This window comes from Dendropsophus ebraccatus, chromosome 1 (genome assembly GCF_027789765.1).
Source record: "Dendropsophus ebraccatus isolate aDenEbr1 chromosome 1, aDenEbr1.pat, whole genome shotgun sequence".
Classification (NCBI taxonomy): Eukaryota; Metazoa; Chordata; class Amphibia; order Anura; family Hylidae; genus Dendropsophus; species Dendropsophus ebraccatus.
Window position 1 is genome coordinate 159,693,164 of NC_091454.1, and position 129,060 is coordinate 159,822,223.

A 129,060-nucleotide genomic window follows, 5' to 3' on the forward strand; every position below is an offset into this window, starting at 1 on the left:
TGATTGAACCTTGAGCATGCTCGAGTCGTTTTGAACCCAAACTTTTGGCATTTGATTAGCGGTGGCTGCTGAAGTTGGATAAAGCACTAAGGCTAGGTGGAAAACATGGATATAGTCATTGGCTGTATCCATGTTTTCCAGACAACCTTAGGGCTTTATCCAACTTCAGTAGCCCCCGCTAATCAAATACCGAATGTTCAGGTTCGGATGGACTCGAACCCGAACCCGGTTCGCTCATCTCTAGTCATAAACTTAAAGAAGTATACAGACATGGAAAGAAAGGAGCTGCTGCACCTCACACCCATGGCTGACACTAATGCCTCTCGGCTACATTTAAAAACCAACGCCAGGATGTTGGTATATAATTTGATCAAACCATATTGCCTCATGTACCACGTGCAGGTCTCCTGGCCCACATGAGTCCCTACAGTAATTCAATACTGTGTCGGTCAGCGACCGCCAACCCCGCAAAGTGAGTGCAAGCAGGGTTAGGGGGGCCCTGGGGTTTGCCCCTGTGACAGTGGGGTTGCAGGGCCATTCTGTGGCCTCCCTTCCCTGCTTGCGCTCGCTTTGCGCGGTTGGAGGTCGCTGACCGACACAGTGTTGAGTTACTGTAGGGACTCATGTGGGCCAGGGGACCTGCACGTGGTACATGAGACAATATGGTTTGATCAAATTATATACCAACATCCTGGCGTTGGTTTTTAAATGTAGCTGAGAGGCATTAGTATCAGCCATAGGTGTGAGATGCAGCTGCTCCTTTCTCCCCATGTCTGTATTTTACCTAAAGAAGAATTTTTCTTTTATGCCCCTGCTGCGCACTGGCTTGTATACTCACCAGCTGCGAATGGTGTCCCACGTCGGTCCTGTGGCGCTGTTGAAATTCTGCATGTGTTCACGTCATAGCTCTTCTGACCCCTCTTCTGTCTCCATGTCGATTAAAGGCGAGAAGTCCCGCTCTCCCATAGAGAATGCATTGGAGATCCTGACTTCCGGCCTTCAATCAACATGGAGACAGAAGAGCAGTGACTTGAACGTGCGTCAGATTTGAATCGCGCCGTGAGATACCGATCATCACTGGTGAGTATACATGACAGCACACAGCAGGGGGACAGATAAAAAATATTTCTGGAATGCTTCTTTATTATAACATTGCAGATGGGTGCATTCACACAGTGGGATTTTACAGAGATTTTCGTATGGAATCTGTGCGTATTCTGCACCATAATCCATAGTGAAATCTCATCCAAAGCAGCAGCCTATTATTCTTAATGGGACACCATGTTTATACAGTGCAGGGGGGGGGGGGGCTGTCAGGGTGATCGCTAGATTCCACAGAGCAATGGCAGTATATTGCTGCCATCCTGGCCATTAAACGACAGCAACGATCAGCTGACATCGTTCAGCCGACATGCCTGTAACAAATTATCAAAAATGTTTTGGGCAGGTGCTCTCTGTCACTGGGGCCGCACAGCCTTTCACAAGCCCTTTCAGAGGTACTTTCTGTAATCAGTACTAAGTGTGGCTCCAGGCCTACTTAGTCCAAATACACAGCGCAGACTTTTCAGAAAGACGTCTCTTTAGTGTGATAGCTCAGCTTGAAACACATTCAAGAAAACAGTTAATACCAGGCACATGGCACCTGTACCCAGGGAACCTAAAGGGGCTGCTCAGAGTGTGGGTTTTGCACAACATTTCCTTTAGGACATACAGCAGCTGATAAGTATGGGAAGTAAATTACAAATCTGTATTAAAAGATTTTGGCTGGATAACCCCTTTAAGTACATTAGTCTGGCCCTCGAAAACCATTCTAATTTCTCATGTGGCCCCATGGGAAAATTAATTGCACACCCCAACCCTAGGATATGCCGTCCACAGCTACACCACTGTCCTAATAGTGCTACTCTCTCTCGCTGGTGACATTCATTGTCCACCTTATTGCAGTCCACCAAATCTCTCTGCCAACTAACCAGTCCTTGGCCTGACTGGTTTCAGCACAACCCCATTTGAAATTATGTAATTGCCAAAGCAGAAAAAAATATGCAAAAAATAAGATAACACATACACACTTTTTTGGATTGTCAGATACAGAGGAGGACAAGCACTGCTAGCCAGGCTACACACCCCAAACACAGGACAAAGACTCTTCAAGACTAAACAAAGTACCTTTGTAAGGGGTCCTATTACACAGAGCCATAATCGGTCGAATCAGGACAAATTGGCCGATTATCGTTCGGTATAATAGAGACAACGATCAGCTGATGACAATGATCATCAGCTGATCATGTCTTTTGGTCCCTACCTAAAGTCGTCCATTGACCTAGCATCGCTATGCGTAAAAAAATAAATAACTGTATAAAACCTTACCACTCCCGGTGTCCTTCTGTCCTCTTCTTGCTTCTCAGAGCCACTGCTGTAACTTCAAAGCGGGTCTCTGAACTGACAGGTCACTCAGTTAATCCTAGCCAGTGTTTGGCTGAGCAGCCTGTCACTTCAAAGACCACTCTGATACTACATTGGCGACTCCGGGAAGCTAGCATAGGGCAGAAGAACAACAGGAGTGTGTGGAGGTAATGTATACAGTGTAGGGCAAGGACTGCACAGACATCACTAACAATATATAGCCCTTGCAAAACGATTATCGAGCCTGTAAAAGACTCAATAAACAAGAGCCGATCTAGCAGATCTGCGCTTGTTTACATTATTGATCGGGACATCTAATAGGACCTTAACACTTTAAATATTGACAGTAGTCTTTGGAATACACAACATGAACAATGGCATAAACTATGGCCAGACCCTGTTGAATGCCTAGGGCAAAGACCCCACTGACTGTAGTCTCATAGATAGAATCTACAAGATTAAGCAATCTTTCTTCTTGGCCTATGGATATCTGTAAACCTACATTATACAAATAGAGCACTTTCTGCTAGCAGGGCCCTCATTCCTCTTTTTTCCGTAATACGTGTGTCATTCTGTAATGTCTGGCTGTTTATGTATTGTAAAGTGCTGCAGAATTTGTTGGTGCTATAGAAATAAACATTATTATTACTTATTATTACCTACCTGCTTGTACATTTTTAAGCAAACCATTGGGCTGTATTAGTCTTTACAGTATATTGTACCCAATTATTTCCAAATATTATGTTCCCTGATACTATTCTCTGACTAATGTAAGTGACCCCGCCACTAGAAAGGACATATACAGTATACATCTATGTCCAGAAATATAGACAATTTTATTGCAGTGCTCAAAAGGTGCCAGAACAGTGTTATTGATGTGGGAGCAATGTGACGTCAGAAGCTATTTCTAGTTGGATGGATGTACTGTTTTAAAATGTTGAAATATTTCAAATATTTCCTATGACTTTTCCTATGAATTACGTATAGGAAACATGAGATTATATAACATTCTCCTGATGCCAGGAGGCACATTACTCCATTAAATAAGGTGCCACAGCACTGGGCTTCTCAATGGCAACCTTTCAAGGGGGGGAGGGAGGAATGCAAATATTAACTAGTAATACTTGACTGGAATTCCTTTTTCCACAATGGCCACAAAGCATTGTCCTTTACTGAGCATTGTACTTTTTGTTTGGGACCAGGCAAGATTTGTTTGTGAAGAGTGCTCAATGTGATGGACTTGGAATGATGGAATAGAATTAAGTTACATTTCCATTTCCCTTTTCCATAAAGCCTCCAGTGCAGCTACTGTTTTACTGGAAAATTGCATTTTTTGTAACCTTTTTATTCTTTTTTTTATGTTCAAATAGTTGCTAACAGCTCAGTAAAGTAGTTACCCTATCATTTTTTAAAGAGTTCATCTTTAAGAAAAATACCCATGGAGACAAGTGCATAGAGGGTAAAAGGGGGTTGCCAATTCTTTGGTGCCCACAAGGGAGACAACAAAATGCCTCCACCAAATATGATAATTTGCCAATCGTTCTATTTGTATTGCATCACATAATTTTGCCTCGGATGGTATTATGATTGGTGGGTGTGTATCTCTTCATATTATTTATAGTGTACAGTGTCATGGTCTAGTGTGGTAAAGGAATACACAGTAATATCCGTGGTGCTTTAGGATTCTTATGGGTTAATACCTAAGGCTGCGTCCACACATAAATGCATGGGTCTGAAGCCATACCTGTAAAAGTTCACCAGTGGCCATACAATGTTACTACAATTACTAGCAACATCAAGAAGCCATTGGTAGATGTCTGACCACCCGAGGACTGACCACTTTGCACAATCACTTTATACTTATAGGGTCTCTTGACAATAAACTGATAAAATGGTTTCACACTACTGTGACAACAACAATAGGCTGTAAACAGTGGGTAAACTCCACAGCAAGGCTTCAGTATCACTACAGGGAAAATTTTACCATTACACTGTTTCCATTGAAATCAACAGGCATTCTTTGCAATGCATTGATATGCTGGGCCATCCTTTTTTGTAGTCGCTCTCCACAGTGTCCTCCCTATGAATGCAGAGGGTTTTAAAATTGTATATGGTTTTCTAAACCAGACAGTCCCTTATACAGAAAAGCCTCAATTACACAGGGCAATCTCTGGGAGCAAGTGAGTGCCGACCGTTTTAGTTCAGTGTTCGCTTGCTCCTGTTACTCGCTCGCTGCCAGCGCTATTACATGCGCCAACAGCAAGCGAGTAAGTAGAAGGAGAAGGAGCGTGGGAAGTTGTTGGGGGGGGGGGAGAATCTTTATATCACGTAGGAGATGGCAGCGGTCTGCTGCCGCTGCTCCTATTGCGCGGAGCGACCCCAGCAGATTGTTGCTCTCCATGTTGTTTGTCTTTCAACATGTTGAAAGACAATGAAAGACGATGATCATCTGACATTGTTCATGTCAGCTGATTGTTGCCTTTTATTACACAAAGTCCCTATTGGCCGTAATGGCCGATAATCTGCCAAATACGGTCGATAATCGATTTGTGTAATAGGGCCTTAAGTACTCTATTTCCCTATAGTCTTTGCCACATATTCCTACTTCTTTTTACCTCATATGTCTATTATATTTACAGAAGGAGTGGTCACAAATACTTGACAGTCGTTGACAGTTGTGGTGGAGGAGACATCAGCACATGCAGAAGAGGGGTCTTCAGTGGAGAACACACAGCAGTACCTTCTATGTATTTTATTGTCATTAGATTACAGAAAGGTGTTATTTCCACTATAAATGATACAGTAAGCTGGGAAGGAGAGTTGGGAGAATGTAAGATTTTGGTAAGGAGAAATGTGGTGGGAAGACAAAACGGAAACTTGCTGAAAAACTGCTATTCATTCCAATGTAAACACACTTAAATATTAATGCTCTTTGCTGTAAACAGTTGTTGAATGTTATAGCGTCCATACACTGAGCAGACCTAACGTATGTGTATAGAGAAAGTTTTTGTCTGCAAATGCAGTGTTCCAGGTCTGAAAACATTTCCATCATAAACCCTTTTACTTTCAATAACTGAATTGGGTGTATCCATTATCCCCAGTGACCAGCCAGCTAGACTGTTTTGCCTTGCTGCACTTTTACCAGTGCAGTTTGCCTAAGGCTATGTTCACACAATGTCAAAAATAGAGAAAAGGCATCCGAACTTGATATTTAAAAAAACGTCAGTTTTCGCCGCAATTTAACTGACTGCTATGGCAATGCATTGAAGTCAATAGGAAGACAGACGTTCAATGCACACTATGATTGAATAACGGACATTTTTACCGCGGACGTCAAAATAATGAACATGATTATTATTTTCGGACGTCTTTTGCAAACAGTGGACTTTTTTTTATTAGTTGTTCACACACAGTTTTTCTTTTGTCACTGTTCTTTCTCCATTTTTACTATTAAATTCAATGGACTTTTCAATTAAGCCGCATCCAAAGGCCAATTAGTAATTCCAAACTAGAATAATGTACCAAGAGCTGTACCAAGGCCTGACAGCTAAATGACGTCCGTTATTTTAGACTAGACGTCATTTTAAACAGAGCTGATAAAACGTTGTGTGAACAGAGCCTAACAGAGTAATAAAAAGGTAACGCCACCCAAAGATTTTAAAAGGTTTGCCTTACCACAAGAGCTTAGTTTTCAACTAAAGCTGGACTGACAGTCAGCTGAACCCCAAGATTTGGGCTCCAAAAGCACTCTAAAAACAAATGAAATCATTTGGAGAGCCATTCAAATAAAGTATAGGATTGGACTGCAAGTCTACCAGAGTAAAGGCCCTTTTACACGGAACGATTATCGTCTGTATTCGTCCGTTACGGTCGATAATCGTCCCCTGTAATACAAGGCCACGATCAGCCGACATGAACGATGATGGTTGATCGTTGCTGTTGCTTGTCTTTCAACATGTTGAAAAACAAACGACTGTGATAGCAGTGATCTGCTGCCGTTGCTCCGTGGAATAGTGATCTAGTGATTGGCCGGGCAGACAGCCCCCCCCCCCACACACACACAGCTCCCCACGGCCTCCCCTGCACTTACCCACTATGACACGCGGCAGCAGCAAGCAGGGAACTGACAGCACTGACAGCGCTCGTTTGCTCCTCTATGTCACCCCGTGTAATAGGGGCTTTAGAGCAGCTCCTTGTTAGCTAATAAAGGAAGAGATCCCAGATAGGAGACACCAGGGGGGAGGATGACCAGGAAGGTTGAGGGGAGGACACCAACCGTGAGCCCTGGACTTGCTCCACCCAGCTGTCCCTACCAACTTGCCACAAGACAGCCCTAGGTGACTGCAGGCAACTTCCGACAGTGTTCAGACTGGTGCATTTGAAACATAGAATTCAAATACTAAATCAAGGCTATGAGCACAGTCTCCATTGTATAAACTTGTTTTCCAATAAAAGTACATTAAAAGTTATATAGATGTGTCTTTACAATGTATTAATATATCTGTGGGGCTCTGCCACACTGGTAGCTGATCAAAATCCAGGAAGTGAAGAAAATTGGCCTCTGTGCCAATCCACATTGTCTCCTGCTCGCACTGCTCTCCCCCTCAGGAGACAAATATTCCATGCCTCTGTCTCACATTGTGTGTGTCTGTCAGCCACAGGCTGATGATGCAGACAGGGGGCAGGGCGTGATGTCACAGGAGGCTTGGCTGGCTCCCCCAATCCTCTGAGTGATTAACCATCTCTGACCGTCCAGAAGCAGCTGCTGCAACTTCACTGGTTGTGCAGAAGTTTTCAGGAAAATTAGAGCTGTGTTCACACATGTTGGAGTTTCATTGCAGTAGTGCAGTGTCTTCACAAAAATGATGCAGTAACACAATTGATTGATGCTAAACGGCACAGAGGATCAGAGCCGGCACTGCCAATCCTACCTGGACAAAAAACAAGGCACAAACAATATATCCCATGCAAGATAATATCGGATAAAGTCTTTATTTTGGAGATCAACTTCAAAGATAAAAGATGCTCGATTATAATATGTGTGGAGATGAAAAGAAAACATTTTTTTAATTAAATTCAATAAGTTCTTTACTTTATTCCAATATTAGTGTTACAGGTAGAGAATACAGCCTGCTGTGTGGTGTTACAGGTAGAGAATACAGCTTGCTGTGTGGTGTTACAGGTAGAGAATACAGTGCTGTGTGGTGTTACAGGTAGAGAATACAGCGTGCTGTGTGGTGTTACAGGTAGAGAATACAGTGTGCTGTGTGGTGTTACAGGTAGAGAATACAGTGTGCTGTGTGGTGTTACAGGTAGAGAATACAGTGTGCTGTGTGGTGTTACAGGTAGAGAATACAGCGTGCTGTGTGGTGTTACAGGTAGAGAATACAGTGCTGTGTGGTGTTACAGGTAGAGAATACAGCGTGCTGTGTGGTGTTACCGGTAGAGAATACAGTGTGCTGTGTGGTGTTACAGGTAGAGAATACAGCGTGCTGTGTGGTGTTACAGGTATACGCTGGATTCACACTATGTATATTTCAGTCAGTATTGTGGTCCTCATATTGCAACCAAAACCAGGAGTGGATTAAAAACACAGAAAGGCTCTGTACACACAATGGTGAAATTGAGTGGATGGCCGCCATATAACGGAAAATAACTGCCATTATTTCAATACAACAGCCGTTGTTTTAAAATAACAGCAAATATTTGCCATTAAATGGCGGCCATCCACTCAATTTCAACATTGTGTGAACAGAGCCTTTCTGTGTTTTTAATCCACTCCTGGTTTTGGTTGCAATATAAGGACCACAATACTGACTGAAATATACGTAGTGTGAACCCAGCCTATATAGAATACAACGTGCTGTGTGATGTTACAGGTAGAGAATACAGCGTGCTGTGTGATGTTACAGGTAGAAAATACAGCGTGCTGTGTGATGTTACAGGTAGAAAATACAGCCTGCTGTTAGGTATTACAGGTAGAGAATACAGTGTGCTGTGTGGTGTTACAGGTAGAGAATACAGTGTGCTGTGTGATGTTACAGGTAGAGAATACAGTGTGCTGTGTGATGTTACAGGTAGAGAATACAGTGTGCTGTGTGATGTTACAGGTAGAGAATACAGTGTGCTGTGTGGTGTTACAGGTAGAGAATACAGTGTGCTGTGTGGTGTTACAGGTAGTGAATACAGCGTGCTGTGTGGTGTTACAGGTAGAGAATACAGCGTGCTGTGTGATGTTACAGGTAGAGAATACAGTGTGCTGTGTGATGTTACAGGTAGAGAATACAGTGTGCTGTGTGGTGTTACAGGTAGAGAATACAGTGTGCTGTGTGGTGTTACAGGTAGAGAATACAGCGTGCTGTGTGGGAAGGGAATACAATGAAATCATAAAGTACTGCAAATAATTTAGAAACACAATGAAACTGCAATGTGTGAACACAGCCTAGATGTTCTGCAAAAGCTTTGGGCGGGGAATGGGCAGGGTGGAGGACTGAGATGAACAGCTGAGGCAAAGCATTGCATTCTGGGACCTGTAGTACTGCGAACCACTGCTCAACCAGGAAGTACAGAAACACAATACAGAACAAAAAACAAACAAAAAAATGATCGTGCTTACTTGCATACATGTCTACTGGTACAGCAGCTGGTCTATGGCCCAGGATGAATTACAATGTTTTTTTTTTATATGAAGAAAGAAGACTGATTCGCTTTAGGCTCTAAAAGTATGTTCACACTGAGTAAATTAGGCAGAATTCTCTGAATCCCGCCTGTCTCAGTGTGCCATAGCCCGTCTATGGGAGCGCACACGCTTCTCTACTGCCGCCGCTCTCCCATAGGGAAGCAGTGTCACACTGAGATAGGCGGAATTCATCGGCGGAAAATCCTCCCGCGGAATTCCGCCTGATTTACTCAGTGTGAGCATACCCTAAAACAATTCCAGTGCTTTACTTATATTCACATTAAAACACTGACTTTTTTATACAATGTAATGCTTGAGGTTTTCTCTTTATGTAATTCTCTGTTCTTGTTTTCTATAAGAAATCAGTTGTGACTTACCTGTACAGCCTGCTTTCTAGACTGCATTAGGCTCTGATTTCCAACCAAGGTTCTGTGGAATCTGTTGTCAGGGCATGAGGCACTATTGAAAGGGACTGGCATTTTTATGTTCATGTATGCAGATTTACATCAAAGCCCTGGCCTTTGAGAAACTCTCATTTGCACTGCTGGTAGGGGTTCCCTAAGTCATAAAAATGTTTCTGTGTGGAGCACTGTAGGCTCAGGATTTAGGAGCTAGAAGGATTATAAACAGCAAAGAAAATAAACAGATGGCCACTGACACCCCCCCCCCCATTTAGTATGAGCATAAGGGTCCTTTTACACTAAAACATTTTCGGCCATCCACTGCTGCAGATGAGCTAGATCAGCGCCCATTTGCAGTGCCTTTACATGGCACAATTAAACGAATCGATCTTTGTGTCGTTCATCTTTGTGTCGTATACAGTATATCTGTAATGTCAGTTAGCTTCCGTCCGCTGCTGTAACTACAGGCCACCTCCCAGTCTTCTCCAGTATGATTAACAGCCACGGAGCGGAGGTCTGAAGACACAGCAACGGCCGCAGAGCAGGATGGGAGCTGACAGTGCTGGATAACACAGCACTGATGGTAAGTATGCACTGCATGTGCGATCTGGAAACTGACACCATGGATCTATGCATATCAGTGTTGTAAATTTCTAGTGGCTATACATCCTCTGTTTACAAAGGGAGATGTGCGGCAATAAAGCTAAATTTTAAAACATATAGAGGATCAGGCTTTTTCATGGTCCTCAGCTGATTGCTGTCACTTTTACACGGCCAATTATCGGCTGCATGAGCATTTCTAGCAATGCTCCTGGCCGATGATTGGCCATTTTGTATTGTTTTATTTAGTTTTTTAATAATCAGGGTATATGTCTTGTCTCACCATCATAATTTTTGTTAAGTCTTAGTAAACAGGTATACCCAGCTATGTTATTTTTTAGGCCAGGTTCAGACTATGTAACTGTGCGGCTGTATTTGCGGCTGTAATTGTGCGGTGGTATTTTTGGTGGTTCATGCGTACGCTGGAAAGTATAGGATATACGGCTGCACAGTGCACACTATGTATGAATCTACGGCCCGATCGTAAACGGACCCGTAAAAAATGAACAAGACCATTGTTTGCGGCTGGACATGCGGCCGAGGATTGACAGGCGGTCCGTACGGAGTACTTCAAAAATAGCCGGCAATGCGGGTTTTTTTTAAAATAAATAAATAATTAAAAAAAAACGCATAGGGTCCCCCCTATTTTTATAACCAGCCGGGTTAAAAACCAAACGACAGCAGCCTGGTAACACCAGGGTGGGAAGAGCCATTGGTTTAGGCCCTCCCCAGCCTAAATCTTACCAGCCTGCTGCCGCCCGGTCCAGGAGCGCCAATTTTGACGCTCCGGGACCACTGGCACCCGGCTCTTCCCAGTACCCCTGGTGGCATTGGGTACTGGGGTAATAATAGGGGGTTAGTGTTAGCCATTTTATACCGGCTAACACTAGGCCCCAACTTAGTAATGGATTCCGTCTATTAGACGGCTTCCACTACTAAGTCTATAAAGTAAACAAATAAAGACAAGACATAAGTTAAAAAAAATTTTTATTCAAATAAAAACACCCCCACACCCCTCATTGACCATTTTATTAAAAAAAAACATTAAAAAACGCTGGTCATCGACGTAGTCCACGGAATCCGACGTAATCCCCAGGATACCGATATCTGAAAAACAAAAAGGGAGAAACACACAAAAAACACACAAACAGGAGCACAACACCCATCATTGTGAGCGGTGTTGTGCTCCTTACAGTATGCAGCATCTTTACAGATCGCTGCTTACAGTCTGGCCCCCAAGGGGTTAAGGAAGGATGTATTGCATCCCCCTTAACCCCTTGGGGGCCAGACTGGTGTCAGACTGCACCCATCCCAGCAAGGAAGGGGTTAACTGACCCCCCCTTCCTTGCTGGGAGGGGTGCAGTGCTGGGGAGGGGGTGGGGAGAGCTCTATACTCACCCCAATGTGTCCTCTTCGCTGGTCCGCAGCACAATGAAGTCACTGTACTGCGGACCGGCTCATTATATGTGCGCTCAGCCGATCAGCCAATCAGCTGAACGCACATATAATTCTAAATGTTTCTTCTAATAATGCTATTGTCATAACATAATTAGAAGAAACATTTGATGTTTTCATTAAAGTAAAGTGATGATTAGTACAGAAAGCTCTATTGCCGGGAATATGAATTAACGGCTTATGGAGCTTCCTGTACTAATTAATATTTAATTAATAAAACACATTTTCGATGAAATAAATTCAGTTTCGTTGGTCAATAATCCATCATTGTGCAATTAAATATACTGTCAAAAAATAAATATATATATATATAAATATACATTTATTTATATATCTATTTATTTTAACAGTATATTTAATTGCAAAATGATGGATTCGTTAGAATTAAATTATTGACCAACGAAAGGCACTTTATTACAAAGAAAATGTGTTTTATTATTTTAATAGATTAACCATGAGAGACATCGGCATTAGTGCAGAGGATCGCAAACCCCGGTAATAGCGATTCATGTAAACTGTTTCCCTGCTTTCCCAGATGCATCCAGAGGTGTTTGCATCACTTTCTTATGATTTTATTTGTTATTTTTAGTTGAACCAGATTTCCAAGTAAATGACCCTATGTTTTCAGCCGCATGTCTATTTTTTCCCACGGCCGGAGTTTCATCCGCACATTTACAGCCGCATAAAAAATACAGCCGCACAGTTACATAGTGTGAACCTAGCCTTAAAGCGTAACTTTTTTGAAAAGTGAAATTTTTCCTTTATTCTTCCTGCTCACTCATCGCTTTCAGCCCCTCCCCCCTCATAGGATATAATGGACACAGCAGAACCTGTCTTCACTTTGCTTCTCTGTAATGAAGACAGCTTTGCCTGATAATGAACAGATAAGAAGTGAGGGTGGAGGCTGGGAAAGTGCTTTTTAAAAGAGGCTTTTTTTTTGCCTAATAAACCCTATTATAGAGTTTCTTAACCCTTAGGCGACCCTGGACGTACCCGTATGTCCAGGGCCGCCTCCATGTGTTCAGAGCGGGGCCGCGCAGCTGCAGCAGCCGGAAGCAATCAATGTGCCTATCTCATCAATCTATGCTGCATATCTATGCAGCATAGATATCAATGAGAGATCAGAGTGCTTATACTAGAAGTCCCCCAGGGGGAATAACCCTAACCACAGGGGGGCTTCTAGTATAAGTGTAAAAGAAAAAAAAAAGTGTTATTATCAATAAAAAGCCCCCTCCCCTAATAAAAGTCTGAATCACCCCCCTTTTCCCATGTTATAAATAAAAATAAATAAATAAATAAACATGTTTGCTATTGCGCGTGCGTAATTGCCGAATTAATTTATCACATTCCTGATCTCGCATGGTAAACGGCGTAAGCGCAAAAAAAAAAACAAAGTGCAAAATTGTGCATTTTTGGTCGCATCAAATCCAGAAAAAAATTGTAACAAAAAGCGATCAAAAAGTCGCATATGCGCAATCAAGGTACCGATAGAAAGAACACATCATGGTGCAAAAAATGACACTTCACACAGCCCCATAGATCAAAGGATAAAAGCGCTATAAGCCTGGGAATGGAGCGATTTTAAGAAACATATATTTGTTAACAATGGTTTGAATTTTTTACAGGCCATCAGATACAATGAAAGTTAGACATGTTACATATCGTTGTAATCGTAACGACTTGAGGAACATGCATAACAAGTCAGTTTTACCCCAGGGCGAACGGCGTAAAAACGATAAAAAAACAAATAAATTTTCAATTTCAATTTTAAATTTCACCACAAATTTAATTTTTACTTTATGAAAAAATTCAGCCTGTCATTGCAAAGTACAATTAGTGGCGCAAAAAATAAGGGCTCATGTGGGTTTCTAGGTGAAAAAAATGCAAGTGCTATGGCCTTTTAAGCACAAGGAGGGAAAAACGAAAACGCAAAAATTTAAATTGGCCCGGTCCTCTAAGGATTAAAATCACTTATACTACTGATTTCTGCAAAAAAAAAAAAAGGAAAAAAAATGACAGTTACACTTTAAGGCTTATAGCTTGGAAAAGATAAAACAGGGAACCACAATACTCAGAGAGGACATATAACATACTAGTGTGGACCTGCTGTGCTGCTGAACTGTTTTGGCTTTTGGCCACACCAGGGAGCAGAGTCTAGGTGTACTCTACGTTTTCACCCTTCTTCCTGCTCCTGGATGCGAATGCTGGACTTCTGCGGCAAGAGGGCACCAGCTTGTTCAAGAAGCATGGACTCAGTGTGGGAGGCAGCTGGCTTCAAGAAACAGATAGTGCTGCTGCAAGGCACTGGACAACAGGCCAAATGAGCGTAGTCAGCAAGCCGGGTCAACAAGAGAATCAGCAGAGTAGACAATCAGTTGCAGGATCAGAATAGGCAGCTTAGATGTAAGGAGAAACAGGGGGAACAGGATTAGTGGAGGCAGAAAAAGGGGGACACACAATAGTCCTTTAAATCCCAGGCAAGTGGCTACACGCGCACCCTATTGGACAAAGCGGGCTTTGCAGGGCAGCCAGAAACAAGCAGCAGAGGCTGGGAGGAGTGAAGGTGCCAGTGGACCTGGGATGAGCAAGGAGTGCTGCAGAGGAGCAGGCAGGACCAAGACTAAAGGCCCTATTCCACCAACAGATCTGACGACAGATTATCTGCCAAAGATTTGAAGCCGAACCCAGGAACAGACTATAAACAGAGAACAGGTCATAAAGGAAAGACTGGATTTCTCCTCTTTTCAAATCCACTCCTGGGTTTGTCTTCAAATCTTTGGCAGATAATCTGTCGTCAGATCTGTTGGTGGAATAGGGCCTTAAGATAATAAGCAGCGTGGCACTTGTGGTAAGTATCCAGACATGGAGGCTTTACAGGACATTAAGGGTGGTATTACACGGGCCGAGCAGTGCCCGATAATACCTGTAAACGAGCAGCGATCTGCTAGATCGTTGCTCGTTTACTGGACCTATTACACGGCCCGATAATCGTTTGACAAGAGCTGCAAGGACATCCTTACCGATGTCCTTGCAGCCCTTGCTAAACTGGCATACATTACCCATCCACGTTCCAGGGCTGCTCCTGCGTCCGCTTCTCCCGGGGGTCCCGCGCGCTCTCTAGCGTCACAGCAGCCTGTCAGCTGGTAGGCCGCTCAGCCAATCACAGGCCGGGACCGCCGCGGCCTGTGATTGGCTGAGCGGCCTATCAGCTGACAGGCCTCTGTGACGCTAGAGCGCGCGCGGGACGCAGGGAGAAGCGGACGGCAGGAGCAGCCCTGGAACATGGATGGGTAATGTATATCGTTAGTCGCCGGCCACGCACCGCTATTACACGCAGCGGTGCGCGGTCGGCGCCCGACGAAAATAGGTTCTAACCTATATCAACGATCAGCCGATGATCGTTGTCATCGGCTGATCGTTGCATTTATTACACGGAGCGATAATCGGCCGAATCGGGCCAATTCGGCCGATTATCGTTCCGTGTAATACCACCCTAACTGTGGGTCATGAGATCTAACTGTATAGTAAACACTAATATGGGCTGCAGAGTGCCTGTGTAATTATAATATGGTCACTTTGTGGTGGTACTATTTGTCCTTGTAGAGTGATGTTTATTAACAGCATGTCAATATTATAAGGTCTCTGTGTAGTGGCTATGGTATAATATAGGTCATGGTTTGGTGGTATAGTAAAATCATTAGTAAGATTAGTCTTTGCTATAACTTGAATCCTGCGTTAAAGGGGTTATCCAAAATTATAAAAAAAAATACACAACTACTTTCTTGCAAAAACAGAACCGAGATGCAGAACCACACTCAAACTGAGGACAGGAGTGGTGCTGTTACTGGAAGAAAGCCACCATGTTTTTGTATGCCTGGATAACCCCTTTAAATCTTTAGTATCTCATATTTCTAAACATAGATTTGTACAGATAGAGATTTATACCCACTTGGCAGTAAAACACAATTATTGTTTCATTTCTTGTCCTGTTACACAAGAAAATCGTATCTGGAATTCCTGTGGGGGTGTCCTAGCCAGAGTAACCACAGTGCAGCTGGGAATGATGAGTTCAAGAGATTTTACATGTACATTGGACATAGTTTGGAAATGTTTCTCCTAGAGGCAAAACATTTAATAACCCTTGTAATCTAAAGAGGAAAGAGGAATTTGGAACACAATATATTTTAGCCATTCCTGGCCACCATCTGAAAACAGGCAAAACAAAAATGGGACCATTTTAACTCCTTTCTAACACAGTGATTTGTGATGTTTTAATTATTTTCTCCCTTAGCCATAACTTTTATATTTTTCAGTTGACCTAAATAGATGTAGAGGAAATTGTACTTTTTTGCTTTAAAAAATACCTCTACTAGAAATACCTTTTGACATGTCTGATGACATAAAAACAGAAACGTGCAAGAGCACACTGCAAATGCAGACATATGGTTAATACAGATATTTAGGATTGTAAAACTGCTATGGGACACAGAAATAAATGATATCCCTGGCACGCCATTTGATAAATAGTGTGTACCATCCCGCCATGTTAAGGTAACCTCAGAGGGATGGAACCTACACTGTACTGTGGCATCTCTTGTGCCAATAAGCCTACACACTGGGCATGCAGGATCCAGGCAATCTCCAGCCATATTACACTTGGGTTGGGATGGGTGGAGTGCATGGGCCAAATGGAGGCAGCCACTCCCCTCAAATAAGAGGATACTGGATAAGTTGTCTGACCACCAAACTAGTAAACAGTATGTGAGCTTCAATTCTTCTGATACAAATGCTATCACCTCAACCAAGAATTCAGTTTCCAGTGAATCTGTTAGCTGCTATTCAGACTCCAAACTGGTGACACTATTAGAGCGCTGTTAGATCAGTGAGCTACATGGTATATTTCATATATTTGTCTCTGCTTCTATAATTAAAACAAAGGCTTTTATTCTCCAGTGTCCTCCCATGGATATCCCTGCTTGATTGACAGTCAGGGCTTACCTTCCAGCCGACTCTGGAAGCACAGACAGATATATGAAAGGTACTGGGTGTCTCCATGCCCTAACAGCTAAAAGTGTCAGCAGCTTACAACCTGAATTTCAGCAGAGCCACTTTGTACCGCACCAAGGAAAATGACAAATAATTATTGTAGCAAAATATAAGCAAAGTCAAGCCCCTGAAAGTATATACTGTATATTACATCAAAATAAATAAAGCTATAGATATATACACACATACAGCAATGCACATAGATATACATGCACACACAAACCATGTATATATATATATATATATATATATATATATATATATATATATATATATATATATTATTTATCTACACCTGTACATACTGTATGATAACCTATATACTTTGATATCAGGTATTTAGGTGCAGAACTAACAGTGCCAGCACAGCCAAGCCAGATTCGAGCTTCCTTAGATGTTATAACTCATATACAGACACATCCACGTATTGTGTATAAGGATGCAGAGACTGAGGGAGGGATGGGGAGAGGGGGCTTAGAGGCTGTGCATAGAGGGGGCTGGAGACACGAGGTAGGATACAGTGGGCGTGCCCTGATGCTGAGGATGGGAGGGAGACACCGAGCTCAGCCAAGGATCATAGTGTGACGTCATGCATCTCCCAGGCAGCCATATTTACTACTGGAAACAGTGCGGACATTCATCACACACAGGGGACAGAAGCTGTTCTGCACTAATGTTCTTTCTTTTCTTCCCCCTCATACAGAAATATGTGTGATAAACCTTAGTAATATAGCTGAATAAACTAGTCCCTCCCTTCCTTCAGTCATACCTAAGTAAAGATGGCAGCTGTGTAATCTGTTCGTCAATCCTTTGTACCCACTGTCAGAATGTCGCCACCTATCGGCCGGAGGACAGAAGCAGCAGCCTTGCTGGTCATCACTCACTGGAAGGGATAACAGGGAGGCTGCAGGGTAAGGTCGGTGATGTTTCTTTGCATACATCGTGCTGTTTGTGTGCATGTAATGTAGATTATATAGCAATATTGTAAATGAATGCAGAGGTGAGTGCTAATCCTCTTCTGTGCATGTCTGCAGCACCTGTGTAATAGGATGACAGCTGGAAGGGCATAGTGATAATGACTGGGAAGTAATGCATGTGTCTGGATATAGAAGGACTGCACTACTATGTGCAGCATATGGTGCCCAGTAACTGTGCATGGGCACAGTACATGATGGCACAGTCAGTGGTGCAGATAGCTGCTGTGTATTGTGGAGGATGGAAACTGGGTGTGTTGTGCTCTCCATCAGGCTGCGCTGAATGAGTAACACACTCTATTCCTACTATCTCATATACTACAAGCTCCACACAACATGCAGAGCAATCATATCATCACTCCCTAGGTGAATATGTGTCCCCATCCTTGATGACATCCTCTTCCACAAATGTGATGTAAGGATTGCCATGCTATAGATATAAACTTGATTCATAAGAAACACACACATACACACACACACACAATGCACTGGTCATGGTAGTGAAAATAAGGTATATGCAGCAAGATGGGTATATACTGCAGCATGACCTAGTGATTTCTCAAACCTGAACGCCACTTCATGCTTGTACATAGTGAACACAAGTTGTCACTGCAGTGCTTTCCCATCTGCCTCTTATTTATACTACTGTATCCCCTCCTGGATTATTATTATCTTAACCGTTTAATATGAATAAAGAGGGTTTTCCCTCTTTATTCCTATTAAATGGGGAAGATAATAATATTGGAATAACTATATTAGAATAATTGGCCATTAAAACAAACAGAAGGTACTCTCTGGACTTGTATCATGGCCACTCATGTAGCCTTCAATAATGCAGGTACCATATGTGATTCTTTCCAGCAAATCAATAACTGCAGGAAACACATATGTTTAATGGCAGTACTGGAAGGTCATATCATGCATCGCCAGCAACTTTTAACTGCTATTATTATGGCATTGGATATGGTAAATCAATACAACAAAAGGAAAAAATCTCCTTATAGCCAGAAATGTTATCAGCATCCTGTAGAGCACTGGTCTCCCACCTGTGGCTGTCTGCTGACCTTCAGGACATACTGGTTGGAGACCACTGCTGAAGAACATCATAAGGGGGGGGGAGTATTATTTGTGTCATTTTCCCTTTACTTTTCTACCTTGAACTTTTGTCAAATGTGCAATGTATGGTGAATTTAGCACAATTTTTACTTTTTGGCATTGTGGGGCTCTACACCACTCATGGACTGACACAAGACTGTGAAAAAACTTGCGATATTTAAAAAATACATATATCTAAAAACCTCACACTAGCTAAGCCATGCCACCAACATCAGTCAGAAAGCTGTTGAGCAAGGTGCAAATGTGTCCAAAAATGGTAGAAATGCATAATAATTATAGTAGGATGTGTAGATGGCTATGAAAAAATGGTAAAAATTCTACCAAAGTATAATGGGGAGGACAATGATAAATTCCACCCATAGGAATCTGGTGAGGTTATCAAATGTTTATGGCTTTTCAGCCTCAAAAAGTTATAGATTTTTGTGCAGACCAAGAATTAGCAACATTGCGGTTTTTACACTTTCTAAATGTGTGGAGGTGTGTAGGGGCAAGACCTACCGCACCCACCAGTTTTAGGCTGCAATCTTCAGTATCTCCTAGTTGGTATAGATTTCAACCGGAAGTGTACAGGGCAGTCACAGATATGAAGAATGTTAAGAGGCATACATCTAATAAATATATTGAACCTAATTTCAACGGATTTCACTGAAAAACGCTAAATCCTGTCACCTTTGTTCTCAGCTGCAAAAGCTGGTGGTATGTGGATTTGTCCTATAGTCTTTTAATACAATGCAATGCAATTCTATGGAACTCATGGCAATTTTGTATAGTCATCATTTTAGCAGCAAAGAATGGAGGTTCACCTTTTGGAGCAGGGCACCTGATGAAATGACAGGTACACTTTAATCCTAGTTTGTGTAATGCCAGTCTTAGTGTATTCCCTTCCATAGTCTTTCAGCTGGAGTACTTTGTGATGCTCTTAGAAATCTGTTTGTTGCCAAGATTAAAGAGGTTTGCCAGGAAAACTTAAACTATGCATACTGCCTCCTTGTATTGTAAAGCAACAAACGAGCCATACTTACCTCCCCAGCTTCTCTCATTGCTCCAACTGTGTGATCTTCTGGTCTTGGCTGTGTTCTCTTCCTGCTGACTTCCGATGATGCCTCGCTCAGTCAGTCACAGATGTCAGGGATGTCAGCAGAACTCAGCAGAATAGAAACGGTAGATTGCACAGCGGGAGTGGGTGGGTGGGTAAGTACGACTCGTTTTAAGCACAGGGAGGCAGTATGCATAGTTAAAGATTTTTCCGGTCAACTTCCTTAAGCTGGTGCCATGATATTCCTCATGCTTTTATCTCCATTTTATTTCTGGAACTTGTGAAACTTTTTGATGGAATCTGGTTGTGGGGAGGAGATATTACTGGAGACCATCATTGGTATGTTGGTGAAAAAAGTTTGTGGTGTTATACTTCTTCCATTTTATCGAAGAGGGGCTGTTTAAAAAAAATCCATAAAAAATGTGTCATTTCAGAAGGCACAGAGAAGCACCCACAGTAACTTTTGTGTCTCCCTGAAATACTTTTAGTAAGTTCAGAGAACTTTTTTAAACAAAGCATGACACTTGAAAAGCATAATTTTCATAAAAAGATCATGAAAGCTGTTATTTTATACAGTCTTACATAAATGTGACCATTGAAGCGTTATTTATAATAATGATACCTCAATTCTGAAATGCTAAGCACATTTGACAATGAGATCATTGTTGTAATACTAGTTTCTTCATAGACTTCAAAAGATGCCAGTTGATTTGGAAAAGAAGGGAGTACATGATTGGCATCTCTAACTAGGCAGTTGTTAAGGAACATGGCTCAGAGTGGGGTCAAGGAATCAGCCAGCCACTGCTGAGAACAGATATGTCACTGATGATAGATGGGAACAGTAGAAGCAGGTGTAGTGAAGCTAGAGTTGTAGTTTTAAAAAAATATATAGTACAGGAGACAAGATGATCAATGGTTTATCCTATTCACAAGCCTCTATTGCCAAATTTTATTTACTATTTTTCTAAAGCAGGATCTTAGGATCAATGAGTAGTACAAGAACTTTATGGTGTCTTAAGTCAGATACTAACACCTAACAATTTTCGTTATATTTTCAGGCGCATTAATATTGGCGCCTCTGTAATGATTACAATGACCGTGTTTAGTGTATGTATTATGACCTATGAGAGGATGCTTGTCAGTATAAAGTCTTCCATATGATGTTGGCTGTACTACGGAGGAAGGACTGCTCTTCCAAACCACCACAGTGTTGGTGCGTACAGTAAATTCACACAATGATGCCACCAGTTGGGGACTGGTGGTCCCTGGGTGTGCAGACTAGGTCATATAATGCTCAGTTTGTAGCCAGAATGAAATATAATTGTAAATGGAACAATCATAGTCGCTATTGGTTAAAATCAGTGGATCCTGCATGGGCACGCCATGGTACATGTCAACATACCGTTCTGCAGGTTTTCCTATGTATACTCCAACCAATCTCAAATGTGAACATAGTCTTAAAAGGAGAAGTTCGGGGAGGAGGCAAAAAAAGGTATTTTGGGCTGGGGTCGGGGGAACATAAAAAAGGTCATATTGACCTGTCCTGGCGCCCGCACAGCGCCGCATCCCGCTCCTGGACCCCAGCTGGCTGTCTTCTTAGCTCCCCTCTGACTACATATGAGGGATGCTCCGCTTAGCGAGTCAGTTACTGGGGCGGGACATCTCTGCAATCACTGAAAGGCTTAGCAGGCTTAATCCCGCTCCCTTTTGACGTTTCAGCTGGGTCATGACACCCGGCGAGGTATGGGAGCCTGGTCATGTGGCACAACACAGGCACAGGGACAGATAAGTCAAGTGTCTTTTTTTATTTTACCACTGACATTTTACCGTCAGACATTTCCTTTAAAAGGGTTATCCAGTGCTACAAAAACATGGCCACTTTTCCCCCTACTGTTGTCTCCAGTTCAGGTGCAGTTTGCAATTAAGCTCCATTTACTTCAATGGAACTGAGTTTCAAAACCCCACCCAAACTGGAGGCAAAAGTAGGGGGAAAGTGGCCATGTTTTTGTAGTGCTGGATAACCCCTTTAAGGCCCTATTACATCAGGCAGGTATGGCTCAGTGTAATAAAGACAACGATTATCATCAGTCACTGGTCTTGTATTGTTCAGCCGATGGTTAGGTCAGTGATAGGCTGAGCGGGCTATCACTGCCGAGACGGGTTTGGTGGCAACAACGGTCAGTGGGGGATGCAAAGACATGGCATGGGGACACCTGAGGAGTGTGGAGAGGTAAGCATGACTACATATTTTCTATATAAAGCAAGGGCTACAAGGACATCGCTAACAATGTCCATGCAGCAATGCATGTACGATTATCGAGCCATGTAATAAAAATAAGTTAGAAAGGGTTAGTTTTCAGACAGACCTTTATGGTGACAGAAGGTGCTGCCGTAAATCTGGCATGGTAAAGAATCCAACGTACATTTCTGTAGAACAGAGTCCAGCTCCAAGTCCTTGTTTCTGTTGTATCATATTTATTGCTTGTAGTGGTTTTAGATATAATGTACATTTATACATTCCTAATGTTTCAAATCAAGTCAGCTAGTCACATGTAAATCCATATTTGTCTCTATGCAGGTGGATTAGTTGGGGGAGTCAGAAAGATCATCATAAACCTGATAATCCATGGCAGCAGATAGAAATAGTGCAGCCTCCGGGGAGATTTATCTGAATTGCTTAGTGTGTGCTAGCCTCCTTTTCCTATATGAAATGTTTAGCATGACCCTAAGTGGATAACCCCTTTAAGGCCCTATTACATCAGGCAGGTATGGCTCAGTGTAATAAAGATAACGATTATCATTAGCAGGGGCGGTCTTGGCATTTCTGGGGCCCCAAGCGAAGTTATGTCTGGGGCCCCCCCTCGACACGAGTTCCAAAACAATTGACCGCTGTGTGTTGCCCCCAGTAGTATATACCCCTTGTGCGCTACCGCCAGTAATATATACTCCTTGTGTGCTGCCCCCAATAGTATATGCCCCTTGTGTCCTGCCCCCAGTAGTATATACCCCTTGTTTGCTTCCCCCAGTAGTATATAGACCCCTGTGTGTTCCCCCAGTTATATATAGCCCCTTATGTGCTCCCCCAGAAGTATATAGACCTCCTGTGTGCTGCCCCAGTTGTATATAGACCCCCTGTGTGCTGCCCCCAATTGTGTATATACCCCCTGTGTGCTCCCCCACTAGTATATAGGTCCCCTGTGTGCTCCCTCAGGGGTATTTAGCCCCCCTGTGTGCTCCCCCACTTGGATATAGACCTCCTGTGTGCTCCCCCACTTGGATATAGACCCCTGTGTGCTCCTCCAGTAGTATATAAACCCCCTGTGTGGTTCCCCCAGTAGTATAGACCCCCTGTGTGCCCCACCAGTATTATATAGACCCCTTGTGTGCTGCCCCAGTTGTATACAGACCCCTGTGTGCTCCCCCAGTTATATATAGACCACCTGTGTGCCTCACAAGTAGTATATAGACCCCCTGTATGTTCCCCCAGTAGTATATAGACCCCCTGTGTGCCCCACCAGTAGTATATAGACCCCTGTATGCTCCCCCAGTAGTATATAGCCCCCCTGTGTGCTCCCCCACTTGGATATAGACCTCCTGTGTGCTCTCCAAGCTGTATATACACCCCATTCTGCTGCCCCAAGTAGTATATAGACCCCCTGTGGGTTGCCCCCAGTAGTATATAGACCCCTCTGTGAAGCCCCAGTAGTCTATAGCCCCCCTGTGTGCTCCCCCTGTTATATAGCCCCCCTGTGTGCTCCCCCCATTTATATAGACCCCCGATGTGCGCTCCCCCAGTTAAACAGACCCCTGTGTGCTCCCCCTCCCATATAGTATATAACACAATAAAACAAACACTTATACTCACCTGGGTCCAGGCGTCTCCTCTTCTCTTCACTCTTGTGGCCGCAGGAAGGGTTTTCCTTGCGATCACAAGAGATCGCACTCCCCTTGTGCTGGCACCAATGCTCCAGTGATGTCACTGGAGCGCCGGAACCACAAGGACAAAGCTGCCACTTGTGACCGCAGGGAAAACCCTTCCTGCGGCCACAAGAGCGACTGACAGGAAGGGAGCCAATGTCTCCCGCCCTGTCAGTGCTGCTGCATGTAACTATGAGCGCTCATTACGAGTGCTCATAGTTACAGTTCAGATGGCAGCAGCGAAAGGTGCAGCGGCCCTGTTCAGCGGTCTTGAGCACAAGAGCAGGGCGTGGGGGCCCCCTGGATGTTGGGGGCCCCAAGCGATCGCTTGGGATGCTTGGTGCCAAAGACCGCCACTGATCATCAGTCACTGGTCTTGTATTGTTCAGCCGATGGTTAAGTTAGTGATAGGCTGAGCGGGCTATCACTGCCGAGACGGGTTTGGTGGCAACAACGGTCAGTGGGGGATGCAAAGACATGGCATGGGGACACCTGAGGAGTGTGGAGAGGTAAGCATGACTACATATTTTCTATATAAAGCAAGGGCTACAAGGACATCGCTAACAATGTCCATGCAGCAATGCATGTACGATTATCGAGCCATGTAATAAAAATAAGTTAGAAAGGGTTAGTTTTCAGACAGACCTTTATGGTGACAGAAGGTGCTGCCGTAAATCTGGCATGGTAAAGAATCCAACGTACATTTCTGTAGAACAGAGTCCAGCTCCAAGTCCTTGTTTCTGTTGTATCATATTTATTGCTTGTAGTGGTTTTAGATATAATGTACATTTATACATTCCTAATGTTTCAAATCAAGTCAGCTAGTCACATGTAAATCCATATTTGTCTCTATGCAGGTGGATTAGTTGGGGGAGTCAGAAAGATCATCATAAACCTGATAATCCATGGCAGCAGATAGAAATAGTGCAGCCTCCGGGGAGATTTATCTGAATTGCTTAGTGTGTGCTAGCCTCCTTTTCCTATATGAAATGTTTAGCATGACCCTAAGTGGATAACCCCTTTAAGGCCCTATTACATCAGGCAGGTATGGCTCAGTGTAATAAAGATAACGATTATCATTAGCAGGGGCGGTCTTGGCATTTCTGGGGCCCCAAGCGAAGTTATGTCTGGGGCCCCCCCTCGACACGAGTTCCAAAACAATTGACCGCTGTTTGTTGCCCCCAGTAGTATATACCCCTTGTGCGCTACCGCCAGTAATATATACTCCTTGTGTGCTGCCCCCAATAGTATATGCCCCTTGTGTCCTGCCCCCAGTAGTATATACCCCTTGTTTGCTTCCCCCAGTAGTATATAGACCCCTGTGTGTTCCCCCAGTTATATATAGCCCCCTATGTGCTCCCCCAGAAGTATATAGACCTCCTGTGTGCTGCCCCAGTTGTATATAGACCCCCTGTGTGCTGCCCCCAATTGTGTATATACCCCCTGTGTGCTCCCCCACGAGTATATAGGTCCCCTGTGTGCTCCCTCAGGGGTATTTAGCCCCCCTGTGTGCTCCCCCACTTGGATATAGACCTCCTGTGGGCTCCCCCACTTGGATATAGACCCCTGTGTGCTCCTCCAGTAGTATATAAACCCCCTGTGTGGTTCCCCCAGTAGTATAGACCCCCTGTGTGCCCCACCAGTATTATATAGACCCCTTGTGTGCTGCCCCAGTTGTATACAGACCCCTGTGTGCTCCCCCAGTTATATATAGACCACCTGTGTGCCTCACAAGTAGTATATAGACCCCCTGTATGTTCCCCCAGTAGTATATAGACCCCCTGTGTGCCCCACCAGTAGTATATAGACCCCTGTATGCTCCCCCAGTAGTATATAGCCCCCCTGTGTGCTCCCCCACTTGGATATAGACCTCCTGTGTGCTCTCCAAGCTGTATATACACCCCATTCTGCTGCCCCAAGTAGTATATAGACCCCCTGTGGGTTGCCCCCAGTAGTATATAGACCCCTCTGTGAAGCCCCAGTAGTCTATAGCCCCCCTGTGTGCTCCCCCTGTTATATAGCCCCCCTGTGTGCTCCCCCCATTTATATAGACCCCCGATGTGCGCTCCCCCAGTTAAACAGACCCCTGTGTGCTCCCCCTCCCATATAGTATATAACACAATAAAACAAACACTTATACTCACCTGGGTCCAGGCGTCTCCTCTTCTCTTCACTCTTGTGGCCGCAGGAAGGGTTTTCCTTGCGATCACAAGAGATCGCACTCCCCTTGTGCTGGCACCAATGCTCCAGTGATGTCACTGGAGCGCCGGAACCACAAGGACAAAGCTGCCACTTGTGACCGCAGGGAAAACCCTTCCTGCGGCCACAAGAGCGACTGACAGGAAGGGAGCCAATGTCTCCCGCCCTGTCAGTGCTGCTGCATGTAACTATGAGCGCTCATTACGAGTGCTCATAGTTACAGTTCAGATGGCAGCAGCGAAAGGTGCAGCGGCCCTGTTCAGCGGTCTTGAGCACAAGAGCAGGGCGTGGGGGCCCCCTGGATGTTGGGGGCCCCAAGCGATCGCTTGGGATGCTTGGTGCCAAAGACCGCCACTGATCATCAGTCACTGGTCTTGTATTGTTCAGCCGATGGTTAAGTTAGTGATAGGCTGAGCGGGCTATCACTGCCGAGACGGGTTTGGTGGCAACAACGGTCAGTGGGGGATGCAAAGACATGGCATGGGGACACCTGAGGAGTGTGGAGAGGTAAGCATGACTACATATTTTCTATATAAAGCAAGGGCTACAAGGACATCGCTAACAATGTCCATGCAGCAATGCATGTACGATTATCGAGCCATGTAATAAAAATAAGTTAGAAAGGGTTAGTTTTCAGACAGACCTTTATGGTGACAGAAGGTGCTGCCGTAAATCTGGCATGGTAAAGAATCCAACGTACATTTCTGTAGAACAGAGTCCAGCTCCAAGTCCTTGTTTCTGTTGTATCATATTTATTGCTTGTAGTGGTTTTAGATATAATGTACATTTATACATTCCTAATGTTTCAAATCAAGTCAGCTAGTCACATGTAAATCCATATTTGTCTCTATGCAGGTGGATTAGTTGGGGGAGTCAGAAAGATCATCATAAACCTGATAATCCATGGCAGCAGATAGAAATAGTGCAGCCTCCGGGGAGATTTATCTGAATTGCTTAGTGTGTGCTAGCCTCCTTTTCCTATATGAAATGTTTAGCATGACCCTAAGTGGATAACCCCTTTAAGGCCCTATTACATCAGGCAGGTATGGCTCAGTGTAATAAAGATAACGATTATCATTAGCAGGGGCGGTCTTGGCATTTCTGGGGCCCCAAGCGAAGTTATGTCTGGGGCCCCCCCTCGACACGAGTTCCAAAACAATTGACCGCTGTGTGTTGCCCCCAGTAGTATATACCCCTTGTGCGCTACCGCCAGTAATATATACTCCTTGTGTGCTGCCCCCAATAGTATATGCCCCTTGTGTCCTGCCCCCAGTAGTATATACCCCTTGTTTGCTTCCCCCAGTAGTATATAGACCCCTGTGTGTTCCCCCAGTTATATATAGCCCCCTATGTGCTCCCCCAGAAGTATATAGACCTCCTGTGTGCTGCCCCAGTTGTATATAGACCCCCTGTGTGCTGCCCCCCATTGTGTATATACCCCCTGTGTGCTCCCCCACTAGTATATAGGTCCCCTGTGTGCTCCCTCAGGGGTATTTAGCCCCCCTGTGTGCTCCCCCACTTGGATATAGACCTCCTGTGGGCTCCCCCACTTGGATATAGACCCCTGTGTGCTCCTCCAGTAGTATATAAACCCCCTGTGTGGTTCCCCAGTAGTATAGACCCCCTGTGTGCCCCACCAGTATTATATAGACCCCTTGTGTGCTGCCCCAGTTGTATACAGACCCCTGTGTGCTCCCCCAGTTATATATAGACCACCTGTGTGCCTCACAAGTAGTATATAGACCCCCTGTATGTTCCCCCAGTAGTATATAGACCCCCTGTGTGCCCCACCAGTAGTATATAGACCCCTGTATGCTCCCCCAGTAGTATATAGCCCCCCTGTGTGCTCCCCCACTTGGATATAGACCTCCTGTGTGCTCTCCAAGCTGTATATACACCCCATTCTGCTGCCCCAAGTAGTATATAGACCCCCTGTGGGTTGCCCCCAGTAGTATATAGACCCCTCTGTGAAGCCCCAGTAGTCTATAGCCCCCCTGTGTGCTCCCCCTGTTATATAGCCCCCCTGTGTGCTCCCCCCATTTATATAGACCCCCGATGTGCGCTCCCCCAGTTAAACAGACCCCTGTGTGCTCCCCCTCCCATATAGTATATAACACAATAAAACAAACACTTATACTCACCTGGGTCCAGGCGTCTCCTCTTCTCTTCACTCTTGTGGCCGCAGGAAGGGTTTTCCTTGCGATCACAAGAGATCGCACTCCCCTTGTGCTGGCACCAATGCTCCAGTGATGTCACTGGAGCGCCGGAACCACAAGGACAAAGCTGCCACTTGTGACCGCAGGGAAAACCCTTCCTGCGGCCACAAGAGCGACTGACAGGAAGGGAGCCAATGTCTCCCGCCCTGTCAGTGCTGCTGCATGTAACTATGAGCGCTCATTACGAGTGCTCATAGTTACAGTTCAGATGGCAGCAGCGAAAGGTGCAGCGGCCCTGTTCAGCGGTCTTGAGCACAAGAGCAGGGCGTGGGGGCCCCCTGGATGTTGGGGGCCCCAAGCGATCGCTTGGGATGCTTGGTGCCAAAGACCGCCACTGATCATCAGTCACTGGTCTTGTATTGTTCAGCCGATGGTTAAGTTAGTGATAGGCTGAGCGGGCTATCACTGCCGAGACGGGTTTGGTGGCAACAACGGTCAGTGGGGGATGCAAAGACATGGCATGGGGACACCTGAGGAGTGTGGAGAGGTAAGCATGACTACATATTTTCTATATAAAGCAAGGGCTACAAGGACATCGCTAACAATGTCCATGCAGCAATGCATGTACGATTATCGAGCCATGTAATAAAAATAAGTTAGAAAGGGTTAGTTTTCAGACAGACCTTTATGGTGACAGAAGGTGCTGCCGTAAATCTGGCATGGTAAAGAATCCAACGTACATTTCTGTAGAACAGAGTCCAGCTCCAAGTCCTTGTTTCTGTTGTATCATATTTATTGCTTGTAGTGGTTTTAGATATAATGTACATTTATACATTCCTAATGTTTCAAATCAAGTCAGCTAGTCACATGTAAATCCATATTTGTCTCTATGCAGGTGGATTAGTTGGGGGAGTCAGAAAGATCATCATAAACCTGATAATCCATGGCAGCAGATAGAAATAGTGCAGCCTCCGGGGAGATTTATCTGAATTGCTTAGTGTGTGCTAGCCTCCTTTTCCTATATGAAATGTTTAGCATGACCCTAAGTGGATAACCCCTTTAAGGCCCTATTACATCAGGCAGGTATGGCTCAGTGTAATAAAGATAACGATTATCATTAGCAGGGGCGGTCTTGGCATTTCTGGGGCCCCAAGCGAAGTTATGTCTGGGGCCCCCCCTCGACACGAGTTCCAAAACAATTGACCGCTGTTTGTTGCCCCCAGTAGTATATACCCCTTGTGCGCTACCGCCAGTAATATATACTCCTTGTGTGCTGCCCCCAATAGTATATGCCCCTTGTGTCCTGCCCCCAGTAGTATATACCCCTTGTTTGCTTCCCCCAGTAGTATATAGACCCCTGTGTGTTCCCCCAGTTATATATAGCCCCCTATGTGCTCCCCCAGAAGTATATAGACCTCCTGTGTGCTGCCCCAGTTGTATATAGACCCCCTGTGTGCTGCCCCCAATTGTGTATATACCCCCTGTGTGCTCCCCCACTAGTATATAGGTCCCCTGTGTGCTCCCTCAGGGGTATTTAGCCCCCCTGTGTGCTCCCCCACTTGGATATAGACCTCCTGTGGGCTCCCCCACTTGGATATAGACCCCTGTGTGCTCCTCCAGTAGTATATAAACCCCCTGTGTGGTTCCCCCAGTAGTATAGACCCCCTGTGTGCCCCACCAGTATTATATAGACCCCTTGTGTGCTGCCCCAGTTGTATACAGACCCCTGTGTGCTCCCCCAGTTATATATAGACCACCTGTGTGCCTCACAAGTAGTATATAGACCCCCTGTATGTTCCCCCAGTAGTATATAGACCCCCTGTGTGCCCCACCAGTAGTATATAGACCCCTGTATGCTCCCCCAGTAGTATATAGCCCCCCTGTGTGCTCCCCCACTTGGATATAGACCTCCTGTGTGCTCTCCAAGCTGTATATACACCCCATTCTGCTGCCCCAAGTAGTATATAGACCCCCTGTGGGTTGCCCCCAGTAGTATATAGACCCCTCTGTGAAGCCCCAGTAGTCTATAGCCCCCCTGTGTGCTCCCCCTGTTATATAGCCCCCCTGTGTGCTCCCCCCATTTATATAGACCCCCGATGTGCGCTCCCCCAGTTAAACAGACCCCTGTGTGCTCCCCCTCCCATATAGTATATAACACAATAAAACAAACACTTATACTCACCTGGGTCCAGGCGTCTCCTCTTCTCTTCACTCTTGTGGCCGCAGGAAGGGTTTTCCTTGCGATCACAAGAGATCGCACTCCCCTTGTGCTGGCACCAATGCTCCAGTGATGTCACTGGAGCGCCGGAACCACAAGGACAAAGCTGCCACTTGTGACCGCAGGGAAAACCCTTCCTGCGGCCACAAGAGCGACTGACAGGAAGGGAGCCAATGTCTCCCGCCCTGTCAGTGCTGCTGCATGTAACTATGAGCGCTCATTACGAGTGCTCATAGTTACAGTTCAGATGGCAGCAGCGAAAGGTGCAGCGGCCCTGTTCAGCGGTCTTGAGCACAAGAGCAGGGCGTGGGGGCCCCCTGGATGTTGGGGGCCCCAAGCGATCGCTTGGGATGCTTGGTGCCAAAGACCGCCACTGATCATCAGTCACTGGTCTTGTATTGTTCAGCCGATGGTTAAGTTAGTGATAGGCTGAGCGGGCTATCACTGCCGAGACGGGTTTGGTGGCAACAACGGTCAGTGGGGGATGCAAAGACATGGCATGGGGACACCTGAGGAGTGTGGAGAGGTAAGCATGACTACATATTTTCTATATAAAGCAAGGGCTACAAGGACATCGCTAACAATGTCCATGCAGCAATGCATGTACGATTATCGAGCCATGTAATAAAAATAAGTTAGAAAGGGTTAGTTTTCAGACAGACCTTTATGGTGACAGAAGGTGCTGCCGTAAATCTGGCATGGTAAAGAATCCAACGTACATTTCTGTAGAACAGAGTCCAGCTCCAAGTCCTTGTTTCTGTTGTATCATATTTATTGCTTGTAGTGGTTTTAGATATAATGTACATTTATACATTCCTAATGTTTCAAATCAAGTCAGCTAGTCACATGTAAATCCATATTTGTCTCTATGCAGGTGGATTAGTTGGGGGAGTCAGAAAGATCATCATAAACCTGATAATCCATGGCAGCAGATAGAAATAGTGCAGCCTCCGGGGAGATTTATCTGAATTGCTTAGTGTGTGCTAGCCTCCTTTTCCTATATGAAATGTTTAGCATGACCCTAAGTGGATAACCCCTTTAAGGCCCTATTACATCAGGCAGGTATGGCTCAGTGTAATAAAGATAACGATTATCATTAGCAGGGGCGGTCTTGGCATTTCTGGGGCCCCAAGCGAAGTTATGTCTGGGGCCCCCCCTCGACACGAGTTCCAAAACAATTGACCGCTGTGTGTTGCCCCCAGTAGTATATACCCCTTGTGCGCTACCGCCAGTAATATATACTCCTTGTGTGCTGCCCCCAATAGTATATGCCCCTTGTGTCCTGCCCCCAGTAGTATATACCCCTTGTTTGCTTCCCCCAGTAGTATATAGACCCCTGTGTGTTCCCCCAGTTATATATAGCCCCCTATGTGCTCCCCCAGAAGTATATAGACCTCCTGTGTGCTGCCCCAGTTGTATATAGACCCCCTGTGTGCTGCCCCCAATTGTGTATATACCCCCTGTGTGCTCCCCCACTAGTATATAGGTCCCCTGTGTGCTCCCTCAGGGGTATTTAGCCCCCCTTTGTGCTCCCCCAGTTGGATATAGACCTCCTGTGTGCTCCCCCACTTGGATATAGACCCCTGTGTGCTCCTCCAGTAGTATATAAACCCCCTGTGTGGTTCCCCCAGTAGTATAGACCCCCTGTGTGCCCCACCAGTATTATATAGACCCCTTGTGTGCTGCCCCAGTTGTATACAGACCCCTGTGTGCTCCCCCAGTTATATATAGACCACCTGTGTGCCTCACAAGTAGTATATAGACCCCCTGTATGTTCCCCCAGTAGTATATAGACCCCCTGTGTGCCCCACCAGTAGTATATAGACCCCTGTATGCTCCCCCAGTAGTATATAGCCCCCCTGTGTGCTCCCCCACTTGGATATAGACCTCCTGTGTGCTCTCCAAGCTGTATATACACCCCATTCTGCTGCCCCAAGTAGTATATAGACCCCCTGTGGGTTGCCCCCAGTAGTATATAGACCCCTCTGTGAAGCCCCAGTAGTCTATAGCCCCCCTGTGTGCTCCCCCTGTTATATAGCCCCCCTGTGTGCTCCCCCCATTTATATAGACCCCCGATGTGCGCTCCCCCAGTTAAACAGACCCCTGTGTGCTCCCCCTCCCATATAGTATATAACACAATAAAACAAACACTTATACTCACCTGGGTCCAGGCGTCTCCTCTTCTCTTCACTCTTGTGGCCGCAGGAAGGGTTTTCCTTGCGATCACAAGAGATCGCACTCCCCTTGTGCTGGCACCAATGCTCCAGTGATGTCACTGGAGCGCCGGAACCACAAGGACAAAGCTGCCACTTGTGACCGCAGGGAAAACCCTTCCTGCGGCCACAAGAGCGACTGACAGGAAGGGAGCCAATGTCTCCCGCCCTGTCAGTGCTGCTGCATGTAACTATGAGCGCTCATTACGAGTGCTCATAGTTACAGTTCAGATGGCAGCAGCGAAAGGTGCAGCGGCCCTGTTCAGCGGTCTTGAGCACAAGAGCAGGGCGTGGGGGCCCCCTGGATGTTGGGGGCCCCAAGCGATCGCTTGGGATGCTTGGTGCCAAAGACCGCCACTGATCATCAGTCACTGGTCTTGTATTGTTCAGCCGATGGTTAAGTTAGTGATAGGCTGAGCGGGCTATCACTGCCGAGACGGGTTTGGTGGCAACAACGGTCAGTGGGGGATGCAAAGACATGGCATGGGGACACCTGAGGAGTGTGGAGAGGTAAGCATGACTACATATTTTCTATATAAAGCAAGGGCTACAAGGACATCGCTAACAATGTCCATGCAGCAATGCATGTACGATTATCGAGCCATGTAATAAAAATAAGTTAGAAAGGGTTAGTTTTCAGACAGACCTTTATGGTGACAGAAGGTGCTGCCGTAAATCTGGCATGGTAAAGAATCCAACGTACATTTCTGTAGAACAGAGTCCAGCTCCAAGTCCTTGTTTCTGTTGTATCATATTTATTGCTTGTAGTGGTTTTAGATATAATGTACATTTATACATTCCTAATGTTTCAAATCAAGTCAGCTAGTCACATGTAAATCCATATTTGTCTCTATGCAGGTGGATTAGTTGGGGGAGTCAGAAAGATCATCATAAACCTGATAATCCATGGCAGCAGATAGAAATAGTGCAGCCTCCGGGGAGATTTATCTGAATTGCTTAGTGTGTGCTAGCCTCCTTTTCCTATATGAAATGTTTAGCATGACCCTAAGTGGATAACCCCTTTAAGGCCCTATTACATCAGGCAGGTATGGCTCAGTGTAATAAAGATAACGATTATCATTAGCAGGGGCGGTCTTGGCATTTCTGGGGCCCCAAGCGAAGTTATGTCTGGGGCCCCCCCTCGACACGAGTTCCAAAACAATTGACCGCTGTTTGTTGCCCCCAGTAGTATATACCCCTTGTGCGCTACCGCCAGTAATATATACTCCTTGTGTGCTGCCCCCAATAGTATATGCCCCTTGTGTCCTGCCCCCAGTAGTATATACCCCTTGTTTGCTTCCCCCAGTAGTATATAGACCCCGGTGTGTTCCCCCAGTTATATATAGCCCCCTATGTGCTCCCCCAGAAGTATATAGACCTCCTGTGTGCTGCCCCAGTTGTATATAGACCCCCTGTGTGCTGCCCCCAATTGTGTATATACCCCCTGTGTGCTCCCCCACTAGTATATAGGTCCCCTGTGTGCTCCCTCAGGGGTATTTAGCCCCCCTGTGTGCTCCCCCACTTGGATATAGACCTCCTGTGGGCTCCCCCCCTTGGATATAGACCCCTGTGTGCTCCTCCAGTAGTATATAAACCCCCTGTGTGGTTCCCCCAGTAGTATAGACCCCCTGTGTGCCCCACCAGTATTATATAGACCCCTTGTGTGCTGCCCCAGTTGTATACAGACCCCTGTGTGCTCCCCCAGTTATATATAGACCACCTGTGTGCCTCACAAGTAGTATATAGACCCCCTGTATGTTCCCCCAGTAGTATATAGACCCCCTGTGTGCCCCACCAGTAGTATATAGACCCCTGTATGCTCCCCCAGTAGTATATAGCCCCCCTGTGTGCTCCCCCACTTGGATATAGACCTCCTGTGTGCTCTCCAAGCTGTATATACACCCCATTCTGCTGCCCCAAGTAGTATATAGACCCCCTGTGGGTTGCCCCCAGTAGTATATAGACCCCTCTGTGAAGCCCCAGTAGTCTATAGCCCCCCTGTGTGCTCCCCCTGTTATATAGCCCCCCTGTGTGCTCCCCCCATTTATATAGACCCCCGATGTGCGCTCCCCCAGTTAAACAGACCCCTGTGTGCTCCCCCTCCCATATAGTATATAACACAATAAAACAAACACTTATACTCACCTGGGTCCAGGCGTCTCCTCTTCTCTTCACTCTTGTGGCCGCAGGAAGGGTTTTCCTTGCGATCACAAGAGATCGCACTCCCCTTGTGCTGGCACCAATGCTCCAGTGATGTCACTGGAGCGCCGGAACCACAAGGACAAAGCTGCCACTTGTGACCGCAGGGAAAACCCTTCCTGCGGCCACAAGAGCGACTGACAGGAAGGGAGCCAATGTCTCCCGCCCTGTCAGTGCTGCTGCATGTAACTATGAGCGCTCATTACGAGTGCTCATAGTTACAGTTCAGATGGCAGCAGCGAAAGGTGCAGCGGCCCTGTTCAGCGGTCTTGAGCACAAGAGCAGGGCGTGGGGGCCCCCTGGATGTTGGGGGCCCCAAGCGATCGCTTGGGATGCTTGGTGCCAAAGACCGCCACTGATCATCAGTCACTGGTCTTGTATTGTTCAGCCGATGGTTAAGTTAGTGATAGGCTGAGCGGGCTATCACTGCCGAGACGGGTTTGGTGGCAACAACGGTCAGTGGGGGATGCAAAGACATGGCATGGGGACACCTGAGGAGTGTGGAGAGGTAAGCATGACTACATATTTTCTATATAAAGCAAGGGCTACAAGGACATCGCTAACAATGTCCATGCAGCAATGCATGTACGATTATCGAGCCATGTAATAAAAATAAGTTAGAAAGGGTTAGTTTTCAGACAGACCTTTATGGTGACAGAAGGTGCTGCCGTAAATCTGGCATGGTAAAGAATCCAACGTACATTTCTGTAGAACAGAGTCCAGCTCCAAGTCCTTGTTTCTGTTGTATCATATTTATTGCTTGTAGTGGTTTTAGATATAATGTACATTTATACATTCCTAATGTTTCAAATCAAGTCAGCTAGTCACATGTAAATCCATATTTGTCTCTATGCAGGTGGATTAGTTGGGGGAGTCAGAAAGATCATCATAAACCTGATAATCCATGGCAGCAGATAGAAATAGTGCAGCCTCCGGGGAGATTTATCTGAATTGCTTAGTGTGTGCTAGCCTCCTTTTCCTATATGAAATGTTTAGCATGACCCTAAGTGGATAACCCCTTTAAGGCCCTATTACATCAGGCAGGTATGGCTCAGTGTAATAAAGATAACGATTATCATTAGCAGGGGCGGTCTTGGCATTTCTGGGGCCCCAAGCGAAGTTATGTCTGGGGCCCCCCCTCGACACGAGTTCCAAAACAATTGACCGCTGTGTGTTGCCCCCAGTAGTATATACCCCTTGTGCGCTACCGCCAGTAATATATACTCCTTGTGTGCTGCCCCCAATAGTATATGCCCCTTGTGTCCTGCCCCCAGTAGTATATACCCCTTGTTTGCTTCCCCCAGTAGTATATAGACCCCTGTGTGTTCCCCCAGTTATATATAGCCCCCTATGTGCTCCCCCAGAAGTATATAGACCTCCTGTGTGCTGCCCCAGTTGTATATAGACCCCCTGTGTGCTGCCCCCAATTGTGTATATACCCCCTGTGTGCTCCCCCACTAGTATATAGGTCCCCTGTGTGCTCCCTCAGGGGTATTTAGCCCCCCTGTGTGCTCCCCCACTTGGATATAGACCTCCTGTGGGCTCCCCCACTTGGATATAGACCCCTGTGTGCTCCTCCAGTAGTATATAAACCCCCTGTGTGGTTCCCCCAGTAGTATAGACCCCCTGTGTGCCCCACCAGTATTATATAGACCCCTTGTGTGCTGCCCCAGTTGTATACAGACCCCTGTGTGCTCCCCCAGTTATATATAGACCACCTGTGTACCTCACAAGTAGTATATAGACCCCCTGTATGTTCCCCCAGTAGTATATAGACCCCCTGTGTGCCCCACCAGTAGTATATAGACCCCTGTATGCTCCCCCAGTAGTATATAGCCCCCCTGTGTGCTCCCCCACTTGGATATAGACCTCCTGTGTGCTCTCCAAGCTGTATATACACCCCATTCTGCTGCCCCAAGTAGTATATAGACCCCCTGTGGGTTGCCCCCAGTAGTATATAGACCCCTCTGTGAAGCCCCAGTAGTCTATAGCCCCCCTGTGTGCTCCCCCTGTTATATAGCCCCCCTGTGTGCTCCCCCCATTTATATAGACCCCCGATGTGCGCTCCCCCAGTTAAACAGACCCCTGTGTGCTCCCCCTCCCATATAGTATATAACACAATAAAACAAACACTTATACTCACCTGGGTCCAGGCGTCTCCTCTTCTCTTCACTCTTGTGGCCGCAGGAAGGGTTTTCCTTGCGATCACAAGAGATCGCACTCCCCTTGTGCTGGCACCAATGCTCCAGTGATGTCACTGGAGCGCCGGAACCACAAGGACAAAGCTGCCACTTGTGACCGCAGGGAAAACCCTTCCTGCGGCCACAAGAGCGACTGACAGGAAGGGAGCCAATGTCTCCCGCCCTGTCAGTGCTGCTGCATGTAACTATGAGCGCTCATTACGAGTGCTCATAGTTACAGTTCAGATGGCAGCAGCGAAAGGTGCAGCGGCCCTGTTCAGCGGTCTTGAGCACAAGAGCAGGGCGTGGGGGCCCCCTGGATGTTGGGGGCCCCAAGCGATCGCTTGGGATGCTTGGTGCCAAAGACCGCCACTGATCATCAGTCACTGGTCTTGTATTGTTCAGCCGATGGTTAAGTTAGTGATAGGCTGAGCGGGCTATCACTGCCGAGACGGGTTTGGTGGCAACAACGGTCAGTGGGGGATGCAAAGACATGGCATGGGGACACCTGAGGAGTGTGGAGAGGTAAGCATGACTACATATTTTCTATATAAAGCAAGGGCTACAAGGACATCGCTAACAATGTCCATGCAGCAATGCATGTACGATTATCGAGCCATGTAATAAAAATAAGTTAGAAAGGGTTAGTTTTCAGACAGACCTTTATGGTGACAGAAGGTGCTGCCGTAAATCTGGCATGGTAAAGAATCCAACGTACATTTCTGTAGAACAGAGTCCAGCTCCAAGTCCTTGTTTCTGTTGTATCATATTTATTGCTTGTAGTGGTTTTAGATATAATGTACATTTATACATTCCTAATGTTTCAAATCAAGTCAGCTAGTCACATGTAAATCCATATTTGCCTCTATGCAGGTGGATTAGTTGGGGGAGTCAGAAAGATCATCATAAACCTGATAATCCATGGCAGCAGATAGAAATAGTGCAGCCTCCGGGGAGATTTATCTGAATTGCTTAGTGTGTGCTAGCCTCCTTTTCCTATATGAAATGTTTAGCATGACCCTAAATTCAGTGCATTTACTAGACAGGTTAAAGGAGTATTCCTCATCCAGTATGAACAATGTAAAGGTTTTGGGAATCTATTCATTTAGCAAATTTGCTTCTTCTAATATACCCTGCAAGTTTAACTACATTAGTTGAGATAAGAATACCCCTTTAAGGGACAGTAGTGTAAGCATGTTCCTTGTTTTATGTATACTGTAGTTATATGACTGCACCTACCAATGTAGATCTGACCTCATTGTCAGTGTGGCTTGGAAGATTTGATCCCAACTATTATTTTCAAGGAAACACATTATCAAGTTGCAGATGTCATGAATTTATAGGTCACGTATACCAATGTAATAAAAGCTTTTATAATACAACTCTTTAAAGGGATGGTTTTATCCATGATCTATATAAGCAATGAAATATTTTATAGTAGGACAACACAGTGCTGTGCCTGCTGAAATTAATTGTGGCAGATTTTTATGTATCATCTATAAAAGTTATATAAGGCTGAGTAGACGTTATCTCTCAAGTCCTCTCATGAAACACATGCATGTTTAGCTGAGTGCTCCTGTGTACCCAAACTCTTGGTATTGGATTACTGGTGGCTAAAGAAGTTAGATGCAGCTCTAGGGAGTCCTGGAAAACATGGATACAGCCTATACAGCATCCATGGTTCCCAGGCACCCTTAGGGCTGCATCCAACTACTTCATGTATACCTATATGTGATCCAAATGTATAAACAGGTCCTCTTGCAAACCCTATATACCAAACCAAAAAGAAGGTGGGATGATACCACCAAAAAACAAATGCAGGACCAAATGTAAGGAAATATATAATTTATCTTTTATTCACATATATGTAGAAAAATAATATACAAAATACTTTAAAAACAGTATAGGAGCTGATACATGAACAGATCCCCAGGAATTAGTGGTAGTAGATATACAAACACAATAAATATCCACAATACAAAAAATGTATACAGTAAATGGTGTTATTAATCTACATAGGCAGAGCACTGGGCATTGGGCATATAGCTAAGTAATATTATATGAAGTGATATGTAAAACAAATACAAATACAAAACCAATGTCCATAACCATAAATACTACCCATAGAAGTTGTCCTTAGTGCAATGACCACCATACCACTCACCCACTCACTCACCCGACGCGCGTTTCGCGTATTAGCTTTATCGAGGGTGATGTCACAAGTGGCAAGCTCTCCTTATATGATTTATACCATAGTTGATGTTTCCAGATATGTGGACATGTGACCAGAGTCTGGTCACCTGATTGCACATGTGATCCGTGGCGTTATAACGTCCGGGACACTTCCGGTCCATGACGTTGTTCTGAGTCATGTGACCAGCCGGGGTGATCACGCGACATTTCATCACATCCGATTTGGCGTGTACTATGTACGGATCACTTGTGAGTATTGTAATTATAAGTAGGTGGGGTTTATATAAGATGCATGGCTATATATATACTCATATATGTTTATGTATTTATACATGAGGGTATATATATATATGAGTGTTGACTCCGGTCATGTGATTTTACGTGACTCGGAGATGACGTCACTTCCGGGTTGCCGAGGCAGACACATAATGGCGATTGATTATATCTATATATAACACATGTGGGGTATGTACATGATTGGTTGACTGTGATATAAATAAGGAGAGCTTGCCACTTGTGACATCACCCTCGATAAAGCTAATACGTGAAACGCAAAATGCCCAGTGCTCTGCCTATGTAGATTAATAACACCATTTACTGTATACATTTTTTGTATTGTGGATATTTATTGTGTTTGTATATCTACTACCACCAATTCCTGGGGATCTGTTCATGTACCAGCTCCTATACTGTTTTTAAAGTATTTTGTATATTATTTTTCTACATATATGTGAATAAAAGATAAATTATATATTTCCTTACATTTGGTCCTGCATTTGTTTTTTGGTGGCTTCTTTTTGGTTTGATCCAACTACTTCAGCCAACGGTAATCAAATGACAAACCCAAGCTCAGGGTTCGCTAATCTCTATTCCTGTGTTCTCTATTGGGGGGGGGGGGGGGTAATACACAGCCAGACTTCGCTCTTTCTCTTCTATCCAAGAACAAAGGGGTTGGGCAGTGAAATTCCATTAAGCCTGACCCCTGTCTCCACCAACATTATATGTCAGTGGAGTCTCAGGAGACCCCCATACACATTATGCTGCCAGTAAACGTTTTATGCTTATCTTGGACCATCACCTTAATGAGGACTTGGCTGAAGGTAACTTTGTCTATTTTGCTTATATGTGCCAAAAAGGTTTAAGAATCCCCTTTTTGCTTCGTAAACATAGCACAATGGAATACGGAACTTTTTGACACATATGGTGAATAATACAAGTCTTCTCACAACATGACTTTTCTTTATTTATTCTTAATAATTCGATCTTGAATGCAGCGTCCATGACGTATAATACTTAACTGGTATCCTAGCATGTGATATTCAAGGATTGTTTTCAGCCCTACTAACAGTGACATGATTGTTTTAGTAGGGTCAGAAAGTACAAAGCTGTTGTTGAAGAAGACACTGACGTTACACAGACCCCAAACAAACAGTTCCATGTACTACATATGTGTTGTTCATTTGCTGTCTTCCAGATCAGGGTAACCAGAGGTCATGGATACGCCGATTAGAATACAGGAATTGTTACATCACACATAAGTACAAGACAAGTCCATCCAATTGCTTTTTATTTTGTACTTTCTTTTTATTTGGTAAATAAGGATATATTCAGTTATAGTGGCCGAGACCCAATAATCATACATCATTTATTGAAGAGGGCTGGTTTCCATTAAAGTAAATCTCTATCTCAAAGAAGTTGTCCAATGGAAAATATTTATCAATTACCCAAAGGGCAGATAAAATGTATGATCGCTGTGGGTCTGAACGTAGGCATCCCACTGTTCATGACAATAAGTGTACCAAGTTTCCCTTCGACTAGTGCTTCATTCACACATGCACACTGCTGCTCTATTTACTCTCTATGGCAGTGACGGATAGAGATGCGTATGGTGCTCCTATCTTTAACATTCCTATAGACTTTAAATGGGGCTCCAGTACAAATGCATGACTTTTGCTCCATTCGGACTGGGAACTCAGGACTCCCTATTCCTTTATCGTTAGGGGGTCTCAGGGTGTCCGATTCCTAGAAATCAAACATATCCCATGTTCTTTGTCGGAAAAACCCTTTAAATTGCCTTGCATAAATAGTTAGCATATGTGAAACATAGCATGTCTGTAATATATCCTCATAACCTTCTAGGATGCATGACTTAGATATGTAATATATAAATGTGATCGCTGCAGGTCCAACTTCAAAATCCCCCATAAAATAAGCATTTATATGCATTGATGGGATATATAGGAAGGCTTTAGATATATAGTATAGCACTGTTAATATATGTTCAGACAATGAAGATCAGCTCTGTTCATCTAAATGTGGTTGTTTTGGCAGGAAGCACTAAGAATTCTGCATGCACCATTTACATGAATGGACCAGTCACATGACAATTCTGCAACAAAATGTGGCATGTATGATTTATCCTGAGAAAAAATTTTCAGACATCAGCATGCAAGAGCCCAGAAACAGCCAAAATGTCAATTTACTGTAGATAATGAGCAGATAAAAGCTAAAAGCCACCAATTCTCTGAAGTGTAAACCTTTGTTATGCAGCTGAGGCCCCTTACTCGGGGGAGTTTGTACTTTTATGGTATATTAGCACATAAGTGGAATAGAAGAAAAATTGGAACGGTACAAGCACTACCGGTCATATAGTATTAAGACATAACTTTTATTTCATCTATTTAATGTGCTAAAAAAATATTAAAACCAACATGTTTCACACCCTATCACTTAATCATGATCATGAACATGAACCATGATTAAAGTGACTCTGTACCCACAATCTGCCTCCCCAAACCACTTGTACCTTTGGATAGCTGCTTTAATCCAAGATCTGTCCTGGGGTCCGTGCGGCAGGTGATGCAGTTATTGTCCCAAAGAACAACTTTTAAACTTGCAGCCCTGTGTCAAATTGACAAGGCTTGGGTGTCTATGCTCTAGGATTGCAACGCCCCTCCATCCTTCCGCATCACTAGGAACGCCCCCGAGCAGAATTTTTTCCTATTCATCAGCTGTCTACACACTGCACAGGTGCCTTAACGATCCAGCTCATGTGCAGTGTTCACACAGGTGATGAATAGGAGAAATTGTTCTAGGAGCATTCCTAATGATGCAGAGGGCGGGGAGGAGGGACGGAGGGGCGGTGCAATATTAGGGCATACACACTTTAGGCCACACCAATTTGACACAGGGCTGCAAGTTTAAAAGTTGTTTTTTAGGACAATACCTGCATCACCTGCTAAACGGACCCCAGGATAGATCTTAGATTAAAAGCAGCTATCCAACCTACAGTTCAATGTGCATTATATGGTTAATGATATGTCTACTGTGCAGTACTACTACTCCAATTATGTGCTAAGGGGTGAATATGGCTAGTAAGCTTACGGTGATTTCTTGGAATGTGCGGGGCCTGGGGGATGCAGACAAGCGGTATGCAATGTTTTATTCCCTCCGACAGCATCATCCTGTGGTGCTGTGTGTGCAGGAAACACATTTGACTGCTGACACTACACAACACCTGAAGCGGGCTTGGGTGGGATAGAGTTACCACTCCGTGCACACTCAGTACTCCAGAGGGGTGAGCATCCTGATACACAAAGATATTCCCTTCACATGTATGGACAGTAAAATTGATCAAGATGGTAGATATGTCTGCTTATATTGTGTTCTCTATGGAGTTCGATGCATTCTAAGTACGGTTTATGTACCGCCACCGTATAGTTGCACGGTGCTAAACAGAGTGATGGAATTTGGCGCTACTCACCCGGATGTTCCTATATTGATAGTAGGGGACTTCAATATGGTGATTGATCCCTCGATAGATAAACACAGTATGGGGCCTGCGAGCACAGCCACCTCTACCACCCCCTTGGGGAAAATGTTGGTGGAGCTGTCTCTCTCAGATATCTGGCGCCTCAAACATCCGGGGGAGCGTTGTTTCTCCTGTTACTCATCGACACATCATTCCCTATCCCGAATAGATTTAGCTGTATGTACTGCCCATATGTTAAATCTCATAACCTGTGTGGACTATCTCCCTAGAGCCCTCTCGGATCATTCGCCCTTGAAACTTCAACTGACGCATCCTGGCTCTGGAGTGGTGGGGGAGAGTCTGTGGAGATTGAATCCGCACTGGCTGGCAGTTTTAGATCCGGCTACAGTAATACCGGTGGTGGATGAGTATTTTGCTTTAAATGGGAGCTCTGTATCTCTCCAGGTGGAATGGGACGCCATGAAGGCATACCTTCGTGCCCACTTTATCCAGCGTATCATAGTTGTGAAGAGATGTAGGGGACAGTTGTGTCAGGACCTCCTGAAGGGTTTGAGAGAGCGGAAGGAGCAGCATATTTTACAACCAACCGAGGCTACTGCTCAGAGACTCCGAGCTGCACACACGGCACTTAACCTGTTTGATGTGGAGTCCGCAGCTCAGAAACGTACATTTGCTAAACATTCCTTTTTTGTGGAGGGGGAGAAGGTGGGCCACATTCTGGCAGTGGTAGCCAATGCCCAGAGGGACCCTACATACATCACTAGTATTCAAAATCAGGAGGGGGTGGCGGTGACGGCGCTAAATGACATACTAGAGGTGTTCCAACGCTATTATCTGACGCTTTACTCTTCTCACTTAGAGGTGACACCCGCCCAACTGACTCTATTTTTACATGATATACCCTTGCCGGCCCTTACACTAGAACAACAGGATTTCCTGGACGCCCCATTATCCTTAGAAGACTTGGAGGCTGCAGCAGCTTCCCTGCATAACTATAAGGCTCCTGGGTCTGATGGACTTCCAGCTGAATTTTATAAATCTGTGGGGAAACCCTTACTCCCTAAACTGCTGGAACTATGGAAAGCCGCACTGGAGTCTGGCACCCTGCCGGGGTCTATGCAGGAGGCAATCATAGTTGCCTTGCCGAAGCCTGGAAAGGATCCTTTGATTCCTGACTACTATAGGCCCATTTCCTTACTTCCAGTCGATATCAAAATCATAGCTAAGGTTCTGGCCACCCGATTCTCTGGGATCATATCGTCCTTAGTACATCCTGATCAAACGGGATTTATCCCTGCCAGATCTACAGCCTTGAATATCAGTAGATTACACCTTAACTTACAGATGCCAGTGGAGAATCCAGGGGCTAGAGTGATTTGTTCATTGGATGCTGTCAAAGCATTTGACAGTGTCGAATGGCCATATCTATGGGCAGTATTGCAGAGGATGGGATTTGGACCGGTATTTTTGTCATCTATACAATTACTATACTCGGCCCCAGTGGCGCGCTTGTGAATAAATGGAGGGCTGTCTCCTGCCTTTCCGCTTCACCGGGGACATGGCAGGGATGCCCAATCTCCCCGCTATTATTTGCGCTGGCCATTGAACCCTTAGCTTCCCTGTTGCGCTCGCATCCTGGAGTGGTTGGCTTTAGAAGGGGCTCGAGGGAGGACAAACTGGCGTTATACGCTGATGATTTATTACTCTACCTTAGTGACTCTTCCTCCTCCCTTTCTAACGCAATGTCCATTATAAATGAATTTGGGACTTACTCAGGCCTAACTGTCAATTGGGACAAATCAGTTATTATGCCCATAGACTCGGAAGATAATTTGCAGCTGGGCCCGGCTATTCCGTTGAGGAGTGTCAGTATCTTTAAGTACCTAGGAGTTTTTATTTCTAGGGATGTTAGAGCCGATGAAAAGCTGAATTTGACAGCCTTGATATGTAAATTTCAACAGAAATTAGCTATATGGCGCAAACTGCCCCTGTCGGTGGTGGGAAGGGCGAATCTGGTAAAGATTATTTGGATGCCGCAGTTATTATATATATTACATAACTCCCCAGTGTGGCTTCCATCCCGTCTTTTCCATAAAATCCATGCTCTCTTTCGCGCGTTGATATGGGGATCCCAACACCTGCGCATTAAATTAGAAACGTTGCAAAGGTCGAAGGATGATGGGGGTCTAGCAATCCCTAACGCGGCTATGTACTTCCTGGCGGCACAGCTACAACACCTGAAGGGCTGGGAAGTGGACGATGGGGGGGGGGGATCAAAATAAGATACTAATTAGTCACCATTTACAGTCTGACTACCTGTTTGAAACTCTGGAGGCCAAACGGATATTACTGCTGTCTCCACAATTACCGACACTACTGCTCATTCATAAGTTGTGGTGGAAACTTAGAGATTTATATGGTATCTCCGGGTATACACCATACACATCCATTTGGGACACACCGTGGTTGGGGGAGTTGCACTTCTTGGAGGGGTTTTGCACCTGGAGAGATGTGGGCATTAGGAAAGTAATGCAGTTATATGATGGAAGACAGATGAAGCGCTTCGACCAGTTACAAAGCCAGTTTGTTCTGCCCCACACTCAATTCTATAAATACCTACAACTGCGTCATGCATGTGAAGCGGAAGGGGAAGTGCTTGTGTCAGGTGTACAATATCTACCGCCTATGAATATTGTCGGAGAGTCAGACTCCACTAAGGGACTAATTTCTTGTTTGTACCGCCATATTATTTCCAAATACTTAGACAGGTTCCCACTTATGTTGAGGGAAAAATGGGAGGCGGATGTTGGCCCTATAGAAGAAGGTCAATGGAAAGAAATATTAGAAATGACGCCTAAGCTATCCCTGGGGGAACAACACCGTCTCTCACACCTATACCTGTTACACCGTGTGTATCGTACACCACAATTCCTCTACCGTATTAATGTCAGGGACACACCTATGTGTCCTAGGTGTCATGTCCATGAAGGGGGTCTTTTACACATGTTTTGGCGTTTTCCCAGGCTGTTCCGTTACTGGAGAGGGGTGGCGTCAGCCATATATAAGGCCTATTTGGTGGAATTGCAGCAATCCCCATTGGTTTATATACTGGGCTACGTGGATGACTTGGCATTGAATGTTGGGGAACAGACTGCAGTAGCTCGTATTCTGTTTATGGCACGAAAACTTATTGCCCAGCATTGGCTTGATGGGGCCCCTCCCTCAGTATCGGAATTTGTGGGAAAGGTTAATTGGTTAATTGGTATAGAGAGATACACATATGAAAAACGAAAAGCTAGTAAGAAGTTTGAAAAACTTTGGGGAAAGTGGATGGCTGTAACCGAGCTCGCTGCCCCGGGGCACCGCTCATAAGTTGAGTCAAACTGCACATAAGTAAGAAAAATGGTTAGTGTTATTACTCTGGGTCATGTTTACTGCCTGCCAGTAGACATTCTATCACTCTGAGTCTAGTTTGTCTTCTTATACTTTTTTCTCTATGGTTGTGGTTCGAGGACACATATGCTGCAAAAGTGATGTTACGGTTATCGGAATGTTGCACTTTATTTATGTTAATGTGGAATGTGGAGTTGAGAGGTTGGGGGGTGGGAGTTGGGGAGGGAACGGGCAGGAGGGTATGCCCTCCAAGGAGTTTGTGTTTGTATGGGGAGAAAACCTGTTTTGTAAAAAAGTTTTTTTTTTCTTCAATAAAAATTATTCTGAATAAAAAAAAAAAGCAGCTATCCGAAGGTACAAGTGGTTTGGGGTACAGAGTCACTTTAAGCGCTACGATGTAAAACGCGTTGGTTTTATTATTTTTTAGCACAGATTAAATAAAAGTTATGTCTTAATACTGTATGACCGGTGGTACTGGAACCATTCCACTTTTTCATCTATTCCACTTTTGTAAAGTCTTCTGACAGCTGACACCAGGATCTGTGCACCCCCCTCCCTCATATAGGCAAACAATACTTGAAGGGGAACTATGAGCAGGTTCATCTTCAGCCCACAGGGCACTGAAGATGAAGGTATGTCTCAAAGTATCCTCAGTGCCCCGTGCACAATAGGGGGCTATCAGCAGGTTAGATTTGTCTACATTTAATGATTTGTTTACATTTAATAACTAATTGAATCCTCCTCATTGGACACCATAAAAGTTCAGATATTCCTAAAGTGTAAGAAATTATAATATGTTTAAGCACAAAACAGAAAAAATAATGTGTCCACTGAATTAAAGGTATTCTGGTACTACAATTGCCTGGTACTACTAATTAATATTAGACTGATGAGGGCCAAACTCTGAGCTCTCCTGCTAATCCTCAGATTGGACTGCGAGACTCCAACCAGCCTGGTCCCTCCATTGATTGCCATAAACAGATCTGTATGTTTGCTAGTGGCTGAACCTGATATTACAGTCCAGACATCCAGTCCCATTAACTGGAGTGGGACTGAGCTGCTGTGAACTGTATTACCAAGCACAGCCAATCATCAACAGTGAAGTTGTGACTAAAAAGGTGACGACTGGAATGTACTGAAAAATAGGGGTGCTAAGAGTCAGATCCCCATTGATCTGAAAGGTATACATTTACAGTACAGTTCCTGTATGTAAATGCTTAGTCTAGCTTAAGATACTGAAACAAGCGCCCACTGTGCAACTTTTGGTGTTTCAAGGGCATGTCTGTATGAAACATCACAAAACATTGTGACATTGGCAATGAAAGTAAGAGATCTTAGCTGCCTTCTCAAAGGGAACATTCTCCATGGATACACTGTATGAGGAAGGTCTTAGACAATTGCTTCACTATTCACAGGATCGTTTGGGAAGTCTCACTGTGAACCTTCAGTTCTTCGCATTAACTCTCACTGTATATATTTATTTATTATAGTATAGTAGTAGTCTGGTATTTTTATGCTTCATTTATACTTATATTGTATTATTATATTATTTATACTTATATTATTTCATCATAATCACAGTGTAAGGGAATGGCAAATGCCAATGTAGGTGTTAGAGGTTCTCTTTATATTTTGTCCTATTTTTCCTCAATGGACATATTTGCTGGTTAAAATGGCTGTCAAGACTGGATACTAAACTAAATCCTTGCTATACTAAGTCCTTTACTTTAGCCCCCAGAATCCAGGAAGAGAACATTTATCTACTAAAATTCAAATCTAATTCTTAGACCTTGTAGACTTATGCGAGACAGTATAAGAATGAAAACAATTTATCATAGTGGGACAGGCTGTATGCATTCTTAGGGCCCGCAACTCGCCACAGACTCCGCTCGGAATCCCGCCTGTGATGTCTTGTATGCCTCCGCAGTCCTCCGCTCTCCACTCAATTGAATCTGCCTGTTTTGCTCAGTGTGAATGGGCCTTTAAGGTGCCTTTACACCTTATGGCTGGGTTCACACTACGTAAGTTTCCGGCCGTAGCGCGTTCCGTGAATAAGCGGCCGGAAACTTACGTAGTTTGCGTACTATGTAATGTATACGATCTACGGCCGCACAGTTCACACTACGTACGAACTTACGCCCGGATCGTATGCGGCGCCGTAAAAAATTAACCAGACCATTATTTCGGGACGGAAATGCCGTAACTTACGCCCGTAGCGTTACATGCGGTCCCGTACGTAGTGGTGATTTCTTCATTTTGAAAGCTTTTTGTGCCGATCCAAAAGGTTCTGTGGGGTGTCCGGGGCTAGGTGAAGATTTCCAAGTAAAAGATCGCTGTCAGATCGCTACAAAGAGCGCTCAGGAAGCGTAAGTACACTACGGGCGTAAGTTTGCGTTCCGTACGTATCCGGACGCAACTTGCTTAAAGTCCCGGCCGGAGTTTCATACGTATATGTCCGGCCGCGGAAAATATGCGGCCGGACATATACGTAGTGTGAACATAGCCAAGTTAGGCTGGGTTCACACTATGTATATTTCAGTCAGTATTGTGGTCCTCATATTGCAACCAAAACCAGGAGTGGATTAAAAACACAGAAAGGATCTGTTTACACAATATTGAAATTGAGTGGATGGCCGCCATATAACAGTAAATAACTGCCATTATTTCAATAAAACAGCCGTTGTTTTAAAATAACAGCACATATTTGCCATTATATGGCGGCCATCCACTCAATTTCAACATTGTGTGAACAGATCCTTTCTGTGTTTTTAATCCACTCCTGGTTTTGGTTACAATATGAGGACCACAATACTGACTGAAATATACGTAGTGTCTAAAAGTTGATTCTCCCAGCCACCTCATTCACATGAACATTCAATATTCAGGCAGGTCTGGTTGTGGCTTATTGCTCCCAGAACAAAAGGGCCAGGCAGTGAAAATCTATTACATTATCGGTGGAGAGTCGAGTGGCCCCCATACACTGTATACTGTAGGCCAATAGCGGGTTCGGACAACTTTAGTATAAAGTGTATGGGGACCTTTAGAGTGGCTAACCTAAGCTTAGATTTTTGACTTAAACTGTGCCAGGCTTTTGCAGCAAAATTTTGGTTGCATCTTAAGCCACGCCACCATTTACTAATTTCATAACCCTATTCAGACACAATGGAAAATTTTTAAATGTGGCACAGGTCATGTAAGACAGCCAAGGCTTTAGCTGTCCAGGCATGATGGTAATTGTAGTTTTGCAACAGATGGAGGGGTGCAGTTTGACACCTCTAATCTATATGATATAAACTCTTGTCCAAATTCACCCCTTCCCAGATGTTGCCCATAAAAATGACTGGTTCATATGGCTCCTGAAGGGCAACCACCTAAAAAGGAGGGTCCTCTTGTTCGCAGGCTCCCCAGTGGGTGGCACACTAAGGATCCTATTAGACAAAGCCATTTTTAGCAATAAAAGATTGCAAACAAGATTGTGTATCGTTGACCTGAAATCAGTCACAATATTACACAGAACGATAGTGATTAGTTACGATTAGAGATGAGCGAACCTCGAGCATGCTCGAGTCTATCCGAACCCGAACTTTCGGCATTTGATTAGCGGTGGCTGCTGAAGTTGGATAAAGCCCTAAGGCTGTTTGGAAATCATGGATATAGTCAATGGCTGTATCCATGTTTTCCAGACAACATTAGAGCTTTATCCAAGTTCAGCAGCCACCGCTAATCAAATGCCGAACGTTCGGGTTCGGATCGACTCGAACTCGAACCCGGTTCGCTCATCTCTAGTTACGATCGTTACAACAATCTTTGCTATGATGGTTTACTCCATATGATCCCAGCAAAAGAGGGAACGTTTTGGAATTACACTGAACAATTAGTGAACAAATGCAGAACTACAGCGAATGAATGTGGAATTACAGCGAATGATAAGCGAACAATTAACAATGATTTTAGGGTCAGATCTAAATGAACGACCAACGACACACAAACGATTTTTCCATCGCCTGCAATTACACGGAACAATTATTGTTTAAATTTGAATGATTTTCCGCACAATAATTGACCCGTGTAATAGGGCCCTAAGTTGTGACAGAAGAAGTTGTAGAGTTTCCGTCACTATTGTACCAAGTGCAGCATAGCAGGAAGCACCGGAAAGCTGAGAGCAAAAGGCACTGTAGCATCGCAGATACCATTTAAATTAAATGATAAATCCCAGGAGGGACACAGCCAGTATGGCCCACAGCTAACATGTTATCAGGTTAGAATGAAACTACAAGCTCCAGCAGATCCAGTTTTATATCTGGGTGAGCCCTAAGTGGCAGATAACATTAACCAGTCAAAGATTGTACTTTCCACTTACGAGCTGTGCCTGCCACAATAGTAATGGTACATTCGCTTTAACATGACCCACGGATAGATCGTCGCCGGTGGCGCCGACCATTTTATGAACCGCGGCCTGGTTCTCCTGTACGGCGTCATTCTATCCACAGGTACCGGGCCGAGACTGAAGCACAGTAGGCAGTCTGCCCCCCCCCAGTGGGAGGAATCACCTCGCGGCTCTGTTAGAATCAATGAGGCCGCGTCATAGAGGGGTGGGGGATTTCTCCTACTGGGGGCAGGCCTGCCCGCCCCCTGTGCTTCAGCCCCGGCACGGTACCCGTGGATAGAATGGCGCCGTACATGGGAACCAGGCCGCGGTTCAAAAAATGGACCGCAGTGCCGGCGCCGATCTATCTATCCGTGGGTCATGTTAAAGCGAATGTACCTGATGGTACATTTGCTTTAAGATATCATTCATATATAGTGCAACAAAGAAGCAGAGTGTTTCCCTTATATACGGCTGGTAAATAAAATCTCCATGGGTAACTTGGCTGATTGTTCTTAGACTTATTTTGCATTCAACTTTAATATAAAACCCAAGGGGAGCTAAACCTGACAATGATACATGTATAAACCCCCTTTTAATTATAGGCAGGTAATAAAAAAAAGACAGGGCAGGCAAATGGGTGACAGAAGTTCTTGTAAACCAACTCTTTATTGAACAAAGACGCCTGCAAGACATTAACCATCATTTTGCAGTTGCACAGTGTTTCAATGTGGCTATTGCTCCATGTGGAGCTCTCCCCTTTCACCCCGCTCTCATGGTGAGCTAGTATTAATAAATCTCCCTCATCTGCTAGATATGTGTACATGTCCCAGTTTATAAAAGCTGTTTCCCCTTTATATTACTGGTGTGGTATCAAGTCTCTTGTGAATTTACTAGCAAGAGCAGTGAATGTTTATGAATTATTTTTTTTCCAAGGCTTCTAATAGGCTTAATGGTCTTAATCATCAGTGTATCCTTTAGTTAATCTCCAGTTCTTTTAAGCACAGGGATCTAAATATAGTTTTGGTTTTGTCCTGGAATTTATTACTTTCTGTCTCTTGTTCTATAAATAACACGCACTTTTACTTCGTATTTTTTTTGCAGTCTGTTTCCAAAATCCATGACAGTCACACAGTGCCCCTATTACAACCAAAATGGGACTTTTACTACCCTATGACTCAATTACATCTAGTGTCCCCTCATAGCTAATTATATATATATATATATATATATATATATATATATATATATACAGTATATATAAACACACAAGTATTCAGCTAGTAGTTTAGTTATCTACATAGTTCTCTCCTGATGCTGATTCGAGATCACTACTGAAATAGAAGTCTTTCAGGAGCGATCAGTGATCCTCCATTCCTTCTGGGTTGTGCAATGGACTATCTATTCCTATGTGAGTCTGCTCATTCTGTCTCCTGAGCAGGCAGGTATACAGCATGTCTACTGCTGGGTAGGCCTATAGAATGTAGTCAATGCTAACCGCTGCTGCTTTCACAGTAAATAATACAGTACAAGCATACAATGTACTGGTGAACCAGTCATCTTTTGATACTGAGCAATAGATATAGATGTGTAAGGACATGTGTTAGTTAGATGCAAGTAGTTTTCTATATTGTCAGTAACATATAGCATACAAGTAACTGGAATAGGGACTCAAAGCAGTGTACACAAGATTGGTCTCAATATAACAGGTTCCAGAATAATTTATTCACTTTATTCATAGTAGTTGCCCCTGTATATATGAGACCCTGCATTATCAGGATGTTCTCACCACATTGACCTCACACACAGAGTACTCTCTGTTTTCACCCTGCAAGATGTTGATGACCATTATGGCCTATCACTGTTCCAATATGTCAGCTTTTATGTCCCCCATCTACAGTAACATCAGTGCATCAGAACGAGATGCTAAGAAGATTGCAGTAATAATCACCATCCATTTCTGTTTCTTCCACACCAGTAGATATGGATTGAAAGGAGGAGGTCAGCAACAAACCCATGAAAGAATATAAAGCTACATTCAGCGCACTGGACACTCATTCATTGTCACTGATACATTGTGAATAATCACCAGGGCTAAAATCTCTTGTTATTCTTGTTATAGGAGAACTATTGGGATCCAGTCATGTCTCTGCCCTTCAGGAAAGACTTTGACAAGTATAAGAATATAAATGAGGATGAAATTCTAAACAAATTATCTGAGGATGAATTGAAGCAGCTGGAGAATGTCCTGGAAGAACTGGATCCAGAGGTACAGTATGTATTATGTGGGTAGATACAGCCGTCTCCACAGCACAGCTTGTTTCTGCAGCAGAGGTGTGCATTGTTCTTCCCATCCCTTGGGTATATGTGCTAGCCCTACACTTAACAACGCATTTGCATCATTGTTGTTTGCTAACACTCATAGCTATAGAGGTTTAAAGTGGTCTCTTAAAATTTTTATGGGAAGATTGTACGTAGATACTTTCTTATTGGGAAGGTGTAAAAGACATATATTATACAATAACCCTGAGGAAGCTGCAGCAGGTGGTGAAACATGCAAACAGCAGAGATCTGCCTTCTATCACTTGGAAAATCCACATTTTGGTGATATCACTTATTGCATGAAAACAACAAGTGTGCAGCGCAACACAGGGATATGTCATGAAAGGAAATGTAGATTTTTTTTTTACCATATTATGCTAGGTTCATGCTTCATTTTTGCCCTCCATTTAATGTATATGTAAAAAGAAAAAATGGATGGTAAAAACAGAAGCTGCTGTGTGCCTTACTGCAGAATCTATTTCCCATTGATTTACATTATGTACACAAAAGTGGCATTGACCTTTTTTTTCTGTACGTTAAAATTAAATATACGGAAACTGAAAAAAACTGCCTTAGGGCCCTATTCCACCGGCCGATTATCATTTGCATAATCGTTAACAATTAACAATCTCAAACGACCGCTATTGCGAAAAAGACCTGAAAACGTTCACTCATTTTCATGGAACGATAATCGTTACTTATGATCGTATTTGCGATATTTTTTTCTTTGCTATTGCGTTTGTACCGGAGCGCCGCGATGAGTGACCCGCCACTGGAACCGGGGAGGTGAGTGGACGTCTTTTATTTCAGCCACCTCCTCCCCGGTCCCCCCCCCCAAAAAGGGCCCCCACACTGGATAACCCCTTTAACTATATAGTAAATTTACTAATGTGCTGCTTTGCAGTATTGTGTGTTAGTATGTGATATTAAATGGGCACTGTCATTTGAACAAACCTTTCACATGTCCTAGCAAATGTGAAAAGTTATGAACAGTCAGGGTATGGGTGTTCAGTCCCCTACGGATCCCCAGAACCAACTAAGCATGTTCTTCTCCCCACTTTTAGCAATTGGTCGGTGTCTGAGCACCAAGAGCCTTTGACACGTGATCTTTAGCGCTACAGAGAGCCGGAGCCGCATTGTGTAAACTGACAGGGTTTTCTGCGGCCACTATTCAATGACATGTCAGTTTTCTACGGCGCCACTAGGGATCTCGTCCGGAGTGTATACCATGTGTATACACTACGGCCGGGATTCCCTCGGCCTGCAGCACAACGTAAGTTATGTACCAATCACGGCCGTTGTTGCAACGGAACTTACTTTGTGTGAACATGGCCATAGGCTGTATCCCTGTTTTCCAGGACTCCCTAGGGCTGCATAAAACTTCTTCAGCCAGCCAGCGGTAATCAAATGCAGAGCGTTCGGGCTCGGATGAAACTGAGTGTGCTCAAGGTTCGCTTCTCTGATATTCAGCAAGGTACAAGGTACTATTCTCAGCTGCCTCAAACATCCCTGTGCGTAAGTGGCTTACCAGTCTCCGAGCCTACAGCCTTGTAAATATTATACATGTAAATATTATGAATGTGGAAAAGCATTAGTGATAGAGATCAAATGGTTTGCTTTGTCATTTGTATAAATGGTATCACAGCTTTCAGCGATGCCCATAGGCTGCGTAATAGGAAGCATATGTTTGTAATTGAGGGGAATCTATGCATTTTGTATTTGTTACATACTAGGCTGGGTTCACACTATGTATATTTAAGGCTGTATTTGTGAGGCTGTATAGCAACCAAAACCAGGAGTGGATTGAAAACACAGAAAGGCTCTGTTCACATAATGTTGTAATTGAGTGGATGGCCATCATTTAATGGCAAATATTTGCTGTTATTTTAAAACAACGGCTGTGGTATTGAAATAATGGCCGTTATTTACTGTTATATGGCGGCCATCCACTCAATTTCAACATTGTGTGAACAGATCCTTTCTGTGTTTTCAATCCACTCCTGGTTTTGGTTGCTATGAGGACCTGACATGAGGACCAAATACAGCCTCAAATATACATAGTGTGAACCCAGCCCCCACATAGACATTTGAAAGTCCCTCTGCCCGTCCCATCACACACTCATGGCACAGCATGCCCTTGAATTGTAATACCAGTCATGTTACTTGCGGGATCCTAATTGCACAGCTTTCATTTTACATTCTCTTGGAAATTGTCTACAACTCTCCCCCATGCTGGCAGCTGTTCTTCCCACGGAAGCCAAGAACAACACTGAAATACTCTTTATTGACTGCAAAGTCACCTTAGCTGGGAACAAATGACTCCTCTTGAAATGAAACATGTGTTAGGTTTTAGGGAAGGAAACTGTGCAGAAATTTCCATTCCGTCAGGTAAATCAGTAACCTCAGTTTTCTCATAATGCTCTTAGACCAAAAATAGAAAGTGATATAGTAATAGGCCTGATTCCACATCAACATAACCCTTTAGCTCTGCCTGAAAAATGCCTACACTCCTTTATTACCAGGGATATACTTTTCATAGAGAAATGACCATGAGGTGTAAATAATGAAACACAAAGGTTCGAGGGCTTTTCCACTTTAGCAGGTGCCCTGACCACTAGGGAGTAGTGCTTGGCAAGCACTAACTGTTACAGGAAATGAGAAGCATTGTACATTGTCTATTGAAAACACTGGTCACTAGAGAGCCAAAGTGAGAGACATATTTTACAGCATGTCTTTCCCTGGCAAAGTCTTCCTATCACATCAGCGGTGCCAGTTTAACCATTGTCATGACAATTTTCACATGTACAGATATACATAAATCAGTTTCTTTTGATATTTTTTTCGAATATACATTGTGAAGATTGAACCCAGCACTGTAAGCTTCTAGGCACCTTTGTGCAACTTTGCGTCAAAGCGTGAGATTTTGTTCCTTTAAAATGAAGAGTTCCCTAAAGATATCATTACACAAGCACCAGAACTGAAGAGACCAATGATCTCTGCAATGCAGACACCAGTAAACACTTGCATCATGGAATCAACTAATGGTCTGTTTAGACACAGGGGTGATTAGATGTGGAACTGCTGTTACAGTCCTTTTAAATGGACCCATTATTGCTAGAGAGTGTTACTAGGGAATGTGTAAAAGTGCCAGCCATCAGCCGAGGAAGGAGCAAACGCCCTATCGTCGCCTGATTTGATTTTATGTGCGGCTGTAAAAATCATTGGCCAATTGGCAGAGAGAGCTTTCTCCTGGATACCAGGACAGGGGTTGGAAAGAGTGATGTAAGTAATACTGTACGTTGTTCTGTTCAGGGCATTTATCGACAGGTTATGCCCTTAGATAGAGCAGCATAAACTCATAGCAGTGACATTGTTAGTACTGCTAAGTATTAACATATAATATAGTGGCCAAATATTGATATTAGGGATAAGCAAACTGTCCGAGGCTCGGGTTCGTATGAACCTGAACTCTCGGCTTCTGATTCCCGCTGTCTGCCCGCTCCGTGGAGAGGGTAGATACAACCTTGAGGACCACCTGGAAAACTGGGAAACAGCTATAGCTATAGACTGTATCCCAGTTTTCCAGGCGGTCCTCAGGCTGTATTCACCTGCTCCACGGAGCGATCAGACAGACGGAATCAGAAGCCAAGAGTTCAGGTTCATACGAACCCGAAACTCGTCCGGTTCGCTCATCCCTAATTGATATATGCAGTACTCCAATAATGAGTTATATTCTGCTCACATAATAGTAATGTGCAGTGCCTACATTAAAGGAGAAGTCCGCCGACTTTTTTTAACTGAAGTATTCTGTTGCTCCCCAAAAGTTATACAAATCACCAATATACACTTATTACAGGAAACCAAACATGGTGTAAAGTGAAACTGGCTCAGTTGCCCCTAGCAACCAATCAGATTCCACTTTTTATTCCTCACAGACTCTTTGGAAAATGAAAGGTAGAATCTGATTGGTTGCTAGGGGCAACTGAGCCAGTTTCAATTTACACCATGTTTGATAAATCACCCCCAAAGTGCTTTTTTCCCTGCACTTACTACTGCATCAAGGCTTCATTTCCTGGATAAAATGGTGATGTCACGACCAGACTCCCAGATCTGTATTGGCTGTGGCTGCTGGAGAGGATGATGGCAGAGGGATGCTCAGTGTCCCTTCAGTGCCCTGTGTCCCTCAGTGTCCCCCTGCCATCATCCTCTCCAGCAGCCACAGCCTGCACAGCTCTGGGAGTCGGGTCGTGACATCACCATGTTATCCAGGAAGTGAAGCCTTGATGCAGTAGTAAGTGCAGGAAAAAAAAGCATTTTTTAAGCATTTCCTGTAATAAGTGTATATTGGTGATTTGTATAACTTTTGGGGGGCAATACAATACTTTAATAAAAAATTTTGCCTGACTTTTCCTTTAAAAGGGTTCTTGAGGGAACTTGGGAATGTACCTTGTTACCTTGTGGCAATGTAACACACATCAAGCACCAGGACTGCATTGTATTTGCTGAAAGCAAACAATGGAAGAGCCATTGACTGATTGTAATAATACATTCTGAAAAGCATAAAGAACTGATACAGAAAAAATACTGGAAAAAGATAGGAACATCATCATTAAAAAAGAAGTATCACTCACCTTACCAGTGTTTGCTGCTGCTGTTCCAATGCTGCCACTCTCTACATGTGACTACTGAAGTTAATTACTAGCTACAAAGGCTACCTGTTATAGTGAATAGCTGCAAGGTTACATACCACATGTTAAAGGAGAAGTTCGACGGGGAAGTAAAAAATCATTACAGGTGGGGGGGAAAATAAAAAACAAGTTACCTGTCCCAGAACATGTCCAGAGCCGCATCCTGCTCCTAGACCTGGCAAGCTGTCTTCTGAGCTCCCCACCAGCTACGTCACAACCCGGCTAACGGATGCCCCACTCAGCCAGCCAGTGACAGAGGTGGGATGCTGCTGCAGTCACTGAATAGCTGAGCAGGCTAAATCCCAGCCATCAGGTCGCAATGTTCTGGGGAGAAGAAGACAGCTGACGGGATCCGGGAGCTCCGTGATGTGGCGTAACGTGTGCACTTGGAGCGGTAAGCATAGTGTCTTTTTAACACCCCCCCGCTGGACTTCTCCTTTAAGAAGGAGCAAGTAGTGTTCACTGACAGGGCAAGCATTGCAATGGCAGCAGGAGGAGACAGGTTTTTTTTTTATGTTCCAGGCCTTAAAGGGAAACTGTTAGCAGGTTGGAAGCATCTAACCTGCTGATATGTTCGTGTAGGACACGGGCACTGATTCTTACCTTGATTCTTAGTGCTTTTTTTGGGAGCGTTGTAGTCAGGCCCGTATCTGCCATGAGGCGAAGTGAAGTCTTCGCCTCAGGTGGCAGATAACACAGCCCTTGAGGGGGGCAGCATCAGCGTCCTGTGTCATTATCTTTAAAACTAGTTATGGCTCAGTGCCCAGCCGTGTTTCCTGTCAGTTGCCTCATGAGAAGCACTGAGGAGGCACTGGAAGCCTCAAATTCACAGGTATTCACATCACATAAGACATAGTTATAGTGTCTCCTGCTGTTAACCCTTTCAATAATGCAGAGTTATTATACTCTGCATCACTTACACACTGTAGAAAAGAAAAAGTTAACAGCAGCGGGGACGCTATATTATGTTTTCTCTGCACTACCGAACTCCGAGCTGACCTCAGCATAGTGCAAGAGCAGGAGAAGAGGCATCAAAGTAATGTTCTGCTCTGCTGTTAACTCTTTCTGTATTGCAGAATGTAAGTGATGCACAGTAATACTCTACATTCTGCAGTACTGAAAGAGTTAACAGAGCAGCCTGTTTTATGGCTCTTCTCCGGCTCCTGATGTCAGAGGTCAGCAGTTACAGATTGTTGTTTGTTTTGAAGCTCTCAGGGGGCCCATAGTGGCTCAAACAGTTAAAAAATCTGGTCACCGCACGACGCACACTGTTATCTATAGTGCTGTCCCATACACACTGCGATGCTGCACTGTGCCTGTCCTGGATCTTTTCTCCCTGACTATTGCTCTGAGGTCCCTGCAGTTTAGACTGCTGTCAGGTCACAGGATAGGATACTCAGCTGAGGCATTAATCATGTTGAATGGGGGGACCTGGGAGTGCTGGAGTTCTTGTATGGGGAATGTGAGGGGCACTATTGGGCGCTTTGTCAGTTCTCACCTCAGGCGGCAGAAAAGCTAGAATCGGCCCTGGTTGTAGTATATTAGATATGTACCGTCGCCAGTGCACCGATCCGCCACAGCCAGCTTGCCCTCCTAATGAACATTGGGGCAGTCACTCATCACTGCAGAGTGCTGGATGAATATTCATTAGGAGGGCGGACTGGCCTAAGCACTGAGGGCGGTAGTCCCGAGACCAGTGCACCAAACTGCCTCTTTTACATGTCTAATAAAATACGAAACCCTTATGAAGTCAGTCATGCACTGGCAGAATGCGTGGGGCAGGGTTGTGCCAGGACTGCTCCTCCTTCTACTAATATGCATCTAATATTTGCTTGGTGAGGTTGTATCCTTTATATCATATAGTTTGTTTATACCATTATATCATATAGGTCTATGTTTATACCATATTAAGCTAATTTATTGTCATTACTTGCACTGTGACACCTTATTCATTTGTGTATGTAGTTATGCATGACATTATTGTGCAGGACCTTGGCAGGTATATGTAACACCATTGATTGTACATGTGGAGGGAGGCTTTTGAATGCATTGTATTGCATGTATGTGTGTCTCTGGCTATAAGGTGGGGATGGACCTTTCCCTCCTCCTGTTTTTATTCTCTGTATACAGAATGTTTTTAGTCTGCATTTTTCTTATTGTTGTTGGTGTTAGGAATGTGACTTTGCGCTCCTTGGCCCGTGCTGGGCGACTGAGGAAGCGCTGAGCCTCTGATTGTTTTTTGTTTGCAGTCATCTGTCTGAATGCTGTCTTAGCTTCCCAGCCACACCTGCTTTGCCTGTTACACTCTGGCAGTGCGGAGGTTACTCCTTCTGAAGGTCTGTCCAGCTGAGCTGGGTGCTGAGATCAGCGCTGATCCAATCAGCTGCCAGACCCAGTCCCAGATCCCAGGTAAATAGCAGCAGACTCATTTCCCTGCTGGCTATTGAGTGTTACTCAGCTAAGCACATCTCATCTCCTGGTTCTATTACTTCTGTTGCCTGACCCATTGCTTCATCTTGCTACCTGCTTTGTCTGCTGCCTGCCCTGACCTCCTTGCCTGTCCCCAGCTCTCCTTCTGCCTTACGTTTTTGTACCCCGCTGACCGCCGTTGCCAAACCAGACTGTAGACTCTTCCTTATTGTGTTTGTTTCGTCTGTCTTTGTTTTGTGTATCACCTGGTGTAGGACAGGGACCATCACCGTGGGTTTTCCGCAGCTATTTAGGGCCGTTGAGGCAAGTAGGTAGGGACAGAAGGTGTGTTCTAGTGGCTAGGGCTCACTGTCTTGTCCTGTTCCCTACCTCAGTCTGGTGCTTTCTTGAGAATTAGATGTGCATACTTTATATCTTTCTTAGGGTTCCTAAAAACTGCACTGAGAATCAAGGTAAGAAAATGACCTTCATCCTCAGTGCCCTTGCACTATAGGGACATAGCAGGTTAGATACTAACCCGCTGATCACTAGACAACCCTTCAAATTTAATAAACCAAGAAAACCTTATAAAGCACTGTTAATAAGGTGATAACACCTATCTGATGCAGGTTTTTCTTTGTACTTTTTACGGGTATAAAATAGCCAAAAAAGTGTTGATTATAGTTCAAGAGCTATATGACTAGTTTTGCAAGGTGGAGCCCATTATGTTAATGTATGATGATAACATATATTATCCATGTTTCTGGTGTACTGTATATCTGCAAAAAAGTTGCAATTTTTTGTGCCACTCTCCCATCAATCTCTGATTTGCCAGATTTGGTGTACACCTCTCAATAATTGTGACTTGAGACACGGGGTTGAGTATTTAGTTAAGACTGGCGTACAGATATGCCATTTTTGATAAAGCCCCCTTTGTTTTCTTTAATCCACATGGAGCAGAATAGAATACAATTTAATACCATCTATTAATTTTTAGAATGCCCTATTACCGGCTGGGTTCAGACAGAAAGATCAGACAACAAAGGAAGCATCTGGAGCTTTCGACAGAGAACATCTACTGGCATATTTACAGAAAGAAGCCATGGAGCACCAAGACAGGGAGGACTTTGTGCCTTATACTGGAGAAAAAAAAGGTAAAGCAACCCTTGCGTGTGGCTGTACCCACCAACCCCCCCTGTCCTTACCTCTATGGCACGAGTGGGGCAGAGGGCCAAGATGCGAATAAATTATTTGCAAAATAAGCGTTTGCTAATAGATTTATTTGCATCTTGGCCCTCTGCGAAATGCACTCTGCGCAGCCTGATAAATGTCCCCTAAAGTATTTTGCTACATCTTTTGAGAGATAAAGGGGGAGATTTATCAAAGGGTGTAAAATTTAGACTGGTGCAAACTGCCCACAGCAACCAATCACAGCTCCTCTTTCCTTTCAGCACTGCCTAAAGCTGAGCTGTGATTGGTTGCTGTGGGTAGTTTGCACCAGTCTAAATTTTACACCCTTTGATAAATCTCCCCCAAAATGTCCAAAAAAAAAGAAAAACAGACACTTTTTTTAAATCTCACTATTCAATTGCATTGTATTTAATTCAGTGGTAAAGGGTCTGTCTGATCACATTCTAGTCAATTTTACATTCCTAATTATTAAACAGTTGTTTGGGGAAATAATTCACCCCTTTTTATTATTTATTTATTTATTTATGAAGCGCCCTTGATTCCAGAGGTGATTGGGGTTAACAAACAGGAATATTACAAGATATAAACATGTTATATGAAGGCAAATGTTAAACTGGTACACTGGCATAGAGGACCCTGCCCGTGAGGGCCTAGTTTTAAGCCTACTTTGAAGCGATGGGTTTTCAGGTTACTTTTGAAGGTCTTGGTCTATGGTGGATGAGAGCCGGATGTGTCGGGGTAGTAAGTTCTAGAGCAGGGGTGGGGAACCTTTTCCATGTCGAGGGCCGGTCGGGCCTTAATAAAATCATTCGAGGGCCGCACTCAATGTTATACCGTGCACGGCAGTTAGTAGCGGGGGTTTGCAGCACCCGAACAAGGCAAAGTATTGTTCCCCTAATGCCCCTGCTATTGTAGTTAACCCTCTGTGATGCCCCTTGTACCTGATTTGAATCCTTAGTGATGCCCCTGGTAGCCTAGTTAACCCCCCAGCCATGTCCCTGGTGGCCTAGTTAACCCCCCCAGTCATGTCCCTGGTAGCCTAGTTAACTCCTCAGTCATGTCCCTGGTGGCCTAGTTAACCCCCCAGTCATGTCCCTGGTAGCCTAGTTAACTCCTTAGTCATGTCCCTGGTAGCCTAGTTAACTCCTCAGTCATGTCCCTGGTGGCCTAGTTAACCCCTCAGTCATGTCCCTGGTAGCCTAGTTAACTCCTCAGTCATGTCCCTGGTAGCCTAGTTAACTCCTCAGTCATGTCCCTGGTGGCCTAGTTAACTCCTCAGTCATGTCCCTGGTGGCCTAGTTAACTCCTCAGTCATGTCCCTGGTAGCCTAGTTAACTCCTCAGTCATGACCCTGGTAGCCTAGTTAACTCCTCAGTCATGTCCCTGGTGGCCTAGTTAACTCCTCATTCATGTCCCTGGTAGCCTAGTTAACCCCTCAGTCATGTCCCTGGTAGCCTAGTTAACCCCCCAGTCATGTCCCTGGTAGCCTAGTTAACCCCCCAGTCATGTCCCTGGTAGCCTAGTTAACCCCCCAGTCATGTCCCTTGTGGCCTAGTTAACCCCCCAGTCATGTCCCTGGTAGCCTAGTTAACCCCCCAGTCATGTCCCTTGTGGCCTAGTTAACCACCCAGTCATGTCCCTGGTGGCCTAGTTAACCCCCCAGTCATGTCCCTTGTGGCCTAGTTAACCCCCCAGTCATGTCCCTTGTGGCCTAGTTAACCCCCCAGTCATGTCCCTGGTGGCGTAGTTAACCCCCCAGTCATGTCCCTGGTGGCCTAGTTAACCCCCCAGTCATGTCCCTTGTGGCCTAGTTAACCCCCCAGTCATGTCCCTGGTGGCCTAGTTAACCCCCCAGTCATGTCCCTTGTGGCCTAGTTAACCCCCCAGTCATGTCCCTGGTGTCCTAGTTAACCCCCCAGTCATGTCCCTTGTGGCCTAGTTAACCCCCCAGTCATGTCCCTGGTGGCCTAGTTAACCCCCCAGTCATGTCCCTGGTGGCCTAGTTAACCCCCCAGTCATGTCCCTTGTGGCCTAGTTAACCCCCCTGTCATGTCCCTGGTAGCCTAGTTAACCCCCCCCCCCCCCAGTCATGTCCCTGGTAGCCTAGTTAACCCCCCCCCCAGTCATGTCCCTGGTAGCCTAGTTAACCCCCCCCCCCCCCCCCCAGTCATGTCCCTGGTGGCCTAGTTAACCCCCAGTGTCTGCCCCAAATGAAAAAAATAAACATCCCACTCACCTTTCCTCCGCTCCCACGCTGTCCAGGTCCTCTTCTCCCTCCTCTCTTCTGTGCCGGTCTTCTCCTGCAGGCGGCGCGCGATGAAATGACGTCATCGCGCGCGGCCCGCAGGAGTCAGAAGACGTGCGCCGCGCTGGTGAGGCAGGAGCCGGCATACAACACATCTTCCTGTGTCTGTGCCAGCTCCTGCCTCACCAGCGCGGCGCACGTCACAGGGGGGCAGGAGTCAGAAGATGTGCACCGCTCTGAGGGGAAGGAGCCGGCACTCACAGCATCCTCCTGGCAGCTGTCACAGACACAGGAGGATGCCGTGTGTGTCGGCTCCTTCTCCTCCAGAGCGGCGCATGTCACAGGGGAGCCGCGGGCCACATCCGGAGGTGTCAGGGGCCGGATGCGGCCCGCGGGCCGGAGGTTCCCCACCCCTGTTCTAGAGTATGGGGGAGGCTCATGCTAAATCATGCAAGTGGTTGTGTGAGGTACAAAGGTGAGCACAAAAGGAGGTCATTGGAGGATCAAAGGTTGCGTAGGGGGAGGGGGGTGGTAGCAGGATATCAGGTCAGAGATATACTGAAGGGACAGGTTGTGGATGGCCTTGTATGTCATGCTCAACAATTTAAATGAATACGTTGGGCAATGGGGAGCCAGTGAAGGGATTGGCAGATGGGAGAGGCAGAAGCAGAGCAAGGGGAGAAGGGGATTAGTCGGGCAGCAGAGTTAAGGATAGACTGAAGGGGAGCGAGTGTGTTAGATGGAAGACCAGCAAGGAAGATGTTACAGTAGTCCAAGCAGGAGATAATGAGAGCATGGACCAGCAGTTTTGTGGAGTCAGGGTTAAGAAATAAGTGGATTTGGGAAATGTTTTTGAGGTGAAGGTGGCAGGAGGTGGTCAGGGCCTGAATGTGTGGTTTAAAAGAAAGGGTAGAGTCAAAGGTGACCCCAAGGAAGTGGACTTGGGGGACAGGGGATTGTGATTGAGAGATTAGATGGAGGGGTGCAGCGAGATGGGGCAAAGATGATTAGTTCTGTTTTGTCCATGTTGAGTTGTAGAAAGCGGGAGGAGAAGGAGGAAGATATGGCAGATAGACACTCTGGGACTGGCAGAGGGACACTCTGGGATAGCAGAGAGAAGACATCCGGACCTTAGAGGTAGATCTGAGTGTCATCAGCATAGAGGTGGTTCTTGAAGCAGTGGGATTCTATGATGTGTCCCAGGTCAGAGGTATAGATGGAGAAGAGGCCTGAGTACAGAGCTTTGGGATGAGAAGAGGTAGTGTAGGAATGGGAGACACTGAAAGTGTGGTTGGAGAGGTAAGAGGAGATCCAGGAGAGGGCTGAGCCAGTGACGCCAAGGGATGAAAGAGCTTGTAGAAGGAGGCTATGGTTGACTGTGTCGAAGGCAGAGGATAGGTCAAGGAGAAGGAGCACAGAGTATTGGCGTGAGGCTTTGGCACTTAGCAGGTCATTGGCCACTTTGGTGATGGCAGTTTCTGTGGTGTGATGAGGGCGGAAGCCAGATTGCATGGGGTTGAAGAGCGAGTTGGATTAAAAGTGGGAGGAAAGTTCATGTAGATATGAGAGGTAGACATGTTGTTCCATGTAGACATGTTGTGTTTCACAAGCAACTGTATATGTAAAATTGAGTGCCAGTGATGTATGGTTTGCAAAATTGCGTTTGCTGTAGTGTGCAACTTGTTTTTGAAGCTGTTCATCTTCCACCAATTGTTTCATCTTGAAGCAGGAATAATAGTGAGAAAAAACTTGGTGTGTAACCACCTGTACCTTAGCCCCTCTGGACAGCCGTCCTTTGTATCTCCGGACTCTTTAAGAAAAAGAAATCCCCGAGGTCTGGTCATCGATCCATAACTTTTTTATTCAGGGTGCTGGTACAAACAATGCTCACAAGGCTGTTACATTCACCCAGCGTCCACCTGTTGTCCTGCGGACGTTTCGGAGCATAAGCTCCTCCTTCCTCATGCGCAAGGACGTAACGGGTGGGAGTTCAATATATGAGAAAAAGCATTAACTCTTTATAACACATACCATTTAACAATTCATTTTAGCAATTCATATACCACTCGCATGATCCTTTCTGAAGGAGAACCATAATCAAATACATTTATAGAAACACTCGAAAACTGCAAGTTTCATTCAGTCCTTTAGGACTCAATGTCTCAAGCTCTGTGATCCAATACGCCTCTCGTTGGAGTAACCGTCTGCGGTTCTCCTCACTGCTGTTACTAACCTCAAGTTGTTCTATAACTTGCCACCTTAAGTCACAAATATTGTGTCTATATTCAAAGAAATGGCGTGCGACCAAAAGTCTCGCCAAACTCACCCTTTCCTTCTTCTTTCTTGTCCTTTACTGCATTAAATCTTCTGATGGCCGATTTATGTTAGTTTAAACGAACCTTGATCTGTCTGCTAGTTTGACCAATATACCCCATGCCGCAAGGGCATTTGAGTAGATAGATCATATTAGTATCATTGCATGTATGAAAACCTTTAATTACGTATTTTTTGCCTTTCGTAGGGTGGGATAACTCACCACCTTTTATTATACCCTTATTTATTTCCTGATGTCGCTTCTAACTAGTTTATTCGCCAAGGATTTATTTTTCCTATAACCAAAAATGGGTTTCTCTCTGAATAGAGACCCATACTTGGGATCACTACTCAGTAAGCCCCAATGTTTTAACACTGATTGTCTGATAAGTCTAGAATGTCTATCATAGGTCATACTGTACATCATCTTAATTTCCTTTTTCTCTTTCTTTTTCTTTCTCTTGCGTACCTCACTTCTACTCATCTGTCCAACCTCCCTGCACGTCTTCTCAAGTTCATGCTTTTTATAGCCTCTCTCTATAAATTTTTTAGTTAACCTTCTTGCATTTTTATTATATTCTCCTAAAGAGCTAGAAATCCTCCTAGCCCTAACATATTGGGATTTGGGCAAACTTTTGAACACATGCGGAGCGTGTTGACTAGTTCTGTGTAGCATGTTATTTTTATCAGTTGGTTTAGAGTAGAGTGTGGTCTCAAATTCATTATTTTTCCTTCTAACCTCGACGTCAAGAAAGTGAATAACATCCTTATCGTACTCCAACGAAAACTTAATCGATGGATGACATGAATTAATACCGTTAACAAACTCTTGTAACCTTTGTTCACTTTCTGTCCACAACAAGCAGACATCGTCCACATAGCGCATCCACGTGGACGACTCTGGATGGTTATGCACTATGAATGATTCTTCAAAATTATGCATAAATATATTTGCAAGGCTAGGAGCCACCGATGAGCCCATGGAAACTCCATGCCGCTGTAAAAAATATTCATCGTCATTTTTGGATAGGACGAGATCCAAGAGTCCCATCAAAAACAATATTTGTGACTTAAGGTATCAAGTTATAGAACAACTTGAGGTTAGTAACAGCAGTGAGGAGAACTGCAGACGGTTACTCCAACGAGAGGCGTATTGGATCACAGAGCTTGAGACATTGAGTCCTAAAGGACTGAATGAAACTTGCAGTTTTTGAGTGTTTCTATAAATGTATTTGATTATGGTTCTCCTTCAGAAAGGATCATGCGAGTGGTATATGAATTGCTAAAATGAATTGTTAAATGGTATGTGTTATAAATAGTTAATGCTTTTTCTCATATATTGAACTCCCACCCGTTACGTCCTTGCGCATGAGGAAGGAGGAGAATGTAACAGCCTTGTGAGCATTGTTTGTACCAGCACCCTGAATAAAAAAGTTATGGATCGATGACCAGACCTCGGGGAATTCTTTTTCTTAAAGAGTCCGGAGATACAAAGGATGGCTGTCCAGAGGGGCTAAGGTACAGGTGGGTACACACCAAGTTTTTTCTCACTATTATTCCTGAGACGTTGAGTGTGTGGGACGGAGTGGAGGTCCCGAAAGTGAGAATCCATTGGAAATATATATAGTGCGGTTTTTGCTGTTTTCTATACGGAGTCATCTTGAAGCAGGTAATAAGGTAAGTAAGGACACCTTTGTACATACATATCTCAGACCAGCCTCAATAGTTGCCAAGGGCTTGAAATGTATCATAAATTATTGGTATACAGAGGCTAATGTAGTACAAAAGGCAATAAAAAACATGCATGTTAAATATATTTAGTATTTTCTTCAGAACACCCTGTGTATTATATAATAATGTGCAGGTTTACATTGTGATTACAGTATTTGCAAGCTATAAAGTACGGTTAAGTATATAGTATGTGACTTTCCATGTAGAAAGTATCCTATGCGTTGTAGAGTTCAGAGTTGTTCTTGAGTTCAGGGTTAGGCTATGTTCACACTATGTAAGAACCCCCATATTTCAAAACAACAGCCCTTGTTGTGGAAATAACGGCCGTTGTTGTGCAAATAACGGGCATTGTTTGCACAACAATGGCTGTTGTTATGAAATATGGCCGCTGTTTTTACATAGTGTGAACATAGCCTTATACTGTATTTAAGATGCAGTAATGCATAATCATGAAGAATTTAAAGCAGTCCTGTCAGAAGGAAAATGGATGTAAATAAGCATATGTCCAGATCGGCTTCTTATCAGGATTCAAGGCATACCTTTTTGTGTCTATATTTGTTTCTAAGATATAAGCATTTTTGTAAATATGTAAATGAGGCTTAAATTCTCAGGGGGTGTTCCCCAGCATGGTAAAAGCCCAGATAAGTCTATCCCATGTCCACTTGTTCACCTCTTCTGCTCCCACTTGCATCTACTTACCCCATTAGAATACCAGTAGATGAAGAGGACATGGGCAGGACTTACTTGGGCTTTTACCATGCTGGGAAATGACCTATTTGAACATCATTTGCATAATAACTATGCTTGCTAATAAAAATTAATAGACCTCTGACATTGCGTGAGAGCAGCCCACTGATTTTACTGTGCAAATGTGGGAACTTAGAACAGGATACATGTATGTCATAGCAGTGGAGGCCTATGAATATTTATAAGAAGGCATAGCTACAAAGGCTCGCAGACTGAGAGGTGCACTTGGGGGCCAGGGAACACCCCTAGGACAAACAACAAACTAATTTGCATATCACATTTTTTTATTGTGTATATAAAGCAGTGCATCAGATCTCTATTTCAAACATTGTATTCTGCATCATTGCCTCTATTGCCCCATACCAACAGGTTCATATGTGCCAACTTGCTGTCAGTTTCCCTTTAAACAAAGATGGTATGAAGAAAAATTTTATTAAAATCTTACATTTATTTGTACTAAACTCTATAATGGTGATTTTGCTTGTTTGTCTTCTCCGCAGTAAGAGGAACATGTGGTTTCTATTAGGTTGTGAGAGAAACCAAATCTTTCCCATCTGATGCATTATGAAAAAAAGCGGGATTGGTCAATCTCCAGATACACTTATGTTTTCTGCCTTTGCTATAAGGTTTGATTCATCTCCTGACTGGTTACATAAGCTGACAGTACAGTTCTTTAACCCTCTGCTTTAGCTCACTGTTATCTAGATACTTTATAAACTTACAGTACCTTTTACAACCCAGAGCAACTGTAGCCAACCATTTGTATAGTTTACACCACAATACAACTCTTCTACCGTTAAGAAATTTGTAGCTTTATTTTAACTAGGAAATAGAATTGGGCACAGCTAGCTGAGCTCCATACATACTAGCACTGCCTCTTCTCCCCTTAAATTAAAGCCAAAATATGAAAAAAATATATATATTTTAGTCAATCGCATTTGCAGTTTTACTGTTACCTGGCCATTTTGTGGCTTGGGAAGTATTTGCCCAGATATAGATTGGCTAGATATAGGTTGACCATAAATCACAGTTACTACATTGGTTATATTGAGGTGAAAGGATTGCTCAACCGTATTAGCATCTCTTGTCTAGCCATCTGCAGCCTAAAAACTATATGATCATAGGTTCATGTGATCATATTGTACTGAACAGCAAACTAAACTAGGACCAGTGAAACTAATGCATAAAGGAGGTCAGGATGTGCCACTGCTGATACCTGAGAGATTATTCAGTGACATATCCTTAGATCATAAGTAACGTAGCTTTACAGGCAGGAAGGATGAAGTATGAGAGTACCGGTAAAATTTATACCATCAGATAAAGTAATAATGTAATCAGAAAAGATATAGTATGCCCACGTACCACTCACTTTCCACACCTTGCTCCGGCTCCCACTCCATTCTGTGTCAATTGTAACATGCTATCCCACGCCCACTGGCCCAGCCTACTTGCTTCAACATGTCCCAAGCAACATGGGACAACTTGGACGTGTCCCCTACAGTAATATATGTGGAACAGGACACAAAACAAATACAAGACAAACTTAAGACAATTACGAGACAAGGAAAAATTAACACAATGGTGGGTGGTTAGCAAGCTAGGGTCAAGCCAGAAGAGACAAATACCAGTAAAAAGTCACCAGCCAATAAACAGAGTCAATGAGGCAAACCAGAGTAACCTAAACCAGAGGACAAAAACAGACCAAGTCAGGAGACAAACACATAGTCAGGGACACAAGCCAAAGTCAGGAGACCAATAGATCAGGATAGCAAATCACAGGGTAGGGAGCAAGTATAGGCACACTAAGTATACGCCCTAGCAGGCATCAGGCATAGTGATAGATTGAGTTTTAAAGGAAATCAGGTCCCGGTCTCAGAGGTAATTGGAGCATCACCGGCAGGGCAAGCAGTGAACCATCTAGGTACTGGTAGAAATCACTCTAGAAATTACAAGGGCGTTAGCCAGAATGAAATCAACTAGAACAAGACAGAATCAACCCATGTTTACACTAGAAATGTACAGAATCATCCCAGCTGCGTTGCCCATAAAGAATGATACTGCCGGGGTGGGTTCCAGAGAGGAGCAGCACAGTAGCTTCTTACAGAAACATTTTGCAGCTTTATTTTCTTTTACTATCAACATGTACACACACAGATAACACTCCCAACGAATTCCAATGCACTTTGGATGCGTTAAGCACCTTAGTTATGACTAGGGATGCTTAATCCATCCGAAATGCATTGGCGTTAGTTGAGGGTGTTATGGTTGTGTGCAGGGCCGTTTTAACAACTGCTGCTGCCCTAGGCACTAAACCTGAAGACGCCCCATCTTCACGCACCGATTGGCCACACCAGACCTGACCAATACCACCATACTCTCCCCCCCCCTGGAAAAGACACCAGATTTACTGGCAAGTCTGAACAGGAGGTGAGAGACTAAAATAAATAAAAGCAAAAAAAAAACATTTTCATTTACCCTGCTCCCTGGTGCTGCTCCCCTGCAAGGTGCTGCCCTAGGCACCGGACTGTGGGTGCCTAGTGGTAAATACGGCCCTGGTTGTGTGAACATGTTAGTTAATTTTACACTGGACTCCAGCCTTTTTCTTGTAAAATAATAAGGTACAAGGCAAAACTAAAATAGGTATTAAGAGTAATGTCACAAAACTGCTCTAAAAAAAGAATAATATGCAGTCCTCATCAAGGAAGTTTTCACTACTGACATACTGATTCGATGTGAGCCTGGTTTTAGAGATTATATCATAATATGATGACCATCATACCTAATGTAGTTATGTAACCATCACTGCTCTAGAGCCCAAGTCATACAGTCAGAACGTCTGGTACAGTTTGTATAACACATGACGCTTTGGTTGTAGCTGAACTCAAGTACTGACCACCATTGGTCCTATAAGATATATATTTGTTCTTAAACAGAAGTAATAGATTATTTCTAATTACAAGATGTTCTGTATTACTCACAAGAATCCTTTGTGATGTTTCGGCATTTCCTGTGTCAATTGCAGTTCAAGCGCTGCAAAGCCTCAATCTAGGAGGTCTTGTGATTGGTTTATGTTTTTTGGCTATAAATTAGCTTAAAGCTACAGAAGAGTAATGCAAAATTAATCTATTATATCCAATAGGGAATCACAAGGAAACAATATTTAACAATAAATGTAAATGAATGTTTATACTTGGCCTCATTTGTCTGTAGAATAAATGAATGTGTGTAAAACATCAATAGAAGGAAATTACAATTCTTTACTAATGTATCTATACATATACAAATGATGGCCATTTGCTTATTCTGGAATTTGGAATAAAGGCTTGATAGAAGCATTACGATTTAACTCTGCATATATAAGGATTGTTCTGTTCAGAGGTTTATTAATATTAATTATATTCCAGTCAGGAGCCACAGTTAGTGTGAAGTTAAGTCAAAGTGTGCTGTGAGGAGTTCAGAACTTTGCGGCGTGATCTTTTCAAAATCTGTCCGGGACACGGAACGGTCGGCCTCTTACGGCGTGTGAACATGGCCTTAAGGTAGCAGTGTGAGCCATGCTGAATTTAGTAGTTTTCTTCTAATGCTTAAAAATATATATTATAACTATGGAGGACTACAGAGTCCTTACTGTATATCTTTTAGTTATCCACATTCCATAAGACAAGTTAGTCACCCCACATGCCAGCTAATAAGCCGAATGCATGCTTTGTACAAATAGCAATATTACCCACATACAATGACTATATAGTAGTAGATGCCAGCTCTACACAGGTACTCTGCAAACAATATAAAAGATTACAGTACAGTTACATCCAGTCACACACAGGTGACATCTCTTAGGAGTTGTTCACTTTTTTCTATTCTTCTCCATCTTTTTAAACCACTAGACAGGAGTTATCCTCCACTTTGTGTCATCAAACATTAGTAATGCCCCCATTTCGAGAACAACCCAATAGTTAGACTTCTCTCTTTGAGTCCCTGCGCAGTAGTAAGGCTCCACATTATACCTTCACACAGTAGCTAGGGCCACAATAATGTCTATTTCTCTTCTAACACAGCAGTTAGCCCCATGCCATGAGGAGGAAAGAACTGCCTGTAAAGATCAGAGACAGGATTATGGAGGCATGGATCTGGAGAACTGCTGCACTGAAAGTTCACCAAAAGCACAACCTTCCTTGAGCTGGTTGCTCTACCAAAAAAAGTAAATAGGAAAGAAGGGCCCGATTACACGGCATGATTATTGTTTAGCGAATTATCGTTATTCAAATTCAAACGATAATAATTTTATGTAAATGCAGATGACCAACAAACTGACACCAAGATCATTGTTAATCGTTCACTAAATGTTCGCTGTAATTACACATTTGATCACTGTAATTCCGCATTTGTTTGCTGTATTTCTGCAATTGTTCACTAATCGTTCAGTGTAATTCCACATCGTTCCTTTATTTGCCAAGATCAAATAGGGTAAACAATTGAAGTAACGATCGCAGTAAAGATCGTAACTAAAAACTATAGCTCTGTGTAATATGATGAATGATTTCAGGTAAACAATGAACAATCTAGTTTGTGATCACTATTTGTTAAAAATGGCTTCATCTAATAGGACCCTAAGAGAAGTGACTAAGGATCCAGGGGACCCTCTGGCTGCTCATCACGTGCCCATTACCATCCCTACAGTGAAGCATGGTGTTGACGCATCATACTGTGTGGGTGCTTTACCTGAGAAAGGGTGTCATGGTTGAGCAAAAGATGAATGGAGCAAAGTTCTGAGATATTCTTAATAAAAACCTCATCCAGGGTGCTGTAGACCTAAGACTATGCTGAAGGTTTACCTTCTAATAAGACAATGCCCCTAAGCACACAGCTAAAACAACACAGTAGTGGCTTAGAGATAAGTCTGTCAATGTCCTTGAGTGACAGCACCAGAGCCCTGACCTAAAGCCAGTTGAATATCTCTGGAGAGATCAGATAATGGCTGTCCATTAACAGTCCACATCACACCCGACAGAGCTTCAGAGGATCTGCAAAGAAGATTGGCAGAAAATCCCCAAATCCAGGCTATACATTGTAAGCAGTTGCATAGCCTCCATTGGAGGTATGCTACTGCTTATACACAGGGGCGGTCTTGGCATTTCTGGGGCCCCAAGCGAAGTTATGTCTGGGCCACCCCCCTCGACACGCGTTCCAAAACAATAGACCGCTGTGTTTTGCCCCCAGTAGTATATACCCCTTGTGCGCTACCGCCAGTAATACATACTCCTTGTGTGCTGCCCCCAATAGTATATACCCCTTGTGTCCTGCCCCCAGTAGTATATACCCCTTGTTTGCTTCTCCCAGTAGTATATAGACCCCTGTGTGTTCCCCAAGTTATATATAGCCCCCCTTGTGCTCCCCCAGAAGTATATAGACCTCCTGTGTGCTGCCCCAGTTGTATATAGACCCCCTGTGTGCTGCCCCCAGTTGTATATACCCCCTGTGTGCTCCCCCACTAGTATATAGGCCCCCTGTGTGCTCCCTTAGGGGTATTTATCCCCCCTGTGTGCTCCCCCACTTGGATATAGACCTCCTGTGTGCTCCCCCATTTGGATATAGACCCCTGTGTGCTCCTCCAGTAGTATATAGACCCCTTGTGTGCTGCCCCAGTTGTATACAGACCCCTGTGTTCTCCCCAGTTATATATAGACCACCTGTGTGCCTCACAAGTAGTATATAGACCCCCTGTGTGCCCTGCCAGTAGTATATAGACCCCTGTGTGCTCCCCCAGTAGTATATAGCCCCCCTGTGTGCTCTCCCACTTGGATATAGACCTCCTGTGTGCTCTCCAAGTTGTATATAGACCCCATTCTGCTGCCCCAAGTAGTATATAGACCCCCTGTGTGCTGCCCCCAGTAGTATATATACCCCTCTGTGAAGCCCCAGTAGTCTATAGCCCCCTGTGTGCTCCCCCAGTAGTATATAGCCCCCCTGTGTGCTCTCCCACTTGGATATAGACCTCCTGTGTGCTCTCCAAGTTGTATATAGACCCCATTCTGCTGCCCCAAGTAGTATATAGACCCCCTGTGTGCTGCCCCCAGTAGTATATATACCCCTCTGTGAAGCCCCAGTAGTCTATAGCCCCCCTGTGTGCTCCCCTGTTATATAGCCCCCCTGTGTGCTCCCCCCATTTATATAGACCCCCGATGTGCGCTCCCCCAGTTAAACAGACCCCTGTGTGCTCCCCCTCCCATAAAGTATATAACACAATAAAACAAACACTTATACTCACCTGGGTCCGGGCGTCTCCTCTTCTCTTCACTCTTGTGGCCGCAGGAAGGGTTTTCCCTGCAATCACAAGAGGCCGCACTCCCCTTGTCCTGGCGCCGATGCTCCAGTGATGTCACTGGAGCACCGACACCACAAAGACAAAGCTGCCACTTGTGACCACAGGGAAAACCCTTCCTGTGGCCACAAAATTGACTGACAGGAAGGGAGCAAATGTCTCCCGCCCTGTCAGTGCTGCTGCATGTAACTATGAGCGCTCATTACGAGTGCTCATAGTTACAGTTCAGATGGCAGCAGCGAGCGGGGCAGCGGCCCTGTCCAGCGGTCTTGAGCATAGGAGCATTGCGTGGGGGCCCCCTTGGATGTTGGGGGCATAAGAGCATGGCGTGAGGGCCCCCCTGGATGTTGGGGGCCCCAAGCGATCGCTTGGGTTGCTTGGTGCCAAAGACCGCCACTGCTTATACACTCACTAATGGTTATGTGATATCAAAAAACAAGTCTTTGCAGCGTCTTGTTTAGAAGAAGTCCTGCCAACTTAAAAAAAAATTCAGGAAGCCAGGATGTGCGGGAAAATAATAGACTACAAACTATACTTACCTATCTTTGTGCCCCATAACGCTGCTCCTGGGTCCTCTTGACAGCCGCCATTGACCTGCAGCTCTTCCAGCTGCAACGTCATGTACCCGGCATGAACCACTTAGCCAATGAGTGACTGGAGCGGGAAACTGACCGCCCCAGTCACTGACTGGCTGATCGAGCAGTCGCTCAGCTGGGTCGTGACATTGCAGCTGGAAGAGCTGGGTATGTGATGTACCCGGTTTCCATCCAAAAATGACTTCCAGCAGTGGTCAGCGAGACCCTAGAGTGGCGCAATAGGGACATGGGGACGGGTGAGTTTAGTTTTTTTTATTATTATTTTCCCGCACACCCCTGCGTCCTCCCTTTTATAAATTTGGTGACACTTCTCCTTTAACAAAATAATTGATTTGTATGTGGGCTCACTGCATCACTTATAGAGGTAAACTCGGTAACAAAAGAGTGGGGATATGTGTGTAGGGGTTCCCGTTATTGTGTTGTGTAATTATAGTAAAACCTTATCATATGTCTGAGACGAGGAGCATTGCTGTAATAGAAGAAACCAAAATGGACTGCAGGAACTCTCTCTTTAGGTTTACACTTTATATAGCTATATAACTGTCTTCATGCACTGAGATTAAAACCTTTGGTGGTCCCATCTAGTGTGATTCAGCTTGCACAGCTAAATAAATATGTGTCTCTTGGCGCTGTATCCTGCTAAACTCCTATAGCTGGCAATAATGTAAGGGAGATTTGCAAAAACAGGATCTCCACTGTAATTGCTTCCAGATACAGTTTATATCCACAAAGCTCACAGGAGTGTTCTACAAACACAGAAATGGAGCTTTCTTCTTCATCTTGTTTACTTTGATCGTGTCAGTAAAATGTATGACACTCACTACAAATCTGTTCTCTTACAAATTGCTTAATTTCAGATGTTTGACATTTGTTAGCAAAACTGTCACAAGATACGGTTCAGGGAAGAAAAAGAGTGCTGCACCTCACACCTATGGCTGACACTAGTGCCTCTCGGCTGCATAAAAAACATCAGAATTCTGTATGTGAATTGATCAAGCCACACTGCCCCATGTACCGCATGCAGGTATCTGATACACATGGGTCCCTACACTAAGTCCACACTGTGTCGGTCAGCGACCACCACCCCCGCAGGCATGCACAGTCAGGGAAGGGAGGCCATGGAACAAGACAAACAGATTTCTTTTAGGAAACAGGATAGTTAGCTGCAAATTGCAACACCAGCCGTGATTAATTGAAAGTATACATTGCATTGAAGTCTATGGAATCCCAGCCAGACTGTATACACTCCGGGCGGGCGCACAAAAAACTGACATGCCAGTTTTGTGCGGCCACTATTCATTGAATGGCAGTTGCACAAAACTGACTGTGCAGACAATGTAAAGTGTGGCTCCGGCAACTAACCATTGTGTGCTATGGTTATTTGGAATGCGGGCACACCGGAATGCGCCCACATCCCAATTCAAAAGAAATTAGGTTCATCGGGCCGGTACTGCAATGCCTGCCGGAATGAACTTCACTGACACGGGCCGTTCTGTGACACGGCTGTGTCACAGACTGGCCGGCGTCTTACGTTGTGTGAACCCGGCCTTATACTGTAAGTGGTTAATATAATTCCTTTCAGCCAATTGGCCGTTCAGATGATGCATTTAGTAGATCAAGTCAATCTGATGCTGCCCCACAACAGCCCTCCAGGCATAAATCATGATAAATCAGGCTCAGCAGGAGGCTATGCCTCCTTCCCTGCCTTGCTGTGCTCCCTGTCTGCCCATCTAGTGAGCAGGGCATACGTAGGGAAAAGCAGAGTTCACCCTGTTACCTGAAATTACACACAAAGGAGGAAGATCCGTTGATGCCATACAGGTGTATACCAGCTCTGCACTGTGAAACCTCTTTGAGAAGACCACCCAACATCTCATTGAAAAGAGGTCTTCTCTGGGGGTGGTATTCTCAAAGAAAATTCCCTGTATTCTGAAAATCCATCACACAAGCTCTGGTCTGGATAAGGGATTGCTTTCTCAAAGAGATGGTCTTTAGTCAGGTTGCACTAAATATTATCTAGCGTGGTGCAATTTAATGAAAGCGATGGGCATATTCCTGGAGTGCATCATTCTTCAGGGACTAGAGGGAGTACACTTTCTCCATGGCCTTTGTGTTGTTACACTGTTCCTCCTAATTACTTGCTTAGTTTAATTGAAGATCCTTTACTGTTCTATGATCCATGACAAACAAAATACATTGATAAATTACATATACTGGTAACCTGATGTATGAGCTCTTCATACATGTGTAAAATAAATACAGAACACTTAATCATGTGCTGGATGTCAGGGCTGTATACACCTCTCAAGGGGAGAGGTGTCACTTGTATGGGGATGTATATGTAGCACACACACATACTGTATGCAAATGGATGTAGTGGAATGCCTCCATGAACATTTTCAGCTGATTATAGCATTATAATCTGTAGCATGCTAAAGAGGTGAACAGTTACAGCCTTGTCCAGTGGCCTAGCTATGGCAGTCGCAAGGGTCACAGCTGCAACCAGACCCATACATTGGCCACTTAGGTTAACTGCCTGACCAGCTAACACTCAGCTCTAATGCTTGATGGTATATAAAGCGCAGTGCAGCGGCACTGACAGGAGCAGAGGTGTCATTTCTAATTCTTTATTATATAGATTGGTTTTACTTACTACTGGACCTCCAGCTTCAGGCCCTATTCTCCTGCCGCCCTGAGATGGTATAGATTTTAGTATAGAAAAGAGTGATGGGGTCAGCTGGGGTGGGGAGCTAGGTATAGTCTGGTGTGCATTCTTATGTTTGGAAAGAGAGAGGGGGGAAAGCTGCTGCCAGGCACCTTTGGCAGCTTATCTCAGTGTGAACCAGGTAGCATATCTATATTAGGACTGTAGATGGGGGGCTAGCCGAGTTTTTCCTTTGGGGCTCATGAATCTTATGGTCTTTTCACACTGCAGTGTATGTTTAGCATATATGACAGGAAATGCTTCCAGCTTAAGCGCTGAATGTGTCCACACTTGGCTGTTTTACATTGATAAAACTTGCTGTTGATGTGCTGCCGCGGGGTCCTCTCCCCACTTGTTCTGACTATTGTTACAGGTCTGAACAATAATTCCTGTGTCCTTTTGAAAGGAAATAGTCTAGAACTGGTAAGTCTATGAGAGCCTTATGCAGGGCCATAATTACCTTGCAGGGGGACAGCACCAGGGGGCAGGAGGTAAGAAAGTCATGCTGGGCGTATGAAGTCATGGTCCTGGGCGGTTGTGAGCGCTGTAATCACGCCCAGAAAGACCTGCACTCTGCTGACGTCACCCATGGCCTGCGTTCAATGTCGGGGGCGTGGCGACGTCTTTTGCACGCTACGCATGCGCTGCACGGCAGGAAAAGGCGCTGATGTACTGCGCTTGCGCAGCGTGCTAAAGACGTTGCTGCACCGCTGATGTGGAACGCAGGCCCCGGGTGACCTCAGTGGAGCGCAGGTCTTTCAATCATGCCCCTCTGGGCGTGATTACAGCGCTCACAACCGTCCCGGACCGTGACTACTTACACCTAATTACCATACATTGCGGGACTTCAGAAAAGTAAGATTACGGTGTAAACAAGGAGCGGACGGAGGGTACAGGGGAATGTTTGGGAAGCGTGCTGGGTGATGTACCAGCATGTTTCCTTATCATTAAGGGCATATTCGGCGTGGTTGGTTCCCTTTAAGGATCCCACCGTTTAACATATTTTTTGCAGCTGCTCCAACCTACGCAGGGGAAACATCCAACCTGATCCATCAACCGTTTTTTCAGTTACATCTATATTAACTTTCAAATTTCAACCCCTTATATATAGAATTCCTAAATCCCTATTTCTGAGACAAGATATGCCTAAAATAATCCAAGGGGAGTGAACTGCATAACCATGTTCTTCTCCCGGCTCTATCTAACACTCAGGGAGGGTCTGAACAAACAGCCCCCGACCTATCAAGACTTTTCACGTCTGTGTGACAAGTAAAAAGGTTTCTGAAAATGACAGGTATACTTTAACCATTTCCAGCTGCAGAAACTGTTGACATCAGTGATGGTTGGGAGTCACAGACAGAACAAAATGATGATTTCAGCTTGAGTAACACATGTTATAAGCCAAACTCAACCCTACGCATTGCTTCTACTCTAGTCACTCTAGCTTGTTATTTGCAAAATATAATTTTCCCTCCAGTCCTGATAATATAAAGGGCGTGCTCAGTTATCGCCCATGGCAAAAATGTTGTGACAGTTTAACTATTAGGAGTGCTGAAAGAATACAGCGGACTCATGAGTCTAGTGTATTCATGAGAAGAGTGCTCCCCCTGCCCCTCAGGGTGGTGATTGACAGGCAGCTGTATATACTGTATGTGCTAACACAGCACCATGTCACTCTCTGCTCTTATATAATCACAGCACACTGATTAGCCATCTATTATATGCCTTTTTGGCTCCTAGGAGTACAGAGCTGTAGCTGTAATATTTTGCCCTAACATATCCGCTGTATATTTTTACACATGCCCTATTTGAGACTGTTTTCAAACCCCAATGTCTGTAAACACAGCCCTATTACTCAGTGCCCTAGAGGTTACATGTAGAATTTACAGAATATATTACATAACCAGCCATAGCGAGAAGTCATAGTGACCAGAGACAGATCACAGATGCCAGTTGGCAGTGGGGAAATATTTACCCTTGACTGTGTTCAGTGGAATACAGGCCAAATTTTGATGGAAAATGATTGTATTATGCAAAAAAAAATAAAATAAAAAAATATCTGGGATGTGGTTGTAACCTTGTTCTGTTTAACAAAAAGCCCATACACAATGTATGTTTCTTATTACGAGGCGTTAAGTAATATCTTAATAAATGAGGTCATTTATTGATTTCACAGCACATATACACTGGGAACTGTTAATAGCCAGGAAGCACGTCAAGTTGAAGAATATTTTTCTGACAAGAAGATAAAGTGTTTCTGGTGTTATTCTGTATTTAATTACCAATAGACTGTTGTGACCATACATGTTATGGGTGACTGGTTAGGTGTCTACAGTTGTGACATGAGCTGGTGTTTTGGTCATAAATAGTCTGGAGTTACTGAGTACCAGTGTGAATGTACACTATAGAGCGGCATGATGTAGGGGTAAAGTGGTCAGATTTGGTCCTTTGCAGTTCAATATTAAATATTCTCCCTGTGCTGTTATACTGTGCATTGTGGTAATTAAAAAATTTTTTTACAAAGTGAATGAACAGAATAGAAATCTAAATCAAAACAGTATTTGGTGTGATCGCCCTGTAGCAGGCCTTAACGTAGGAGGCGTAGGTAATACGTACTGAACATTGTAATTTCACAGCGCGCAGACGTGGCGCGGACATGGCGCCGATGGACTTAAGTTGAATCTGACTAGCGGACTGGGATGAGAACACACCTTCTCATTCAAAGAATTTTGAGTATTTTTATGACTATGAAAATTGTAGATTCACACTGAAGGCATCGAAACTATGAATTAACACATGTGGAATTATATACAGTACTTAACAACTGAAAATATGTCTTATACTGAATTCTAGGTTCTTCAAAGTAGCCACCTTTTGCTTTGATAATTTTTCTCTGCACAATCATGGCATTTTCTTGAGGTAGTCACCTGAAATGGTCTTCCAACAGTCTTGAAGGAGTTCCCAGAGATGCGTAGCACTTGTTGGCCTGGTGATCTGGTGACTGTGGAGGCCAGGTCATCTAGCGTAGAACCCCATCACTCTCCTTCTTGTTGAAATAGCCCTTACACAGCCTGGAGGTGTGTTTGGGGTCATTGTCCTCTTGAAAAATAAATGGTGGTCCAACTAAACGCAAACCAGTTGGAATAGCATGCTGCTACAACTTACAATTTTTACAGTCATGAAAATACAGAAAACTCTTTGAATGAGAAGGTGTGTCCAAACTTTTGGTCTGTACTGTAGATTGGGAAGGGAGGTTGTTCCAAACATCTTGGACAACTAACATTTAATCCCAGACAGACTCCATGATGAGGTCAGAGCTTTGTGGGCGCCATAGCATCATCCCACGACTCCTTGTTCTTCTTTATACCGAAGGGGTCAAAATACCTTTAATCCATATATGAAATTCCCATTCTATATATATTAACTTCCCTATCTATAGCCCTCCTTATTAGCAAGTAAACTAGCACTTTTCCTTTTGTTTTCTAAGAGATGGGTAGAGGGATTCAGATGGCTCTATTATAAGAAAGACGTGATGACATCAACCAGCTCCATTCTGAAAAGTGCATCTCTTGCTATGTTGACCACTGTTCCCTATATCGGCCCACAGTTGGGAATGAATTATCATAAAGTCTTATTTAAATAAATGTATTCTGTGTTTTAGTTGTATTTGTCATGGCCGCGGCGGCGTCCCGTGCTCCGGGACGCCGCCGCAACCGCCATCCAGCTCAGGCAGCCGCCGGGGTCCTGGTGCAGGGACCCGGCGCTGCTGTCTGTTCGGCCCCGGGGGGCGCCTCACCTCGTCCCGCTCCTCCTTCCGTCTGTGCCGGCCGGCGCGCGCGTCCCCGCCTCCTAGGGCGCGCGCGCGCCGGCTGTCTCAGATTTAAAGGGCCAGTCCGCCCCTAGTTGGTAGTTGCACCCAATCACTCCCTATAAATCCCAGCATGCCCTGTCCCCTGTGTTGGAGCCTCTACATGCTTCCCATAGCGTTTGGCCCAGCTCCCTGTTGTTCCTGATACCTGTCCGCTACCTGGTCCCTAGTCCTTGTTCCTGATTCCTGTCCGCTACCCAGTCCCTACTCCTAGTCCCTGGTTCCTGCTTCCCGTCTCTCTGCTGTTCCTGTGTTCAGCCTGTCACCTGCGGTACGCTTACACGCCACTGTCAGTACCTGCCCCTGTCACGCCTCGCCTGCCGTCACCAGCAACCAAGCCAGGGGTAGCGACCTGGGGGTCGCCTGCCGCAGCAAGTCCATCCCGCCTTGCGGCGGGCTCTGGTGAAAACCAGCGGCCCCTTAGACTCCGCTCCCTGGTGAGGTTTGTGCTATCGCTGGTGCCGGTCCAGTGGATCCACTACTCCGGGCGTTACAGTAGGCTCCAACCATGGATCCCGGCGAGGTGCCTGATCTCCGTGACGTCGCCAGAGTGGTCGCTCAACAGGCTCAACAGATCCAGCAGCAGTCGCAGCAAATCCAGCAATTGACTGCCGCCCTACAGCAGCATACTACAGGCCAGCGCCCACCACCACCTGCAACCACTTCGGGACTCCGATTGGCCCTTCCGAATAAATATGGAGGTGATCCCAAGTTGTGCAGGGGATTCCTGACTCAATGCACGATGCATATTGAACTGTTAAGTAGTCAGTTTCCCACCGAGCGCTCTAAAGTGGCCTTTATCATCAGCCTATTGGAGGGTAGAGCTCTGGCCTGGGCCACGCCACTGTGGGACCGTGATGATCCTGTTGCTGCCAATCTCCGGGCCTTCCTGGCCGAGTTTCGCTCCGTCTTTGAGGAACCTGCCCGTGCCACCTCAGCCGAGACTGCTCTTCTCAACCTCTCACAAGGGAGCTCCTCTGTCGGTGACTACGCCATCCAGTTCCGCACCCTGGCAGCTGAATTGGACTGGAATGAGGCCGCCCTAATAGCCACCTTCAAGAAGGGTCTATCCAGCCGAGTGAAAGACGTACTCTCCGCCCGCGATCTTCCTCCTTCTCTAAACGATCTTATCCTACTGGCTACCAGAGTCGACAACCGGTTTTCCGAGAGAGAGGAGGAGGTCCGGCAGGAACGACGACTGAGCCTGCCCCGTCGCCTTCCTCGGCTGGCACCGGTGTTCCAGAGTCCCGTTGCTCCCATACTCCAGTCGCCTCCAGAAGTCCCTATGCAGGTGGATTGTGCTCGCCTGACGACTGATGAGAGAGCCCGCCGCATGGAGCTGAATCTCTGTCTCTATTGCGGTGGTGCAGATCACTACCGGCAGAGATGTCCCCAACGTCCTCAGCGTCCGGGAAACGCTCGCACCTAGGTCCGGTGGGAGAGGCCTCCCTAGGTGTGAATGCCACCTCTCCAAGGTTGACTATACCCGTCTCCATCCAGACACCTACAGGGCAAGTTTTCCAGACTTCTGCCCTCATCGACTCTGGCTCTGCTGGCAGTTTCATCTCTGCTTCTTTGGTCCAAAGATGGCGGCTACCCGTGATCCAGCTAGCCCAACCCCGGTCTATCTCTTCAGTTACGGGGGAGATTCTTACCGAAACTGTGCACTGCCAGACGGCACCCCTAGCCCTCCGGGTGGGCGCCTTACATCAGGAGAGGATCTCCTTCTATGTGTTGAGCCATTCCTCCTCTAACATCCTGCTGGGCCTTCCTTGGCTGCAATTTCATGCCCCTAAGCTGGACTGGAGAACTGGGGAGGTTCTCAGCTGGGGCCAGGACTGTCATAACCGATGTCTGAGATCTCCTCAACCCAAGTGCTCTACGAGGTCTCCTGCTAATGACAAGCCTCTAGCCGGTCTACCAGAGGACTACCAAGATTTCGGTGATGTTTTCTCGGCCAAGGAGGCGGACTCTCTACCACCTCATCGGGTCTATGATTGCCCTATAGACCTTCTTCCCGGGGCATCTCCTCCACGTGGTCGGGTATACCCTCTCTCTGTGCCCGAGACTGAAGCCATGTCCTCCTACATCCGGGAGCACTTACAAAAGGGCTTTATTCGTAAATCCACGTCTCCCGCTGGCGCAGGATTCTTCTTTGTCCAGAAGAAGGACGGTTCCCTTCGCCCATGCATAGACTACCGGGGCTTGAATAAGGTGACTGTTAAGAACCGCTATCCTCTTCCACTTATTCCTGAACTATTCGACCGTCTTCGTGGAGCTAAGATCTTCTCCAAGCTGGATCTCAGGGGAGCGTATAACTTGATCCGTATTCGTAAAGGAGACGAATGGAAGACCGCTTTCAACACCAGAGATGGGCACTACGAATACCTGGTCATGCCATTCGGCCTATGTAATGCTCCAGCGGTCTTCCAGGAATTCGTGAACGACATCTTCCGAGACCTCCTCTATGTCTGCGTCATTGTCTATTTGGACGACATTTTGGTCTTCTCCCCGGATCAGCAGACTCATGTGGCACAAGTGCGTCAGGTCCTCCGAAGACTACGGGCCAACCATTTATACGCCAAGCTTGAAAAGTGTGTTTTCCATCAGCGCAGTCTTCCATTTCTTGGCTATATCGTCTCCGACCAGGGTCTACAAATGGACCCGGCCAAGCTCTCAGCTGTCCTCCAATGGCCACGCCCTGTGGGACTTAGAGCAATCCAGCGTTTCCTTGGATTCGCCAACTATTATCGGCAATTCATCCCTCACTTTTCTACCCTGGTCGCACCCATCGTGGCTCTCACTAAAAAGAAGGCGGACCCCAGACGTTGGCCTCCAGAGGCCGAACAAGCCTTCAATAGCCTCAAGTCTGCCTTTGCCTCTGCTCCTGCCCTAGTCCGCCCGGATGTCTCCAGGCCGTTTTCTCTCGAGGTCGATGCTTCTTCTGTGGGCGCAGGAGCCGTTCTCTCGCAAAGGGACACAGCAGGCAAGACCAGAACCTGCGGGTTCTTTTCTAGGACTTTCTCTCCTGCCGAGAGGAACTATACTATTGGGGACCGTGAACTCCTGGCCATTAAGTTGGCACTGGAGGAGTGGCGTCATCTACTAGAGGGGGCTAAACACCCCGTTAACATCTACACGGACCACAAGAACCTCCTCTACCTCCAGTCGGCTCAACGCCTCAATCCCCGGCAGGCCAGGTGGTCTCTCTTCTTCTCTCGGTTCAACTTTACCATCCATTTTCGTCCAGCCGAGAGGAACCTAAAGGCCGATGCATTATCCCGAGCATCCGATGTCATGGGGCAAGAGGAATCTCCTCGTCACATAATACCTCCCGACCGCCTAGTACCAGTTGCTACTTCTGCTCTGCAGAGACTGCCCCCCGGGAAGACTTATGTGCGCCCCGCGCTCCGTAGACGCATCTTGAAGTGGGGGCATTCCTCTTTGGTGGCCGGGCATCCAGGAACTCAAAAGACTGGGCAATTGATCTCCCGTCACTACTGGTGGCCCAATCTCCTCCAGGATGTCAAGGATTTTGTGGCTTCCTGTGCAGTCTGTGCCAGGAATAAGTCTCCCCGTCAAAGACCTGCCGGCCTACTTTTGCCCTTGCCAGTCCCGGACCATCCCTGGCACCACATTGGGATGGATTTCATCACCGACCTACCACCATCTGCGGGCAATACTGTTATTTGGGTGGTGACGGACCGCTTCTCTAAAATGGCTCACTTCGTGGCTCTTCCTGGCCTACCCTCTGCTCCTCGTCTGGCTCAGTTGTTCTTCCGACACATCTTCCGCCTGCATGGACTTCCTCTTCACATTGTGTCCGACCGAGGCTCTCAATTTGTCTCTAAGTTTTGGCGTGCCCTCTGCTCGCAGCTCCAAGTAAAGCTGGACTTCTCATCAGCCTACCATCCCCAGTCTAACGGGCAAGTGGAGAGAGTCAATCAGATCCTGGGTAACTACCTACGGCATTTTGTGTCCAGCCGCCAAGACAACTGGTCCGACCTCCTTCCATGGGCGGAATTCTCCTATAACCATCTGGACTCGAGTTCCACAGGCAAGTCTCCTTTCTATGTGGTCTACGGGCATCATCCTCGTCCTCCTCTGCCTCTCTCTCCATCCTCTGGGGTTCCAGCCGTGGAGGAGCTGTTATCTGACCTGCAGTCGATCTGGGAACAAACTCGACAGTCCTTACTCAAAGCCTCAGAACGCATGAAGGGCCAGGCTGATAAGAAGAGGAGACCTGCCACAAATTTTCGTCCAGGTGACAAAGTCTGGCTCTCGGCCAAATATGTTCGACTCAAGATTCCCAGCTACAAGTTGGGTCCTCGATTCCTTGGTCCTTTTTCGGTGCTGAAACGCATAAACCCTGTCACCTACAAACTCCGCCTGCCCCCTACTATGCGGATTCCGAACGCCTTCCATGTCTCCCTCTTGAAGCCTGTGGTCCTCAACCGGTTCTCCGATCAGTCTCCGTTCTCTGTTCCACAAGCCGTCTCAGACGACGTCTACGTTGTTAAAGATATTCTGGCCATGAAAACTGTCAGAGGGAGACGTTTCTTCCTGGTGGACTGGAGAGGATTTGGTCCGGAGGAGAGGTCCTGGGAACCCGAGGCTAACATCCTGGATAAAGATCTCATCAAGGGGTTCCTGCAGGCAAGAAAGAGGGGGAGGCCAAAGGGGGGGGGTACTGTCATGGCCGCGGCGGCGTCCCGTGCTCCGGGACGCCGCCGCAACCGCCATCCAGCTCAGGCAGCCGCCGGGGTCCTGGTGCAGGGACCCGGCGCTGCTGTCTGTTCGGCCCCGGGGGGCGCCTCACCTCGTCCCGCTCCTCCTTCCGTCTGTGCCGGCCGGCGCGCGCGTCCCCGCCTCCTAGGGCGCGCGCGCGCCGGCTGTCTCAGATTTAAAGGGCCAGTCCGCCCCTAATTGGTAGTTGCACCCAATCACTCCCTATAAATCCCAGCATGCCCTGTCCCCTGTGTTGGAGCCTCTACATGCTTCCCATAGCGTTTGGCCCAGCTCCCTGTTGTTCCTGATACCTGTCCGCTACCTGGTCCCTAGTCCTTGTTCCTGATTCCTGTCCGCTACCCAGTCCCTACTCCTAGTCCCTGGTTCCTGCTTCCCGTCTCTCTGCTGTTCCTGTGTTCAGCCTGTCACCTGCGGTACGCTTACACGCCACTGTCAGTACCTGCCCCTGTCACGCCTCGCCTGCCGTCACCAGCAACCAAGCCAGGGGTAGCGACCTGGGGGTCGCCTGCCGCAGCAAGTCCATCCCGCCTTGCGGCGGGCTCTGGTGAAAACCAGCGGCCCCTTAGACTCCGCTCCCTGGTGAGGTTTGTGCTATCGCTGGTGCCGGTCCAGTGGATCCACTACTCCGGGCGTTACAGTATTTATTAGCCCCATTTCCTCTGTATACTGTAGTTTAGTCATTTGGTCCTATATCCTTACCACAATTTACAGATGAAAAAAAGAAGACCCTATTTGTGTCAGCTGTTCAGATCACATGCTCCATCTGGATTCTGGGAAACAGTTGAAGTATTTGTCATATCCTTATAAAACATTATTAAACTAAAATAAACATTCCAGAGCAATTGGCATGTTTGGATAGGCTTACTATACTTATAATGACCAACTGTATTGTTCTATGGAAGAAAAATCTGAATCTAGTTGTCATTAGTAATGAGTTATGCTGCTTTTAAGAAACTTAAACCTACATATTGTTTTCTTGTAGGTAAGGTATTTGTCCCCAAGCATATGCCCCTGGAGCGGGAGCCAGAGGAGAGGGTGACCTTGGAGCCTGAACTGGAAGAAGCCCTTGCAAGTGCCACAGACACAGAGCTGAGTGATCTTGCCAGTAAGTAGCAGAAGTAATGGCCGTATGTAATCTACTACATATAATACAGTATATGAAACTAATATCAGCATTGGAGAGTTATGTTTGCAGGGGCTGCAGCTACAGAAGATAACCATTGGAATTGGATAACCATTTTTTTTATAATTGAAGTCAATGGAAAAACGGATCAAAATGGATGCACACAATTGCATCTGTTTTTCCATCCGTTTTTGCAAAAACAGATGAAAAAAAAAACGGATTGCAAAAACGCAATGTGAACCCAGCCTTATTCAGAAGAATGTCTCAGAATCAGCTGCACAGAACAATGAAAGGATGCATTCACACGCTCCAGGAAATTGTCCGTGGTCTCGGATCTGCGACCACGGACAATTTTAGGTCCCATTGAGTCCATTCAGACAATCCGTGCTGCAATCCCCTCCACTGTCCGTGCAGCGAAAAAATAGGACATGTCATTTCTTGGACTGGAATCACGGCATGGATCCCCCAATAGGACTCAACGGGATCTGTGTTTTTCACTGATTCCACATATACCACATGCGTGGAATCTGTGAAAAACAGGGATCCCATGTCTCCCTCCCAAACCCAACAGCTGAATGTGTCACACCCCCCCATATTCACCTGAGCCATCGTGGCCCCCTGTTCCTTCTCCCGGCTCCCCGGCACACGAGTGACGTCACGCGGGAGATGGGAGAGGAACGCCACTTCAGTTCAATATATGCAGGCTCAGCAGCCAGCGGCTAACCTGTCCAGGGTAACCTTCTAGGCTGTGGTGGGGGTGCGCTGCCAGGGCTGAGAGGGGGTGGCAGTGTCTGTCAGTGTCCGTTCTGTAACAGCTTCAGAGATGCGCTGCCATGGGGTCTGTCACATTTAGCTGTGTGGCACAGTCAGCCCCTACATGGGGGGGGGAAAATTCATCCTATTAGCCTATTAATCTATGGTATTTTTTTAGAAGAGGTAAAAAAAAAAAACTCCATGAGGTAAAAGTCAGTTTTGCCAATTAAAGGGTGAAAAATTCCTTCTTGACTGGCAATGTGGCAATCCCTGGTTCAACAAACCTTCTCCAGAATCTAGTGACTATAACCTGTAATATTATTACTGGTATCCAGGCCCATTGTGATGTCTTTTATTCAGTTCACCTCTGGTAGGGAGTTCCATAGTCTCACTGCTCCTACTGTAAAGAATCCCCTTCTGTGATGTAGAAACATTTTTTCCACTAGAGATAGGAGTTTTCAGCAAAACCAGAGACAATCGGCACTACAGGCACAATCATTGACAAACATTGGTAACAATATTTTCAAAAGATAAAGTAGTGGCACTCACCAGTGTAGATTATCGTGCAGGTTCCTTTATTTTAGTAACGCGTGGACATTAACAAGGCAGACACCAGACAGGTTCAGGTAGTGCTGCCTTCTGCGGCCGTTATTCACGGCCAGTCTCTTACGTGGTGTGAACATAGCCTAAGGGTACATTCACACTGACCGACTCGCAGTGTGTTGCCCAGCCGCAGCCACTGATTGGCTGGGTGGGAGAGCAGGAAGCCGGGACCCCGTGCAGCAAGAGACAGGTAATGTATACAGAGAGCAGGAGCCAAGCGGGAGCCAATGAAGCGGTTAAGGGGGTGGCTGCATTATTATGTATGCACAGGACCCTAGCTCATAGCGGGTCTCGCTGCAAAATTCGCAGCGAGATTACCGCTGCGAGTCAGTCAGTGTGAACGTACCCTAAGGCTGGGTTCACACTATGTATATTTCAGGCTGTATTTGGTCCTCATGTCAGGTCCTCATAGCAACGAAAACCAGGAGTGGATTGAAAACCCAGAAAGGATCTGTTCACACAATGTTGAAATTGAGTGGATGGCCGCCATATAACGGTAAATAACTTCCATTATTTCAATATAACAGCCGTTGTTTTAAAATAACAGCAAATATTTGCCATTAAATGACGGCCATCCACTCAATTACAACATTATGTGAACATAGCCTTTCTGTGTTTTCAATCCACTCCTTGTTTTGGTTGCTATACAGCCTCAAACATACAGCCTCAAATATACGTAGTGTGAACCCAGCCTCTAACTGTATGCAATATTCTTTATGTAGTGTGACTAGTGATTTATACAGTAGTAGAACTAGCTCTTTGTCACCCCGACTATTTCTTTGTCATTTGCTTTTGCAGCAGCTGCCTGACACTAGTTGCTAAATTTACTGTTAACTAAAACCCCTAAGTCCTTTCATGTCACTTTTATCCAGTGTTTTCCTATTTAATATGTAATCCTAGCCTGGATTTTTCCTCCCCTTGTGCATAACCTTAAATTTATCATTGTTTTATCATCTGCGACCTCTCACCTAAGCCTCCTTTCTATCCAGATCCATTTGTTCTCTATTGTGTTACCCTCTTTACACAGTTTAGTATCAGGTTGACAGGAAGATGAAGAAAGACTGTAGCATTACAAAAACAAGTAATGGGGACATTACATTTATTGATGGACTGAAGGCGGTCACTGGCCATTTGAATAGCTACTTCTGCTCAGTGTTTTCAGAAATAGCCTTTCTCAGTCTCAAGATAAGGCAATTGGTCCAGATGGCGTCCTCTCCAGGGTTCTTAAAGAACATTGATCAGTGATTGCTGCCCCCCTGATGGATCTGTATGACCAATGCCTCCTAACAGGAGATGTTTTAGATGATTAGAGATTGTGTTATGCCCATCCACAAGAAGGGTTATTAGAGAAAAGCCCAGTAACTACAGGGCAGTTGGCTTGACATCTGTAGTTTCAAAAATGATGGAAACGCTTCTAAAAAAAAAAAAAAAAAAAGGTAATGGATTTAGATTTAATAGATATGTGGTCAACACAATGGAAACTGCCTGCAGTTTAATGTTTCCAAATGTAATTTTCAAATAATGCACTTGGGGAGAAATAATCCTCTATCCAAGTATCATATCGATAGTTCTGTGTTAACAAAGACTTCAGAAGAGAAGGACTTAGGGGTAGTGATTACTTAAAATGAGTCACCGGTGCAACCAGGTGCTAGGTAAAGCTAATCGTATGCTGGGCTGTATAGCCAGAGGTATAACCAGTAGTAAGAGGGAGATTGTGATCCAGCTGTATATAGCTCTAGTGAGACCACATCTGGAATACTTTGTCCAGTTGGTGAATGGTCAGAAGCTTGAAACATATCAGTAAAGACTTAAGGATATAAATAAGTATAGTCTGAAAAAAAAGAAGGTAAAAGAGGAAACATGATTGAAACCTTCAAAGTGAACATACCATTTGTACATTCACTTTAGGTGTTTCACATGGATAGAATGGCGTCGGCGCAGGGAAGCAGGTGCTGCGGTCCATTTTTTTTAACTGAGGCACAGTTTCCGTGCACGGTGCCATTCTATTTCCAGGTACCGGCCGAGGGGGAAGCACTGGAAGCGGACTGGCCTGCCCCCAGTGGGAGGGAACCCCTGTTCTTTTATGATGCACCTCCATTGATTCTAATGGAGCCACATCATAAAAGAGCGGGGGTTTCCTCCCACTAGAGGGGGGGGGGGGGGCAGCACGCCTCCCATGCTTCACCCCCGGCCGGTACCCGGGAATAGAGCGGCGCCATACCTAGGAACCAGGCCGTGGTTCAAAAAAGGACAGCAGCCCTGGCTTCCCCGAGCAGGCGCCATTTTATCCATGTGAAACACTTAAAGTGAATGTACTGATGGTACATTCGCTTTAAGCATATTAAAGGACAAAATAAGGTTCAAGAGGGAAGTGTTTTTAATTAAAAAAAAAAAAAAACTTAGAACAAGAAGAAGAGGACTTGTGAGGTTAGTTGGGGGGAAAGGTAAGAAACAACCCAAGAGAATATAACTTTACTGAAAGAAAAAAGGGCCCTATTCCACAGTAACGATAATTGGCCGGATCGGCACCATTTGGCCCGATTCGGCCGATTATCGTTTGGTGAAATAGAGAGAACGATCAGCCGATGATCGTGTCATCGGCTGATCGTTCATTTAGGGCCAGACCTAAAATCATCGTTACGGTTGAATAGCGGTGCGCGGCTGGCGACCGACGATTTGACAAGCATCAGCAGTATACATTACCTGTCTAGGCTTCTTCTCAGCGCTGTCTTCATCCCCGGGTCCCGCGCGCTCTATCTTCAGAATGGCCGGTCAGCTGACGGAGCGCTCAGCCAATCACAGGCCGGAACCTCCGCGGCCTGTGATTGGCTGAGTGTGGCCTGTCAGCTGACCGGCCATTCTGAAGATAGAGCGCGCGGGACCCGGGGATGAAGACCGCGCGGAGAAGAAGCCTGGCCAGGTAATGTATGATGCTGCAGGGACATCGTTACCTCGCCGCTCGTTTACATCGTTGATCGGGCCCTCCTCGGCCCGTGGAATAGGACCCTTAGCTTCCAGCAGATGTGGTAGGTTAATCTACAGTAACTGAGGTTAACCTGCCTGGGATAAACATATATCTATCCTAAGATAATAAGAAGGAATATACTCGAAGGGCCGACTAGATGGACCCAGTGATCTTTGTCTGCTGACAGTCTATGTTTCTATGTTCAGTTTACATTATTCAAGCTCCTGATTTCTTTTTCTAGGATACAAGCTAGTAAGGGTTTGTTCACAGGTTTTAGAATATTTTTAGAGTATGTTTGTATGTGCTCTATACATTGTGGATTTTATGCCGCAGATTTTATGCTGTGTTTAATTGATTTACTCTACTAGTATAATTAAATGCAGCATAAAACTTGTGACATTGTCACATCAATATCCACATATGAAAACTAGGGATGAGCGAACCGGCCGAGGTCCGGGTTCGTATGAACCTGAACTATCGGCTTCTGATTCCCGCTGTCTGCCCGCTCCGTGGAGAGGGTGGATACAGCCTGAGGACCACCTGGAAAACTGGGATACAGCCTATGGCTATGGCTGTTTCCCAGTTTTCCAGGCGGTCCTCAAGGTTGTATCCACCCTCTCCACGGAGCGAGCAGACAGCGGGAATCAGAAGCCGATAGTTCAGGTTCATACGAACCCGAACCTCGTCCGGTTCGCTCATCTCTAATGAAAACCTCTGTGTGAACATATCCTAATGCAGTGTGGGGCATATCTATCTGTTTAAACACAAATGCACATATACTGTAGATAATGTAGATAACGTATACTGAACAAATACAGGAAAGGGTTCTTTTAGTTGATGTCAGTGGCAATGCTTTTCAAAAATGTGCCACGATACGAGAATCTATTATGTGTGAGTGCAACATAAAAGAAAGATCCCTCATTCAAAACATCAGAAAGCACCATCATGTAGGTTAAAGTAGACATCAATAAACATGTGTATGCAGGTTTTATTATTGAGCTGGCATGTTTAGCTACAAGGCTGTATTCTGCTCTTGTATTTTAGCTGTCCTAGGAGTACAACATTTTTCCAGCAGACCACAGGGAAATGAGGATGGATCGGATGGAGTAGATCTTAGAAGTAAGTAATATTTAATGGGAGCAAGCAATGTGCATGTCATGATCGCGCCTGAAAAGGCATCAGTGCCACCCTCTGCTGCGAAGATTCGACCTCTGCGCCAAAGACTGCGATTTTGGCCATAATCTTCCATTTATTCTGTGTTTTGTTTGCCTTTGTGTGTGCCCTGTCTGAACTGTGGAATAAAAGAAAAGGAAAAAAGGCCCGGCGCCTCGTGTAATACTGACAAATATATAGGATGATTGAGAGATAGAAGGTTGCTCACCTTGTTGCCCCTTGGGCTTTGTGCGTATCACCCCTCACTGTCCGTGGGGGTACTGGGGGTCCTGTGAAAGGTCCGAGGTATGTGGTGGATAGGATAATGGCTGCTGAAGCTGATGATACCCAAAAACGGGTTACTCCCAAATGGAGGGGCCCGTGAGGACAAGTATAGGTAAGAGATAAAAATAAAACCGCAGGGGTATATATTACCAGCGCTGCCAAAATTATCCAAAGATAGCCGGATGTAGTAAGACAATAGGTTTATTCTTAAAAGCTTTTAAGAATAAACCTATTGTCTTACTACATCCGGCTATCTTTGGATAATTTTGGCAGCGCTGGTAATATATACCCCTGCGGTTTTATTTTTATCTCTTACCTATACCTGTCTGAACTGTGTCTTATTTCTTCTGGTCTGCTAATTGTTTTCCCTGCCCCACCCGTGTCTGTGCTTCTAAGCTTCCCTGGTCATGTAACGGTTAACCTGCCTTTGCCTCAGTGATTGACAGCTGGTCCCTCCTATCATCTTCTGGACTTGGTTCCTGGTGTCCTATTTAAGATTTCAGCTTCTGCCTGTGCCTTGCCGGTTATTGACTTAGTCTCTGCCTGCTTGCGTGTTCTGTTTTCTAGTTTCTCCTGATTCCTGCTTTGTATCTCTGACCTCCCTTGCTTGCTGCCTGCCCCCGACCATATTGCCTGTTATTTGACTAGTCTTTTGGATCCTGATTTTGTACCTTTGCTGCCAGACTGTTGTGACCCGGATTGCTGACCATTCTTATTGTGTTTGTTCGTTTTGTCTTGTCTACTGTTTCACGTATTCAGGCCAGAGATCGCCGCCAAGTTGTCCGCTGCCATTTTAGGGCAGATTGCGGCAATTAGGTAGGGACAGTGGGCGGGGCTGAGCTCAGGGCTCACTGTCTCTGTGTTTGGTGTGACTGGTCCTGACAGTGCAGCTGTTTACCGGATGCCGATCAACGCTAACATACCCATGTATTACTATAATGACCTTGTGTCGTAGATGTCGTGAAAGCTGAAAAGGTAAAACCTACATTTGAAGACCCTCCAAATCCAACAAATGTGGAAGAGAGTTTACAGAGGATAAAAGCTAATGATCCTTTCCTTGTTGATGTCAACTTGAACAACATTAAGGTTTGTAACAATTATACATGATCACCCCTCACTAACTGGAAACCCTAGGATTCAAGTGTAACAAATAGACTTAACATTGTAATTAAATCAACTGATACAATTTTGTCTAGTTGTTTATGGAAATATATCCAACTTACTTAAAAGGTTTTCCTGAGATTTTAAGTTAAGATCCCAGAGCAGGAAAAGTTTTATATATATATATATATATATATATATATATATATATATATAACCAAAACAATTACTTAGGCTAAATCTCTGAAGATAGAACTTTAATTTTTGGCCTCCAACCCATACCTGTACATGCTTGACCTAAAGGGGTTATCCAGGCTTTTAACAATAATGACCAGACAGGCCATGAGTATTAGATCGCTAGAAAACCACCTCTCTGCACCTATGTTGATCAGTAGAGATGAGCGAATCAATCATCTAAACAAAGCAAAGTGCTTTGTTTGATCAGCGCTCCGCTTGTAAAGCTACCGGTCTTTCATCGCTGCTCTGCTACCTGCCACTGGCCTAGGATGAAGAAACTTTTCCGGGAAACCAGCTTTTGCTCCGGTACTCGGGGTGGAGTGGCAGGGAGCAGAGCAGTGCTGACAGCCTGGTGGCATGATGAGCAGAGCACTGATGAAATGAAGCTATTCGCTTCTGCTGAGCGATTTGCTCATCTCTATTGATCAGCTGTTTAAAGAGGCTGCAGAGCTAGCAAAGAAAGGCAACCTTTCCAGTATTTATTGGTGCTTGGCCTTGTAGACAATGTTCTTTGAGTAGCAGTAGTGCAAGGAACTGCATCGTTTTCCCAATCACTTTGCATCACACACACTTCCATGGAGTGCCAGTAAACACTGAACTGGTTGCGAAGAGACCTAGGGCCTCTTTAAACTAAGCTAATTGTCAATGTTAAAAGCCCAGATAACCCCTTTAACAGTACTCCAGGCCATTGTCAGATCATGACTGTTTCCCTGAACAGACCTAGCTCCACACTTAACACCTCCAACGTATCCATATTGGGTTGGGTGGAGGCTTAGGAAATTAAACATTGTCACTAACTCACTGTCCAGTCTGCAATGTTGGTTGCAAAAGTAGCACTTGTTACTGCAGTGAAGAGTTGTTCTTTCTGAATGGGGGTGGCCCGCCTGATCAGCAGGTCTGCTCCATGTCTCCCAGCCTTTAGCATACCTGGCTTTCAGTCCTCCTGTCTTTTCTGAAGATGAGTCAAAGCCAGGCCTACGTTACCCATACCAACAACACAACCACTTGTCCAAAGTTTACCATTAGCACCTGCTTTTTTTATATCCTAGTTGGGCTTCTCACCACCATAGCAGCACAGCAGAACACAACCAGCGTGACCACATACATCTCCCAATCTCTTCCTGGGCCTATGCTGCATACTTTAGAAGCCTGCATATGTACTTTCAGTCCTTTACTAGCTCTCTTCTCCTGTTTAACAACCTCTTCCTGATTCCTGCTAGAAATGGGACACCTAGTGGCAACAACAGAAATTACAGGGTTAAATCCAATACATAAAATTGCATAAAATGTCAGTACAAGCAACAGTAAACATATAAGGGGACATTTATAAGACCGGCCTACTTGTATGCTGGTCTTAAATTAGGCTCCATCCCCAATCACCCTGTCGGATTCACTAAGAGGCGCATGCCTCTTAGTGAAATCGGCCTAACCTGTGCCTGCCATGCGATAGATGCAGAAATCTACACCGCCATGATTTATATCTGCGAGCAGACATACATAAGTCATGGTAAATCTGGCACGGGAGGAGGCCACGCTTCCTCCCGCCTTGCCAAACACCCCCTGCCTGCCCATTAGGCAGGTGATACGGCTGGCTTACCCAGGGAGAAGGGGGCCAATCTGCGCCTTGTCTCTTGCCTACGCCAGAGGTACAACTATGATGAATCTCCCCCATAGTTATATACATATATTATCCACAAAGGCAAAAAAATATAAAATAAACCACTAAGCAGTCCATAAATTGCAATGGGGGACATAGAGTTCCCCCCCATCCTTACAAGTGATATGACTCTCAGCACTGAGGGGACACGTGAACATACCCTTATAAAGTCTGCTGTACAAGAATAATGTCCTTTTAAGTGAATGACTTGATTACTATTTTTATTGTGAGTTACTGCGGAGTTTAATTTGGGAATGTGCCTCGTGAAAAATACTGGCTGGTGCTGTAACCCCCCAACTAAAAGCTCTGTTCATACTTAGTGTTTTTTCTGTTGCGCAGTGAGTGATGTCTATTATGCTGAACTGTTTCATTTGTTGAAAAAAATGGAAACCTACTGATTCCATTAAAAGGACCAATGATCACATGTATTGTTGGCTGGATTACAACTAGCATAATTCTAGTGAATTCTTTGGACCCTGAAATGTGTTGCTTGAGAGATTACATTAATAAAACATTATTGCTGTTTCATTGCAAGAGTTATGCTGGTTGTAGTGCAGCAAACTTAAACTACTGGTGATGCTCGCTTATTTTCTGACCCATACCGATCTTAAAGGGGTTATCCAGTGCTACAAAAATATGGCCACTTTCTTCCAGAGAAAGCAGCACTCTTGTCTCCAGTTTGGGTGTAGGTTTTGTATTGGTCCGTTTACCCGAAGTGATAATTCGCCCCATCGATCGTTTAACTATTTTGAAGAAATCATTTGGTTTTATAACGATCAGCATTTAGATGAATAAATCGTTAGAAAAATCGTTATTGTGATTGTTTTTAAGATCGCTTAAGCCCATCTCACACATCTCTGCAAATTTTTAGCCAATGACCAACCACGATTTGAGAACATGTTGAAAGATGACAATGAAAGATTTCTCGCTCGTCGCTTGATTGTTCACTGTGTTTACAAGAGCCGATTATCGCTCAAATGCGATCATTATTGTGAAAATTTGTTCCGTGTAAACGCACCATTACTCTGTTCTATTGAAGTGAATGGAGCTTAACTGCAAACCCCACCTGAACTGAATGCAAGAGTGGTGCTGTCTCTGGAATCAAGTGGCCATGTTTTTGTAGGGCTGGAAAACCCCTTTAAAAATTACAATTGGAGCAATTGCTGGTGACTAGTGATAGTTTACTGAACGTTTCAGTTCGTCCAAACCCAAACGTCATTTGGCTCCTGATGGCTGATGAAGTTGGATTCAGTAAGTCTGCTTATCTCTACTGGCGACTAATCACTTTTTGTTTGGTGACAGTTAACCTATAGGTCCCTATTAACAAGCAGGCTTGAATGGGTTATCCCAAGATTAAAAGTGAATGTACTGTAGCAGTGGACCAGCCACTCCACTCACTCTGACAACTGATCTCTGTTCTTATTATCAGGCAGTTACGTGTGTATGTTTGTGTGTACCAGGGCTCTGCTAAAACTATTGTAAAGGTTCATAGATCCATACAAAGTTGTGCGTACATGTAAATTTTGCTTTAAGGATGTATCACCTGTTTTGTTTTTCAATGATCTGTAGAACATCCCTATACCAACCCTAAAGGAATTTGCAAAGTCTTTGGAATCAAATACCCATGTTAAGAGTTTTAGCCTTGCAGCAACAAGAAGCAATGATCCAGTAGCTATTGTAAGTATATATTAGACATGAATTATTCTAGATAATGGTGATTGAAATCACAAGGTCACACCATGCTTATAAAGAAGCTAGATTCAAATGTCGATAGTTCGGGTTCGTACAAACCAAACCTCGCCCGGCTTGCTCATCTCTAATCCAAATACAGTGGTGCCTTGGATTACGAGCATAATTCGTTCCGGGACCGTGCTTGTAATCCAAATCCACTTTTAAACCAAAGCAACTTTTTCCATAAGAAATCACCCATATGCAGACACTTGGTTCCACACCCAAAAATAATAATAATTTTTTTATTCTGAATAACATGTAGAACAGATGAAACAAACAATGAGAAACAGCTGAATATGTGATAATATAAGTTACTGTACAGTATAGCAATCAGCATGTGGAGTATAATGTATAGTGAGTGCATAAACCTGGAAAACACAGCAGCAGTTTGTAGATACAGGAGGGAGCTGCAGATCCAAATAATGCAGTAGCGTAGTACAACAGGCTAGAATAGAGAAGCAGTGTGAATGGATGAGTATAAGTGCAAGCACATTAGAGCAGCAGTGTGTATAGCTGAGTGTGAATGCAGCCACATTATAGCAGGAATGGAGAGGATGAGAAACACAAGGACTGACAAAGAGCATGAAGGAATGAGCAGGGCAGATGTGGGCAAATAAATGTAACGCTCTCTGTCTGGGGAGAGAGGGGTTACAGCTATGAAGAGATTACCTCCACAGTCCTGTCCCCTGATGCAAGCCCCAGCATGAAGTGGATCTGCCATGAATTGCAGGTGAGGGAGACTTCCTGGGTCAAAGTACAGTGCTGTAGACCCCACTATGCAGACCATTTGCCTCCCCAACTCTCCCTTCCACCCAGTACAGGGAGCTCTTAAACCAAAGCAATGCTCTTCAACCAAGTTACAATTTTGAAAAACTGTGAGCTCTTGTTAAACGCTCTTAATCCAAGTTACTCTTAAACCACGGTACCACTGTATATATCATAGCTTGTGGCCATGTATTGTGATCATAGCTGTAATTCGTAGCATGGGGGTTATATATAGGAACATACAATAACCATACATTGTAAGCCATAAGATTGTCCCTGGCTGCACCCCTCTCCGATGACTTTACCAATAGTGAGATATCAGACCATGTTGTCTCCGGGCCATTCCTGCTTCTGTGACATCTAATGTAATTGTCTGGTACGTGCGACAACTAGTATTCAGTATGTAGCCACATAACCCCTAGTGATGTCAATGTCGCTTCAAGCATTTTTACCATCAATGCACATTGTAATGTCATTCTTCTGACTGATGTCATCCCTATTGTAATTCTATCACATGCGTTTTACATATGTAAAGTAAGAACAGTTGTCTGAAGTGTGTAATAATGTGTGTAACTTATCCCTTACCATTCTGCCATCTTTAAGGCTTTTGCAGATATGTTGAAAGTTAATAAAACTTTGAGGAGTCTCAACATTGAAACAAACTTCATAACTGGAACTGGGATTTTGGCTCTTGTAGAAGCTCTGAAACAAAACCGCACCCTGACAGAGATTAAGATTGCTAATCAGGTAATGGTATAATCATTTATTTAGCATGGGACAGCTAGTTATAGCTCAGACCCATCTGACATCTACCTTCCTGCCTGCAGAGACAGCAGCTGGGGACTGCCGTGGAAATGGAAATCGCTCAGATGCTTGAAGAGAACGCAACAATTCTTAAATTCGGTTATCAGTTTACACAGCAAGGCCCAAGGACCCGAGCAGCTGCAGCCATTACCAAGAATAATGACTTAGGTGAGTTCTGATGTGATAACATTACCGGCAGCATAGAGCACCCCGCAGTATGACTGTAAGTGATACCAGATATCACCAGCTATACCAGAATGGTCAACAGATGTCAGACATCAAAGATTAGGAAGCCAGGTATAACAGAAGGGAAAGCAGCTTCTAGAGTGAAGGAGCAGAGAATAGTCATTGCACATATGAAGGTGCTCTGGTGTCATTTGGTCAGCAATGCAGAGCATGCAGAAATCAGTATATAAAAAAAAAAGTGGAGTAAAAAATACTAGAAAACAGTTGTACATATTTTCATGCTGATCCTTGAATGTAGCCTGTGTTATATTCCAGAGCTGCATTCACAATTCTGCTATGTGCCATCAAAAAATAATGAAAACTGCTCATTACCAGTAAGTCTAATGAAATCCCCAAATAATAATAATCATAGAGATAAGCGAACCTGGAGCATGCTCGAGTCCATCCGATCGTTCGGCATTTGATTAGCGGTGGCTGCTGAACTTGGATAAAGCCCTAAGGCTATGTGGAAATCATGGATATAGTCATTGGCTGTATCCATGTTTTCCAGACAACCTTAGAGCTTTATCCAAGTTCAGCAGCCCCAGCTAATCAAATGCCGGTCGGGTTCGGATGGACTCGAGCATGCTCCAGGTTCGCTCATCTCTATTCATAATGTAAAAACCTTAGCGAGAGCTGCATAAACTATACAGGACAGGGCAACTGATGCTTCCAAAAGTACACAGGACCAGCAGCAATTAAGTCACTAGAGCCAATGTGGCATCCATAAGGATTCAAAACTTCACCTGTAATGGATTAAAACGCCCAAATTAAAAACAGCAACGCCTCCACTACCTTTTTTGCGGCACAACTGATACTGTGAATTAAGAATTATTAAGCTAAGGCAGGATTTATGACCTACAACTCCAAATGGTATTCCCTTCTCTCGGTGTCTGATAGCAAATTATGGCAGTGAGACAAGGGACTCCCCCCCCCCCCCCCCCCCCCCCCCCCTTCCTTCTCATGATCCTTTTCCATTCTAATTTTAGTAAAGTAACAGAAACAGAACTTTTCCTTTTATATATTCTGTGATCGGGGCTGGGTGACGGAAGCTACTTCAAAAAAATAGAGCCCACCAGCTGCCATAATATCTGTATCCAGCACCCTGGGCCACGGCAGTATAAGCACTGAGGCCAGTGAGTTCAGCACATTATCACTGCAGAGAAGTAAGCAATTTAGCCAGGAGGACTGGAGCGCCGTCACTGGACTCAGCAAGGATATACAATGTGTTATTTTATCACCATAGCCGGCTGTAACTGATACAGCTACTTTCAAGGGGTTGTTTAACATATAAAACTTTTTTTACCTTTACCCCTTCTGAATGTATGATGTACATGGCATACCTCATCTGGGGAGGTATGGAACAGGCTCAGAACTCAATAGCAACTGCATAGTAATGGTTATGCTGATCAGTTATGCCAGTGCTTCTCAAACTTTTTCTACTGGAGCCTCACCCAAAAGACCAAGGCAATGCCTGGGCCTCACCAGACTGACCAAGAGGGTGCCTGGGCCTCACTATCTGTGGTGAAAGTCCATTTAAAAGCTGAAAATAATGTTAGGGACGCCTTTCACCCGTCTCCCAAGCTCTAGATACCAATGAAGCAAGTACAAAATAAATTAATAATGTTGCTAAAATTGAGATTTTTGCAAACAGCAAAAGGACTGTGCAGATTATAGTTACTTTGTGAAAACTGGCTTCTCAGCTGGGCCTCACCAACAACTAGGGGGCGCCTCACTGGTAAGTCGCCTCACAGTTTGAGTTATGCAATAGGCCTCTGTGGCTTCAATGTTAGATCTGCTGGTACAAAGACACAGGATTGACTGCAAACTGCAGTGCAATAGTATTGCAGTGTGTCATACAACTGATCAAATCATCGCTTGTACAAATGAAAAAAGTACCTACTGCCAGAATAGTTTGTCACATCTGGAGATGAGCACAATTTGAGCATGCTGAATGAAGTCTGATCGCCCTGAGCGCCCCCCCCCCCCCCCCCCAAAAAAAAAAAACAAACAAACAAAAAAACGGAATTCAGCGACTCACAGGTGACGTCTTCTTTGATCTGAGGCGTCACTTTCCTTTTCCTCTCCTTCTGGCTCAGACCTCCATGATGATTTCTTGCAGCAACAGTTCATCTCTTGTGAACCTGCCAGACAAACATCTTAGGTTCGGCACTTTCACAACAACTTCCCCTTTTTTGTGCCATGTGCAGTGAAGTCAGTAGGTATGTGGGTTGCCCCCTGTATGTAGGATCCCCTGCTGTGCCCCCATATAGTAATAATCCTCCCTGTGCTCCCCCCATAGTAATAATCCCACCTGTGCTCCCCCCATAGTAATAACTGTGTAGACCCCCATAGTATAGCCCTCCCCCGAGTAGCCCCCCATAGTATAGCCCTCCCCCAAGTAGCCCCCCATAGTATAGCCCTCTACCCAAGTAGCCCCCCATAGTTTAGCCCTCCCCCCTGTGTAGCCTTCCATAGTATAGCCCGCCCCCCATAGTATAGCCCTCTACCCAAGTAGCCCCCCATAGTATAGCCCTCTCCCCGAGCAGCCCCCCATAGTATAACCCTCCCCCCTGTGTAGCCTTCCATAGTATAGCCCTCCCCCCTGTGTAGCTCCCCACAGTATAGCCCTCTACCCAAGTAGCCCCCCATAGTATAGCCCTCTCCGAGCAGCCCCCATAGTATAACCCTCCCCCCTGTGTAGCCTTCCATAGTATAGCCCTCCCCCCTGTGTAGCTCCCCACAGTATAGCCCTCTACCCAAGTAGCCCCCCATAGTATAGCCCTCTCCAAGCAGCCCCCCATAGTATAGCCCTCTCCCCAAGCAGCCCCCCATAGTGTATTCTTCCCCCGTGTAGCCTTCCATAGTATGGGCCCCTTTGTAGCCCCCACTTGGCAGCATTTATGAGAAAAAAAAAATACTCACCTGTTCTGGATCCTGCAGCAGCGTCTCCCAGCGTCTGGTAGCTGAACTTGCAAGTACAGTGAGCTTCCGGCACAGGCAGCCTGCCACACACTGTCCCGGAAGCTCACTGCTGTAGCCCCGCAGCGCCCGGACTTCTCTCCTCTCCTCAGCAGCTGACATGTGACGTCATCACGTCACATGTCCACCGCCAAACAGGAGAGAAGTCCGGGCGCTGCGGGGCTACAGCAGTGAGCTTCCGGGACAGTGTGTGGCAGGCTGCCTGTGCCGGAAGCTCACTGTACTGCAAGAAATCCGGCGGCCGCGGCTCCTTAACGCCCCTGGAGGGACCGGCCCGGGGGGCGCCCGATCCTGCCGGGTGGGGTAGCGGCGGGGGGAAGATGACGGGGCGGCTGAGCGGCCGGGGCGGGGAGTGCGCCACAAGGTGAGGTCCGGGGGAGGGGGGGAGAGGGTGCCACCAGCGCACCCTAGCTGTCGGCGCCCCGTGCGGTCGCCTGACCCGCCCGCCACTAGAAACGGCCCTGCCCTAGGTGTACCTCAAACGTCTTCAGCCAGTGGTATACAATTGCTAAATGAGCGGACTCAAGCATGCTCAAATTCCACTCATCTCTAGTCACATCGCATCCCAGAAAACATGGAAGAAAAAGCGGTCAAAATTTTATATTTGTTTCACAATGGTACAAGTAAAAATACAGATCAGTGACCCTTCACACAGCTCTGTAGATGAAAAAATATGAACTGTGCTCAAAATGTGGCAATGCCAAACTATTTATTAAGTAGTAAGAAAAGTTTGTAATCCATTATATGGTAAAATGAAAGGTGCCAATAAAAGTACAACTTGCCCCACAAAAATAAACCCTCATTTGATTATGTAAATGAAAATGTTAGGGAAAAGGGGAAAAATAGAAAACAAAGAAAAATCCTGAAGCAAAAACTTTCCTAACTAAATGCTTTCACAGCACTATCCATCAGAAGTAACATTGCACAGCAATATACAGTATAATTCACACTAGCAGCGGGTGGCTATAACAGGAACTGTCACTATTAGGAATTTCATCTTTAAAATAAGTACATACTGTTTGATTCCTATATTTTGTGAACTGAAAGAGCCGGTTTAAACTAGTGACCAAGAAGCTGAACAGAATGCTGTACCTCTTACACTGTTCTGTGCAGCTGATATAGAGAGATATTTTTGAATAACATGGACGATATGCAGTCCTCTCCATTAGCATGAACCCAGTAGTCCTGGATATTCATGAGAAGCAGAAAACTCCACCCCCAGCTGCTGATTGGCAGTTATCTATCCATGCTGTGTATAGGGGCTCAACTGTCAATCAGCACCCTGGGGGTGGGATCAAATATCCTGCATATTAGGAGAATGGCTGAACAGAAAATGTAAGTAATACACCGATCTGTTCAGCATTTCTGTCACTAGATTATGCTGCCCAGCAAAAACTTAGTGAAAGATTCCCTTTAAATATGTAAATAAAATATTCAGATTTTATTAAACTAATTCTGTTTCTCTCTGCAGTTCGTCAAAAAAGAATTGAAAGGGACCATCAGTAAAGGGGGTAAAGCTGGAGATTCACATGCTGTCTTCTTTTGGAAGAAGTGGAGGCCAGTCTGCAAGACGGATAGCTGCACTAATGTCATGCAGTCCTTGGGACTACTTTTTATTGCTGACTTCTGAAGACTTATAACAGCACTACATATTTAAATTTTTTTTTTCTTTTCAAAAAACCTGCACTTGTACTTTGCATATGAAAACAGGTTTAATGTGACATACAACTCATGACTGTGTCAGTGGAGTGCTGATGTTGCCAACCCTGTGGTTCTGTCATGTGACCCCCGTTTCTTTTTATATAGGGCACATGGCACTGCCTTGCCATCTTTCAGTAACTTCATATATGATCCGTTTTCAGTTGTCATCTTTCATGTAGCATTTTATACAAACAGTGATTATATAGTTGCCAGGCTCCATTAAAAAGCCAAAAGCAACCAAATAAAAGCTTGCCCCTTTCTGTCTTTGGTTAGAAAAGTGCAACAGCACTGCTTGCAGTCATTTATACACATGTCTCTATAGTATATCTTAGGCTTTTCTCAGCTGTTCACAACCCATGTGAGTCAAGTTAGGTTAGGGCTGGTACGTGACGTAGATCACCATGTTACGCTGCCTAAATCCTGCTACATTGCAGCTGAAATTTAATAGGGCAGCATTGCGGCCTACATGTGGCTGTGACCCTGGAAGGGTTTCTGGTTATGGCCACTTGCGACCACATTCACTTTCATTGGCTGCGAAACAGCGATTTTGGTTATGTGACCTGTGTTGCACACAAAGGGGGAGATTTATCAAACATGGTGTAAAGTGATACAGGCTTAGTTTCCTTTAATTTTCCAAAAGATCTGTGAGGAATGAAAGGTGGAGTCTGCTTGGTTGCTAGGGCAACTGAGCCAGGTTACCTTTTCACCATGTTTGATAAATCTCCCCCAAAGTGTCTATGTAGCCCTCACCTTAACATGTGGTACAGCAAAAAACAAATATAAGGCTAGGTTCACACTGCGTTTTTGCAATCCGTTTTTTTCATCTGTTTGTTTTAAAAAAACAGATGAAAAAAACAGATGCATTTGTGTGCATCCGTTTTGATCCGTTTTTCCATTATCTTCCATTGTAAAAAAAAAAAAAAGGATCAAAACGAATCCGTTTTTTTGACGGACACAAAAACTAGAGATGAGCGAATTTGCCGAAGTTCGGGTTCGTATCGGCTTCTGATTCCCGCTGTCTGCAGCCTCCGTAAACAGGGTGGATACGTAAGGACCGCCTGGAAAACTGGGATACAGCGTATGCCAATGTCTGTATCCCAGATTGCCGGGTGGTCCGTAAGGCTGTATCCGCCCTGTTTATGGAGGCTGCAGACAGCAGGAATCAGAAGTCGATAGTTCAGGTTCATACGAACCCGAACTTCAGCAAATTCGCTCATCTCTAACAAAAACACTGACACTACTTTTGTGTCCGTTAAAAAAAAAACTGATCCGTTTTGATCTTTTTTTTTTTACAATGGAAGTCAATGGAAAAACGGATCAAAATGGATGCACACAAATGCATAGTTTTTTTTTCATTAGTTTTTAGCAAAAAAACGGATGAAAAAAACGGATTGCAAAAACGCAGTGTGAACCTAGCCAAATGCTGAACCGAAGACTCTATGGTAAGAGGGTCATGTTTACATCAATATATACATATATCCAATGTCCACAGGGTTTTTATGTCTTATGTTCACTTTTTGTACCAATGGCTAAGACACTAAGATAAATCTGACCTAAAAGGGATTTTTTTTTACTTTTGACATTTTTGTTACATCCAGGGAATATGCCATAATGGCTGTAATATGTGGCAAACACTTTTCTATTTCTGTAGCTTCCATAGTTTGCACATGCATGGTCACCTGTCCATTTCGTCTGCTCCTGTATGCAGCCACCCTGGTTTGCAGGACTAGGGGCCAGGGGACACTCTTGCCTGTGTTCCTTCCAAATGCGAGGGATAATATATAGCCCCCAAAAGTGGGGTTCTTGTAGCTATATAGTGGAAACTTATAGGATAATGTAGCTTTATGAGCATCTTATAGATGCACTCTAAAATGCCACTCTCTCATAGAGGCCATTTAAAGCCCAGATTATGATAAGATGTAGAATTCTATGGAATAGCTTTTTCCATCCTGCTGTACACTCCCTTATACAATGCTGAGACTCTCTAAAGCTGAATCTCACTATGTTACGTTAAGATACTTATGGATATGTTTACACTGCTAACTGTTTTGCATGGGGAACTACAAAACTATATGCTTTGCTGTGAATGACATTGTATACTGCACTAAATAGAATATCAGTGTTTAATATTATCAGCACCCTGTTACATTGTCTATATCTGTGTATGGTGGGATCATGGTGCTATTAATTTATATATATTATTGTGAAAGAATATATACAACTCATATAAGAACATGGCAGAGATAGTATTGATGTGATGTAACCTGTCATCAAGTAAGGGATTTCATTACTACAAGGTCATATTCACACTGTCTAGGTAGTATATGGCCTAACTGCGGTGTAAATCCTAGAATGGCCAGCAGATGGCACTTTAGCTTTTGGGATATTACAGGGAAAACGACACATGTTCTGCTAAAATCTTTAAACTTATCCCACAGGACATAAGGCATTACTATTACCCAACATGCATCAGTTATGCTATTCTCTATAGAACTAAAATACTCAGCAGTATATTAGTTAATGTGAATATAACCTGCAACACAAGGCTGGTCGATCACTAGGTGCTGTCTGTGCCTTTTTAGTACACGTTTTATCTGTTGGCGGTACAGTATATTATTCCATACAGGTACGATCCGATCACAATGTTTTTTAAGCCATTATATTTATAGGAATACTATGTTTTAATATTCCCTGATACACAACTATAAAGTCTATATTGATGAAGGGATCTTGTTGGAGTTACTGTAACTGTGATAAAGGAGGGGCAGAATGATGTTAGCTGTCATTATATGGTAATATACTTGCCATACATTTATTGTAGATGAATAGTGCAAGCTAGTTCTTATGAAAGACATCTGATTCATCCTGAAAAGTAGGTCAGCCACATTATGATAGGGATTAGGACCTTCTTCATCTCAGGCATACGCCAAGTGTAAGTCATACAGTTCTTTTCCCTACTAGACACTTTACTCTTGCAAAGTATTGTAATAATCACAATTATCAGTTGTAATGTATAAAATATTATGTCAAATACTTGGGGGTGGGGTGGGGGGGGGTTATTACGCTGTCATATAGAAAAATACTTATTGGTAATATCATAGCGACCAATCACAGCTCAGTTCTCATTTCCTATAGTGCTCTGCTAAAAGGATAGCTGTGATTTTTATGGGCAACAATGAGGATTTTACTAGAAGACAGCGCCATAAATGTCCTCCTTGGTGTATAAAAGAAAACTATAAAGATGGCAATGTGTCGTTCCTCTGTACATTGTATTTGTTCAGGACATGTACCGTAATATGTTCATTCTAGATGTAAGAAGCTCTTTTCAATAAATAAGACATTTTGGTGACTGAAGTGTTTTATGTATAACCTGATAATACTAATGCTCACAAGAATGATGTATATTAGAAACTTCTTCAGTCTGGCATTAATAGGACCTGGTAAGTGCTGGGATATCAGTCAGGAACACTAAACTGCCAAATTTACTTCAGAAAAACATCACCCCCCTTAAACACACACACACACGCACACGTACACACACACACAAACACATATGGACACAGGAAACAATGGCCTGGAGCTGACCCACTAACTTCTTTAAGAGAGTTTTCTAGGCACGCTCCGTGACCTGTGCATTGTACAGGGAGATAGAGTAAGGCCGAGTTCTGACTAATACTTTATTGTACATGGCCTGATCCTTTCTCCTTTATCACCCGGTGTCACTTTTTACTGTTTATGATGATTGTGAACAGGTAATGTCAGCTTATTAGCCTTAGTGTCCTGAAAAGTTTCCAGAATATTTTAAAATGTAAATGGTAAAATGAGAAATTAGAAAAAAACATCACCAAAATTTATTTTAAAATTATGTTAAACACAAGACCATTAAATAATAGGTCATTTTCTAGTTGCACATTTCCTTTAACTCCTTAAAGGGGTTGGCCACTTTATAGTAAAATAGTTCAGTATATAGTATTAGTAAATGGTGTGGTGACTCTGTTCATAAGATGGCCAATGTGGAGGAGCATGTGACCATACCCCACCCCCAGTGTCCACCACTGAGCCGGTATACATGTATGTCTCTGGAGACACTGGGGGTGGAGGATGGTCACATGCTCCTCCATGTCGGCCATCTAAAACTTTTTTTTCTTTTTACAAAAAAATTATATTTAAAATTTTCCTATTGTGACCCCTATAACCGTTATATTTTTTTTACCAATAGGTCTGTCTAGGGGCTCTTTTTTCTAGTTTTTATTAGTACCATATTGGTGTAGATGGTAAATTTTGATACATATTAAAACATATATATATACTGTATATATATATATATATATATATATATATATATATATATATATATATATATATATATATATTCCTTTTTTTGTTTATGTTGTTCACCATGCAGGAACAATATCAAAGTATACCAAATATGTATTGTTGAGGGTTTTTTTTTTGCATATATATATTTTTTTTAAATGAGAAGAGGGGGAATTTCAATGTTTATTAGGGGAGGGGCTTTGAAATATTTTTCAAAGCATTTAAACTTTTTTTTCACACTTTTTAGGCCCCCCTGGGGACCTTTATAAGCAATCATTAGTTTGCGTATACCAATAAATGGCCATTGCACACCATCAATCAGTAATATCAGTGTTCTGCTACTCTCCCTGAGGCAGGCTCTAGTAACTGATCAGCGACTGGACAGCACAAAGGTAAGGAGGAGACCTCAAACTGCCATGGAAACTTATTGGGACCCCTGTGGTGTCAATGGCAGGTGCTGCTCCTGTTATTGACACACTTTAATGGTGCGTTCACACCTACAGGATCTGCAGCTGATTTTCTGCAACAGATTTCATTTAAATAACTGAACACAGCATCAAATCTGCTGCAGATCCTGTAGGTGTGAACGCACCCTAAGAGTACCTATCACTTTGTCGGCGTATCAGGATATGTTGTGAAAATCCTGACATGTAAGCTGTCTTTCCTGACGCACACAAGGTACAAGAACTCCTAGAAGTGCCATAGACTGCATTGTAAGTGGATTACAATGCAGTCTATGGTGCTTTTGGGAGTTTCCATACCTCACTCACATCAGGAGAGAGTTAAAGGGCATAAAGGAATAAATGGAACGCAGTGAAATAGCAGAGATTTTGTTTTACTAAGTAATACACTACTTTCACCAGCAGGTGGAGATGCAACACCAATCTAATATCATGGCACAATTAAAACCAATTACAGTGATAAATTGAAGTGGTGATCAGTAAGCCTCCTTATTTACATACATTCATAGGAACATAGGATACTGTTGTAAATGGTATTTGTTAAAGGGGTTGGACAATTTATAACTGTAATGGTTTGCTATTAGCTTACATACACCTGCTCTGTGCAGTCTACATTACAGGAGACAGCCCCTCTCCATGTTGCCCCATCATGTTCTGCTGTGAATTCTTATTGTGGGGTACTGGGTGCAGATTGATACAGGACCCTGACTCTGATGACTGACTCTGATTCCAGGTGAGTGAGGGGTCATGTATCAAAATAAGGTGTCTTATTATGCTCACACTTACTCTTCTCATACTTACATTGAAACAGATCCCCTGAAAGAAAAATAAGCATTACTTTTGCATATACAGACGACATATGACAGAACGGTTCTTCAGAAAATGACTATTTTAACATTTAACATTGAAATAATATCAATTAAGTAAGCATAATTAAAGACCTCAACACAATGTTGAGTATACATGATGAAGGAAATGCTCCATCCTAATAAGAATGGTTTTGTTTTCCTGATAACACACTGTAAAAAAAAATTTATAAAATTCAGCCATCTAACTGCAGGTTACAAATATAGTTCTTTCACTATAACCTTCATGAGAAACCCCCTGCCCTCCAAAGTTTTTCTTGTTCCTCTTAAACACTGATCTTGTGAAAGTCTAGAGCAGCTACACCTAAAAAGATATCACATTAGACCAGGACTTACACCTGGGTGAAGACTTGCATAACTAGTGGATGTCTAATGCTGGGTTTACACGGAACGATTATCGTTCGAATTTGCACGATAACGATCGAATTCGAACGATAATCGTACGTGTAAACACAGCGAACGATCGAACGACGAGCGAGAAATCGTTCATTTTGATCTTTTATCTTGTTGTTAAATCGTCGTTCGTCATTCGCAAAAAATTCGCCGCAGCCCGGCCCCCTGCTCGCAGCCCGCCCCCCCCCCCTCATCTGCAACCCCCTGCGCCGGGTCGATCGCCACCCCCGCCGCCGCTCTGATGGCCACTCCTGCCGGCCACAAGCATATGTTACCTGCTCCGCGTAGCAGGTCTTCGAAATCCCCGGCTCCCCTCTTCAGTGCATTGATTGGCTGAAGAGATGAGCCGGGAATTTCAAACTGCTCCTCTTCAGCGCTGATTGGCTGAAGGGGAGCCGTTTGAAATTCTCGGCTCCTCTCTTCAGCCAATCAATGCACGGCAGCACTGATTGGCTGAAGAGGAGCCGGGGATTTTGAAGATTTTGACCTTTGAAGCCCCTATTACACGGGGTGATGTTGAGAAGCAAACAAGCGCTGTCGGCACTCACCTGCTCCTCGTTCCCCGCTCGCTGCCAGCGCTATTACACACGTCAGCAGAGAGTGGGTGAGAGCTGTGGGGGGGGGGGGGAGGTGCTGGAAGCTGTGGGGGGCTGCCCGGGGGATCACTAGATAGTCCGGGCAGCCCATAGAAAATAGCAACGGTCTGCTGCCACAGCTCCTGTTCCATCGAGCGATGACAGCAGGTCATTGCTATATTAGTCATTTGTCTTTCAACATGTTGAAAGACAAACAACAGCAACGCTCAGCCGACATTGTTCATGTCGGCTGATTGTTGTCTTCTATCACATAAGACAATTATGGGCCGTAACTGCCGATGTTGGTCGAATGCGGCTGATAATCATTTTGCATAATAGGGCCTTAAGATAGAAGTAACTAACCAACTGTAAAGTTGGCACTGACTACATCTGTATTTTCCCAGACTTATGCAGTAGAGAACATGGGATTGCTCCTCCATGTATGGTGAATGACAAGTTTGGATATGTGACCTAACTTATAGTATCGCAAATGTAAGTCTGCACAAGTCACCTTTGGAGGCCCATCTGGGTTGCCAAATCCAGGGCATTCCCAAAACTCATAGATGTGTTTCCTGCCAGATAGGGTGACTATTGCCCCCTACTGAAAAAAAACCCTCAGCCAGACGGAGTTTCCATTCAACAGAACCACATAGATTTATTCGGTAGAGCATGGTCTTCCTGACAGCTTTATCCTCTGACTTTGTCTAATAGGGCCCTAAGCCTCTGGGTAGTAAAAAGAAATTGTAGGATAGTGGTCAACTGTTCCCGCTCCAACATTGTTTGTCTTTTTGTTTCTTACAGTACCTATCTACTAGTGTAATGTCCTTCATTCATGCTATATGCACTGATTTAACGCAACATTCCCTCTAAATAGGTGTACCTTTCCTGGTCTGTTCTTTTGGTACTATGGTACTTTGACATTCCATTGTTTGCATGGACACCTGTTTATCATTTGGCTGTCATGACTGTTTAAAAACTGTACAATAGACTTTTGTGAGTTAAATATCTTTTTTTTATAATTCCCAATTTTGCCCCCAGAACAGTAGGTCATGTTCAGATCCTGGCAGTATAATAAGGGCTGGAAAGTCTAATAGGCCTAAGAGATGCACAGTGCATGTGCTAACCTAACAGTCCAAATGCCAGAGCAAAGTTAGCGCAGTCAAGATGGGTTTCTGAGGCCACCAGTGAAGACACAGGAGACATCATGCCTAAGCCAAGCAGGCCCTACTTCTCATTCACAATGGGAGGGGGCGAAGGAGGCATTGTGACGATTGGGGGGGGGGGGTGCAGCAGCGCAGGCATTGTCAGTGTCACGCCCTGCCTCTGTGACCGGACATAAATAGGTACTTTCAGAAATCAATGAACAGGCAGCATGACCAAAGATAAGCACAGAACACACTGACAGCTACAGTATACAGTGAGCCCAGCTGATCCATGGAGCACACACAGGGAGATGGAGCATAGGGGCATGGAAGCTTGTCAAACATGACCAGGGAAGTTTCTCAATCTAATAAATATTATTAAAAAAAAGACGTACATACTGTAGAAAAAAAAAACAACTAAACTCTGCAGATAAAACCTTATCTATTATTTAACAGTAGGTCTACTGTCACACTGTTACAGGAAACCCACTAGTAAGTTCTGAGCATGTTGTCAAAATTGTTCTTCTGGCATTTTGTCTTGTGGCCATATCAGCGCTTCTAGAACATACTTTTATTGGTTATTGTCATTGGTAGCTCTTTATGTCTTTGTCCAGATGTTTGCAGATATTGCTCTGTACCTGATTCACTGAACTGGATGTTGGCTTCTGCTGCAGATGTCATCATTCACTGAATAGGTACCAAGGCTATTGGCTCCTAATAAAATACATTATGTGACATGTCTGACAGTGAACCAAGAGGCATGAACACCTGTAACGCTTCACTGCTCGCAGAAACCTCATGATCTAATTATATGAGAGAAGTCTGCCATGCGGTAATACCAGCTGTTTATTGGCAGCTGAACTGAGAATTTTTTTAAATCCTGTACAAGAAGCTTTGTTTTAAAAACAATAGACTTCATTTTGCAGGAAATAATCACAACTACAAGACAACACAAGGCAGTAACTATAAAAAAATATATATTGTTACTCTCTAACCACTGTGTGTAATAAGTTTGTTGGTCAAAGCTTGCTGCTCTTGTCTCGTGTAATAGTAGGTGTCTTAACTTTTCCAGTCTTAAGCACAATGAAAGGCCAACTCCAGACATTTGGATTATAAAAGTAAACAATATGAGAGGAAAAAAAATGTGAGCAAAAACTTGAGTCCGCTCAAGTATGAAAAGTATGTTTTTTGCCAAATGTTTGCCACTATACATTTAGACACCTTTGTTATTTACAGCTCTGCGAGGCATCAGTTTCAAATTTCAAGAACAATTGCACATGCTGCCATAACAATGAGTTTGACAACTAAGCTGACCGCATGACTTTGCAGGCTAATAGCAGTTTCACCCATATTACTGCATGGCCATTAACATGGGGCTGTGCCCTTAAAGGGTTTGTCCCATAATTAATCATTAAGGATAGGGGATAACTATTTGATCTCAGGTCCAGTAGTGAGACCTTGAGAATGGTCTCCCATCATGCATGCTGCTGCTCAATCCAATTCTTAAGGCAGCTGTCAGAAATATAGTATTGCTATTCTGTAATCTCCACTAGAGTCTCACTGGAGCCCCGACGCCTAAAACAGGAAACTGAGGGTCCATTTACACACAAAGATTATCTGACATTATCTGCCAAAGATTTAAAGCCAAAGCCAGAAACAGACTATAAACAGAGATCAGGTCATAAAGGAAAGCCTGAGATTTTTCCTCTTTTCAAATCCATTCCTGGCTTTGGCTTCAAATCTTTGGCAGATAATCTGTCAGATAATCTTTCTGTGTAAATGGACCCTGACTGAACAGCATAAATAGCAATAATTAAAATGTAAATAGTATCACAATAGACCCACATAGTAGTGCTAGACAGCAGAAAGCCACCAGTTTGCTATTCTCTACAAAAATATAAAAGCTTGTTGCAGTTTATATTTTTTTCTCTTCCTTCTTTTCCTTTTTTTTCAGATTTCTTATCTTGAAGATGCTGTGATATGCTCTATATTAGGATGGGAATTATTGTTATTGGTGTTCTTTAGCAACTAGTGGAATAGGATGTTTTTCTACACCTGTTGAGTGCCAGCTGATTTTACTCCATATTGTTATGGGGGGTTTTGGCGTTGACTATTTCTGCTGACTCATTTAATGGTGTTTTTCTTTGTACATTATTTGTAATTTCCACTGTGCAATTCTCCTTTTGTTTGTCTGCTATTTGAATCACTATATGAGTGATCCCCTAGAAGTTCTGGACCCTGTAGCAGCTGCTATGGTTGCTGCAGCTGTAATACATTGATGCCTCAGGCCTCATTCACACGTCCACAAATGCTGTTCGCAGACCCGCCATCCCAGACCCGCGATTGTGGACAGCAGTGTAGTGGTCCTCAATTCATGGACCACTACATTCCAGACAGTGACCTCTTCCGCTGATCAGCACTACAGCATGTTCTACTTTTTTTTTTTTTGCTGAACTCAATTGCGGAAAGGATAAATGCGGATGTGTGAATAGCCCCATGTGATATAACTTTCTAAAAAATGCGGATCCGACGTGTGAATGAGGCCTTAATTACTATTCAAATATTTGTTTTTTCATCTAAAAGCCATAACTCTTTACTTTTTCAAGAAAGCCACTTGAGGGCATGATTTGCAGGAGCGTACCATAAAAGGCACTTTACTATACAAATGAATTCCTTGGGTGAAATTGGGTTATACCATTTCTCATGGAGTAAATTGACATTTTAAATTAGCATGATACCAAATGTATATAGATAATGGCCCAGATTTATCAATCTGTATGAAACAAAACTACTGTAATTTACCCATAAGAGCCAATCAAAGCTCAGGGTTCATATCTTAAAGGAGAAGTCTGGCGAAAATATTTATTACAGTATTATATTGCCAACTAAGTTATACATATCACCAATATACACTTATTACAGGAAATGCTTATAAAGTGTTTTTTTTTCCCTGCACTTACTACTCCATCAAGGCTTCACTTCCTGGATAAAATGGTGTTGTCACGACCGGACTCCCAGAGCTGTGCGGGCTGTGGCTGCTGGAGAGGATGATGGTAGGGGGATGCTGAGTGTCCTTCCAGTGCCCTGTGTCCCTCAGTGTCCCCCTGCCATCATCCTCTCCAGCAGCCACAGCCCGCACAGCTCTGGGAGTCGGGTCGTGACATCACCATTTTATCCAGGAAGTGAAGCCTTGATGCAGTAGTAAGTGCAGGGAAAAAGGCATCTACTTGTGTGTGTGTGAATGGGGTGATATATAAATAGTTGGTACACTGCCGGTGTGTGCTTTCATTTAATGCAGGATAACAGAATCCTATGAGTTGGTCTTTCATTTCAGTTTCCTCTCCAATCCTTCCAGTGCTTGTCCTCCGGCTTCTCTAACCTACAATCTTTGTCTGTGATACTATCTAGGGAGAGGGAAAACAAAATATAATTACACAGAGATGGCAAAGAGCCTGTCAAATTAACAGAGCAAAACATAGACCGTGACTCATCGGGAGTGGGCGGCGTTGTCGTGGAAACTGCCTTTGTGACGTAGATTTTCTATATTTCGTATACCGCATTCCCTTTCATAGCCATTCACAGGCATCCCATACAATGTAATACGTGATATTGTTGTACACCCGGGATTTCTAGAAATTTGATCACAAAGAAAGAATAATGATAGCAATAACTGCATTGTCAAGCAAATAGTTTTCCTAGAAATATTTTAAGAAAACAGTACTAGAAAGATAATGGTATTGCATAACAGAACATTATTTATATATATTATATCTTTAAAAAAAGAATCAAACACAACTCTTTGGGGATGAAAAATATTGGACACTGCCAGGGGTATTTATTGTGGAAAAAAACCACATTGTTTTCAAAACTAGTTTTAGAAAGTTATTAAGACTTGTAAAAGACTTACATTAAAAAAATCTCAAGTCTTCCAGTACTTATTAGCTGCTGTATGCCCTGCAGTTTTTTTTTTCTTTTCATTCTGATACAGCGCTCTCTGCTGCCACCTCTGTCCATTATAGGAACTGTCCAGAGCAGTAGCGAATCCCCATAGGAATCCTCTATTGCTCAGGACACTTCCTGTCATAGACAGAGGTGGCAGTAGAGAGCACTGTGTCAGACTGGAAAGAAAACAGCACTTCCTGTAGAGCATACAGCAGCTCATAAGTACAAATCTGTTTAACTTTCTAACACTAGTTGATTTGAATTTTTTTTCCCTCTGGAGTACCCCTTTAGTTAAGGTAAGATAATGCCTCAATTAATATCACTTAATATTGTATACCAATACACTTTAGATCATACCTTGGCGACCCACCAATGACTGCTGTCACCATGTGGTATAGCAATCTTTACTTTCCATTAAGAGGAATAAAAAAGCACCAACGGCGTGAACCCCAGAGAGAAGCCACGGATGCTAGTAATCCCATGGATCTTCCTCCTAAGGTTTCAGGATTCTACACTTCATTAGGTACCCGTGGTTTAATGCCTAGGGAGGCAGACTGCAGGGACCAGTGCTGATGCCCCCCAAAATGTATTTTCTTGGAGTAGGAGGGAGCAAGGCAGGGATACAGACTGCTAGAAGGAGTAGTCAGAGGGAGCAGAGCAGGGATTCAGACAGCTAGGAATAGTGGGAGGGAAATAGGAGGGGATAAAAACTCTCAGAAGTAGTAGTGGGAGGGAACAGGGATATAGACTGCTAGGAGGCAGTGGCGTAGCTATAGGTGTCGCCGGGGTCGCCATGGCGACCGGGCCCCTACGCTAGGGGGGCCCGCACGGCCCCCCCCTTGCCACTTGTGACAGTGTCACTTTAAGCATCCCGAGAAGCTGCGGCCGCGCAGCTTCTCGGGATGCACAGATCGCTTTGATGTTCCGCCCGCACAGTGAGCGGGCGGAACATTAAAGCGATCAGAATACAGGAGAAGGACCTGTCAGCGTCCTCCTCCTCAGTGGCGTAGCCACCGTGGTCGCGGGGGTCGCCGCCGCGACCGGGCCCGCCACAAGGGGGGCCCGCGGGGCCCCCCGATCAGTCACTCTTGTGACCGCAAGCATTGTTTTGCTTGCGGTCACAAGAGTCTGGCTCCGTCTTTCCCACGGCTGCTGCGCGGCTGCCGGGGGTGTCGCGTCTTACCCCCGGCAGCGCGCGCATCCCAGAACTACCTGCGCGCCTTGGGCCCTGACTTCCGGTTTCCGGCGCGCAGGGAGTTCTGGGATGCGCGCGCTGCCGGGGATAAGACGCGGCAGCCGCGCAGCAGCCGGGGACAGATCGAAGGAGTGAGGATCAACGTGGGAGCGCGATGTCAGGTGAGTTAAGTTTTGTTTTTTTATCAGCCTGTACGGGTGGGGGGAAAGGAGGGGGGCATCTATGAGGGTGGGGGGAAAGAGAAGGGCCATCTATGAGGGTGGGGGGAAAGGAGGGGGGCATCTATGAGGGTGGGGGGAAAGAGGGGGCCATCTATGAGGGTGGGGGGAAAGAGGGGGCCATCTATGAGGGTGGGGGGAAAGAGGGGGCCATCTATGAGGGTGGGGGGAAAGGAGGGGGGCATCTATGAGGGTGGGGGGAAAGAGGGGGCCATCTATGAGGGTGGGGGGAAAGGAGGGGGGCATCTATGAGGGTGGGGGGAAAGGAGGGGGGCATCTATGAGGGTGGGGGGAAGGAGGGGGGCATCTATGAGGGTGGGGGGGAAGGAGGGGGGCATCTATGAGGGTGGGGGGAAGAGGGGGGCATCTGAGGGTGGGGGGAAAGAGGGGGCCATCTATGAGGGTGGGGGGAAAGAGGGGGCCATCTATGAGGGTGGGGGGAAGGAGGGGGCCATCTATGAGGGTGGGGGGAAGGAGGGGGCCATCTATGAGGGTGGGGGGAAAGAGGAGCCATCTATGAGGGTGGGGGGAAAGAGGGGCCATCTATGAGGGTGGGGGGAAAGAGGGGCCATCTATGAGGGTGGGGGGGGAAAGGGAACCATCTATAAGGGAGGGGGGGGGGGGTGAAGGGGACCATCTATAAAGGGGGGGAAAGGGGACCATCTATAAGGGAGGGGGGGAAGGGGACCATCTATAAGGAAGGGGGGGAAAGGGGACCATCTATAAGGGAGGGGGGGAAAGGGGACCATCTATAAGGGAGGGGGGGAAGGGGACCATCTATAAGGGAGGGGGGGAAGGGGACCATCTATAAGGGAGGGGGGGAAGGGGACCATCTATAAGGGAGGGTGGGGGGAGAGGGGGCCATCTATAAGGGAGGGTGGGGGGAGAGGGGGCCATCTATAAGGGAGGGTGGGGGGAGAGGGGACCATCCATAAGGGAGGGTGAGGAGAGAGGGGGCCATCTATAAGGGAGGGGGTAGAGGGGGCCATCTATAAGGGAGGGGGTAGAGGGGGCCATCTATAAGGGAGGGGGTAGAGGGGGCCATCTATTTGGGGGGGGCAACATAGGGGGAGAGGGAATACACAGAGGGGGGCATATATTATTAGGGTGTCACATAGAGTCAGGGCTCCCCACTAAATGAGGGTGTAAAGGGGACAGTACAGATGTGCAGTGTGTAGAGAGATGGAGATGGTGTCAGAGTGAGGAGACTAATATGTCTGTCTGGCAGATTCTGTGGATTCGTGGCTCGGAGAAGTTCTCATAACGGCCTAGGACGGATGGAGAAGATGATGAAAAGGAAAGAACTCCGATCAGAAAAGACGTCTCCTGTGAGTCACCTGATATAACTGCACAGTAATGTATATGGTGTATAGAGCCTGTGTAGAGCTAGGGCCACCTCTATATGACTGGATGAGGTGATTTAGTATACTGGATTTGGTCAGTAATATGGTAGTGGTTGTGGTGTGGCGGTAATGTTTCCTCCCTATATACTGGTATTACTGGTAATATAGGTCTCAGTATACAGGATTTGGTCGGTAACAGTATGGTGGTAATAGGTAATATCTGTCTTGGTGTGTGTGTGTATATATATATATATATATATATATATATATATACATACACATACAGTGGTACCTTGGTTTAAGAGTAAATTCGTTTAAGAGCGTTTTGGTTTAAGAGCTCACAGTTTTTCAAAATTGTGACTTGGTTTAAGAGCATTGCTTTGGTTTAAGAACTTCCTGTATTGGGTGGGAGCGCGAGTGGAGAAGGGGCATGGCCTGCATAGCGGGGTCTACAGCACTGTACTCTAAACACCTTCCAAATCATAGCAGATCCCCTTCAGGCTGGGGCTTACATCAGGGGACAGGACTGTGGGGGGGGGGGTAATCTCTCCATAGCTGTAACCCCTCTCTCCCCGGACAGAGAGTGCTGCTATACTGTGCCCACATCTGCCCTGCTCATTCCTTCATGCTCCCTGCAGTCTCTGTCAGCCCTTGTGTTTCCCATCCTCTCCATTACTGTACAGTACAGAATAATAAATATATTTGGGGTGTGGAACCAATTGTCTGCATTTACATGATTTCTTATAGGAAAATTTGCTTTGGTTTAAGAGTGGATTTGGATTACAAGCACGGTCCTGGAACGAATTATGCTCATAATCCAAGGCACCACTGTGTATATATATATATATATATATATATATATATATATATATATATATATATATATATATACACACACATACACACACACACACACACACAACAATAACATCACTTGGTCGTGAAAGGAGGGGGGGGGCCCAAGTTGGCCTCTCGCACCAGGGCCCAGGAGACATTAGCTACGCCCCTGCTCCTCCTGTATTCCCTCCCATAGGCTGCCGGCACTTCATACCAGCAGCCTATGGGAGGCCGGGCCGTGGTCATGTGCCCCTCCGGCAGGCGTGAGGATGTGACGTCATCACGTCTGCCGGAAGTCCCGTCCCTGCGGCTCGCAAGATGGAGCCCGAAGAGGAGGAGGAGAGCTGCTGCCTGCAGCTACACAGCGACGATTAGGTGAGTAGGATGTTTGTTTTTTTAGGGGCACCTCTGGGGCATTATTAGTATATGGGGGCACCTCTGAGGGCATTATTAGCTCATGAGGGCACCTATGGGGCCATTATTTGTTCATGTGGGCACCTCTGGGGGCATAATTAGCTCATGAGGGCACCTCTGGGGGCATTATTATTGTATGGGGGCACCTCTGGGGGCATTATTAGTTCTTGGGGGCACCTCTGGGGGCATTATTATTGTATGGGGGCACCTCTGGGGGAATTATTAGTTCTTGGGGGCACCTCTGGGGGCACTATTAGCTCATGTGGGCACCTCTGGGGGCATCATTATTGTATGGGGGCACCTCTGGGGGCATTATTAGTATATGGGGGCACCTCTGGGGGCATTATTATTGTATGGGGGCACCTCTGGGGGCATTATTAGTTCATGGGGGCAACTCTGTGGGCGTTATTAGTTCATGGGGGCCACCTCTGGGGGCATTATTAGCTCATGGGGGCACCTCTGGGGGCATTATTAGTTGATGGGGGCAACTCTGGGGGCATTATTAGCTCATGGGGGCACCTCTGGGGGCATTATTAGTATATGGGGGCACCTCTGGGGGCATTATTAGTATATGGGGGCACCTCTGGGGGCATTATTAGTTCATGGGGGCACCTCTGGGGGCACTATTAGCTCATGGGGGCCACCTCTGGGGGCATTATTAGTTAATGGGGGCACCTCTGGGGGCACTATTAGCTCAGGGGGCACCTCTGGGGGCGTTATTAGTTCATAGGGGGCAACTCTGGGGGCATTATTAGTTCATGGGGGCACCTCTGGAGGCATTATTAGTTCATGGGGGCACCTCTGGGGGTATTATTAGTTCATGGGGGCACGGGGGCATTTTTAGCTCATGGGGGCCACCTCTGGGGGCATTATTAGGTCATGGGGGCACCTCTGGGGGCATCTCTGGGGGCATTATTAGTTAATGGGGGGACCTCTGGGGGCATTATTAGTCCATCGGGGCACCTCTGGGGGCATTATTAGCTCATGAGGGCACCTCTGGGGGCATTATTAGCTCATGAGGGCACCTCTGGGGCCATTATTTGTTCATGGGGGCACCTCTGGGGGCATAATTAGCTCATGAGGGCACCTCTGGGGGCATTATTATTGTATGGGGGCACCTCTGGGGGCATTATTAGCTCATGGGGGCACAGCAGGGAATCCTACATACAGGGGGCATCCCACATTCCTACTCACTTTACTGCACATTACACCAAACAGCGCAGTTACTATGGGAGCCTACAGGAGGGAGGAAGGGAAGGAAGTTGCTAGAAATGTGCGGAGCCTAAATTGTTTGTCTCGCAGATTCTAAGGGGATGAAACGTATCTGGAAGGAATCATCTTGGAGGACTGGGCCGGATGAAGAGGAAAAGGGAAAGTGACGCCTCAGATCAAAGAAGACATCACCGGTGAGTCACTGTATGACGGTTTTCTTATTTTGTAGAACATCATTTAGTAGGGGTGCCCCGAGGTGGAAAAGGTTGGGAAGCACTGCGCTAATCTGTCCCGCTGCGCCCGCTGGCACATGCTGTCATCTGATTGGGCCTCTTACCTAATCAGATGACAGCAAGTACCAGCGCCCCCTCCTCCAGACATCTGCCTTGGCGGCCCAAGCTGTGTCCTATGGCCGTATCTTTACCGCGTTGAGCTCCAGCTTGTGCTGCATCTACATTATCTGTACTCAGAGATATCACTGTGTTATCTGTGGTGTTACATAGGACTGCAGGGGACATCTACTACATGATCTGTACTCAGAGATATCACTGTGTTATCTGTGGTGTTACATAGGACTGCAGGTGACATCTACTACATTATCTGTACTCAGAGATATCACTGCGTTATCTGTGGTGTTACATAGGACTGCAGATGACTACTACATTATCTGTACTCAGAGGGATATCACTGTTATCTGTGGTGTTACATAGGACTGCAGGTGATATCAGGTGACTTCTCCAGGTTGCAGAAGTTCAAACTTCATCATGCCCTGCTGACAGTTTATAATGGGAGTTGTAGTTTTGCAGCATGTGGCTCTTCAGGTTGCAGCACTACAACCCCCATCGTTTCCAACTGGCAGTTCATGATGAGAGTTGTAGTTTTTCAGCTGTAGAGTCAAAGATTGGAATACAATGATTAGACAATGACACAGTACAGTCCATTAATTATAGGGGGCAGTAGTGCAGTACATGAGGTGGAGGCAGTGACAGGGCATTAGAACATGGTGGCACATTAGAGTAATTGGATATAACGTTAGATTGGACTTTGCCTGATCGGGGGGAGATGGAGGGGCCCCAAGCTAAAATTTTGCACCAGGGCCCATCAGCCTTTAGCTACGCCCCTGCTAGGAGGCGTAGATGGAGGAAGCAGGGCAGGGATGCAGACTGCTAAATAGAGTAGTGGGAGATAGCAGGGAGGGGGATGCAGACTGCTAGGAGTAGGGGCAGGGAAATGGGAGGAGATACAGACTGTCAGAAGAAGTAGTGGGAGATAGCATGGAGGGGGATGCAGACTGCTAGGAGTAGGCGTAGGTGCAAGGGTGGAGATGAAGACTGCTAGGAGGAATAAAAAGAGGAATCAGGGTGGTAGTCGACTGCTAGTAGGAGGCTTAGCGGGTTAGAGCAGGGCTAAGCTGCCAGAGGACTACTGTCACTCCCCTCACCAGAAGATTTCAGTGCATAATGAGCAGTTGAGCTGGAGAAATAGGCACTAAATCACATTAAGGTACAGTGGTACCTTGGTTTAAGAGTAACTTGGATATGGAGCGTTTTGCACGAACCCCTTAACGACACAGGGCATACATGTACACCATGACATCACTAGAAGAGTTCGGAGGGGGGCCGTACGGCGACCCCGCTCTGAACTGCTGTGATCCATGGTCTACATAGCAGGGTCTACAGCACTGTACTCTGACCCAGGAAGTCTCCCTCACCTTCCAAATCATGGCAGATCCACTGCAGGCTGGGGCTTGCATCAGGGGACAGGACTGTGGAGGTAATCTCTCCATAGCTGTAACCCCTCTCTCCCCAGAGTGCTGTATGTGCCCACATCTGCCTTGCTCATTTCTTCATGCTTCCTGCAGTCTCTTTCAGGCCCTGGGTTTCCCATCCTCTCCATTCCTGCTATAACGTGCCTGCACTTACACTCAGCTATACACACTGCTGCTATAATCTGCCTGCACTGACACTCAGCCTTTTCCACTGCTGTATAGAGAAGTTTCTGTCACTGTCCTCCTGCACAGCTCTGTGATTCTCACTTCCTGATTGGTCAATGCTAAACACACACCCCTTCCCCATTGCTGTCATGTGATCACACAGACCTCTGACAGCAGCCCTGCTTCTCTATTCTAGCCTGTTGTACTACACTATTGCATTATGGGGATCTACAGTTCCATCCTGTAACTACACACTTCTGCCGCTGTTTATAATAATAATATTAATAATATTATTTATACGTTTTGCGTCAACAGATTCCACAGCGTGAAATCTTCAGGTTTATGCACTTACTATACATTATACACCACATGCTCATTGCTATATTGTACAGTAACTTATAATATGATATATTCAGCTGTTTCTGAATGTTTGTTTCATTAGTTTTACATGTTATTCAGAATAAAAAAAAATATTTTTGGGGTGTGGAACCAATTGTCTGCATTTCAATGATTTCTTAAGGAAAACTTTGCTTTGGTTTAAGAGTGGATTTGGATTACAAGCACGGTCCTGGAACGAATTATGCTCGTAATCCAAGGCAGCACTGTATATCTTTTCTTATGTAAATAGCCACATTTTGTAGAAGTTTTATGACTTCTTAATGCCCTGGTATATGAAACAGAAGAAACAGCTGTGTGTCTAAAAGAACCCACTTACAAACTATAATACTATAAATACTATATTTATGAAAAATAGCATATATTGATTATTAATTTATAAAAACACAAAAGAACCCATAGTCCCAGTTCTTAATTTTCAGGAGAACCCCTTTAAGATGTTAAAGCATTTGTTCCATTGGATCCATGTAAAAGGTTTACCTTCAAAAACAGATCCAACATGTACACACAACACAATGAAAATGTATTGGCTGCATAGGCCAAATGCATTATGGATCCTGAGGAAATATAAAACTATCTTCTTAGTTATTGAATAACAATCCTAAAATTCCCATTATTGAGAAATATCCCTTAGAACTGAAGATGGTAACATGGTGTTGCATTGTATTGTAGTTGGTTATATGCAGGTAGTACTTCTGAAACCTGTTAACCTCGCTTTTTAGTATATAATTTCCAGTTTTAGCTATATGGCAATTAGGGTGCAAATATTAAAGCGATACTATTGCCACCCCCCACCCTGCTGGTACTGTCCATTGGATGACAGAAGGTCCTTCCAGATCATTTCTTTTAAAATGCGCCCATTTAGGGTAAATAATTCTCTTTTAATCCGCAGCGCTGTGTTATATTGGCGTGGCCAAGAGTGTCTGTGTCCTAGGCTCAGCAGCCTCCTTTTTATTTTTTTAAGGTATAAAATAGATTTGGTCAGCTTCCTATGACTGCATACAACTAAAACAAAGGTTAGAGTGGAATTGGTAAACTGCATATAACATGTATCTAAACTGTCCATTTTACATAATATGTTTGCAGGCCAGGGCTAGATTGGACAACCTTAAAAACCTCACACAAAGGTCATCTGAGAGCTGTAGGTTACTGTGTCACATTGCAGTGGAAAATGTCTCAACAGTCAGCTACTGACAAAATGTTCTACCCAGAAACAGTGTCAGGAATTTCTCACTAGACTGCAAACAAAACACAGTAATCACTAAACTCAGGGAGATCAGTGAAAAAAACTCCAAAGAAGTACTCAATCAAGAGTCTCCACTGATGCCCCCAAAAATTTAAATATGCAAAACAAGAGTCCGTGGAGTCTCGTTTGCGAGTCAAAACACGGGATAGCCAGATATCTCTAGCCTCTTGCCAGGGGGTGCCTCCATGATGGGGAGAGCACCACACCACCCTGATAGATAGCCCCTTAACATAAATAAACATAAATAGGGAAACACCAGGGTGGCCCCTTTTGTGTCAAAGTCTAACTCAAGGTTTGAGCACTGCGACATGACAAGGGCTTGCAAAGGCAGGTATCCATCCACAGACAGCTGTTTCGGGGTATTTGGGCTTCGTCAGCTTCCCAGAGCTGCTACTGTAGCTTCAGAACAGTCTCTGTACTGATAGGCCGCTCAGCCAATCACTGTCCAGGACTGCCACAATGGAGTGTGGAGTACGGAGAGGTAATATATATAGTTTACACAATCAGCGAGTTTAGATGAGGATCAAAAAAGCCGATCAGCCGATGATGGTTGTCATCAGCTAATTGTTGTCTCTATTACACGTATCGGCCTGATTCGGTTGACAATCTTACTCAGCAACTAGAATAAGGTGTGTCTGTAACGGAATTCAACAAACAATGGAATGTCTCCTTGTTTTCCTTCCCATCCCTGCTTTATTGACAGTGAGCCAGAGGCGGAGTCTCACGCAGGGTCAGAGATGGGAGGGGGAGCCAGGAGACATTCCAGCCTGCAGCAGTTCAGGAGCTTGGGAAAGCCACTTTGATTCCTTGCACCAGAGAATAAAAGCATTTTTTCTGTGTTTCACTTTAGCTAGGGCTGCATTCTGTGTTCTGCAAGGAACACGGAAGTGGAATGCCTGTAGGGGAGTCGCACTACCCTGTTTAGCCTCTGCAACTAAATGGCTGAGCAGGCCTGAGACATCAAGTCTCAACACCTGGAACAGGGTCGCTTTAACCAGAGGGCAAATGGTGCATCTGCACCGGGCCCACTGGTAAAAGGGCCCCCCCCCCCCCCCCCCGAGCAGGCCAGGTGGACAGGGGGGCTATATACTACTAGGGGAGCACACAAGGGGGGCTGTATGTAACTGGGGGAGCACACAGGGGGTCTATATACAACTGGGGGAAGCTCACAGGGTTTCTATATACTACTGGGGGAGCACACAGGGGGGGTTATATACTACTGGGGAAACACACAGGGGGCATATATACTACTGGGAAGCACACAGAGGTCTATATACTACTGGGGCAGCTTACACCTGGTATATACTACTAGGGGCAGCACAATGGGGTCTATATACTACTGGGGGCAGCATCATGTGGTCCATTTACTTCTGGGGCAGCCCACAAGTGATATATACTACTGGGTGCAGGAAACAAGGGGTATATACTACTGGGGGCAGTGCACAAGGGGTATATACTACTGGGGGAAGCACACCGCGTTCTATACTACTGGGGGCAGCACACCGCGTGCTATACTACTGGGGGCAGCACATAGCGGTCTCTACTACTGGGGGCAGCACATAGCGGTAACTATTATTGGGGGCATCACACAGCGGTCTATACTACATTGGGGCTGCACAGAGGGGCCTATATTATACCTTACCTTACTACTATATTGGGGCACAGAGCATACCTAATTATTAAGTGGGGGCACAAGGACACCTTAAAACTATGGGGGCACAGAGGAGTGTAACTATTATATAGAGATACAGGGGACCTAACTACTGTATGTAAAAATGTTTCTCTGGCAGATTCTGGAGAAAGGATTCACAACCGGGAGAAGACTTCGAGGTGGCCCACGCTGGATGAAGCGTCATCAGCTGCTCAGCCGCGACTGGCTGAGCATAACTGTGCTCAGCCAATCGCGGCTGAGCAGCAGATGACGCTGCAGAGGGGGGCCTGCATGAGGGTCGGCTGGAGCTGTCCGGTCGGTTGGAGCGGTCCAGCTGGCCTCCCAAAGATAACGCCGTTCAACCCAAGATGGCGGCCGGGGTCGACAGTAATCAGGTGAGTATACTACACCACACTTCCGGGGAAAGGAGGCCATTCACTTACAACGCCGCACTACCCCTTTAATGCTACCTACGGCCAGAAGTAAGGATCATGATAATTAATTCCAGGCGTAGGTAGCGTTAAACAATGGCCTTTTGCGGCGGAATGGCCGTTGTTTGTACAGGGCAGGAACATAGCCTAAAGAATGATGTGAGTAGAAATAGGGGTAGGGTGTGAGCAAAACCACTGCCTGATCCGCTGTCAGAGCTGTCCCCATAGAAAACACAGGAACATTGCCATTAAGTCAAATTTTATCCCAAAATAGAATGGATTAAAGCGACTCTGTACACACAACCTGACCCCCCAAACCGCTTGTACCTTCGGATAGCTGCTTTTAATCCAAGATCTGTCCTGTGTCCTGTTCGGCAGGTGATGCAGTTATTGTCCTAAAAAACCCCGCTATGAACCGCCGCGGTTTCGGGTGCCCCTTGTAGCCTGGGACCGCGGGTATTAATATCCGGACGCATCTTATCCCTGGTGTCTAGTGGGTGAGATCGCTCCTCCGGGACGATGGCACCGTCCCCGACTCGGCACTCGTTTGTTTTTGGCTGCAGCAGCCGATAGCAAACGAGTGCCGATCTCATTGATCTTTGCTGTATAACTATACAGCAAAGATCTCAATGAGAGATCAAAGTGTATATACTAGAAGTCTGCCAGGGGGAATAACCCTAACCCCTAGGGGGGCTTCTAGTATATGTGTAAAAAAATAAAATAAAGTATTGTTATAATTAAAAAGCCCCCTTCCCTAATAAGTCAGAATCACCCCCCTTTTCCCAGGTTATAAAAAAAAAAAAATAAATAAACATGTTTGCTATCGCCGCGTGCATAATGGCCCGAACTATTAATTAATCACATTCCTGATCTCGTACGGTAAACGACGTAAGCGCAAAAAAATCCCAAAGTGCAAAATTGTGCATTTTTGGTCGCATCAAATCCAGAAAAAATGTAATAAAAAGTGATCAAAAAGCCGCATATGCGCAATCAAGGTACCGATAGAAAGATCACATCATGGCGCAAAAAATGACACCTGACACATCCCCATAGACCAAAGGATAAAAGCGCTATAATCCTGGGAATGGAGCGGTTTTAAGGAACGTATATTTGTTAACAATGGTTTGAATTTTTTACAGGCCATTACATAATATATAAGTTATACATGTTATACAGTATATCATTTTAATCATAACGACTTTTGGAACATGCATAACAAGTCAGTTTTACCCCAGGGCGAATGGCGTAAAAACACATTCCCCCCAAATAAAAGAAGTGTTTTTTTTTTCAATTTCACCACACTTTGAATTTTTTTCTGGTTTCGCAGTGTACTTTATGCAAAAATTCAGCCTGTCATTGCAAAGTACAATAAGTGACGCTAAAAATATGGGCTCATGTGGGTTTCTAGGGGGAAAAATGCAAGTGCTATGGCCTTTGATGCACAAGGAGGAAAACACGAAACCGCAAAAACGAAAATTGGCTCTGTACTTAAACTTGCAGCCCTGTGTCAAACTGTTGTGGCCTAGAATGTATATGCATTAGGCTGGCACAACATCTCTGTCCCTCTTCCCCGCCCTCCTCATCATTAGGAATGCTCCAGGCAGATTGTCCCCTATTCCCCACCTGTGTCAGCACGTGCAATGTTCAGACAGGAGAAAATGTTCCAGTGGCATTCCTAATGATGAAGACGGTGGGGAGGAGGGATGGAGGGGTGGTGCAAAGTTAGGGCACAGATACTCTAGGCCACAGCCGTTTGACACGGGGCTGCCAGTTTAGAACAATAACTGCATCACCTGCTGAACGGACCCCAGGACAGATCTTGGATTAAAAGCAGCTATCCGAAGGTACAAGTGGTTTGGGGGGGACAGATTGTGGGTACAGAGTCACTTTAAAAAGTGATGAGAAGGTTATATTTTTCCGAGGTGTTAACAATAGGTTCTACACATCACCCTGCAAAATACCAAAACGTTTTAGAGTCCAGAATCTGGTGATGTGAGAGATA

General features: G+C 45.0%; 1 protein-coding gene across 2 annotated transcripts; it reads left to right on the forward strand.

Moving 5' to 3' along the window:
• The first annotated feature begins 17,399 nt into the window (after window positions 1-17,399).
• TMOD2 (tropomodulin 2) lies at window positions 17,400-105,254 on the forward strand. Of its 2 annotated transcripts, none has more exons than XM_069982909.1 (10): window positions 17,400-17,500; window positions 52,640-52,786; window positions 60,934-61,090; window positions 87,385-87,507; window positions 92,891-92,965; window positions 94,239-94,369; window positions 97,848-97,955; window positions 99,378-99,521; window positions 99,602-99,746; window positions 104,257-105,254. In XM_069982909.1, the coding sequence occupies exons 2-10, from the start codon at window positions 52,661-52,663 to the stop codon at window positions 104,289-104,291; spliced, it is 1,044 nt and encodes a 347-aa protein (XP_069839010.1). In that variant the 5' UTR covers window positions 17,400-17,500; window positions 52,640-52,660; the 3' UTR covers window positions 104,292-105,254. The 2 variants fall into 2 exon arrangements, with proteins under 2 accessions (XP_069839010.1, XP_069838999.1); XM_069982898.1 differs by having other exon boundaries at window positions 17,400-17,495.
• The last annotated feature ends 23,806 nt before the right edge of the window (window positions 105,255-129,060 follow it).

Bases quoted from the DNA above. Each gene is read 5' to 3' on its own strand.
- TMOD2 (XM_069982909.1), top strand. From the start codon at position 52,661: ATGTCTCTGCCCTTCAGGAAAGACTTTGACAAGTATAAGAATATAAAT. The intron at 61,091-87,384 runs GTAAAGCAACCC...GTTTTCTTGTAG, and splicing joins TTATACTGGAGAAAAAAAAG to GTAAGGTATTTGTCCCCAAG. The intron at 94,370-97,847 runs GTTTGTAACAAT...AATGATCTGTAG, and splicing joins TCAACTTGAACAACATTAAG to AACATCCCTATACCAACCCT.